The 121,896-nt window shown below is 42.7% G+C and overlaps 3 protein-coding genes and 2 long non-coding RNA genes across 9 annotated transcripts in view; 3 read left to right on the top strand and 2 right to left on the bottom strand.

Moving 5' to 3' along the window:
- Positions 1 to 582: 582 nt before the first annotated feature.
- gfi1b (growth factor independent 1B transcription repressor) lies at positions 583 to 5,972 on the bottom strand. 2 transcript variants are annotated; one of them, XM_058616567.1, is made up of 7 exons: positions 5,715 to 5,972; positions 5,226 to 5,331; positions 4,765 to 4,947; positions 3,369 to 3,598; positions 2,692 to 2,829; positions 1,538 to 1,703; positions 583 to 1,065 (listed from the first exon to the last, which is right to left on the bottom strand). In XM_058616567.1, exons 2-7 carry the CDS (start codon positions 5,320 to 5,322, stop codon positions 887 to 889), a joined length of 993 nt encoding a protein of 330 aa, XP_058472550.1. In that variant the 5' UTR covers positions 5,323 to 5,331; positions 5,715 to 5,972; the 3' UTR covers positions 583 to 886. The 2 variants fall into 2 exon arrangements, with proteins under 2 accessions (XP_058472550.1, XP_058472549.1); XM_058616566.1 differs by having other exon boundaries at positions 4,765 to 4,950; positions 5,715 to 5,966.
- Positions 5,973 to 8,245: 2,273 nt separating this feature from the next.
- On the top strand, positions 8,246 to 27,763 carry tsc1b (TSC complex subunit 1b). 2 transcript variants are annotated; one of them, XM_058617343.1, is made up of 22 exons: positions 8,246 to 8,530; positions 13,498 to 13,721; positions 13,844 to 13,947; positions 14,897 to 15,049; positions 15,712 to 15,856; positions 15,958 to 16,112; positions 16,556 to 16,629; positions 16,724 to 16,902; positions 16,993 to 17,111; positions 17,402 to 17,567; positions 17,713 to 17,834; positions 18,653 to 18,746; positions 18,918 to 19,025; positions 19,256 to 19,877; positions 20,941 to 20,984; positions 21,255 to 21,421; positions 22,745 to 22,927; positions 23,100 to 23,210; positions 23,940 to 24,062; positions 24,847 to 25,034; positions 25,133 to 25,306; positions 25,813 to 27,763. In XM_058617343.1, the coding sequence occupies exons 2-22, from the start codon at positions 13,613 to 13,615 to the stop codon at positions 26,504 to 26,506; spliced, it is 3,834 nt and encodes a 1,277-aa protein (XP_058473326.1). In that variant the 5' UTR covers positions 8,246 to 8,530; positions 13,498 to 13,612; the 3' UTR covers positions 26,507 to 27,763. The 2 variants fall into 2 exon arrangements, with proteins under 2 accessions (XP_058473326.1, XP_058473325.1); XM_058617342.1 differs by having other exon boundaries at positions 25,810 to 27,763.
- A 394-nt stretch (positions 27,764 to 28,157) lies between these two features.
- On the top strand, positions 28,158 to 56,264 carry LOC131446436 (uncharacterized). Of its 2 annotated transcripts, XR_009233917.1 has the most exons (6): positions 28,158 to 28,319; positions 28,477 to 28,535; positions 29,293 to 29,342; positions 35,920 to 35,980; positions 53,629 to 53,697; positions 56,133 to 56,264. It is a non-coding gene; the product is annotated as an uncharacterized LOC131446436 (long non-coding RNA). The 2 variants fall into 2 exon arrangements; XR_009233918.1 differs by lacking the exons at positions 53,629 to 53,697; positions 56,133 to 56,264 and adding an exon at positions 36,380 to 38,041.
- A 22,107-nt stretch (positions 56,265 to 78,371) lies between these two features.
- On the bottom strand, positions 78,372 to 89,178 carry LOC131446463 (general transcription factor 3C polypeptide 4-like). Its single transcript, XM_058617697.1, has 5 exons — positions 88,830 to 89,178; positions 81,885 to 83,615; positions 80,108 to 80,238; positions 79,434 to 79,522; positions 78,372 to 78,553 (listed from the first exon to the last, which is right to left on the bottom strand). Exons 1-5 carry the CDS (start codon positions 89,136 to 89,138, stop codon positions 78,489 to 78,491), a joined length of 2,325 nt encoding a protein of 774 aa, XP_058473680.1. The 5' UTR covers positions 89,139 to 89,178; the 3' UTR covers positions 78,372 to 78,488.
- Positions 89,179 to 92,291: 3,113 nt separating this feature from the next.
- Positions 92,292 to 121,896, top strand: part of LOC131446714 (uncharacterized) — a 48,707-nt gene continuing 19,102 nt past the window's right edge. For both annotated transcript variants that reach the window (XR_009233958.1, XR_009233957.1), the window contains exons 1-2: positions 92,292 to 92,478; positions 108,876 to 108,987. This is a non-coding gene — a long non-coding RNA (uncharacterized LOC131446714). The remainder of the gene's footprint in view (positions 92,479 to 108,875; positions 108,988 to 121,896) is intronic.

Here is a 121,896-nt window from a genome sequence, read left to right as displayed (position 1 = left end):
CCAAAAAGAAAAAGATCCAAAAGAATGATTTTCCCCTCCACTGTGAAGTGTTTTAACATATTAAATGAATCTAGATATCTTTGGATATGTTTAGATATCTAAATCTCACCTCCTTGTCCTTTCTCTCCCCTTCATCTCCTCTGTCCCTAGTTTTCCTTTCACCACAACCCGTCTCTGCAGATGCTGCACATGTCTGAGTCGGTTCTGTCAGGAGTTTTTTTGTCTTTTTGTTTGTTGTTTCTTTTCTCTATAATACAGTATATCATACTGTGTACAGTGACTCGAGATAATGTATGTTGTAATTTCGGTGCTATACAAATAAAACTGAATAGAATTGAATGACAGAGTACTCATCTTTAAGTAATTTGTTTTTTATTTTGGAGTTGAAGATTTCTTCATTTAGTGCACAAGTTTTAAAAACCAAAATGTAAATAACTATAATTAATATTCAAGGCCCCCCCACAAAAAAATCAAATTCAGGCTAGGGCCCCATAAAGACTTGGGCCGGCCCTGCTGACTCAGCGATGATTTGTGTTTTCACTTTAATCCGTTTAAATCGACAAAAACAACCAAACAAGATGTTTTCAATTTTCATTCTCACTTTGAGCTTTTATTTTTTTTACAAAACAAAGAAAGTCTGACACAGAAGCAACAATCCACAATTTAAATTAAATAAAATAAAAGATAAAATATATTAACTTTGCGGTTTCTTCACGACACAAATGAATGACATTTTCCTTTAGGAGCCATGGTTCTCAAACTGTGGTGCATGTACCAGCAGATAACCACTGTTTTAGAACATAAATTAAATTTCACAGCTTTATTTTCTGCAAAGACCAGCTGAAATATTTACATTAATTTAAAATCCAGTTGTCCGGGTCCTGGTTCACTTCAAGTCGTGCTGGCTCTCGTGGTGTCTGCGCAGATCCACTTTGCGCTGGAAGCCTTTGGAACAAATGTCACATCCGAACGGCTTGAAGCCGGTGTGTTTCCTGCTGTGTGTGATCAGGTTGGAGCTCTGACTGAACGCTTTACCACACACCTGGCACTTGTGGGGTTTTTCACCTGGAAAATAAAATAAAACAGTAAGAAGATAAAATGATAAAAAAAAAGGAAAGGGGATTTGCGTAAAATTAATGTCTCCACTTCCTTTTCAGCTTCTTACCACTGAAGTTAGTTCCCAGTGTTTTTCTAGGTGAAGCTAAATTTTGCATGCATGGGTGAAGAACGGTGCCATTGTTAGGATTTGTTCAACATTTATTGGCAGCATAAATGTTCCTTTGACAGAGGCTCGCGTGGAGCAGGAAAAGCAGATATGCAAATGACCCGGGACATTTGTTTAAGTTTCCTTTTCTGATTTATCAGCACTTTTATTACTCCTGGAAACAATTCCTGCTCTCTGCACTTGGAAAGCAGATAATGACAGCGACGGTTTGCTGCTGTTACTGCTGCTGCCGCTGCTGCTGTTACTGCTGCTGCTGCTGCTGCTGCTGCTGCTGTTACTGCTGCTGTTACTGCTGCTGCCACTGTGACTCACCCGTGTGAATGTACGTGTGCTTCTTCATGTCCGACTTCTGGTGGAACCTCTTGCCGCAGAACTGGCACGGGTACGGCCTCGTGTCTGAGTGGATGAGCAGGTGTGTGGAGAGAGTGGACGAGCGTTTGAAGGACTTCCCGCACATCTTACACTCAAAGCTTTTCTCCTGATCAATGACAATAACATGGGGTCAGGGTTAGGAAGAGCAGAGCATCGTTCAAAAAAACTGATAATAGTCATTTGATCTTCACCCACAGATGACAAGATAAAATAAACATTCATTCATTCATCAAGTGGTAGAAGATCATGTAATAGTAAAATCAGAAGCTTCAGAAGAGCTTCTACTCTACTTTAATCCTGCAATGTAAAAACTATCATTTTAGTCCTAAAATCAGAACTTAAATAGCACATTGTTTGTTTTATGAGTGATTTAATTTTCCCGATTCAATTCAAAAACTGAAAACATATTGTACTTTTATCCCATTAAAGTAAAAGCAAGTGTATTATGTCTCGTCTGAGGATACTGTATTTGTTTTCATCAAAGTTCAAATCTGCCTTTATATTCAATATTTGTAACCTTTGACCCTGAAGTACTTTATTTAAATATGACCTAATGCCAAGCACCATGTCCATGATTTTCCATGAGGTGACGTCACAGCTTCCCTGATGTTTTGTTTGTCAGACGACACAGAAGCTACTTTCTCTCAGACTTTTCATTTGTAAAAATGATATTTGTATTTCCTTCCCGCTAGCATGGAAACCCTTAGCATATTTAGCATAGCATAGTGTCTCTACGTCGTAAAACACAGTCTCACAAGTTCAATATGAAAACAGCTGAATTATCCTGATGATATCTGTGAGTGACTTCACCTCCGAGTTCATCACATTCCAAATTAAAGTATCGCGGGCTAACCGCTGTTAGCAACAGCAGTCAATAACAACACTCTACATCAAACAGCGTAACAACGTCTACGGCTAAAGAAATAAACTTCACTGTGTGTGCGACGGATTCACTGTGAAACAAATGAGACAGAAATGAAATGATACGCTAACAGAATCAGTGTTTGTACGCATGGCAGCCATCTTGGTTGATTACAACAGCAACCTCGCAGAGTTAAGCTAAGCTAAGCAGAGTCCGAACCGTGGTCACATACCTGAGAGTGGACGTTCATGTGCTGCTCCAGACTGACGGCGTGACCGAAGGTTTTCCTGCAGATGCTGCAGCCGAACGGTCTGGTGCCGCTGTGCGACCTCCTGACGTGAACCTCCAGCCCGTGAGGGGTCGAGAAAACCTGCAACAGTCAGATCCTCATCATCAGACCCTCAAAAATCATTCCAATGTGAGAGAGATTTATCTTTGCTGTAGAGCAGTCGTTTTCAAACTCCGGGTCAGGACCCACACGTAGATCGTAGGAGATTTGTTTTGGGGCCACCGACTAAATCTTTTACTGAGGATGTATTAAATACCATGTTTAAAATATCTTTATTTATTCATGAAACATCTCATATCCATTGGAAATGGCTGGAAATCCTACAGTATATCCAAAATTATTAGCTGTTATCGGTCCAAAAATCACTGGATTGGAAAAAGAAAAATGTGAAAGCAGATACATCTGAACAGCCAATAAAAAATGTTTAAGTTTAAACAGCGTACCACTCTGTAGATACCGGAGGTTGTGATATTAGTATCAATTTCTGACATTAAAAAGGCCCACGCTCTTGCTCCGCCCCTGCTGTTGCTCCGCCCCTGCTAAAATGCATTTATGCTTGACATTTTCTTCTGCTGTGAAAGACAATGTGTGTGTGTGTGTGTGTGTGTGTGTGTGTGTACCTTGTCACAGGTGATGCAGTGGTAGGTGTTGGACGAGGGCGAGTAGTGCGTGCTGCAGTCCAGCGGCTGCTGCAGTGGCGGGCTGCGGCGGATGTGCGTGCCGTACAGACTGCTGGCGTGCTGCAGCACCGTGGGGCTAAAGGTCACCTGACGCAGCTCGAAGGAGCCGCCCATCGGCTCCCAGGCGTACGCCGGTTTGTAGAACGTAGGGAATTCTGCCGGGTGAGGCTCTGAGGACACACACACACACACACACACACAGAGAAGTTAGACCACAGACAAAATCACTGACAGCTGCTTTAAAGGTGCAGTGTGCAACAACGCTGTCATTTTATGGTTTGTGTTGAAATAATCTTTTGTAACTTATGATAATAATAATACGTTTCTACGCTTCTTCTGTTGAACGACATCTTTTCTGGTCTGTGAAGGCCACCGTAGTTCACCGTGGGGAAAGTGAGAAGCCGTCCATTTGCTACCATTAGATGTCACTTATTTGAACGCACTGGAACTTTAAGTCATTTTCAGAAGCTAATAAGGTCCAGGACTAGTCCACTCTGTCTCCGCCCCTTTTCCCAAAGGACTACGGTGGCCTCCACCGACCACAAAGCATGTCGTCATCAACAAGTGCATCCATGTATTATGAAGTATTATTTATTGATGTTTGAAAGCAAAAACACCTGATGGTTTATTCTAAGGCTACAGCAACAACCAAAACATGTTGATCTAATAGAATAGAATCAGAATTACTTTCTGTTCCACATGTTCCACTTTGCCAGTTGAGGAAAGTAGCTTCTTAACTTGAGTTTTCGTGAGTGTGGGTTTGTTCTCCTGCAGCCATGTTAATTCTCCAACTCCTTATATGGACGTCCTGGGTGTGTGTGTGTGTTGAAAGGTCACATATTCCGTCTTTTTTCTTCATCTTCGTATGTGTATGTTGTTGAGTCAAAGTTATGATTCATTTTATATCACATTTTTAGTCATAATATAAAGTAGTAATAATTGTGCAGAAGTCACAAAATAGAGAGTTTTTTTTTTCTTTTCATTTTGTTCATAAAAACGAGTGAAGTGAACTTTGAACTGTGACGTATTTCCCTAATTCAATGCAATTTTAAACATTTTGAGGACTTTTTGCTCAGGTGTGTTTATATAGTTGGTGAAAATGACATTTGCTTATATATATATTATATATTGCACATTCTTATACGCTCTGTATTTACTGTACATTTGAACAGAGTCATTGGAAAAAGCAGCTAAAATGCTCTAGATGACATTCTTCACCTTAATGGAGTTTTTTTCTTGGTTAAGTAAATGAATGAATTCAAGTGACTTCTATTGAATGTTCCTCTCTGGACCGTGAGTCGAGCTGTAGCAGCAGATTGGTGTTGTGTGGACTCACCTGTGAGGAGGTAAGGCTGCATGGGCGCTGCAGGAGCTCTGGTTGGTTCTGGGTGAACGGGTAAAGGACATGAAATCTCTGTCTCCTCCTCCTTTAATGAAGAAGGATCGTGAGGAGGGAGCTGCTGCTCCTGTGACTCAGGTGTGTGTGTGGAGTCTGAGCTCTGAACCTCTGCTGCTGCAGCTTCTGTCAGAATTTAAAAAACAAAAACTCTGAATCCTTAAACAACTTCACAATTACACTGAATACACAAAATACACCCAAGAATTTGTCAGTTAAGATTTGCACTGTTACAATTGCTTCTCCTTTTTTTTATTCTTCTAATCTTGTTTTGAAATGTTTTTCACGAACCAAATAAAGTTGTTTTCTTTTAACTTTAAACACTCACGTGATTCATGCACAAAGACAGGAATAATGATGCAAATCAAGCTGCTTTAAAGCGCTTATGAACAGAATGTTACCTGTTGTACATGCGAGGGCCTTCAGCTCGTCCTCGTGCGGGCGGTGAACATTAAAGGACGTGTTCCGTTTGTTTTTCACCAGAAATGAACGCGGCATGTTGTCATCCTGCACCAGAAAACATAATCATGTTATTATTGTTATTATTATTATTATTATTATTATTATTGTTCATTGATTCGCGAGACTTTTTCAAACAAAAACAAAAATAAAAATAGAATCGAACATATGTTAATAAAAACGTTGCCGTGAATCACTTTTCAGTGAATGTTAGTGACTTTTCAAAGAAACACTCGTTTTAAAACGACAGATGTGTCACTCTGATCATCCATATGGTAAACTCACGTCATAACACACGAGTCAAACTTTGTTTTTAAAGCGCTGAAGGAGAAAATGACATAAAAGCGCATTTTAAAAAAAAGTATTCTTGATATTTTTCTGCAGATATTGTTTTTAAAAAGTTTTACTTGCCACGCGCGGCGGTTACTCACCGTTACAGGAAAACAATCCCGGGAAGAATTATGAAAGGCGTCCAGGTAATACTGATACTGATAATAATAATAATGATAATGGTAATAATGATATTAAGTCTAACAGAAACGATTCAGTGGCAGACGGAGAATCCTCAATCCTTTCCTTAAAAGTGAGGAAAGCAAAGCTGCTGCTGCTGCTGCTGCTGCGTCTTTTCTCCTCCCTGATTTCAATCAGATAATTTCGCAGGAGAATCAGAGTGTGGTTTCAACCAATGACGAGGCCAAACGGCACATGGAAATTTGCCTAGAAAAACACGGGGCCCTCTCACACGCACACACACGCACACACACACACACACACACACACACAGAGAGACCCTGCTGCAGCAGCAGTTATTACACCAAACAACAGGTGAAGAGAAAAAAAAACAAAAACATCTTAATCTGATCAATTAAACACCTTTAAATACTTTCAAACGAATTTTAACCAATTAAATGTGGTTATATAAAAAAACTGTTTATCAAACACATTTGATTTTAAATAAATAGAAAAAATATATATGTAGCAGTTAAGAATTTAAGAAAAATCCCACCGGATACTTCCACCTAACAATGTTTGATTTACAGGATTCAATCGAAGTAATGCGTGTGCGTGTGCGTGTGTGTGTCCAACACATCATATGAGAGTGCAGCACCTCCAAAGATACACACACCAAACCAGTCCGGGAGATTTACTCTGCTCTCTCTCTCTCACACACACACTTACACACACACACACACACACACGCACACACACACACACACACACTGTAGGACACATAAAAATACATTCATAAAAATATAGAAACTTTAAAAAAAACTAAAATGATGATAATATCTATAAAAATGTTCATTATAGAAAAGTGTTAACAAAAATGTCGTTTGTGACATAATGTTTTGGTTGTTTAAAAAAAACTTAGATGAGGAAGTGCAGAAACTCAGAGACGTGGATTTACTTGAAAAAGAAAAGTGCAAGTGCGACACCTTGTGGTATAAATATGCACCAGAAATGTACTCTCTCTTTTTTATGTATTATCACCTTTGTATCACTTACAAAAATAATCGTAACTTATAGAAATATTAAATAAATAAACAAAATCATAATACATGCATTTACACATGTAACCTTCACTTTGTAAAATAACAATATATCATAAAATCATAAAATCATATATATATATACATATATCTATATGTACAGTATGCATTTTCCCTTTCTTCTTGGTTGTAAGTAATGTCACTTGTGAAAGTTAATTCATTCAAATACAAACTCTGTGCTCATTCTACTTTTGTTATCTCTAAATATTTCGAGATAGTTAAAGTAGAGTTAGCAATAGTTAGTGGTTATCAAAACTGTTAGCAAGAGTCAGGAATAGCAAAACTAATATTAACATTATTTTTTTTATTTTCTAACCAGGGCCGGCCTGAGCCTTTAGGGGGCCCTAAGCAGAATTTGACGCGCCCCCCCCCCCCCCCCCCCCCACACACACACACACTATAATGTTACATTATCAATGGTATTAATACAGATGGATTAGGAACTACTCTTCCCCTGGCACAGATGCATAAGGACCTCCCTATTTGTTCAAGAGTAGGTGCATATGGGAAGGGGGGTCTGGGGCTCCTCCCCCAGAAAATGTTCAATCTGGTAGATGTGATTTCCAATATTCTGGTGCATTTTTGAGATGGCCAGCTGGAGAAGGGCAATACACATTCATAGCCTTTGCTTTTTGACTTATTAAGGAAGTGACTTGGCTTCAGGGCCCCTTGACCTCTTGGGCCTGGTCGGCTCATTCAGTAATCCATCCTTGGCAACAATGTTTTGGGGCTCCCCTCTAGACTTGTGGCCCTTGGTAGACCCCTGTATTAATATAGTCATTATATACACCAAACCAGACACCTGTTAACCTTAGAGGGCACAGATCACACATTTATTTAAAACTTTCATATTCAAAGTGAAGCACTAAGTTAAATTAAAAAAATAATTAATTCATTCAATCATGTCACTTGTTATTTAATATGTTTAAAAACAAACAAAACACTAGATTGGGGGCCCCCTTGTGGCCAGCCGGCCCTGGTAGTCATCATGGTGTGGTGGGATTTTTCCAGGGGCGGGGCATGGTGCGATTTCAAAAGGGAAACATGTGTTTACGGGGACAATGAAAGAGCGACATTTTTTTTTTACCATAGGTGACGGAAAAGAAGTAGAAGTAGAAGAAGAAGAGGCTGGATTTACTTTGTAGCAAACATGTTTCCCAGCAACTATTGATAACTAAACTTTTGTTATACCTGACTGTTGCTAACGTTGTTTGTTACTAACATTCATTTTTAAATGATGACTAATCATTTGATAACTAATGCGATTGCAAACATTAACTCTGATACTTTTGCTCTTTCTAGACATTCAAATATTTTTGCTTTTCTCAACTATCGCTAACTTTGTTTTCCCTTGACCTTCGTGGGCTTCCATACACAAAATCACGCATGCGCTCTTCGCATGTGGGTCACGCGAAACCGCATCACGCACACTTCGTTCTTCCACCAGTGGGGACACTGTGGGAAAACAAGCCGAGACAAAAGAGTGGACATCTGCTGGGACCCGGGTGTGGATTAAATATGTGGAGTTATGACGAGTGGTGAAATTAGACACACGTGAGACCCACGGCGGGTGGCGTGGAGGTGAAAGTCTGGGGGATTATTTCTTATGCAGCCTGACAGCGGAGGCACACGGCGGTGGGAGGGGCTGTGAGGTGTTCAAGATGGCGGCGCCCTGTGGAGTGCAGCTCCTCTAGCAGGTAAACATCGTCATTATTTAACATTTCATCACTTTTTCTCACACAAAACAACAACGTGTTCCGCTCGTGACGCCACTAACGACGCGTCCGCTGCGCTTTTCCGCCGCGCGAACGCAAACTGACGGAGAAACGAGTCCCCGAGCGAGTGTGGTCGCTGCTCCCAGCTAGCGTTAGCTCTCGGCGGCTTGTTTTTCTCCAGTGAGCCGCTGATGTTTGTCGCTGCTTTTTCACGCGTCGTCGTCGTCGTGGATTCGTCTGCGTGTTGTGTTCACGCCGCGTGGCGCGTGTCTGATAACAGCTGCTTATGACTTTATAGAGAGAGGATGAAAGAAAGCCGACCCTGCCCATTGTTCTCCGAGACTTGTTTACGACACTAAACCACAGTCAGCAGCAGTGGTCACTCACACACACACACACACACACACACACACACACAGGACACTCGTGGACAGATGTGTCCTCGAAGACCTTTAACTGTCACATCTTACTCACAGATCCGTATCTGAATTACAGATCTAAACTCTTAAACAGTCCTTTTTTAAGACACTAGCCAACATGTCCTCTGTCTCCTATAGTGTCCACTTCCCATGGTTTATAAATCAAAGTATCAAGGACAGCTAAAGTTTGACATCAACACAGGGTCACATTAAAGAATCCGTCTGTCACGGTCTATGATTCAAACCTGCTCCTGTGTTTGGTCAAAGTCTGCTCCAAGATGATTCATGTACATGCTTCAATGACATTCATTCATTCATTCACTCTGGGAGAGAGAGACGCGTCCTACAGAAGACAAACATGATTGTGTGTCATGGACATGTCCTTGGAGAATTCTCACTAATGTTGGCAGGGAGACGCTACACGCAGCCTCTGAGCAACACACGCAAAACCCACTATTTACTCATTTATTTAGCATTTTTTGTTGTTGACTTCTTCTTCCTGTCTGTGTTATATTTTAACATAATTACACCTTGTAATTATGTTAAAATATAACACAGACAGGCACTGGTTATCTGCCAAATACCTAATACTGGCCTCCAATGATTGACCAGTTCAATCCCTCATACAGCAGCAGTGGTCAGTGTTTCTATATTAAATCTCAAGAATCTTTCTGTTTTCATCTTCCAGCTCCATCAAAGTTCTAGTTAAACTTGTAACATCTGTATTTGTGCTCATATTCTTCAAACTTTAATTTATGGACCAAATACAGAACAATCTGTAAGTTTCTTGTTTATATTTATTAAAATTTAAAATGTGTGAGGTAAAATTATTCCGATTATAGTCACAATTAGTGACACATTACTACTAGACATTTAGTTTTCTTTATGTTTAACTACACGGAACGTTATCATTTGCGTATAATCTATGTAAATGATTCTTTAATTTGATTTATTTTGCATAGATACAGAGCCACAGGAGGCAGAAAGTACATTTGACTTATTCAAAGCCTCCACCTTAATAAAAAATGTGTTACAATAGACAAAAACAGCACAGAAATAATACATAAACAATAAAAAGCAGTTATGAGATCGTATTTATTGCATCTTTGACAACACAGCACAGGAATAGTTTTTAGCTAAATGAGAAAACACTAGTGATGGTGAGATGAAGCCTCATGAGGCATTGAACCACTTGAGCCAATTGGTTCGAGAAAGGGTTCATTTCTCGAAGCTTCATGTGCACACGAAACCACCTACTGGCCAAGTGTATAATCACAGGCAGCTGTATCTGAACCACATAACCACATGTGTGATGAATTGAATTTTTGTGTCTGTTAGAAATGACTATGAATTACAAAAAATGTATGACCAAATCATTTCTGTACATATGTGTTTAATAAATTTTTTGAATGTATTCTGTGTGTGTAAGTCTTCCCAAAATGGTAATATCATAATATGGCAGGTTGTGCAATGTTTTTCTGAAAATGGCATGGGTGTAATCAGGCATAGGACAGTGAAAGTGCTTGTGGAACTAGGAAAAGGGCACAGATTATGCTTGTGAAACTTTGACAATGATGAGCCTCGCTGGCTCCATCCTATATCACCTATCCTACTCTCCTCCCTCTCCTAAATCTCTATCTCTCCCTAAACTCTCCAAACTATATAAACGCTGTCCAAACTCTAGTATCCAAACTCTCCAAACTATCCAAACTCTCAACTGACCGCAACTCTCCTTCAAAAACCCACATTTTGAATGGAGCCTATATAGGGGTCTATATAGCTGTAAAACCTCGCGCTAAATCTGAACCACTTCACGAAGTAATCACGTGGTACAGCCGGGCAGCGAGGCTTCGGACGTCATCATTTTTGGCTCCTCCCCTAAATGAAGCAAGCCTCGATACGCGCATCGCGGAAACGCCCCCTCCCCTACTCGGCACAGGCTTCGAAGCCTCGAAACGGAACGTCACATCACTAGAAAACACATGAGATATTATGAAAGTTAAGATGCTAGTCTAGTGAGTTTGTTTTAAATGAAATCAAACCACTTAGTACGGCTGCAACGACTAATAATCAATCACTAAATTAATTGTCAACTCATTTGATTGATTTGAATGTTGTTTTTGAATTTTTAAAACAAGCTCTTATATAACATTTGGCATTTCTTTCACAAAGTCACTGTAAACATTGAGAATGAATCTTAAACAGCTGCTGCTAAGCTGCTGTGTTGGGTTTCTTCGGGTTAACCCTGATAAATCATGTGTATATTTAAATTGAATATCCTGCTATAGGAGATATATGTGGATATAAAGCTGCACACAGGCTGTTTCTCTGGACTCATGAAAAAGACAGGGACAATACACTGTAAAAACAATACAATCTACTGTTTATGATCTGTATTACATGATCTTAAAATATAAACCTGTTGTTACCTTTCATTTCAGATCAAACCTGCTTTTTTATGTGCGTAACAAACGATGACATTGACTATAAAGGGCCAAATTCTGCTATAACACAAAAATTAGATCTAATTTAAAAATGTAATCTAATTTTGTATGTATATAATAAATATAATGATTATCAATGCACCCATTTAAAACCAGGAAAAGTCATCACATATATTTTATCATCATATGACGATATCCAAAATCTAAGACCAGATCTTATCTCATGTCAGTTTATACAGATGTGTATAGATATAATATCTATATATTGACCAGATGTAGAATCAATCACATCGTTGAAAAACATTGGATTCACACGGTTTAACTTAAATCACTAAACCTGTTTACAGACCAGGACCAGGACCAGAACAGTTAACATTTTAGGACGGGGATGTTTTTCTGTTTTATTTTTATCTAAACGTCCACGGGAGAAATATCCTCCTGTTATTTTCACTCTGTTCGTACATGGAAGTGGTCAGGCTGCATAAAGCTCCTTTGTGCTAACGTCAACGTTCCCAAACTGACACTGACATGCACGCACACGCACACACACACACACACACACACACACACTCTGACCTGTCCCTGTAAGAACTGGGAAAAACATCCTCGGCTGAATCCTCCTCACAGTAACCGCATGACTGAGCAGTTAATTGATAAACAGGGACACAATCGTGTTGTGATTCGACACACGGGGACACATTCTCGTGGTTTTTTATTATTATTATTATTATTATTATAATTGAATAATAACAAAATTAGGGCTGCAACAACTAATCGATTACCAAATGAATCCTCAACTATTGATTAATCAGTTTGAGTGCTTTTGATTTTGATTTTGATTTTTCAGCTTCTCAGATGTGAATTTCTTCTGTTTTCTTCCGAGATATACTGTATACACACACACCCACACAAAAATTGATTGTATAACATGTTTAACAAAGTAAAATGTCATCAGTCATATCAGCGGATCTTTGCGCGTTACGCCACTATCTGATAATAGATTTTAAAGTTACTATTGTCTGATACAGAGACGAGCAAAACCACGACAAACACACGAGTTGCAGCATCTCCTTCACGACTTCCTCTCGTGTTCTGGTGACTAACTCGGTCTCAGTCACTGCTGCAGGGAGAGCAGCTTCTTCTCTGACGCATGATTTCACTGGAAATTGCATCAAATTTATTGGAATTTGGCTCGATTTCTAAATGTCTCATTTTGGAAATAAGATCTATCTTCTTTGTCTTTGTTTTACCGAGCATCTGAATTCATGTTACGCTGCTGCTGCTGCTGCTGCTGCTGCTGCTGCTGAGTGTTTCTCTGAGGTTTTGGAGGTGGATGTGATGCTGCGTGTAGACGGCGCCCTCAGGATAATGACCTGCTTATTAGGATTACGATGGAGATTTTCATGGCTCTGCTGTAACCAGCCTCCATTTTAAAATCCCCTAATAATTACAACCTAATATACTGAACCAAAACAAGTCTTTTTGTGGTTTATAATAGTCGATAAATCTATATTTTCACAAAGTTTTAGAAGTTTTCTGCCGCCTGTTTACTTGATAAATCCATTCAGAGTTTTCTCTCTGGACATTTTTGAATTGTTTGTGTTTTGAAAGGCAGACAGAAGCACTTTCATCACCATCGTTTTATTATATACTTTACTATACTATATACTATACTTTGGCATTGTTAAGCACTGAGCTGTCTGAGCTGCATTTTATGAATGAAAGGTGCTAAACATCTGCAATATTCTATATAACAGCTGGTATTAATAATTATTGTTCTGCTGATGAAGAAACACAGGTCTTTATATCTTGTTATTGGATTATTGCCCAGTCCTTATCAATAAAATGATTTTATAATAATTGGCCAAATGATAAATAATAATGTGATGATTAAAAGAGGCTTATATCTAATTTATTTTTTATTACAAATATGGTGTATTACTGAAGTTTAAGTAATATTTGTTTGTATTATTTGTGATCGTTTAACATTTATATTTTATCAGCTGGAGGAAAAAAGAAAACCCTGCTGTCGGCTCAGAGTTGTGACTGATTCAGATGTTCATGTGTTTCTCCTGCTGTGACGCAGAGGTGCCTGGAGACTGTATTGGAGGGTGGGTCCAGGAGTTCTCCAGGCAGGCGGGGACGGACACAGCGAGAGAGACGCCGCTGCCTCCACCTCCTGCACCACCACCACCACCACCATGGCCAGGGAGCAGCCCAACGTGGGGGACCTCCTCCCACTCCTGGAGACCTCTGACCGCCACCAGCTGGAGGAGATCAGAGGCCTCATCAATGAGCAGCTCAGCACAGGTAAGACTCGTATACAGACTCGTGTGAGGAGCCAAATCAACTCCCTGCTGTGAGATTCATCCCATAGTTTGTCTGCCTCTCTTTTTAAAGTCGTTTTTTTTTGCATTCAATTTCTCTCAAAGAGCGAGGGTCGATGTTGCTGAACAGCCTGGTCGACTACTTTCTGGAAACAAACTCTGCACAGGCCGTGAATATCCTCTCCTCAGTCAGAGAGCCACACGATAAGGTGAGAAACAGTGAGAGGGGAATCTTTCCACGGAGAAGGTCGTGAACTTTGGGGAGATGAAGAGATGGAGAGTCCAAGTTAGAAGAAGCTACTGTAGCTCATCAGCTCAAACTGTGTCAGGGAAGAGTCGTGAAACAGTTTTCACAGAACAGACCCATCACGTCCCGACCATCCTCCTCTGCTCCTCCTTCATCTGTATTATTCATTCAAATATATCCGAACACGTACAAACTGTCATTCATTGACAGTTTAGATGAAGGTTCTCAGCTCCATCAGAGGAAGTTTGAAACTGGATTAGTGTGACCACTGTGATGCTCCCAGCCTCTGCAGGGTGAGGACACAGCTGTCGACATAAATCAGGCTGCTTTGCAAAAAAATCCATATTTATTTGGAGGATTCGATATTTATCCATAAAATCCTTTCTATCAGTCTTTGAGTGCGTGCAGTTTCCTGTCTCCGGTGTGCTAATCTGGCAATAATTTAGGCCAGACTCACAATCGTAATAATTGATCACAATAGTCTCATGTGAGTCTGTGAGTCAGCAGATTTGTTCATTACTTCACCACCGATGATGTAGAACCAGTCTTGGTTGTCGTGATTGTTTGTTTCCTCCGTTCTCTCCTCAAAACAACACAAACATTTACTGTTGGACATACAGAGCTCACAGCACCCTCTGCTGGACAACCTAAAAATGTCTGATGGTTATCGTAGGCTGGATGTTTTGAACTTGAACAGGTTCAAATTAATATTAATATTGTTTAACGATGCACCAGGCAGAATTAGATCTGTGAAAATCTCTTTCATGGAAACTGAAATACGTATCGGGATTAAATCGAATCGGGAATTTACGAACTGTACAGACTTTTTAAACCACCAGTAACTGTGTTAAATACATGTCTAATCCTTGTGTACTGCCTCCTCTTCTTCATCCTGACTTCCTCACCATCAGCACCTTCTGGACAGGATGAACGAGTGTATGACCAAACAAGCCTGTCGACTGCCCACTCTCACCCTGCTCGGCCATGTGATCCGCAAGCAGCCGTCCTGGATCCACAAGATCGCCCGGTACCCTCTGCTGCTCTCGCTGCTCAAATGCCTCAAGGTAACAGCTCTTTACACCACTCAGTGAGTCTTTCAGTGGGATTGAGTGGATGTGGAGGTACAGTGAGCTGTAGGCAGGTCAATTCACAGCTATATATTTGCACTGCAGCTTTATAGACCCTTTGCTTCTCCTGGCTAAACTGTTGCACAGGTTGAACAGTCTTAGTCTTTTCAAATGAGGCTCAAACCTTTCTTGATTTAATCGTTGATTTGATGAAATTTTAAGTTGCTAGAAGTCCAGCGATTCAATGTGATGCTCGACCGTGAAGTTAGTTTCATGTTGGATGTTGCACACACTCTCTCAGATCCAGCATTGGTCTGCTTTCCCCAAACGAGCTTCACGACAAACTTCTGTGTTTGAGGGCCAGCTGAGAGATGCGTTCAAGGAACCTTGTAAATGTCAACACTTCAGCCACCTTGTTGTAATAGATGCACTGCTGCTGCACAATGTAGGAAGTTATTATGTCATTGGAAAGGTATGGAAACCTTTTAAGCAATGCAATTATTGATAAAATATTCATTTATTTGATCTTTCTGTTTTTCTACGTTATTTTCAGTGTTTGAAATATTTTTATTGCAAACACTTTTAGATTTTTGATCATTTTTTCTGTGTTGGGAAGCTTTTGTTATTCGTGATTGATCATCTGGATTCCTTCCTGTCAGACTGATACAGATGTGGTGGTGCTGATAACTGGCGTGCTGGTGCTGATCACCCTGTTACCCATGATCCCTCAAGCCGGGAAACAACACCTGTGGGAGTATTTTGACATCTTCGGCCGCCTGGCTTCCTGGAACCTTAAAAACCCTGGTGAGATTGTTTCTCCTTTTCCATCGCCTTGTCCTCGTGACATTGAAGGTTTCACATGTCTCCGTCCCGAGTTCACGTTTGTGCATTTGTCACATGTTCAGGACACGTCTCAGAGGTTTATCTGATCCATCTGCACGCCAGCGTCTACTCACTCTTCCACCGCCTCTACGGCATGTACCCGTGCAACTTTGTGTCCTACCTGCGATCCCACTACAGCATGAAGGAGAACATGGAGACGTTTGAGGAGGTGGTGAAGGTGAGGATTTGACCTTTGACCTCTGCTTCTGATTCTGTACCATTGTTTTTTTTGGTAGCATCTATGAAAATATTTAGGAGGATCTCATGGAACATTTCAGATATCGAGGGTTTTATTGGCGTTCCAAACTGATCTAAGTGGGAATAGACAGGCGCGTGCTGGCCACAGTTTTTACATGAGTCTCACAGCGTCATCACGGCGCCATCACGACGTCATCACAGCGTCATTACATCGTCACAGATCGTGATCGCAGCGTGATAATGTTGGTGATAATCGGTGACGTCGCGCCCAGTTCTGTCTTCCAACATGTGATGTGAATAGAACACCGAGCGCGACTAGTTTGCTCCTTGTCTCTGTGAATGTTTCCGTGTAACAGACTTTGTCTCGTTCGGTGTGACGATGGTGACACAATCACAAATCTGTTCTTTGTTTCCTACATTCAGCCGATGCTTGAACATGTGCGTTTACACCCTGAACTGGTGACGGGAACCAAGGACCACGAGCTGGATCACACCAGGTTAGTCGCCTGCTGCTGCTGCTGCTGCACCGACACGCTACATGCTCTGATGTCTAAACTTCCTCTGTAATAATCGCTCTCTTCACCGATGTAGGTGGAAAAAGTATGAAATCCACGATATCGTCATTGAATGTGCCAAAGTTTCTCTGGACCCTAAAGAGGCCTCCTGTGAGGAGGGCTACGCCACCATGCCTGAGAGCTTTTACCCCCATATCCACATGCGACCACAGGACTGCACCTCCAGCCCTTACACTGACCTTCACAGCAGCTACGGTCAGAATCAATGTTTCCTTTATCTTCAAACAGGCTGCAGGTGACGTCCATGTCAACCATTGATCAGACCATCTGTCTCTTTGACAACAGGAAGCTCTTCTTCAACCCCGTTCTCCACTCCTCGGCAGCCGCTGGCCCCTCCCCTGTCCTTGCCCCCTTTCTCAGGGACACAGTCCTCGCACCGCAGTCCCCAGACCTCCAGACGCCAGGTGAGATCGTCAGAGTCCTGCCCAGTAACTGATGATGATGGCAGCAGAGCTTCGGTTTCACTGTCGCACACGGCGTCATGTTTACGCTTCATGTATCGACTGTCGGTGAATCACTCGATTCCTTTTCTCCCTCAAAGTCCTCGATCGGTGCTTTAAAACCAGAGCTACGTATTATAATATTCAGGACTTTTGTAGAACTAATTTATGAATTAATTATGAAAGGGTGAACTCGGGGATGACATCACACGCAGCGTCTACATATAAACGTTTGCTTTTCATCTGTTTTCCAGAACTCCACCTGTGAACTCAACTCCTCCTGCGGGGGGAAGGACCCTCTGTGGAGCCCCTCCTCTTTGTGTGGCATGGCCACGCCCCCTTCCTCCAGGGGCATGTCACCCAACTTGGAGCTGTCACACAGTGCCTCACACCTGCCCAGCCGCTTCCACTGCACATCAGGTACATCAGCGTGCAGATGATGATGTTGTTGTTGTTGTTGTTGATGATGTTGATGATGATGATGTTGTTGTTGTTGTTTTTGAAACGTGTGCGACGCTGTGGATGTTTGTCTGTTTTACCAGCTGATTGTTGTGTTTGTGTGCAGGAGGGAAAGGAACGCCGGCCTCCAGCACTCCAGCCACGTCCTCCCCACCACCCACTCTGTCAGATGACTTCCCCATAATCTCATTACCAACCAACACAGTCCAGTCCAGTCCACCAAGGAAGGTATGCTGTCTCTGTGCCGCCTCTGTGCCGCCTCTGTGCCGCCTCTGTGCCGCCTTAAATCCTGCTCTCTCTGTCACTTTGTGTGTCACTGACACACAAACCAGTGCTGTTTTATTTAACTGGTCCTGTAACTCGACGGCTGGTCCGGGGGTTTGAATCCTGTCAGGTCCTGGACTTGCTACCAGTGTTGTTCTTGGCAGCCATTCTCGATTTAGTCTTAGTCTTTGGACTAAAATGCTTTTTAGTGTGATAGTTTTAGTCGACGAAAACTCAAAAAGGTTTTAGTTAAAAAAATAAGTCTTTTCACAAGTTAATTTAGGTCAAGATTTTCCAACACTTTTCAACAGTTTTTTCATGAATTGATGACTTCCTTGTACAATAGTGTCTCACACATAACTTGTGAAAATGACATGTGCTTTCCACATTTCCACAACCGGCTCTAGGTCGGCTTGAAAAAGCTTGGAGCGATGGTGGTTTACAGTGATTATTGTCGTTTCCTTTTATTTTTAAGACTCATTTTCTTTTAGTATAAAATGTTATAATAAAAATATAACGGGGAACACACACACACACACCAAAAAAACAAACACATTTTCTCTTTACATGGAGTGAGGTGGTGATGTTTCTCACGTGAGACGTTCGTGTAAATGAATCTGAGAAAACATTAAAACAATTACATTGTAACGGATTAATAACTGAAGTCTGAATCTGAAGCTTTATCCGTCTGTTATTCAGGAGACGTGAGATCAGCTGTGGTCGACCGCTGACTCACCTGCTGAGATTTTCTCTGAAGAAACAATAATGTTGTGACTTTTCAGGATCGTCGACATGCAGAAGGTGGAAAACCTGTGCTGGTGAGACAGGAGCCGGTGAAGGACGTGGAGAAAAGTGCAGAAATATCAGCCAACAGAGGTGAGTCAGCATGACTCTCATTCATATTGATTAGTCTTTTCAGGCCTGAGCCTGACTGAGATCGGACTGAGACGAAGCAACTGTCACACAAATATAACGACCACAGATTTGTAGTTTTAAATTCTTTATTATTATTATTATTATTATAAGTCGTCCTTTTTTCTGCGTCAGATTCAGGAGCTGCTGAGAACGTCTCCATGACTTTGACCGAGCTGTCGGTCTTCATGAAGAAACAGGAGCTGGAGCTTCAGCTGAGAACAGAGAAGGAGAAGGAAGAGGGTGAGTGACGCAGAAACCTGAAAATAATCCCACAAAACATGAGAAATCACTCATTTAATGATGTTGAAGGAAACAATTGTGTTTTGCTAAATCTGTTCTAACACAAATATTTCAATCAGAACATATAATAATATGATGATTATCAATGCAGCATCCTTTGAAACCAGGAGAAGTCAGCACAGATTGCCCCTTGGGCCCCTGTTGAATGTGTTGTTTTGCCTCTGCTGCAGCCGCCTTCACAGAGGAGCTGCTGAAGATCACTGAAGAGAAGCAGGAGCTGCCGAGTCTGAGGGACTTCGACTCCCCGTTCTTTCACACCACCGAGACTCTGACCGGCTACCAGGCGCAAGACAAGACGCACTCCAGCCTCCAGGCCGGAGGCTCGGTCAGAGACGCCCACCGCGTCAGCTCAACACCAGACAAAGCAGAGAACACGGTGAACAGCAGCGGAGGAGGAGGAGACAGCAGGAGCTCGGCCCTCGGTCTGGAGCAGTCCTGGTCCTTCCAGTCCTGTTTCACGCCCATAGATCACCACCTGCACCGCAGCCCCTCCGCACTGGACGACGAAGTGGCCAAACTGGGGATGTTCTCCCCGAGCCCGCGCAGCAAGACCCCGGCGCCCATACCCTACGAGTCCTTCTTCGACCTGGCTCTGCCCAGAGCGGCGTCGCTCTTCGTGGGACAGAAGACGACGGAGGCGGTGCACAAAGCGGCGCTGGAGAAGCTGCTGCAGAGGGAGGAGGGGCTGGAGGACGGGGAGGAGGAGGAGGGTGTCGTGTCTGCGTCACCACTGGAGGTGCTGGATCGCCTAGTTCAGCAGGGGAGCGACGTCCACGACAAAGTTCTGAAGAGGTGAGGATTTATCGTTTTCTGCCGTTATAATAGTAAAGATAATGATAATAATAATAATAAACTTTATTTATACAGTTCTTTAATTAACAATGTTACTCTGGAGAATCAGCCTTACTAGAAATAAATGAAATATTCTTAAATTGATTAAAAATGTCTTGTTTGAAATGTTTGAATTAAAATACGTTTGAGAACCCGATAATATTTATTTATTTATCTGTATAAACCACTGTCTCTATCGCCCCCCCGACACCTCACCACGCAGCCCCGGGGGGGGCCTGCCCCACTATTTGAGAACCACTGGGGTAGAGACAGAGGAGAGTGGGTTTTACGATGTAGAGTCAGAGAGAGAGTTTGAAAAGCAAAGGCTTCATCTCCTCTAGTCACAGAAACAAGAACAGCTCCGTCAGCTGATGATCACACAGGAAGTTCTCTGTTTAGAGGTTTGGTGATGTAGACTGGAGCAAGACGTTTAACACGTAGGTTCTAGTGACATGAGTCTTATTACTTATTACTTTACTTTCACTACTTCAGTAATAAAAAAATAACCTTTAACATTTTAGTCAGTTCTGTTTCTAAATCTGCAGTGGTTTATTTTTCTCTTCTCTGCACTGAGTTTGTTTTCACTCTGTTTCTGTGGCTCAAAGGAAACGCCCAGAAGAGAACAAGTATGACATTGTTCAGAAGGCACCGCCCCCATTTCTCCTTTCTTTACACACACACACACACACACACACACACACACACACACACACACACACACACACACACAGAGTCCAGAGACAGAGTTGGTCACCTCTGGTCACTGAAGACTGAATCTTTACTCGTGTCATCAGAGAAGAAATCACCTGTCACTCACGTGTTCTTGTAACATTAATTTAACTGTTTCTGTAAACTTTGACAACATGTGCACAAACATGGAAGAGTCTTCCATGTGTTGTCTATTCTCTGTACGAGTCAAAGCGCTGGATTATCACATCGTCCCATTTCTGCTCGTCACACTGTGTCTGAAAGGTTCTTCTCTCGTGTCTGTAAATGTAAACTGTGTTTCCTCGTCTCTTCTCAGATTACCTTTGCCAAGTAAGTCCGCTGACTGGACGCACTTTGGAGGTAAAGCACCACACCCACAGTGTCGCTCACTGATTATTGATTATTGATAATCCAGACATGACCAGTGATTCATCACATCAAGTCTGGACGAGGAGTTTGTTTGTTTGTTTTCAAAACACGACGTTTCCCACAGTTCTGCAGAAAATCTGTAATGTAAATTATTAACACACTTCATTTCCTCTGTGCTGTCTGTGTCTGTGTCTGTGAGTGTGAATCACACATGTATATGATGATGATGATGACGGTGATTAACCATTGCGATCTCCCCAGGCTCGGCTCCGCTGGACGAGCTTCACACGCTGCGCAGTCAGCTGCTCCTGCTGCACAACCAGCTGCTGTACGAGCGATACAAGAGGGAGCAGCACGCCGTCCGCAACCGACGCCTCCTCCGACGCATCATCAACGCCACCGCGCTGGAGGAGCAGAACAATGCCATGGCAAGTTCACACCGCCTCCTTATCACAGTTTTACCTCCACCAAGCAGGTTGTGTTCTCAGAGGGCGTGGCTTTGTCTGTACACTAACATCCAGTGATCACCAGAGTATCTTCCTATTACATTTTGGTAATCTACCCAATGAAATCCATATTTCTTATAAACACTGTAAGTGAAACTGTAAAAAAACACAAATCGTATCTATATTTAAATGAATATGGGTACTATCAGACTAGGTTTCATGTAACATGGTTCAGTCTCATTGAACAAGGGAGCAGAGCTTTCATCTGCGGCTCTGACTGTGTTCAACTCTTCAAATGCAAACTCAAAACCCACCTGTTTCAAATATTCTACTCTCTGTTTTTAAAGATAAGATAAGATGCACTATTATTATTATCATTATTAACTTCAGATGTTTATGTAAGAAAGTAACGAGTGCTGTCAGTTAAACGTGTTATTAACGTGTTATTAATGCGTTAACACAAACCCATTTTAACGGCATCTATTTTTTATCGTGAGATTAGCGGTTTTTTTTCACATGCTGTTGCAACAACTAGTAACGTTAGAAAAACTACAACATCACACTGGATCTAGCTCGACCGCAGACACAACAACAGGCTGCACACACGCTGCACACACGTGTTTGGGCCAAAGAGTAGTAGCTAACGTTGTGTGCTGAGCAGCCTGGATCATTTCTGATAGTAGTAATGATGTATGCAGTGTTACCAACCAAGCTGATTATTGATTATTGATTATCCAGACATGACCAGTGACTGGCTCCACCCACGACGCAAAAAAGATTGACTTTGTCTTGTTGAGCTACGCGGTCATGAGGCTCAGTCCACAGTCCAAACACAAGCCCCACTCAGGACTTTACCAGTCCAAACCACACTGTACTGTACTGTACTGTACTAAACCAAACCAAACCATGATGGAAACACAACATTTATCTGAGTGTCCTCTCTAAAACTGTGTGTGTGTGTGTGTGTGTGTGTGTGTGTGTGTGTGTGTGTGTGTGTGTGTGTGTGTGTGTGTGTGTGTGTGTGTGTGTGTGTGTGTGTGAGTGTGTGTCTGTGTGTGAGTGAGTGAGTGTGTGTGTGTGTCTGTGTGTGTGTGTGAGTGTGTGAGTGTGTGTCTGTGTGTGTGTGAGTGAGTGAGTGAGTGAGTGTGTGTGTGTGAGTGTGTGTCTGTGTGTGTGAGTGTGTGTGTGTGTGTGTGTGTGTGTATGAGTGTGTGTCTGATGCCACTTTCCTTTTCTGAGTTTCACAGTCTGATGCAAACTGCCTGAAAACATGGAGACCTTTATCATCTGTGTGTGTGTGTGTAGAAGGGCCAGCTGAACCTGCAGAGTGTGGACATTTTGTCTCTGAGGGAGAGTCTGCAGGTGGAGCAGCAGAGATACCGGCAGCTGTGGGAGGACAGAGAGACAGTGGTGACCAGGCTGCACAGTCAGATCAGACAGCTGCAGCAGGGCCGAGACGACTACTACACCAAGAACCAGGAGCTGCAGGTGCACACGCACACACACACACACTCTCACACACCTTCACACACACACACACACACACACACACACACACACACACACACACACACTCACACACGTTCACACACACACGTTCACACACACACACACGGCTACAGAAGAGTCACCTGTTCTAATCTGGTTCTGGTTTCTCCAGAGTAAACTGCAGGAGTGTCAGAAAACGATGGATGAACTGGAGGCGGAGCTTCAGAGAGCCAATAACAAAGTGTGTCACACTGGTCACCTCCTCAACCAGATGACCATCAAGGTAAAGTAGTGAACACTTGGTGAATGTGTAACATGGCCGCCGTCATCTGTTTATCCAGGAAACATTAGCAACATCGTGAACAACAAAAACAACAAAAACACAATAAATAATAATAAATCTACACAAGAGTGTCATCGAACGGCACAGTGTGACACGAGCAATATGCAAATACGGCGTGATGATGTCACAGATGATTCTAATGAGCGTATGACGTGTTACAGCGACCTTTAAGTCTGGACACAAGGAACTGACGAGGACATCAAGAACTGTGGTGGACACTTCACTCACACTGTGGTTTTCAGGCCCCCCCCCCCTCCTGTCACCTCCCTGTAGACACACACACACACACACACACACACACACACACACACACACACACACACACACAGTCCCAGGGCTCAGTTGCCGTGGAAATGTGGTCTGTCCCTCTCTATTTTTAGGTGTTTGACTGGAGGCTCGGGGTGTTGTTGTTCTGAACACTGTTTTCTCCTCTGACCCAGACTGAACTGAGATCCTGTCAAACACAGGAACAGCTTTTTTAAATCAGACGTGCATCCACACACTCCACTGGAACTTTCCAGACAAGCTGAACACAAACGTTACACAACAATATAATGTTTCCTCATTAGAGTCGAACACAAATGTCAACATTTAGCTGCTGACGCTAAAAACCCCAATGATTCTGTTGTAATGTTTTAACCTCCGTCATTTGTCTCGCGTGTCCTTCAGCTGAGCAACAGTGAGAGCACACAGCAGCAGATGAGCTTCCTGAACAAGCAGCTGCTGCTCCTCGGGGAGGCACATAAGCTGTCCATGCAGGAGTTACACCACAGCTCCACCGATAATACAAAGGTACGCTCTAACTGTGTGTGTGTGTGTGTGTCAGACTCTGCAGAGACGACGTACTGAGGTGAAAACAGGGACACTAATTGGGTTTGTTGGGCGTTGAGTCAGAACTGTGCAACACTGAGGCTTTTGTTTTTAGTTTCACAGGAAGTCACAGGAAGCTTCATCCCAAATATGTCATTAGAAGTGTGTGTTAATGTGTCATGGATCCTTTTGTGTCGTTAAATTGCGTGTTTGTTTGTTTATTTCTGTCCGTAAACAAAGTTCAAAACTCTCAGGTTCTCATTGATTTACATAATTAACAGACATCTACAGAGTCTATATTCTGATATATAGGAGACATGTGTGGATGTGAAGCTGCACACAGGTGAGAGTGATGCACTGTAAAATAAAATATAAATCTACTGTTCATGATCTGTATTACATGATCTTAAACATACTTTTCATTTCAGATAAAACCTGCTTTATTTCTTTAAATACGATCACAGTGACTATAAATATGACACGATTAATTAGGCTTAGTCGTAGGATTAGACATTAATAGGATTGTGTTATTATTGTTATAATAGTTATATATTATTTATTAATAGGAATTAGGATTAGACATTGCCTAAAATGAAAAAGGTAAAACATTTCTGCACGTTTGACTGACAGATTACAGGAAATAGTTGAGCTGGAAAACCAGGAAGTGACTGAATAAAGTCAGTTAGGTCAGAAATGGCGAGTGTTAATAGTTTCTCTTTGATTTCCTCCTCCTCTCCGCTGTCGTCGTTTATCACTCGTCTCTCAGGAGACGCAGATGCTGCAGGTGTCTCATGTGAAGGAGGTGGAGACGCTGAGGCAGAGTCTTCTGCTCCAGGGTCAGAAGCTGGAGGCAGCGCAGCAGAGAGTGTCAGAGCTGGAGACCCACCTCTCCAAGAAGGAACACCTCATCGCAGAGCAGAAGAAGTTCCTGGAGGATGTCAAGTGTCAGGCTAAGTGAGTGTCGGACCATTCTGAGCTTTCGCTGAGACTGCAGCACATGAACTTCTCTCCTGATTGCACCTGTCTGCTGTTTTCCCTGTCTCTCTGTTTAGGGCGGAGCTTCAGGCGTCAGACAACAGGTACCAGGCTCAGAGAAGAGTCACTCAGCTGCTGCAGACTGAACTCCTGCAGCTCTACAGTCGCGTAGAGATCGAAGCTCCTGCCAGCAATGCTGCCAGCTCACCACCAGGGGGCAGAGCTGACCCACACGCCCCTGCTGACTCCAGGTCAGGCTCAGAGTGCACACTCTTACTGAGACTCAGAATCAGCTCTTTATGTGTTTCTCCAGAGAGACTCACTCTCCCACACCAACGTCCAGAGAGAAAACCACGGATTTTAACATCACACACACACACACACACACACACAGGAGTTATTGATCCACTGCTGCCTCCATCACTAAGTTCAAATGTCTTATTTTTTTAATTCAGCTTTCAAAATCCTTTGTTCAGATTTACTTCAGTGACACAAAGTGACCACACGAGGCAGCAGAGGACCAGCAGCGCCTGTGTCCCCGCAGCTAAAATCACTGATTTTCTCTCTGGGCTTTGGTGTGGGAGAGTGAGTGGTTTATAAACTTCAGTTTCCTGTTGGAAAAGTCTGTCTCACAGTGAGATAAAGACGTGATCATGGGACCTCACAGATTCAGCTTTTATTTTGGTGACGTCTCGTTAAGAACTGTAACATCTGTGATGTTTGTGTGAAACGTGTTTGATTATTTTCTCCTCAGCAGTGTCCCGGTGCCAGATGGACCCAGTAAAAGTCACAGGAATGAGGCGGCGGCAGCGGCCAGTAGATCACCACACGACTCCCCTCGTGGCAACGGCAGCACTTTATCGCCAGGGCAACCAAAGGCGAGCAACTCTTCCAAGTCATCAGCCAACGCTGTCAACGGCAGCCAGGACCTGGCTCCTCCTCTGCTGGTGGAGCCGCTGCTGTCCTGTCCCCACATGAGCCCGCTGGCACCGCTGCCACCCGTCGACACACCGCTCACCGTGGGCTCTTACCCCAGCGCCAAGAGCTTCCTGGGCATGAGAGCGCGCGAGCTGTTCCGCAACAAGAGCGAGAGCCAGTGCGACGACGACGAGGAGGAGAAGCCGCCGCCACCGCTCCTCGCCGGCCTCGCTCACACTCTGAAGACTGAGCTGTGTGTGGAGCAGCCCGGCCCGGGCTACACCGGCCCTGTAAGCCCCGCCCCTTCCCTCGCTCCCACTCCTCCCCCCGCCTCGGTTCCCGCCGCTCCTCTCACTGTGTCCACTAAGCAGCCGCCATCAGAACCACAGCGGCAGCAGCAGAGAGGGTCCAACCAGGAGAGTCCCCGCAGGAAGGCGGGCGCCGGAGGGCGGGGTCAGGCAGTGGCGGGTCGCCCCCGGCAACAGCATCTTAAGATCATGGACTATAACGAGACACATCACGAGCACAGTTAAGAGACACAGACGTGAGTGTGGAAGTGGACAGACTTGTAATAATGGAGGAGAGCTACAAAATCAGCAGAGTAACATTTGTGCTATTCTGAAAAATTCAGTGTTATTTGATCCATTCCTCAGAGTGGACAACAGGATTTCACCTTTGACCTTTTCCTTTGTATTCCACACTGATTCATTCCTCTGAATAATGTTGACAGGGACACGGAGTGGAGGAGGCAAAGCTCATGAATGTGATATGATCCGGAGGCTGAGCCTTAAACGCTCGTTCAGCTCAAAACATTCAAAGAAAAGACGGCAATTATTTGATTCAGATCAAATAAAATCTGAAGAAATTCTGCAGGAATGTTGTTTTAGGTTGTTTTGTTTTAGGTTTTAGGAAAAACTGATCCCAGACCTCACAGTGAAGAAACGGTTAAATGAAAACCACGGATTGAAATTCGATTTGAAACAGAAGCAGGGCAGGATTTGGTTGTGACTCCGGATCGACTCGAGTGTTTAAAGCAGAACAAACTCATTGTTGTGTCTCATTGTTGCTCGATTCAATTGGAAGAATTAACATTTCCATACAAAACTCTTTTTTTCCATAATACTGTATAATGTTTTGTTTTTTTTGCGGGTCTGAGAAGGTGAAGGACACGACATCATGTTGATTCTCGTGTTCTGGTGAAGCTGCAGAGAGGAAAGTATGAAAATTAAGGAATTGATGAAGTTTTATTCATTTTTTTTATGAATTCCATATTGTGTTGTACCTTTTTAACTCAGCGGTCCACGAGGTTTCCTCACAATTACATATCCTGAATTCAAATATCAACATTATTTTTGGTATTTACCACGAGCTGAGTGTTATTTGGACGTGCCATGAAACATTTGGCTCATTTCAGATGAAGGTGTTGTCATTCATGCTGTGAAGCGACTGAAGACCGCCCGACAGGTGTTCCTTCCTGCAGGTCCGATAAACGCGGCGTTGCCTCCTTCCTGCGAAGTATTAAGAAGTAAACTCTAAATCCTGTTGTCCACCGGGAGCTCCTGCTGTCATTTCCTTCTGCCTCGCTATCTAAAGCATGTTCAACAATCCACGTAAAACGCAGACCTTAGTAACTACAGCAAATCCTGACAGAAGGTACAATCAGCACAAACAAACTGAAGAGAAGCGCAGACGCAGAACCTGGGACTAAATGGCAAAAAAGGAAGTTCTTAAAGCAGTGGCTTGTGTTTAACTGTGAACAATAAAGATCGTCTTCAATGTTTTGCACTACATTTACTGACTCTTGCTTTGATTTATTCCTGAATGACTTCACGTTCAGCTGTGATTGTCATTTTTCACTATTTACTGTTAGTCCTCAAGAAAGTGTCAACTTTAAAACCTGCATATATGTAAGACTCATTATTTAAAATTCCCCGTGTTTCAAGTGTTTTTATGCACATATTGAAAATGTTGTTAAAACAGTTCAATGTTCTGAAGCCAGGAAAATGTTAGCCTAGCATGGAACTAGAAACAAACAATAAAAACGACTTTCCCCTCAGTGAAAATGTAAGTCAGTTAAATTTGAATTAAAGTTTATTATTAGTTTATTATATAAAAAGGCGTCTAAAGGCTGTGCTTTTACGTTACATCCGGGACTCTTTCTTTTATTGACGCAGTGATTTTCAGGTGTGTCGCTGCTAACAGTGAAACTAATCATTTCAAGCTAACGCCTCATTCTTACTCAAATTTAGACCAAAATAAGAAGTAAATTAAGGTGGAAAAAATATCGTCTTCTAACTGACGATCGACGAAGTCATGGCAAAAAGTTAATATTTCCCCAAAAACCAGGTTAGTGCGTCATAAATGTAGCTAGTTAGCCTGCTAAACACAAGCTAGCTTCTCATGTCATTCATGCTAACGTGTTTTTTAAGTAGAACCACACGTTGTTCTGTGTTTTATTTGTTTTATTTTCTGTTATTTATACATGTATTTAACTGTATTTTAGGTCTTTTATCGGAAAACAGACCTCATCTTCTTATCTTCTTATCTTCTCTACTTAAAAAGGTAAGTATGTTTTATTCATTAATGCTAATTTTCTTGTCAACTTCAAAACAGAATAATTTCTGCCATCATTTTCTGCCAAACTAATAGTGAAATGTATGAATGGGCTATAACATGTATTATATAATTGAACAATTATGTGGGGTTTTCTACCGCTTGTTATCCAAAAAAATATTTTTTATTTATTGTTTAATTATTTATTTTTTTAGAAACATTGACTCTTTGTACTCTCCACAGTACAACTATGTAAAATATATTTTAAATATACCTTCTGTATAATGACCCATTTGTTAAAGTTGGCAAATGACCAAATTCAAATGTGTATCGTGAAAAGCATCATGAAACGTATACTTTTCAGCTTTATCTATAATTTTCAGCTGTATCTGTAACGCCTGATATCATTTTGAATTGTTTAGTGAATCATTTCCAACAGATATAAAATGTCTTAAAACTGTCAAATGTATTTTATTTTATGTTTGTTATTTAAACACGTTCACATAAATCTTAACTAAAATGGTGTGTTTGGGGACCCACAAACAAATATCCTGTGATATTTTTATATTATATTTTTGATACTTTCTGTTTTCTGAATAATAAGATATTATTTCGAGGTTTGAGAACCACTGATCAACATTGTCTCACACTTTATGGACTACACAACCAATAAACAGATCTGTTGCAGGCTTTAATCTGTAGTCTTCTGCTGCTGCCATTTGGTTTGTGTTAACTTGTGATTTGTCTCTCTGTGTCTGTCCACCAGAGGTCACTGCTGCTCCAGAAACAAACTGCAGCCATGTTGGGGATCAACAGGTAAGAGTGACAGGCTGTAACCATGGCTGTAACTCCTCAGGCTGTTAATGGTGCTGTTAAGGTCAGTGTATGACAGCAGTATTGATCGCAATGATAAAGTCATGTGATCAGTTTCCCCTCCAGACTGCTTCACACTGCTCGTCTCTTCTCTCAGTGGTTTTTTGGTTTTTTAAATGAAAATATTCCACACAATCTCGACTGAAAAATAAAATATAATACATGATTAACATGAAAATTAACAATTTTATCAGGATATGTCGACAATTTGTCACAAAAGTAGTTCTTGATCTATTTTTGTTATTGTAATGACTAGAAGTTATTTATTTTTCCTTTATTTCATCTTTTATGCACGGTTTCTATTGTTTCTTTTAACCTTATTTAAGCTTAAATGTGCTATGTTCATCAAGTTGACCGTGTCAAAATTTTCGACAGGGACAGAAATGGTCTTTTACATTTTTTCACAGTTTAAACGTGTGTGTGTGTGCGCGCGTGTTGTGTGTTTCTGTGTATGTGCATATGTGACTGTGTGTTTTATCATCACCCAATTTCCCTGGGACTTGTTTCTGACTCTCATCCCACTTCAGGGACTGGATCTCTCTCTTTTTTTGTGAGCATAACCGACCAAGTATGATTAGTTTATCAAACGTGTGCATATGTATTTCATGGAAAAAGAGAAAGTGGTATGATTAATTTACCAGCGTTCCGCAGGGTCAAGGAAATTGATGCAGGATAATTGGGCACACAGGGAATCCACGGCAATTTGTGCTTTCAGACTCGACTTGAGAAATTAGATGTCAGTGCAAATGTGAAATTGCTCCTCAATGTTCTCAAAGATTCCATGAAAGTTTAAATATAAATCTTAAGTATTTCCAGCAAAGGGATTCTTTCCCCCTTTATTTTGGTGCCAACTTGAAATGAAGCGGCAGCGAAAATGATCTGAATGAAGTGAAAGTGTGCGAGGAGAGAGGAAAGAGGCAGGAGGAAGGAGACATCACGCGAGCTTGTGTTTTAAAGTTCGGGGCTGCACTCGCAGGAGGATGTCGAGGCTCTTGCTCTCAGTGAAATCCTCATACAAGAATTCATTAGATTCTCTCTGACAGGAAGTAAAGTTTGAATTCATCTGAAGACGTGTAATTATCATATTCCAGATATGTTCACCTCTAATGCAGGAGATAACTCAGACGGAGCAGAACTAAAGTCTACTTTATTTTTTCCCCGTCGCTGTCGACGTGACGAGGTACAAACGTACGACACGTGTGTGTGTTCATAAGAATGAGAATAAATCACACGCCAGTGAATAATTGATATAAAGGAGCATATACAGTATATGTTCGTGGTGTTCTGAAGGTCAGGGATTGATAAAGTTGTTGTAGTTTGAACAAAGTTGGACAATTTTATTCAGGGAGAAAAAAGAGCCTCAAGTATTGTGTTGTTTTAATTGAGTCTTCTTAAATTATACGATGGAGTATTAGAGCCACACTGATATTCCTAATATCATGAGGCAAATAAGTCCTAATCCTATGCGAAAAATTGAAATATTATGTGAAAACAAGTTTAATATGTGGGAAAAATGTGTTCTATTATGTGATTAAAAAGTCATAATATGAGGAGAAAATCTTTATATTGCGAGAAAAACTGATGTAATGATGTGGAAAAAAGAAAAAAGTCATATGTGAGGAAAATCGTAAAAATTGAGAGGAAAAAGTAAAAATATTACCATGAGTTATTAAGTTATGTAAGAAGTTGCAATATAACGTAAAAAAAAAGGTCGTAATATGTGAAAAAAGACACAATATTGCGACAAATAAGTCAATATTATGTGAAATAAAATCGTAATCGTACAAAAAAAGTTATATTATGAGGAACATTTGTAATTTAATGCAAAATAGTCCTAATTCTACAAAATCAGGTAGAATATTATGTGAATAAGTAGTAATGATGAGAAAAAAAGTCATCATATTACACCTTTGTTTACACTCTTTAAGTATTATGTGCCTCCATCAAGTTATTATTATGAGTAAATGAATAAATCATCACTGGGTCTGAACGTGGACGCAGAATAATCGTCACATTAAACATTTGTTCACCTGTGAGTTCAAAGATGACTCACACACACGTTCACATGAAGGAGAATAATTCATACAAAGCCGATCAGGTTCTGAAGGTCAGTGATTAATAAGAGCTGTAAATGTGAATATTTACAAAAAAATGAACAAACAACATTTAAGAACATCAACGACAAATCGATGGAGTTGATAAACTGAGAAAATAATCCTCAGATTAATGTGTTGGGAAAATAATCTTCCATCGCAGCACGTTGGATAATTTTACTCTACTCTTGTTTTATTTGAATTCAATGATCACCCGTCGCAATTTAGCTTTAATTAGAATTACTGTGAATGAATAAATAAATCATCATCATCATCATCATCATCATCGCTGCGTCTGAAACAGAACTTGAGGGAAATCAAGACAAACTGATTTTTATGAAGTTATATTTAAATGTTAGTGTTTATTCCACACGGACGCAAAGATAATGCTAAACAAGAATATTTTTATATTTATGACGCTCAGGAAAACCGCTTCATTTGTCCTCATTAAAAGCTTAAAAGTCCATGAATAAATAATCCTTAAAGTTTGTTTTTTTTTAAATCTGTGGCCTCACGCAGAAACACACTCGCGGACTAAATAAATATTCTCCATAAAGAGTGTTTAGAAACTCGCCCTCGCCTCCCCCACGCACCTAAAGATCACATCCTACACCGGCGGCTGGTTTGAGAGGGAGAGGGAAAAAAATTAGACCTCCGAGAGTCAACTTAACGCAATTAAGTGAGGATGATGAGTCTTTTTCTGTGTCTCTGTGTCTCTGCGTCTCTGTGTCTCTGCTCCAATCAACAGCAAGCCACGCAGAATCAAAGCTTAAAGGCAGAAGAAGAAAAGACGAGCCAGCTCCCAGCGGTTTAATTATTTTAATTATCTCTCTGCTTTCAGCTTTTTTTAACAGCTTTAAAAAAAGAGAAGAGAGGCCATTAAAGGAAGCCCGTTTGGGTTAATCTGATTAAAACAAAACAAGATGGAGGCAGAGATGAAAGCCTGCACGTGTCAGTGTTAATCAAGGCACGTAACGCTGCTGTTTGTGAACTGGGACGCATGTTTTTTCTCCGTCCTGCTCACTCCGCTGATAAACTCTTCAAACCGACGCCATGTTTGATTCCGTGAAACCGCGCTGGCAGCAGGACGAGCGAGCGCGGGCGCCACTGCGAGGGGAGCGGTAAAAGTTTTAAGTTTCGCTCCCCGGCGGATTCTTCGTTAGAGAAGTGAAGGCAGCGATGAAAGCGGCGTTATCAATTAGCACCAGAGCGGCTCTCACTTCCACGCTGCTCTTCTTTTTTAATCCTCGTCCAAAACAGCAACATTAACTGCTTTTTAAGCAACTTATTTCCACCCACAGTGGAGTCCTCGCACATTAATGTCTGACTGAAACCACCGCTTCATTTCTCCTGATTTCTCATGGAGCTGCTGCGTCGCCTCACGGTGCCGGACTTCACATAATCTGTGCTTTCACCGACTAACGTCAGTCTAACGATTGTTTTCCTAATCCGTTCATCCGTCTGTTATTTTCTCCATCAATCGAGTAATTGTTTGGTCCATAAAATGTGTTTGATGACGTTCTTGAATGTCTTGTTTTTGTCCATGAACCAAAAATGATTCACATTGAATGATTTCTTTTTTTTATGGAGAAAAGAATTCAGAAAGTATTCACATTTAAGAAGCTGAAAGAAATCAGAATTCTTTGTTTTAATCATGAAAAAGCTTCAAACGGATTCATGGAGTAATTGTTTCAGCTCTTTATCTGTCTGAGTTACCCTGAGCATCATTAGGCCATTTATCATCGTCCTTCCTCGTGCAACACCATCATTGACACGCCGGGGCAAAACCTGAATTTAAAGTCATTTAAAGTAATCAGTCCCTGCCAGCGTCACTACTTCATGTCTCCTCACTGTGGCGCTGCTCAAAAGAATGAGGGAAGAAGAAGAGGGAGTTTACGGCAGGATAGTGGTGGAGGAAGCTCCATCCACGCTCTTGACCTTTGACTTTCTCTATGTGGTGACTCAATCCTGCACTTTTAACGTAAAGTGTTGTTTTCTTCACGTAGACAGATATTGTGACGTATTGATGTTGATTATCACACAATCGTCGTATCGTGATATTATCGGTATTATGTATCGTATCACGGGGTTCCCTGTCATTCATCAAAGATTTTGATATTATGAGTTTCTAGTGAGTACTCAGTAGTACTAAAGTTCTGCTGAAGTTCTTTTTGTGTTGTCATTCAATATTTTATCAGATAAAGAAAAAAAAAAAAAAGAAAATCATTTTAAAAAGTCACTGTTGGTTAATTGTTGTGTTACATTATTGTGATGTTTAATATTGTGTTTATCCAGAGTTGTGTTCAGGTTCCACTAGAGATGTAACGATATGAAAATTTCATATCACGGTTATCGTGACCAAAATTATCACGGTTATCAATATTATCACGGTATTGTTAGATGTGTTCAAAATGTTCCAAAAGTACTGAACACACACACACTGAAATCTTTTAACCAAGTTTTATTTAAAAAAATATATTTTATATTATATGATTATTATTATTATTATTATTATTATTATTATTATTAATAATAATAATTATCATCTGACTGACTGACACACACACACACACACAGGTCCTCACTCTGTGTCGGATAATAATTAAGTAGCAGCGGTCGTACACAGCATAAAAATAAAATAAAAAAACACAGAAACAAACACATTTTGGTCTGCTACGGTACCTGTCGTCTGCACACTACTCGCTTTCGCGAGACAAACCATGACGTTTCCCACTATTCCGAAATCCCGTTTTTGTTGACTTACCCACTGAAAAGTTGTGTGTGGTGGTCACGGAGATGGCTCATCATATTGGAAGTGGCTTCGCGCCGCGAAGTTCGCGGAGATTTTTTTTTTTGCATTTTCTGCACAAGGATTGATTGTCTTCAATTATTTTACCCTCAACATCCTTTAAAAATACAAAATATGCCCAGATTTCTGATCTTACGGGGGGTAATCTCTGGAGCGCAGGTGGCTTCAGCCGTGTTGTCGCTGGACAGACAGTGCAAACTGCGCATGCGCGCCCGCTTGAGCGAGTGCCGTTCAGGTGCTGCTGCTTCTCCAGGAAATGAGCAGTATCACTGTGAGTTTTTCGGTAATCAGTTGCGGTAATCGATCACGGTTTTAACGATAATTAAAATTTGAAATGGTATGATAACCGTCGGGAATTTTACCGCGGTTTATCGTCATACCGGTAATCGTTACATCCGTAGGTTCCACTCACATGGACGTCGTGTAAACAGACGATTTAACTTTATTTTGATTTGATTCCGATTCCATGTGTTGTTGTCGTCATGAGTGAAATCAGAGTGAAGTGTTTTTAAGGTTAGGGAGATTTTATATTTGGAAACAAGGCAGCGTAAGTAACCTAAATATAAACCTGAAAATGTTACGTGAGGTCATGACTTACTGGGAGGATTTGTTTGAACATATTGAATAAGTCCAGATAGCTTCAGATATATTTAGAAATCTAAGTTGAAATTCCGTCACTGATGTCAAAGTTCTCATTGACTGGACGAGGGACTGAAAACTGTTATTAATGTGCAAATAAATTGCAAAAACCCAGAAGCGTGCGTGGAGTTTAGGAGCCATATGCACAGAGTCGACATCACTCAGTGGGCCAAATGCACCGCTGTCAAGTTCCATAACGCAGGCAGTTGTTAAAGTTCCTGCGACTGCAGAGCTTGACATTTGTTCGGGAAAGAATGAGCACAAAACCAGCACAGGTGTTGAGCCACAGCATGGAGAGAGGAGGAAAAAAAAAAAACCCAACAACAAAGATCTACTTTCAAACTAAATCAAGCAGAAGGAAATGTCCTGAGTGTGTACAGAGATGGACGGGAGCCCATGCAATATTAAAGCACCGTGTCTGCCGATGCCAGCCGTGCCACTCCTCTCCGCGGCTCCCGCCCTCCCGGCTTCCCGGCCATCGGCTCTTCCCTCAAGGTGACACTTCAAAGCGGGCATGCAGACGTGGCAGGCTTGGCTGTCGGCATGGAGCCAGCCCTCCCCCGCCGCCACCCTCCACCCCTCCATCCTTCTCTTTCTCTCCCGCCCACCACCCATTCTACCCACACACACCAACACCACCTCAAAGACTCAGCTCCTTCCCCTGCTGGGCCAGGTCAGCGCCAAGATCCACACCGCTCGCCGCCTCGGGAGCCGCTGTCAAAAACCTCTTCCCCACAAGCTTAATTAATAACGGGCCATTCCTAATGCAAACCCTCTGAATCCACAGCCTGTTTCCCTCCGATCCTGCTGCGGAGTTCTGAGGCCTCGACAGAAGGCAGACAAGGAGAGCAGGGCCGGATGGGGATGCATCCAAAATCATTTGAATTTCCATGATTAGGATTCACATGCATTATTCTGCCCGGCTTTAGAACCTGTTTTCCACGTGGTTCTGTTTTTTTAAGATGTCTCTCTTCTGCAGATGATTGGAGACGCTGGAACCGGAGAACACACACGGCTGCTCTCCTTGGCCTGTCTGACAGGTGAGCTTTGGAAAAACATGCTGTAAATGTGCACAAACACACACACAAACACACACACACACGGTGTGCATCAGCTGGGTCCAGCGCCTGTAATCACCTCTCAAACCCGGAGAGAGAATTTTACCAAGCGCGCCGTGATCGATATTTGCCGATCCGTCTGCACGCATCGTCCTCAAATAAACGCGGAGAGGAGGAGACGGGTGGCGGGTCGCGACGAGGTCTGCGGCGGTTTGATGTCTGTGAAAGCGCTCATCAGCCTCGCCTCGGCACGCCGGGTCACCGCCGCCTCACCCCGAGCAGAACACGGCTGATTGTCTCGCTGTCGGGGCGAGCGGGGTTGTTGTTTTCCGATCTTTTCCAACAAGCTGGGCTTCTTTTCTTTTCTTTTTTTTTAATAAGGCCTCGGCTCCAGCTCCTCGCAGGCCGACACGCTGATGATGAGGAGGGGAACTCATCCAAACTCACTCCTCCTCCTCCTCCTCCTGCCAGTCCTGGACTCATGTTGTTACTGTATTTTTATTCACGGCATGTCTCCTTTGCCTCATGTGTGTGCATTCGTGATGGGATGAGCCGGGAGACGGGGGGGAGGCCGGGGGGGAGAAAGTGCAGGCTAAACAACCCCGTGTGCCTGGAGAAGCCGTGGTTAAATGGTACACAGCTCGGAAAACATAAGGTCTGCGAGTACGAGCGCAGCCACGAGAGCATTGTGGCATTTAGGGCAAAGAGCTGACACGCTGAAATAATCAGGTCGTAATAAATAAGAGAGACAACGGGGAGCGAGGAAGGCGTGTCTCTGCGGCGGCGGCCATTTAGAGGAACTAACTCTTTTCCCCGGCTCACACACATTCCCTCAGTGTCCTACTTGCAGAATGTTGTTTTATAAACCCCAGAAGCCTTGGCCCGTTAAATGAGCACAAAACAACTCCAACTAACCTTAATGAGTTGCACTTACTGCACACACAGCGAGGGCAGGTATGGAGGCGAGCCTCGGCGCCGCACTCTCCCTCACATTAAGCCCCGTTTAGCCGAGGCAGTAACCTCCCACAATGATGCGCTAATTAGCTTCATTAGCTTTTTTTTCCTCCCATTCTTGTTGTTTTTTAGTTTTGGCAGAGCGGCTGAGGCTTAGCTTCCAGATAATAGTCGCTGAGATCGTTCTAATCTCGTCTGTCTTGTGTGTTTTTTTTTAATCTCCACCAATGTCGCTGTGATTTCACGCGTTCTACCTGCTGTTCATCTTGGCGACAGGCACGAGCGCGAGCGAGCGTCGTAATGAGTCAGGCATCGGGTTTTAATAAGCAGAGCTTTACCCGCAGATCCTTCTGTGATTTGCATCCATGTCGGACACGAGGCGTAAAGCGAGGGTGATTGATTCATGGCTCGTCCCATATTGGAGCGAGAGAGAGGGAGAGAGAGAGAGAGAGAGAGAGAGAGAAGAGGGCCGTAGATTTATTATCAAGCTCAGCGACAAAGAGAGGAAGAGAGTGTGCATATGTTAATCCGCTGGCTGAACGATGATCAAAGACTGGAACAAGCTGAGCTCTGCCGATCGCCTCGGGGCACGCCGTGCTCTCCAAGCAGCTGGGAAAGTGTGCAGACGAGGAGTAAACACATAGTTAGAAAAATCAATAAGCGAGGTTCAGGCTGGAGCGCGGCGTGAAGGTCAGAGGAGGCCGGTGTCCGCGGCGCGTTAGAGAGAAATCCAGAAACCAGAGGCGTTTTTAGGCCAATTTAAGTGAAGTGATGTGTGTTTACAGCTGAGTTGTGTCCAGACCAGGGTCAGACATTAGCAGGGGCTCGGGGCAAAATGCCCTTGAAATATCTAAAATTGCCCTTGGCTGCGAATGACCCCGTGAAATAGATAGTTAACTTTTGCAAAGCCCAAGTTGAAAGTGGCCAGCCAGGCACCCGTAGCACACCGCTTGTCCCGTTTCCTCCTTTGTGTGACCGCGGCTCACACGGGGCAGTTATTTTACAAATATAACGTCATAAAATCATCATGATGTGTCATCAGAGATGAACCTAAAATACTGGCTTCACTGATAAAATGCTGACGCCCTTTTTCTCTCCAACGCAACACGGACGTCGTGACTGGGAGTAAGTCAAACCTGTCGTGGATGTCAATGTTTCTCTGTACGTTATTTTGTCTGCAGTTAAAAATATTAAACAATTCTACACAAAACAAACACTGTAAAAGTCAGAGTTCCTGATTGCACCATGAATAGGGATGTATACCGGGGACCTAATTGGGTCGGTACCAGGGCAGCGTTAAGATTCTGGACAAACACTATTGTTATTGTGACTTTTGTTCATCACCAGACACTTGGAGCGTGCTCATAGTATGAAGCTAGTGCGCCGTGTTTGGTTGCTATAACAAAGTTAGCAGCCCAACTTTATATATGTTACGTTAATCCTGTAAGCAGCTACCACAGCTCCGCCCACATTGCAGACAAATGAAGACGATGAAAGAACGCATGAATTCCACAGAGTCGTCACAAAGTTCACAAAGTGTTTGAGGTAAATAGTTAGTCGTTAGTCCACTGCAGTCAGTGCGAGTGCGGTTACTGTCCTGTTACTCAGATATGAATCATTTTGTTTTGCCTTTTCCGTGAAAGTATCGGTACCAATAAGCAGTATCGGTATCAGTATCGATAAAATCCTAACCATGAATATTCACCTGTGGCTCCGTCCAATCACACAGCGCGTGGCACTTTAACACAGCAGACGACAAACCTGAAAGACTGAAAAATGTCTCGCTGATATTATACGTTATCGTCTCCACCTCAGGTGATGATTCAGACAGTTATGGACACAGTGTAACATGGAGTTCATGGTTTTGCTCATGTATTTTGTACATATTTGACATAAATGGCATTTTTCATGTGTAAAATACTTTGTACTCAAACTACATTAGATAGAAACAGCCACTGCTGCTGCTCCAGCTCCTTCAGCAATGTTATTATTCGTTGTTAGAAGATCAGAATGAACAGTGACGACGGTACAGGACATATTTTAAAGTATGTTCCTTAAACTGTTGTGGACGTTTTATTTCATTATACAAAATCGCCCTGGAAATGAACCAGAACTGGTCAAGACGTTCATGACTGCTTCAGTTTCCTCAGTGATTTAAATAAAGAAACTAAACCTAGAAAAAGACACAAACACGTGAACAACCTCACGTCTTCTCATTTGGTTTTCAAAGGAGGGAGAATTTCCTTTCGAGTGTCAAAACGCCCGACGCGGGTCCCGTTCCTGCGTTCTCTGTGACTTCACCTCCTTCGTCGCGAGGCCCACACGTTTCCCACGAGGCCTCGGCCTCGGTCGCCCGCTCTGCTCGGGGAGTTTGTGGCCTCTCTGTGACTCCGTCAACATTTATATTTGAATTTTAAAAATTCCCCTCATCACAAACATCACGTTGTCATTTTTGTAGATAATTTAAATGTTCAGGGCTTTTCTCTTTCATCAATATCTGTTTGGGAAATGAAAATATTACCTGTCATTACTCTGTTTGTTTGCGTGTAACTGAATAATTAAGATGACTTAGCTTTTTAGCCCCGAGCTTTGGCGTCTGTTGACTTCCTCCACTTCTGAGGCGCATTGTTTTTGTGATTAGTCACTTTGTTTAATCTGGTAATGACGGCATCCCCTCAGGCTAAATGCCTGATTCCTGCTTCACCGGTTTATTTATTCATTTGTACTTTCTGACGTGTTAATCTGCATAAACGCAGCGCAGCTCCGCCAGGACCCCGAACATCTCTCTCTCTCTCCGCACCTGTCAGTTATAACAAATGTGAAGCACCGGGAAGCAGCCGCCGCTGCCGCCGCCCTGGTGGCCGCACCTTGATCAGAGCTGACGTCTGCCTGTCGATCAGCCGCGATCTAACCTGAGCTGTCAGTGTGAAGGCTGACGCTCGAGTCCTCATCTCCTCCTCAGCTCTGCTGCGTTAATTGAGCAGAACTGCTGCTAATTAAGAATGATGAGAGAACACACACACACACACACACACACACACGCACGTGCAGCTCTCTTTACGTTTATATTCTGCAGGTTTTTGAGTCTTTAGAGGACTGTAGATATTAAACTGGAGCAGAAATATTGATCTGTAAATGCATCAAACGTGCGTCTGACTGTTACAGCGGTTCATTGAACAGCCTTCAATCTTCTAATGAAAGGGTTGTACATTGATCCTCTGCTCCTCCTGTGCTGACGTTAGAGCAGGAATTCATTTGGAATTAACGATGAAAACGATTAATAACAAATAATAAGCAGTTTTATTAATCTTCAGAGAGGATCGATGGGGAAGAGCAAACCAAAAGTTCTCTTTTCAAACCTGCAAAAAGAAAACAGAAAATGGAAAAAAAAAACTTACCTAAGCTCCTCACTGAAAACAAAATGGCTTCTCTCTCCTAGCACTGCTATCTTTTAATTTGAACATAAAAATGAACAATTATTATATAACAGTAATGATTGACAACTCCTCCCCAATGACCTATGACCTCACACAGTGTCGTTAACGGTGATTGGTCGGGGTCATACTTGTAGTGTTGTCAGTTCCCCCCCGAACAAGACAGGCAACAATCTGACTGATAATCTGACGGTGTGAAAAACAAAAATCTGGTGTCATCTAATCCCAGCATTAGAGATCAGAGCCGACACCTGGTGGTTAACAGGACCGTGTATGACTGATGTTTGCTGAGGAGAGATCTGTGTTTGCCTCTCGCTCTGAAATCACCGTGGACGCAGGTATTTCCTCCAGGTCACATGACTGGCTCCTTTGTCTCGGCTAACACTAAACCTGCGTGGTCACCGTCTTGTCCGTTTGATCAGCCGACTCAGGTCTAGACCTCTGAAACCGTTGGACTGGAGGAACAAGCAGAGTTGACCACAGCCTGGCCATTAGCAAATCCTCCACTGTGCTGTTGGACAGTTGGAGACCTTTAATTTAGTGCAGCGCGGCCCAGGTTAGCCCTACAGCAGGCCTCTGGTTATTTGATGCAAATGTTCCCCAATGAAACGAGTGGGGAAATATCAACAAGCCCTGAGTAATTGCGGCTGATAAAAAATGCATGGGGGTTGTGGTGCCGGACTCGCTTCCCGCAGACGCTGGGAAGTTATCTCTCATTACCCGGACTGTGATAAAGTGCGCCGACTCCTCCGTCAAGCCACAGCGATGCATTCAGCTCCGTCTAATAAAGGCTGCTGCCTACCACGCGCTTTGCTGGCAAAAATCCATTTGCAGCAGTTTGTTATGGAGGAGAAATATTGTTCCTGGCTGCAACGATTAATTTCTCCCTCTCTCTGTGCGTTTGACGCTTGTCTCCGTAGTTAAAAAATCCCCCCGCACATGAAGTCGGGATGTTTTATTCATCGGGAAAAAAATTAATTTATATACAAGTGTGGATGTACTGGATGTGAAGATTTCACACCAAACAACCCCCACAGCACATTTACAAAGTAGTCTGCTGCAAATGTTCATTAGTGCACTGGGGATTTCAATATCAGCTCTGTGTGTGTGTGTGTGTGTGTGACTTCAAACCTCCGTCCTTCGCTCGCTCCGTCACCTCAGTGTCAGGAAGAGTCGAGGACGAGCTCTGATTCAATCTGCCGCACGAAAAAACAGCTGTTTGGCTCCAAGAAATGTGAATAATAAAGAAGACGACACGACGGCTGTGGCAGCGAACACAGCGGGGGATCCCGACTCCACAAACCAAAACATGAGACTACATTATCACCACAAGAGTCTGTGCTGCTGGAAACTTCACGTTTTCATTTACTTTACCCACGTTTAAACCTCCGATGAAATTCTATTTATTATTTTCTCTGTTAATCAAATTTTTGACCAAATTTCAGCTCCAGAAAATGTTTCCCAAACCTGGAAATGATGACGTTCTCAAACCTGTCGCTTTGTTCACAAACTAAACCGACGACGTCTTCACACTTTTTTTGTCATATGGACCAAAGAAACCAGATTATATTCACATTTAAGAAGCTGAAACATCAGAGAAACTGCTCTGATTAAATGAACAAAACTACATCGCTGTGTTAATGATCGTTTATCTCGCGGGGAAACGGAGATGAACACAACTTTCAATCTTTTTCTTTATTGTTCTTAAACATTTTCTATGAACACATGAACCCACGAAACAACCCTAGATGCTGTCATATCTTTGCCAGGCCTGTACTTGGCAAAAATGACCCCAATATAATCTTAATTATCATCCAATTATAAACTTAAGAAATGTACAAATGTGCGATTAAGCGTGATTAATCGTGAGTTAACTATGACATTAATGCGATTAATCTTGAGTTAACTATGACATTAATGCGATTAATCTTGAGTAAACTATGACATTAATGCGATTAATCGTGAGTTAACTATGACATTAATGCGATTTATCATGAGTTAACTATGACATTAATGCGATTAATCATAACATAAGCATAACATTTATTATTTGTTATTTTTGACCCCATTTCTGCATCTAAGGGTTAAAAAGTCTGACGTGGACCAAAACAACGATTTACTGTAAATGTCGCGCTAAAATTCTTGGCGGCGACACGAGCGAATGACTTCACCGTCACGTCGTGTAAACCGTTAAAAAAAGTTATCCAACATGAGTTCCATGGATTCATGAGCTACCACAAAGATAGAAACCTGTTACTTCATCTGATTATTTTTATTTTATTTTATTTTAGTTTTTGGGGGTGGTGATTGAGCTGCATTAAGTAAAAGAGATAAAAAAAGAAATCCAGTCATTAATATTAATTGCTTTCCTGAAATAAAGAACGGCGTGTGGAGAAGATTTCATCCTGACGACAGATAACATTCCTGTGAACTTTGAGATCCGCCTGTCGTCCATGCAGATGAAAGGATCATCAGCAAGAGCAGAAGAACTTCACTTCACAACTCGGGTTAATGCTTGTGGCAGTGGCACTGACGTCAACAGCTGTTCTCAAACAAGCCCTTTGATGACTCATTGACAGCAGAAGCTCCTCACTGCCACTTTCACTAACTGGGGAAATGTCAGCAGTGTGCGCGCGCGGGGCGGCGGCGGCAGCAGAGGTGGCTGATCACAGTGTCTCTGGCAGTGATGATGAAACGACTGTGGTGTTAATGGATGTGAGAGGGAATCTTGACCCCACGAGCCCGCGCTGTGGTTTGGATCAGGGCCTGGGTTCGCTCTGGGCCACAGGGAGTCCACACACAAAGCTAATTGTTCGCCTCCTCCGCCCCAGTGCCTCCTCCATGTCAGGACTCCGGGGACTTCCTGTGGAGGACACGGGGACAAGAGACACTCACAGAGGCCACTCATGATTAGGTTATTAGCACCAAGGTGACTAATTAGCTAATTGTACAATCAAAAGGGGGAAGCAGGAGAGGGGAGACGGGCTGCAAGGTGAGGAGAGGTGAGGAGCAGAGGTGGAGGAAGTCAGGTTCAGCTCCGCTCTCCTCCCTCCCCAGGCTGAGCTTCAGGGGCGACTCCCTCGCTACGTCTCTTTCCCCCACGGCGACCCCCCCCCCCCCCCCCCTCCTGCCTGCTGTTCAGGTCCCAGTGACATCTGCTGGTAGCACGACGTGTCCTCCCTCCACCCCCCCCCCCACCTCAGAGGCCGGAGTCCTCCCTCCTCCTCCTCCTCCTCACCCCTGCCTGCCTCCCCGTGCAGATGTTGCTCCCTCGCTCCTGCCTGTGTGGAGAGCGTCAGGCCCGTTTGATGTGTGATGAAACGGAATGGAGCGAGCCACTCGGGGGCTCAGGGAGCAAAGGGGGGGAAGAGGGGTGAGGAAGGGTGCAAGTAAAAAATGGGAGGAGGAGGAGGGAAGGAGGGGGAGAGAGCAGGGAGGAAGAGGAAGGATGTAGGGACGAGTGTAGGTACAAGATAAATCAGAGGGTGGACACAGAGCAGAGGTTTGGTACGCGTCCCACACTGGACATCACCAACCTGAAGAGATGGATGAGGGTGAGGAGGACAGGAGAGGAGACAAGGAGAGGAGGCAAGATGGAGAAACAACAGGGAACTAAATAAGATTTAACAGAGATGGAAAATGACATGAGTCGAGGAAATAAAGTGAAAGATAAGAGAAGAACTGAACACATTAAAAACAAGCAAGACATGAAAAACTTTGTGAATAAACAAAGAGAAAAGGAACGATATTAAAGCTGAAAGATGAAAGAGGAGGAAAAATACATTAATTTAGATCAATTAAGAGGAGAGGAAAGAAAAATAACCAAGAAAATAAGAGAGGAAACTGAGGAAGTGATGGAAGTAAATAAGATGAAAATGAAGGGGAAAGGAAATAAAATAACAGTCAAGAAAACAAGGAACGGAGGTGAGGAGAGGAGAAGAAAGGAAAGGAAACGAGATTAAGTAAGGGAGGGAAGAAAACAGTGGTGAAAACTAAATGGGACGCTGCCATGAGAGGAAAGAAAAATGGGAGAAGAAAATAATGGAAATTTGTTAAAGTAAGACAAGAGGAAACAGAGGGGGAGAGCGGAAAGGAGACATATGAAGGAGAGAAGAGGCTGAAAGAATGCAGGAAGTAAATGAATGAAGAGGAAATGATGCTTGAGGAAAACAAAGAAGGAGTTGAGATGAAAAGAGACAAAACAAAAGGCAGAGGAAATTGAAACCATGATGAAGAGGAAGTGGTCCCATCTTCCTCTTGTGTCTCCTTCCCTCGTTCACTTCCTTCCTCTCGCTGCCTGTGCACTTTGATGATTGTTAGGAAAGAAGAGAAAGTGAAAGATAACGATAACTCTCAGTGTGGGCAGTGTGGAGCCACATGGAGGAGAGTGGAGTGAAGGATTGTGGGTAAGAAAAGAAGAAGGTGTACGCGGTGGATCAGGTGAAGCGATGGATCAGCTACCAGTTAGAGATCAAAGTGGAAAAACAAAGGCGGATTTCAAACGGGCTCAGAAACCCTGGCAACAAACCCGCGGCTCCTCTGATAATACTTAGATCTATAAATGTTTCCCTTCTTTTATTTATTTATTTATTTTTCTTATTTATTTTTAAAATTATTCATCGTTGTAATAATTTGGGCCTAACAAGCACTTGAGGGAGACGGCTTCCTTTTGCATCTCCTCTCCCCCCTCCTCCCCCTCCTCATTCATTTCCTCAGTTCCTGGCTCTGTGGTGCTGCTGGAGCTCGGGGATTCGGGGGCACTATTAGAGAGAATTTCTTTTATTTGCTGCTAATGAATGATATGCATCCTAGTGTTTTTCTTGTGTACTTTGCGGGGGTAACAGTGAGGATCGGGGCAGGAGCTGGAGAATTGGACTCTTTTTCAGACGCTTTTGTTCACGTTAACCCTCGTCTCGCTTGTTATTGTCACTTTGCCAGATTTCCAATTCAAATCCACCATCATACCTCACTTGACACCGGCGATGAGGCGTAGTTTGACTCAGTTTTGCCGCGTTCTGTCGTGCCGCCGTGTTTGTGGAATGCGGGTTAACCGGCGTGTCGGTGCAGGAGACGCACCGCGAACATCCCGCGGAAATAACTGCACATTTATTTGTTCTTTGTTGTTGTTGACGCTCACAAACGGATCTACTTTATTCACCCAAACAAACAAACAAACAAACAAACAAACACTGGGCCAACACAGTAAACCATTGTATTATTATTATTTCATGACGGCTTTTCAGACACGTTTAATCGTCTCGTCTGCACTGCCAGCGCTCGCCACTGTTAGTGTCACACTGTACAGATGGTCCGGTGACCACGCCAAGACAATACAGTCACACTCAACATGTGACGCACTGTTATTCTCCAAAAACGATGAAAAACACCGCTCACTGCTGTCCCTGACAGATCTGCTGCTGGAGGTGGCAAATGAAACGCAACAAAAGCACACACACACACAAACACACAGGCTGCTTCAAGGAACAGTGCATAAAAAATAAAGACAACACAGACGCAGAGTCCAGAGATACAGTCCACGAGAACGTGTTAAAAACACTTTCATTCAATTTAAAGAGGTAAAGGGAGTAAAAACACACACAAGAGTTCAGCTGTAAAAAAAGGCATTGGTCAAAATAAGTAAATAAGATTTAAGATTTCTAAATAATGAGCTGTTCTAAACATCCGTCAACAGACTGACTGCCAAATAATGAGCTATTCTATACATCCACCAACAGACTCAATGCCAGATAATGAGCTATTCTATACATCCACCAACAGACTCAATGCCAGATAATGAGCTATTCTATACATCCACCAACAGACTCAGTGCCAAATAATGAGCTATTCTATACATCAACCAACAGACTCGATGCCAAATATTGAGCTGTGCTAGTGTTATAAATGTGGCTGCACCTACATTTTTGTTGTGGTGGAGCTAAATGAAAAAGTTAAGATGCACCAGAGCAAAAAGTCGGTCTGTAGCTCTGCCCTTATATAAATAAACATTTGTTTTGGAGCCTTGAAAAATCTGTTTGTTAAAAAATGCCGTGTTTCTACAACACGTTAGTTGTTAAAGTAGATATTATTGTGCAGGTGCTTCTCCAGGTGCTGTGTTGTATCAAGTATTTATTTTGCTGTTTGTGCAGAGATGTGGACGTTCTCTGAGGAAACGTTGACCTTCACCTCTCTGTGCAGGAAATAACTCTAATGCCTGTTTTAAGTCTGGTCTCAGTGGGTTTTCAGAGCCTCAGCGCACACACACACACACATATATATATATATATATATACAGTATATACAGCACATGCAAACACTGACAAACAGAGGAACACAAACTACTTTGCCTGCAGTGATGGCTGAAAAGCTACATATCAGGTGCAGAGGTAAAAGCATGGCCTGATAATGACCTCCCTCCAGACTGAGTAAAGCAGCGCCTCCTCAACTGTCCCTCCTCTCCTTGTTTCCTCTCCTTGTTTCCTCCCCTCCTCTTCCTCTTTGGTGTGGTGCGTTCATGGACGCAGGCCTGGGGAAACTTTGAAGTTGCCTCTGTGCCACCTCCGGTGTAAATCATGCAGCCTGTGCTGATGAAGGATGTGTTGTCTCCCCTTGGTTCTCGCTGCAGAAGAGACTCGTGTGATGAATGTTTGAGCAGCAGTGATAAAGCTGCACTTTTCCCCCGCTGCTCCGAGTCCAGCCGGAGGCTTCAGGAGCAGGAGCGAGGCCTCATCTTTACCTCCTGCTGCGCGGCTGCACGGACGAGGCCGCGGGGAGCTGTGAGGTCAGAGGTCGGGCGTATAAAGCACAGAGCACAGAACACCTGAGAAGAAACACAGATTCACACTCGCGTCATGTCTTTGATTCACTTCCAGAGACTCCACACAAACACAGACTCTGTGTTAATGTGTGAAGACGCCGAGCGCTGGTGCTCGTGTTCATGTCAATGACAACCGGGACTGTACGGCGAGGAGGCGCTGCTGTCCTGTCACAGACGCCACATACCATCAAACACCAAAGTAGAAGAAGAAAACTTACATCAGTGTTTGAACACGGTTGAGATGGTTTGGTCACGTATGTTCTCGATGTTTGATGTACTGATGTCCTCAAACGTCTTCATTTTGTCTCCAAACCGAAATGATTCAGTTTGAATGATTTCTTCAGAAAATCTGACCGACAAAAACACTCAGAAGAGTTGACAGTTCATTGAGTTATGGTTGCAGACGTAGGAGGGACAGTGATTATTATGTCCAAGATGGAGCTGCCTGGGGACGAGGAGAAGAGGAGGAGCCACAGTCAAGTTTCATGGATGTTGTGAAGAAGGACATGAAGACAGTTGGTGTCACAGAAGAGGACAGATGGTGTCAGATGATCCACTGTGGTGACTCCTAAAGGGAGAAGCTAAAGGAAGAAGATATAAGAGCTCTGGACTGCAGTGAAGAAGAAGAAGAAGTTTATATTTCAGCAGAGACGCCATTTGTTTTGACAAAGAACTTGGATTCAGTTCGTCATCATCATCCCTGATGACTGACCATCAGGACACTGTGAACACAGTGATGCACACTCACTTCCTGAAAAGACGTACATGTGTAGAGTGAACAGAGTTGGAAAACTCCGCTAACTTTGGGAACTTAACTATAGTTGGTAAGTGTTCAACTTACAGAGCATTAGAAGGGATTTACATTTAGCTTGTTGACATGTTGACACTACGACGAGTCACTAATTGGACACTAAACTAACCCCAGTTACTGGGGGCCACATCCAGTTTACTCCTAGTCCTGGTCCCAAACCTGGATCAATGTAAGGATTGTGTCAGGAAAAGAGCAGATTTCCAGTGTCTCCAAAACACTGGTTTCTGTTTGGATCAAAAACTTTTGGAGAGTCACCTTAACTTGTGTGTGTGTGTGTGTGTGTGTGTGTGTGTGGGCGGGGGGGGGGCCCTCAATGTACCTGGAGGGTCACGTGATCAGTTTGTAGGAGTGTTAGCATGGACACAGGTTGTCTGTGTGTCTGTAGTCTAAATTAAAGACAGATTGACTCATTCACATCAGTCCTGGTGGACTCGTCGTTCGGCTGGTGAAACTCTGCGATGCTAAATCCACGTCTTTGTTTGTTTCTGCGCAGCTTGTTGCTCCCAGACACTGAACATCTGTGCAGAGGGAGGAGCTGCTGCTGCTGCTGCTGCTGCTGCTGCTGCTGCTGCTGGTGTAGTTGTTGTTGTTGGGGGGGTTGATGGCAGACCACATGGGGAGGAGGGGCCTCCTCTCCTTCAGTCTGTCAGCCCACCTGACTGCTGCTGCTGTGAGAGGCCCGCCCAAGGCAAGACCACAGGCTAGTGGCTCCTGTGGGCCTCCAGCAGGGCCCGCCAGCCTCCCCGAGCCCATTAGAGCCCAATCCTCCTCCCACCTCCGCCTGGGTCGCCCCCACCCAGCCCCGCAGCCCTCTGCCCCAAGATGCCATCGCTCTCTGTCCTGCTCTGCTCCGCACACTGAAATAACTCTATTGTTTGTGTGTGTGTGTAACGGCATGGGTTTGGGGCATGTTTCTTTATTTTCCTTATTTTTCTGCTTGTGCTCGTCTTGTCCTCAGGCTGCAGGTTTCAAATCAGGCTCATGAGACGCTCTGTGTGTGTGTGTGTGTGTGTGTTTTCAGGGGAGGAAATCTCACAAAGGCATTTATCTATGTATTTACACTTACTGCACTAATGTGGTGTGACTGTCCAAACTTCCACCAGTGTCCACTATCAATGCTGCTGCTGTTACTGCTGCTACTGCTGCTACTGTTACTGCTGCTGCTGTTACTGCTGTTGCTGCTGCTGCTGCTGCTGCTGCTGCTGCTGCTACTACTGCTACTGTTACTACTGCTGCTGCTGCTGCTGTTGCTGCTGCTGTTTCTGCTGTTACTGCGGCTGCTACTGTTACTACTGCTGCTGTTACTGCTGCTGTTACTGCTGCTGCTACTGCTAGTGCTGCTGCTGCTGCTTTATGGAGCAAAGAAAGCTGGAAATATTCACGTTTAAAAAGCTGGAAAACTTTCCAACCTGTTCTAATCAGTTAGTGCAACAGTTTATTGGTTTATAGTTTATTAATCGATAAATGATTGCAGCTCTGTTGTCTTTATTGTTTAAAGTGAAAGGGAGGGGCTTGTTACAGTCTGCAGTCTCACATCAGATGTCACTCATTCTGACCCACTGGACCTTTAACCTGGATCCACTATAACAAAGACAATAGATGAGAGTATGTGAGGTTGTCAGAGTGGAGGTGGGTGGAGCTGTGGGAGGTTGTTGAGGTTGTGGGTGGAGCATAAATGATCAGATATTCTGAATATCCTGTGATTGTCTTGTCTGGTTGAGTCTTTTTGATCTGAATGAAAGTACAGGGTGAATCAGACGCGTGCAGAGCTCAATCCCGACGCCTCTGCTCGTGGTTTCAGTTTGTGCTACGTGAGCTTCTAAAGCTGCTGTAATGGTCCAATTTATAATTCATCATATCTGATTTTCCAGATTGCCACAATCTTGGGGAATAAAAATTTGGGAGTGTTGGGGTTTCTTACTTCTTTTTTTTTTTTTTACACATTAAGTATTTATGATCCTTGATGGATATATAAACTGTGGTAAAACTATTGCCTTGAATATTGATTATCTCGAATTAAAAATGCAGTTTGATGAGGAGTTCTCTCTGGTCAGCCTCCCTCCGTTTTACAACTTACATCTTTTTTTTTAATTCCTGACCTCCTCGTGGCGTTTCCCTGTTTGCAGTTCAGCGCGCCAATTAAGAGCTGCAGAGCTCTTTTAACGAGCGAGTCGTTAGATCTAATTAGGACGTGGTTAAGTGCCGCGCATTAAAAAGGCGAGAGCCATCATGTTGAAGGATGGAGGCTCGGCTGCTCGGCTCGACTGGAAGCAGCTGTCGACTCTCCTCACATCCTCCCCTGAGCTCAGGCACCAGAGCAGACACCTACATGGAGATTAGAGACCCGGAAATTAACAAACCACCATGTTCGACGCGTGACGTTGCTACTGTCTGTCCGAGTTCTGTTTCACAATGCCGTGAGCTCACTGGATGATCTCTCTGGTTCTCGTTTAGCGACATATCTGTCTCATTCTTAACCAACATCGTCAAAGTCAGCGCTGTCAGTGTCAAGATAGAAGCAAACTGTTGCACGGTTCTGTGATTAACAGACGTTTTTAGATAGAAGCCGGGCAGGTAATGCAGATTTATCACGAGATCTCTCACAGAGCACACACCTCCACCAAGATTTAAAACCAGGGGCCTCAAACTCAAAGAGGGGGCCGGATGTCCAACAATCAGATTCAAAATGAATCTGTAAATAACAGAAATCAAATCATCTAGACAACTGTAATTAAAATACACAACAAGCTTATTTATAATTAAATGTTGAACGTATAGAAATATTTTTCACTCTTCATTATTAATTTAAACCTCAGTTCTACAGGACATCAGTTTGAGACCACTGGTCTAAACACTTTAGCTGTGCGTCCCTAAGGAACAGTCCCCAAATAACCAGCCCCACCTGTTCCACTTTTTGAGTACAATGGTACAGTGCGGTCAGGGCGGAGCTAGATCTGCCCCGCCCATGACAGTCAGCTGATTGGGGCGACAGAGGTCGGTGTAAATATCCCACAGAAGCCGAGTGAAAAAGCAGAGAGCTGCTGGATTTCCTCCTTTGTTGTCTCTGAAACCTTCTGAAAGTTCTGCTCACAGCTGTGACCTTCCTACATGAACGTAACTACATTCATCCCGATCTGTTCAGATGTCGCTGAGATAAACACGTGAACTTGTTCCAGGGTTCCCATCAAATTTAAGGACTTTCCAGGACCAATTCCCTCATATTCAAGGACGGAATTTGCTGACCCGGCTTAAGATGTGAGGACAACTTGTAAGAGCGTCTTCACCCATGGCGTCCACTTTTATCGACTTATATTGGCAATTCATTATTTATTTATTTATTTATTTATTTATTTATTTATTTATTTATTATAAAGTTATTTTTCAAATTCAGAAACTTTCAAGGATTTCAAGGACCCGTGGGAACCTTGCTGTATACATTTTTACAGTGTTGTCCATTATAAGACGCAGAGATGTCTTGGAAATGTGATCATTTTATTACCAAAATTGAATGTGAACATACAAATAATTCAGTTGTTAAGAGAAGGACAAACTCAGAGATAAACCCACACTCATGAAAACAGAACCTGCTTGGTCTTGTTTTTGGTCTCAAACCAAAACGATTCAGTTTTAATGATTTCTTTCTTAAATATTCACATTGAAGAAGCTGCAAAATCAAGAAATCCTCGTTGAAGATTGATCGTCGCACACGACAACTTAACTTTAAGGCCTGGAACAAATATCTGATTTAAAACCTTTGTTTATTCATGTTCCTGGAAGCACTTCTACCTCACCTGAACTCGTCTTCTGGGTTTAACAAAAGTTTAGTTTCTTCTATACATTTCCACAACTTCTAAACATCACGTCTCATGTCAGCAGGAGGATTGTGAAGCACTTTGGTGCTGAACGGCTTTAACTGTGGAACAAAAGCCTATTTTTGCGTGTGTGAAGCTACTGGAGACTCTTAAAGTCTTTCAGGTGAAGCTGTTTGGTTCATATGGAGGATGTGAATCTCATTATCTGAAGTCAGAATAGTTGGCAGACAGCTGTTTCTGCTAATGTGAGCACAGGGACGCTGCAGGAGGAGGAGGAGGAGGAGGGTGAGGTGTAGCTGAAGATGTGCAGGTGCAACATGGAATGAGACACGTGGATAGAAGAGATAAAGAAGGAAATGACTGCGCGAGGTTTGGCATAAATCGCGGTAGATTACGGAGCCTGTGGAGATCTTTCGACTTGTGTTCCTCCTCTCGCCGGCTTCTGTTTGACATGAGAGTGTGTGCGAGCTGATCCACGGTGCTCGGCGGTTCACAGGCTCTGCTCCCATCTGGGCTTTGAACCTCGCGCTCACCTCGCACTCGGTCTCTGGTGTGTGTGTGTGTGTGTGTCGCGGGTGCAGTCGAGCGTGTCAGACAAAGAAATTAAAGATGGCAGTTTACAGGGAAACACTCGGCTCTTTGGGAAACGCGGCGCTGAAAAAGACAAACCTGACAAATTGATTTAAAGGGATGAAATAGGTTTTCCCCCTCACCTTTAGAGACGTATTTACCTTCCTGTCTTTTCGCTCTTCTGTCACTCTGGGAGCGTTTGCTTGTGTCTGTTTGCATTTTTCATGCTGGTAAAAGCTCTTCTTTGCTGCGTTTTCTATCAATCAGGAATTTTCTTTTTGTTTGCATGTGAGATGATGTGCCTGTGTGTGTGTGTGTGTGTGTGTGTGTGTTTTCAAGTGCGACTGTTTCTTTGTTGCTCACAGCTGTCCCACATTAGGGATCAGCAGCTATTCCCCAGGCAGTGAAGGCTTTTCAGAGGCCTGACTAATTGGCTGTAATCTCCTTTTTAAAAGTTGAAAGCCAGCGAGTCTCCAGCCTCGCAGTTTACAAGCAATTAATGCGAGGAACACCAGTAAGTCCTGCTGGTCACACACTGGTGTAGCTCTGCTGGCACTTCCTGCTGCGGCTCCCTCTCCTCTCACTGAAAACACACACTCCAGTGTGAGGGCCTGCTGTAACTGCTGCTGTAACTGCTGCTGCTGCTGCTGCTGCTGCTGCTGCTGCTGGTGGTTTTGGTGGTAGCGGGGGATTTGGTGTGAATGTAGCAGCGTCCGTGGGGACGTCGGTGGGTTTGGTGAACCGAGGGGTTTCTCCTTCTGAGGAGCTGATGAAATAATAATGCGCGGCGGAGTTGGCGGAGGCTGAAATTTGCACATGAAAATCCTCTCCCTTTCGCGCTCCTTGCGTCTAATGTGCCGCCCCGATGACAATCCCTGCCTCTGTGCAGTTTATATGCAAATGAGGTCTTTTTTCAGAGCACAGCGAGTGAGAGAGAGGAGCTTTTTTGTTGTGTTTTGTTTGTGTTTGTGTTTAAAAGGATTTTTTAAAGGATGATAATATATTTTAATTTTTTCCCCCCTGAATGATGAGATGCAGATTTCTCAGAAGAGTTTGAGCAGCCAGACTTTTTCTTCTTTTGTCTTTAATTGGAACATGAAGCTCCAACTCTGAGTAAAGTGTTTGTGTGTGACGTAAGAACTGGTCGTAGAATGATTTGTGTTTGTGTTTTGTTGATTATTCTCTCTTCATATTCCTCTCTGTGACCTCTGACCTCTGGGTGGTTCACACGTCAGTCGTCCTGTTGGCTTTAAAGGAGACAAAATGACATCAGCAGACGCTCCAACAGGAATCACGACGCTCTGGTGAGTCTGTGGCCTCTGAGGTTAGAAAACATCCACACTGCTAGTGTCTCAGTCCACACTAACACACCTGAAAACATGTGTCACGTTAACGTTCACTTGTCATGGGTCGGTGAACCTGGGAAGCAGAGATTTCTGTGAACTCCATCATGGTTTATGTTTCAGTGTCCACACTTTAAGGCAGCACAGGAGTTTTCAAACTTGAAAACCCGGTGTCATGTGGACATCAGAGTAAGGTCTGGCCCACGTGACGCTGAGGTTTCTCCTCCTCTGGTTTTAAATGATAATCCTGTAACAACAAGAAAGTGTGACAAACTCTCAGGAACCTAAACTCCAGTCTGTGTTTGTATAAATGGACAAAAACCTCCACCTGTGTGTGGACTGGACAGAGTCGTGTGGATGAAGCCTCTGAAAACTCTAAAACAGGAAGTTAAAGATAAATGTCATCAATTCTGAACCTTTAAAAAAAAGATATATCACCTTTAACACAAATCAGTGCAACTTAAAGTGCTTGACACACGCGAACCCGCGATCCAAGCAGCACGTACTGTAATATTCACAGATAATTAAACTAATAATTAATCTACATGTAAATGTAAGAGATTTCAATAAAATAGACGCAGGAATAGTGATAGTGAAAACAATAATGATCTAATCAGGCTGATGAGGTAAAATGACAGAGATAAAAGATAATGTATATCCTCTGATGCATTTCTATAGATACCAAACAACATGAAGGTGTGAAGCCTGTGGTCGTGTAAACGGGATGAACAGATTTATTCTCATTCTCACCTCCTTGTTATAATAAATGGAGAGGGTGGTGGTGGTGAGCCTCATGTCAGCCCGCTCCCCTCAGTCACGGACAGTTAGTTAAAGCAAACGCGCAAACGCGCTCGGGCCCTGGAGAGAAGGCGGGGCGGTGGAGGTGCCAATCACGGCCGCGGCTCTCGCCTTCACCAACTTTTTATTAATTTAATAAACATCCCACAGAGACGCGGCCGCGTGAACTCGTGTAGCCTCGCAGACGACACGGGCGCCACGCGACTAATGACGTGTTATTAACACGCTAACACTGTGTGTGTGTGTGTGTGTGTGTGTGTGTCGACCATGACGTTCTTAAAGAAAGTCAACAATTACTCTTTTACTTGAATGACTACATGAATCACAGGGTAATAATATCACGATATACTTTTATATTTACTTTAACTCCACTACATTTCCTCTGACCCTCTTTGTGCCTTCCAGAAGAAGAAGAGTTGCTATTATGGTCTGTATTTATATAGAGCTTTTCTAGTCTTGATGAAGTGCTTTACACAACACTTTTCACTCATTCACTCATTCGCTGCAACATGGGCTCAAGTGTCTTTGCTCAAGGACACATATAGACCAGGAAGAGCCAGGAATTGAACCCACAGCCTCCCAGTTTGAAAAACAACAATCCTAAATACTCACTTTTAAAAAAATGTTTTACTTTAAAAAATGTCTTTAAAGAAATCATTGAAACTGAATCATTTTGCTTTTGACATTTGAAAACATCATCATTTCCAGGTTTGACAAACACTGATGAACATTTCATGGACCAAACGATTAGTCGATCAATCGAGAAAATACTCGACAGATGAAAATGGTCGTTAGTCGCAGCTCTGGTCGTCTCTAACATTTGAATTCAGACGCCTGTTTATTAGTTGACGTACAGTAACACACAGATGTTCCTTTGCTCTATAACATTATAGTAGAGGAGAAGTCTTCGCACTGTGCGAGTGCTAAATATTGAACGCTGACACTGAAAGTTTCAAACTTCTCCATAAATTTATTTCACAGAAACTTGTTTCCACACAAGTTTCTCCAGCAAATGTACAGAAACCAGAGAAACCTATATATAAAGAATGGACGTGGTCCTGTGGGTTCTTTCAAATGTGTTGAATAGCCACCAGGGGGCGACTCCACTGAAGTCAGTGGGAAAATGATCTTTTGAGGAGTTAATCACTCATTTGAGCTCTTCTTTGATCGAACATTATGTTTCGTTATTATATAACATTAATTATCATTTCATTTGATCAATTTTTATGACCCATGTGAGTGTGTGATTGACAGCTGGTACCTTCCAATCGGAGCTTGGCTTTAGGTGATGACGGTTGCTGAATGTCGGGATGTTTTCTGATTCTCATATTCTCAAAGTGATTTTTCAGCTTCTTTGCGCCACAAAACAAATCAAATCATTAAAACGGTTGTGAACCGAACAACTAATCGATCAATGGTTCATTAAAATAATCATTAGGTGCCGCTGTAGTTTGATCCGTAGAAGAAGAAGAAGATTTTATTTCCTGTGTGTCGTTCATCTCTGAGTGGAGGGGATTGTGATTGTGGAGGCCGTGCCGTGCCGTGCGTGAGAGACAGAAACATTATGAAAATCATAATAATAATGATCTCACTTTCAGGTTCCATCTTTAACTGTGTCGTTAGAGAGGAGGTGGACTGGTGAGGAAGGAGTGAGAGGATCAGGAGGAGGAGGAGGAGGAGGAGGAGGACATACACCATCATCATCGTATACCTGCTGCTCTGCTCCTGTCAAACAGCAGTAGCTCCAAACTGGTGTGTAAATACATGTGTGTGTGTGTGTTTCATGACAGGGACGTAAATAATGTCAATGATTGCATTTTAAAGTCAACGTTTGTCATGTGGTTAGGATGAGGTTAAGAGTTTGTACTAGTTATGGTTAAGGTTAGTTTAAATAAGTCAATGTAATGTCCTCTGAAGTCATGGAAACCAGTGTGTGTGTGTGTGTGTGTGTGTGTGTGTGTGTGTGTGCGCGTGTGTGCGTGTGTGTGTGTGTGTGTGTGTGTGTGTGCGTGCGCGTGTGTGCGTGTGTGTGTGTGTGTGTGTGTGTGCGTGTGTGTGTGTGTGTGTGTGTCTCACCTCAGTCTTCAGCTTTGACTCTCCCTCCCTCCCTCCCTCCCTCCCTCCCTCCCTCCCTGGCTCAGCGTATCACTCCATATATTCATGAATTTCCTGTTTATCATGAAAACATATGCATGAAAATAGAGGGTGGGAAGAGAAAAAAAAACAACAACAACAGCACAAAAAAAAGAAAGAAAAAACAAGCGGTGAATGTTGATGGGGGGGGGGGTGGGGGGCGGTCTCTCGTCTGGGTGCAGCGCTGCACTGATCCTCACGGGACCTGCCTGTGGATATTACTCTCTCTCTCTCTCTCTCTCTCTTTCTCTATGTATATATATATATGGATTTATATATACATACGTGTGTGTGTGTATTATACTGTCTCTGTTGTCGGCCCGTAACAAAATGATGGTTTTACGTCTCAGATTCTGTGACCTTTGACATTATACGAGTGACAGTTGGTCATTATATAATATCAAGCTTCCGATAAAAATACATTTTAATTTTAATTACCAGCTCAACCTTTGATACGTGGAACCATGTTCTAAATAAACCTGGACAAACACAGATTTTACCAATAATCTCAATCATGGTTTCATTCCATGAAGCTTTAAAGAGAACAGTCTTCTGCTTTTCCCAAACACTGGGTCGGGGCCCACAGATGAGTCACGGGAGATTATTTTTGGCTCCTCAAACAAATTTTACTGAGTCTTCCTGACCTTTTAGTTCATATTTATGTCAATATGTTTTAAATAACTAGCATAAAATAATGTTTTTAATTCATTTACTTAACATTATTGAAAAGGATTTTCAGATATGGCTGAAAATGAGAAATTTTCATTTAATTTCATTCTTTTCATAGAAATGATGTAATCCTTTAATCTGACGATTATTTTCCTGTTCAATTTGGTTGTTTTGTCACTAAAATATGAGAAAATGTTGCTCAGACCTGGAAATGATGATGAACAAACCAAAATGATTGAGTTTGTTTGTTATATGGAGCAAAGAAAGTAGAAAATATTCACATGTAAGAAGCTGAAAAATGACAGAAAGGAGAAAATAGACAGAAAGTAGAAAATATTCACATTTAAGAAGCTGAAAAATGACAGAAAGTAGAAAATATTCATATTTAAGAAGCTGAAAAAATGACAGAAAGTAGAAAATATTCACATGTAAGAAGCTGGAAAATGACAGAAAGTAGAAAATATTCACATTTAAGAAGCTGAAAAATGACAGAAAGTAGAAAATATTCATATTTAAGAAGCTGAAAAAATGACAGAAAGTAGAAAATATTCACATGTAAGAAGCTGAAAAATGACAGAAAGTAGAAAATATTCACATTTAAGAAGCTGAAAAATGACAGAAAGTAGAAACTGAAAAATGTTGCTCAAACCTGTAAATTATGATTATGAATTTTTTGGTTATATGGAGCAAAGAAAGCAGACAAAATTCACATTTAAGAAGCTGAAAAATCACAGAAACGGGTTTTTAATTATTAACAAAAACGCGCAATTAATTGATTGGGCACTAAAATAATCATCTATGGGGGCATTGTATTGGCCTCAGACTTCAGCACAGCACTGTAAGTGTAAGAAGACCCTTATTCCACCTTTCCATTTCCTTTCTTTCTGCCTTTCTTCTGTCTATCCATCGTCACACCCCCCTCCTCCTCCTCCTCCTCTCCACTGCCTCTTCTCTTCAGCGTCTCCTCTTCACGGTGTCAAAGCCAGTTACAGGCAGAGGAGCTTCTCCTCCTTCTTAAATAATTCACAAGTTGATTAATAGACTCACAAGGGTATAATTAGGCAGCAGAGAGACAGTGGCTAGTGTAACCAGTACAGTGCTTAGGGGAATTAGAGAGCGGGGGTTACTGAGAGGGAGAGAGAGAGAGAGATGGAGAGAGCACAAGAAAAGAGAAGAAGAAGAAGAAGAAGAAGAAGGAGAAGAAAAAAGACGACTGGTTTGCTGCTGCTGCTGCTGCTGGTGGACTTGAGTTGAAGAGTGGATGAAATGAAGAGGTGGAGGTGTGGAGGGTGGGAGGGGGGTGAGGAGGAGGAGGAGGAGGAGGTGGGGGAGCACCTTTTTCAGAGTGCAGTGTTGGATATGAGGCAGCCTCTCCAGGAGCACAGAGCCCAGGGTTTGTTTGATGTGGAAATTGGACAGTTTGAATCCGTCTCCTTTAATTTTTCACAACTTACACCCTCCCCCCCTGTCCTCCCCCCCTCCCTCCCTCCTCCTGGGTGCCTCACATTCCTCTTATAGGATATAAATTAGATTTTTTTTGAACACTTTACCCAGGTACTCTCCCTGTCAGTTGTTTATTTATTTTCCAGGCTGAATGGAGTTGTACTTTCACCCGCGATGTTTGTCAAACAGTCAGTCATCAGCATAAAACTTCACTTACGTTGCCTCTAAGGCATCTTTTGTATTCTGAAAGGGAGGCGTGCGCTTCTTCTTCTTTTTTCCTCTTTCCTCCCGCGCTGCCAGACTGGTCTTCAAAAACAAACACACACACACGCAGCAGCAGCAGCAGCAACAACAGCAACAACAACAACGGCGGCGGCGGCGGCTGCGGCTCTTTCTCTGTCTTTTCTTCACAGTTCAGACGTGGTGTATTTCTGCTGTGGTGATCTCTGTCTGCCTCGCTTTGCCTGTTAAAATAAAATGAAAAGAACGCAACAGAAATACATCCAGACAGGTACAACACTCTGAGTGTGTGTTGTTCTTGTTTTTTTTCTGTCATATTTCAAATTCAATTTGAACGTCCTTTCATTGCTTTTACAGCTCTTAATGGTCCTGCACCGTCATATTTCTAGAGTGTGTTTGTCTATGTGGACTCACGAGGATAAGTTTGTGAATAATTTACCGCCTTAACAGTTAATATCACTTCTGCTATCGGAAGGAAGAAAACATCCACGCCGAGGCCAAATATCAGCCGATAACAACATTTCTGTACGATGTGTACGACTGATCATGTACTGTGAAATGAGTAAATCTGACTTTCTACTACAAATAAAACACAGCATTTAATTAGTAAACAAATCATTTCATTAGGTCTGGTCAGTATTTGAATAATATATATATACACACACATATACATATATATATATATATAGATATATACATATATATATGTATATAGTGTATATATGTGACATGAGACGATCTGGTCTTTGATGTTCATCATAGACCTTTCCTGCTTTTAAAGGCTGTTGCATTGAACATTTATGATGTATTATATTGAATAAATGTCTGAAATACACAATATTATGTCTATATACATATATACATATGTACATTTATTCAAAAATACATTGAATCAACAAAACTATATATAAAAGCTAATTATTAGTGTTATAGCTGAATTTGAACGTATTGATGGTCAATAACACGTAAATATCTTCATTTTAATAAATAATGCAGGTTTTATCTGAAATGAAAGGTAATCATAATAAGTGTGTATTTTAAGATCATGTGATACAGACCATAAACAGTACATTATATATAATATATAATACTTTATATATATATATACAGTGTATGAGTGCAGAGAAACGACCTGTATGCAGTTTTATTTCCACATGTATCAGGACATAAAGTCAACATATAATACACAGATTATTTAGGAAGACATATGCATACATTTACTACTTAGTTTCAAGGTTGGGGGAAAAATTCTTGCTCATTTGTTTGGGGACCCACAAAAATCTCCCATGACCACCTGTGGGGTCACGACCTAGGCTTTGAGAACTGAAGATCCTCCTAGAATCAGAATACTTTTTTTTTTTATCCCGAAGGAAATTGTTTAGAACCCTCTGGTTCTGGTCTTTTAATCGTCCCCGGAGTAAAAACGAAGACTTAGATTGATTGATTGATTGATTGATTGACAGATATTGGCTACATGCTGTGCTGCTGCTGCCGCTTGTGTTTGCTCCTGTGTGTTTATTTCATTGTTGATATCTCAGATTGCTTTTGTGTGTGTGTGTGTGTGTGTTCTTGACTGACGTGTCCATCCTGTGTGTGATGTTCCCCGCGTGTCGACGTGTCAGCTTTAATTCAAACCCGCGTGTTCTCCTCTCATCTGTCTGCTCCGGTGTCAGGAGGAATCTCTGCTTCTTTAGTGAAAGGCAACACATTTTTTTCTGTTTGTAGAAACTGATGGAAACGCTTTGAAATTCAATCCAGCGCGAGAGGAGGAGACGAGCCGGCGCCAGTCAGCGCTGCCTCTGCTGCTCATTTCATTTCTTCTGCTTGTTCTCTGCTCTACAGTCATGTGGAAAACACACGCTGCTCATTGACCAATGATCTCAGTGTTTTAATCAATCGATCGATCAATCAATCAACCACACTACAGATAAGATAAGATATCCCTTCATTAGTCCATTAGTCCAGGGAAAATTACAATATATAGCAACCTTTCATAAAACACAGTGCAACCAGGAATAAACTCCTCCCACCCTCAATGCCACGCCCATCAACTCAATCACCAAAATAAAAGACAAACACATTCAAATAAAGACGTGAAGAAACGCTGTCATAGAGCTCAGTAATCGTCCTCGAGGAATAACAGAAAAGAGAAATAAATAACTGCAACTAACGACTATTTTCATAATCCGTTCATCTGTCCATTATTTTCTCCATTAATCAAGTCATCGCTCGGTTCATAAAATGTCAGAAAACGTTAAAAAACATGACGATAACCCACAAACTTAAAAATGGTTCACCTTGAATGATTTCTTTGTTTTATGGAGCAAAGAAAAGAAAATATTCCACATGAAACAATCAAGAAATCTTGTTTTCATCAAAAAGCTTCACACTGATTCATTTTAGATTTAATTTAGTCATCAATTCATTTGAGTAATTGTTTCAGCTCAAGGGAAAAACAATATTTATCTTTTAGGGATCGTTAAAAAGAGCGCACAGATGAGGTTAAACTGGACTTCAATACATAACAACCAAGAAGATAAGGTAGAAAGTTCAAATAAATAAATAAATACACTTCTGTATACATATATCAGTGATTGATGCGGCAGTATACGATATTATCGCTCATCGTTATAAAATGATTTGCCATAAATTGTGTTGAACAGCGCCTGGAGAAAAACCTTAATACTTCACGTGAAACGTGCCAACATACCGTTCATTAGACAACATACAGACATTTATTTTTTTACACGTGCCACAAGGGGGGGCTATTTTAAATTAAAAAAACGGGTCAACTGTGCGATGTTTATGAGCTCTGTCGGTGCAGACACGATCGAAAACATGTTTTCTCATTGCGATAATATCGTGAATCGCAATTATTTTGATCGAGATAATCGTGGTGGGGAATTTTTTAAATTGTCCCATTTCTAATATCCGTACTGGTTATCGGCTAAAGCACTGGTGGTATATCCACAAAGTGCTGTAAGTTAAACGCATTATTAACGGCGTTAACGCAAACCCATTTTAACAGCGCCAATGCTTTTATCGTAAGATTAACTTTTGGCCAGGAACATTTACAATAGATACAAATGTGCGATTCATCGCAAGTTAACTATGACATTTATGTGATTCGTCGAGAGTTAACTACGACATTAATGCGATTAATCGCGAGTTAACTGTGACATTAATGCGATTAATCGCGAGTTAACTGACATTAATGCAATTAATCGCGAGTTAACTGACATTATTGCAATTAATCGCGAGTTAACTGTGACATTAATGCGATTAATCGTGAGTTAACTGTGACATTAATGCGATTAATCGCGAGTTAACTTCGACATTAATGCGATTAATCGCGAGTTAACTGACATTAATGCAATTAATTGCGAGTAAACTCTGACATTAATGCGATTAATCGCGAGTAAACTCTGACATTAATGCGATTAATCGTGAGTTAACTGTGACATTAATGCGATTAATCGTGATTAAATATGACATTAATGCGATTAATCGCGAGTTAACTATGACATTAATGCGATTAATCGCGAGTTAACTGTGACATTAATGCGATTAATCGCGAGTTAACTGTGACATTAATGCGATTAATCGCGAGTTAGCTCTGACATTAATGTGATTAATCGCGAGTTAACTGTGACATTAATGTGATTAATCATGATTAAATATTGTAATGTTTGACAGCACCATTATTTTGCGTCCATGTCATCTCGTCTCTTGATACAAACAGAACATAATGAAGTGTTTTTCCTGCTGAAACACATTAATAAGTCTGTGGTGAATGTTTGAGATAATTCAGGAAAATCGACGTCATGAGTGAAACAAACGAGCTGATATTTCATATCCGACCTTCCTTTGTTCACGCGCTTCATGAGTTATTGATATTTCCGCGCTGACACCCGGCCACCAGGAGGCGCTGTAAAAGGCAGGACCCCTGTGTGTGTTGATTTATTTATCCGTGTCTGGATTAAAGGCGTGTGCACCTGATGAAGGGCCCGTCAGAGCAGCAGTGACAGCCTCACAGTGCGTGTGATTCCAGTGGCTGCGTGAACAGAAACGAGCCGAGTCGACGCCGTCTTTGAAGTGCTGACAGACGGGAGCCTGTGAACATCGCCTTAATCTCTCTCTCTCTCTCTGTCTCTCTCTCTCTCTCTCTGTCTCTCTCTCTGTCTCTCTGTCTCTCTCTCTCTGTCTCTCTCTCTCTGTCTCTCTCTGTCTCTCTCTCTCTCAGAGGCAGGTTGTGAGCGCGCTCCGTTTCCCCTGTTTTCCTTATTCTCTTAATGACACAAACCATTCAGCGGCCGCGCGTGATAGCATTTCATCTGCTGTAATGTGCAGTGGCTGCTCACTTCAAACGCCGCCAACACGCCGCGATCACACCGCGCTCTTCCTGTGTTCTTGATGGGATCTGTGTGTGTGTGTGTGTGTGTGTGTGTGTGTGTGCGCGGCTGATTGTTTCCTGAGTAAATAACACAGACTGTGCCGTGAATCAGATCAGTGCACAGAGACATGTTTCACACCTGAACACTGATCGTGACCTTTGACCTGAGCTGCTCTCCCTTTACTGTCTCCTCACACACACGCACACACACGCACACACATACGAACGTGACATTGTTTCCTCACAGATGAAGACACGTGGAGGTGTGTGTGTGTGTGTGTGTGTGTGTGTGACCTCTGAACTGAAGGTGTCAGTGAGTTTGTTTCCACTCGAGCTTTAACAACTCAGTGACATGAACTCATTAACTAATACGTTCATCATCTCAGCGTTGTGAGTGTTTTATGAATCTCTGTGAATTAAAAAAACAACATTCAGGAATAAACTAAAGAATAAGACGAAGAAAACACAGAACATGAGCAGCAGATAAAACACGACACATCAACATGAACGACAATAAATGGAACTGAATAATATAGAATGTATGAATGTAAAGTGTGTACAGTTAAACAGTTCAAGGGACTTGAAACAGAGGCTAATTAAATGTGTATAATAATGTAAATAACACAGAAGTCATTCAAACACTGACATTTTATTACAGCGTTGCACCTGTCGCTGCACAGTCTGCTACAAATTAGTAGAAGAAGACGCTGACTTGTGCGCCACCTGCTGCTCACTCTGGTGAATTTACTCAGTATTATTTAGACAGATAAACGCATGTGTTGTCTTTAAATCAGCTGATATCAGGAACATGAATAACTTTTCCTTCATTTTCCCGTGGCGCGGAGGTCGATGACAGAGCGGCGCCGCCGGCACGCGCCGGCCGTGCGTTGGGGGTCGGACGTCGTGGTGAAGTGGAGCTGCTGGGCGTACGAGGGCGCCGGGGTTAATTACTCCATTACTGCGCGGCTCAGCCAGGAGCTGTTTAAACAGGCCTCAGTCAGCAGGGGATTAGGCCTCATTACTCCTGCTGCCTCCTGACTGCGGCATTCTGGGTAAAGATTTGACGGCGGGGAGGAAGAAGAGATTAAGACTAAGCAAAGGAAGAAGGACAGGTGAGGGGAAAAGAGCAAACTGGCGACGGCGGCGGAGCTTAACTCCAGCGGCGGATTCACCTGCATCATCACCTGAGCTCAGCCGGGGCCACAATTATCCCCCAAAATGCCCGAGCGTAGCAAGATTAGCATCTAAGGCTCAGATTACCCTCCCTCCCTCCATCTTTGAACCGAACCCCCGGCCGTCCACAGCTCCTGCCTCCTCCTCCTCCTCCTCCTCCTCCTCCTCCTCGTCGCGCAGGTGTCTGATGGCACTCGGTGATAATGACGGTGTTCTCGTTTGCAGGAAGGACGAGCTTCTTTAAATTAGGTCGATGTTTGCGCTGGCTCAGTTTACCAGGTCTTTAGGGCATGAAATACTGTGGTTTACAATGACAGTCAAATATCAGTCTTTAATCTGTCATTTATAACCAACATATCATTCTCCATTAAAGCCAATTATTTAGTGATCACAGTAGAAGTCGAACCTTTGTAAACGTGCGTGTGTTAAACCCTGTGAAGCAGAACCATGACGGACTTTTCTTTAACAGCGTCAGAGTCGGTGTGACGGTGAAACGTTGTGTTGTTGTTGTGTGTGGGAGATTAACGGCTCTCTCCACTGCCCCCTACTGTCTGCAGGAGGCAGCCAGAATCAGAAGCTCACGGCACAGTGACAGTGTTATTATATTCAGACGTTCATCGTGACAGAGGTGGAGAAAACTGTTGTAACTCGTGCTGTCAGTTAAATGTGTTATTAACGTGTTATTAACGTGTTATTAACGTGTTATTAACGTCGTTAACACTAACCCATTTTAACGGCGTCCATGTTTTGATCGTGAGATTAACGTTCTTTTTGGACGAGCAAACTTTGTGGTTTTGTTCACATGCTGTTGCAACAACTAGTCACGTTAGAAAAACTACAACATCACACTGGATCTAGCTCGACCACAAACACAACAACAGGCACGCTGCACACACGTGTTTGGGCTAAAGAGTAGTAGCTAGTAGTCGCTTCTCCGTCTCCAAGCGGGCTGGATCATTTGTCCACGCACTCCCCACATCCAAGTCATGATGTCTGCAGTGTTACCAACCAAGCTGGCAGACCCCCCAACCGTAGTGAGGAGACCACCGAAGACCGCTAGCTCCTTTAGCTCGGATTAGCTCGTTATTAAACCACGGCACTTTATTCACACACTGCAGGCTGATACACAGCCTCTCTTATTATTGTGCGGCTCTCACAATAAGAGGAATAAGTCACAATATGCAGGTGACAGAGATATTGTCTCATTAAAAAAACATCTGCACAAAGCAAGCAGATCCACTTTTCTATGTTGATAAGAGCATTAAAATGAGAAGAAATAATGGGACATTTACAATAGATACAAATTTGACATTAATCACAAGTTAACTATGACATTAATGCGATTAATCGCGAGTTAACTATGACATTAATGCGATTAATCGTGAGTTAACTATGACATTAATGCGATTAATCGCGAGTTAACTATGACATTAATGCGATTAACCGCGAGTTAACTATGACATTAATGTGATTAATCGTGAGTTAACTATGACATTAATGCGATTAATCGTGAGTTAACTATGACATTAATGCGATTAATCGCGAGTTAACTATGACATTAATGCGATTAATCAGGATTAAATATTTGAATTATTTGATAAAACTAGTTGTAACAATTCAAAAAATAACACAAATAGTTGAAAAACAGATGTGGGTGTGGCTCCACAGCCACAAAAATACGCACTCCGAAACAGTAGGGGGAGCTCTGTAGAGGAAAAGTGCAAAAAACCAGACCAGATCTGATCTGGTCCAGTCTGGTCTGGTCTGAGTCCAGTTTTAAGTGGGGTTTAAATGTCACGATTGACAGCTGAGTGCGTGCGGTGGACAAATTGACGACTTCATCATATAACACTCTTTTTACATATAAGTTAAGTTATATGAAGACAATTTAGTCTAATTTGAATGAGTTAATTCATATGTAACATTTGATTTGTTTTTATTGACTTAGTTCTTAAGTGTGTTGATGTAAATGCACCTTCTCTGAGGCTTTCCTGTCACGCTGCTGTATTTTTCCTCACAATAACTAAACACCTTAAAGGATAAAGTATTTAGGGATTTCAGAAAACTTTCCATTGGATCACACGGTGAAAGAAAAGTGGACGTGTTCCAATTAGAGGAGTCAAGTGAGGGCTTTTCAGAATCACATTTGTGAGAGCTGGAGTTGTGGTTTTGCTGAAGTGTCTTTGGTTCAATCACCTGAAACACATGAAGAAGAAAAAAAACTACACAAACAGAGTCGCACAAATCTCTCAGTGAAGCTGTCGATAAAAATCCCATTTCATTTGAGTCCCAATGCTTTTTCTTTCTTGATTTATGGGACACGGCCGCTCGTCAAACTGTGCGCTTTAAGCTCAAGTCCAGAACAGAGCTCTTATTATATAATTGAGGCCCAAAAAAAAAAATCAATAGGAGCAGCTGGACGCGGCCGCGCTCGGCAAACACTCGCATCCATATTGAGAGCGAGCGTCTTCGATCGGTGTCTGGACTCACACACGGAGCGGGTCGATGGCTCGTCTTAGCCAGTGGCGCTCTCTGATGGCACATGTTAACACGAGCACGAGACAAACGCTGCACCTGAGATCCTCGGCCGTTCACAGCCTCCCCAAAAAAACAGGAATTATTTTAAACATAGCCCGAGGTGAGAGCGAGATTCTCCGCTCCGGTAACCACAGCGAGCGGAGGAGCTGGAGGAAAACACCATATTTATCCTATTGATTTTCTAAAGTTGAAACAAGGAGATTTAGGGGAGCTTGACTCTTAAAATTCCCAAGGAGCCTCTCAGCGCTCACACACACACACACACACACGTGGACACAGGAGTGTGTTTCACTGAGCGGTCTGAGCGAGGTTTAGAGGCCTTGAGTTGCAAAGCTGTGCTGTGCAGTGGAATGATGTGCCCCAATGTGTGTCAGAGGAATCATTAGAGTGAGTGCTGGTGCTGAAACCTGCCCATGCTCTCCACCACTACACCACCGCGCGCGCCTCTCTCTCTGTGTGTGTGTGTGTGTGTGTGTGTGTGTGTGTGTGTGTGTGGAGCGTGAGCAGACAACAGATGGAGAAAAAGGCCTCGCTGTTGCCGAGACGCGGCGGAAACCTGCAGAACGTCCACAAACACATGCTGCTGCCGAGGACGGGAAACAGGGGGGGATGTGACTCAGCGGCGCACACGCCGTCTCCAGGAGGAGGAGGAGGAGGAGGAGGAAGAAGAAGAAGAAGAAGAAATAGGAGGAGGAGGAGGAGGAGGAGGAGGAGAAGGAAAAAAGATTCAGGATGGAAAAAGTCGTAGCGCAGGCGAAACCAGAGGCGAAAGTTTTCCTGTTTCTATTTTCAGAATATTAGGTTTACAGTCGTAAGTTTTACTGGAGAATAATGATCTTGTTAGGTTTGAGTTTTTTCCTCAGTGTTGTGAGAAAAGTTCACTTCATCTTAAAGCGGTCTTCCTTTTTTCTCCCGAGTTATTTCCAGGAGGAAAAAGTTCTTTTTCTGCTTGACGTTAACGATGTTCACTGAGTGACAGATGGAAAACACGGACGCAGGAAGTCTCCGCGCTCACATCAATCATCGCGTCTACTTCATCACACTTTCTGCTGGAGGCGGGGCCTCCGTGTCGTCCTGCGGTCAGAGCAGAGTGGACGTCAGTGTCTGGAGAGACGCACACCTCTGTTATATGAGGAATCCACCGCTCCACCGCGTGGCCCAGAAACGACCTGAACATCAACTAAATAAATAATAATAAAAATAGAGTTAAATAAGTTAAAATAAACGTGAAACAAATCAGATACAGAAATCACAAACTCATAAAATATTGATCAGTGTTTGTCAAACTCTGGAAATGACCATGACCTCAAAGGTTTTTGTCCACAAACACAAAATGATTGAGTTTGAATGATTTCTTTGTTTCATGGAGCAACAGAAACCAGGAAATTTAAGAAGACATTTAAGAAGCTGAGAACAGATTCACTTAAAACCAGGGTTCCCACAGCCTGGTTGATGTCAAATTCAAGGACTTTCCAGGACCAATTCCCTCAAATTCAAGGACTGAATGTGCTGACACAGCTAAAGATGGGACACCTTGTAAGAGCTCGTCTTTGTCCATGATGGCGTCCACCTTTAGTGATTGTCCTCAAGATGTTGGTCAAAGTCAGTGTTTGTCTTTTGTCTTTGGTGAGACGATGAGGACGAGATGTTGGAATTCACCATTCGTCATTTTCTCTCTTTCTTAACTTTACTCGCTCACTGTTCTGCACAGAATCTCACGTCAGTGGACAGTGTCCACGACACCTGTCCTCGGATGATGTCTCCACGTTTGTCCTGCGTTGGCCTCGTCTACGCGTGAACAGTAGGTGGCGCCGTCACAAACAAAGGAGACATTTATCTAAGTATCAACCTTTAAAAGACCTTGGATTTTTTTCCAATTCACGACAAACTTTTAAGGATTTCCAGGACCCAAGGAAACCCTGAAAGTCACATCAGTGACAGGAGACGTTAACTCAAATATCAACTGCTTTCCTGCACAAACTTCAAGCACTTTCAATGACCTGTGACTGTTTAGGGCGATTTTCACAAACTTTCAAGTGCCTTGAAAATATCTTTTCAAATTCACAAAATTCTAAGGATTTCAAGGACCTGTGGGAACGCTGTAAACCGATAACGTTATCTCGGTAAAACGGATGCCTTTGTTTTCGGTGCAGGTCTAAACTGAAGCCACACATTTAAAAAGACAAATCTTTAAAGTGAGCGTCCTCTTGTTGAGCGTCCTCGTGTTGAGCGTCCTCGCGTTGTCCTCCCACTGACCCTCACAGGTCAATCTGACCTCAGTCCTCAGCCACACCCGCCCGTGCGTGCGTGAGCCGCTGATCTCATAGTTGGGTACAGGAGGCGTCGCCGTGGTAATTGTCCTCCGTGGCGTCCTCGATTATGCCATTAACAGCCTCACAGTGATGAGGCTAATGGCCAGAGACCTTGTTTGCATAGCATTAAGTTAATTGAGCCCGAGGCCTGGCATGAAAACACGGCTGAGATGATGTTACTGATGGATGGTGGCGCCGCTGAGACACTAACCATTTACGCCACAGCTATATTAATTAACGGCTATCCAGTTACACGGGCTTTAGCGGGGATGAATAAGTGAACGCGGCGACAGTGACGCAGCAGTGACAGCCTCTAATGTGTGTGTGTGTGTGTGTGTGCTTAAGGCCTGGCATCAGATCTTATTTCCCATTTCCTAAAGGAGGAAACCGAGCCAGCGTTAGTAGCAGCCTTTAAATAAATCACCACACAAAGCCGGCGCTAATACTTTTAATCGTGAATTAATTACACAGTCGCTGCAGCGAGAAGACGCACCAATGTTCCAATATGTTCACGTCGCAAAACCTTTAACGCTCTGCAAAACCACAAAAAAAACACACAAAAAAACACAAAACCACAAAAAAAACACAAAAAACCCACAAAATACCCAAAAAACACACAAAAAACCACAAAAAACCACAAAAAACACACAAAAAAACACAAAAAACACACAGAAAGACACAAAATACCAAAAAAAACACAAAAAAAACCCACAAAAAAAACACAAAATACCAAAAAAAACACACAAAAAAACACAGACGGCGCCGAGTCGCTCACACACAGAGCCGGGGGCGTGTTTTTAGAAAGGTATCGTCAAATAATCACTGTTTCAATAATCAATCATTTCTTTGATCATTAACACGGGAATAAAAGAATAAACATTTTAAAACACGTTTCTAGATTGATTTGTGACATTCTGGAGTCAGTGAGATTTGAATTGACTTTAATTTAGAAAATCTGTGACGCTGAAAACTCGTGGATCATCAGACGTTTGATCGATCTTCTTCTTCCTTCACAAGTGACAATACACTGAAATCTAACATAATCTACTAATACACACTAATTATTATTATTATTATTACCTTTCATTTCATGTAAAACCTGCTTTATTGACTATAAATACGGTCATTCTATCACACAATTTTATTTTAAATATAATTCTGTCAATTTCATGTATTTTTAAAAAATCAATATATATTATAATAATAATAATAATAATAAATCTGATCAAAGCAACAGCCTTTGAAAGCAGGAAACGTCGTCACAGATCTCGTCTCATGTCAACATAGATACAGATATAATATTTGTTTTGAAAGTGATTTCATCTGCGTCTTCAGTCAGACGTGATGATCAGAAGTTTAGTTTTTATACGACTGCAGGAGGACGAGGTTTCCTGTGGATCATTATTATTTTCTCCATTAATCGCTAAAATGTCAGAAAACGTGTAAAAAATGTTGGAAATCATGACGTTCTCAAATGATTGAGTTTGAATGATTTCTTTGTTTTATGGAGCAAAGGAAGCAGGAAATCTTCACATATACATATATATATATATATATATATATATATATATATATATATATATATATGTGTATATATATATATATATATATATATTATACAAGAAGCTGAAAAATCACTCAAGCTGATTCATCCATTATAAAATGAGTTGATGATTCATTTAATACTAGAATAATCACCGCAGCTATTTTCATCATCACATCATTCATTCGTTGTTTGGTCCATAAAATGTTGATGTTCTCATTGAGTGTTATTATTGTGGGTCTCCCTGAGTCCAGGACCAGGACCAGGACCAGGACCAGGACTCACACCCTGCAGTGCGGTGTGTGGGTCAGGCTGTTGGTCCGCAGCTCTTTTGTTATGTAAAGACGTGTCATGTGATCCTGGAGAATAAAAGAGGAGAGAAAAAGAAACCGTTCAGATAAGCTGCTCACGCTCATCACATAATGAAGGAAGCCTTTGCTCCAGTTTCTCCTCCTTAACATGAGCCACTGATCAACTTTCACACAGCTCATCAGTCACTGCTCCTGCTCCTGCTCCTGCTCCTGCTCCTGCTCCTGCCCCTGCCCCTGCCCTTGCCCTTGCCCTTGCCCCTGCCCCTGCCCCTGCCCCTGCCCCTGCTCCTGCTGCTGCTGCTGCTGCTGTTTTAATCATATTTAAGATGTGGAGATCAAAATTATTGATTAGAGATTTAAAAAAAAACAAAAGAAAAAATAACCTTGAGTATTAATCCTTTATCTCCAGGGTTCTCAAACTGTGGTACGTGTACTGTAGTAGTGTGTAGAAAATGAAATGAGTAATAATTAGTCTGTTTATCTGTGGCTCATGTTAATCTAATGTCCCTTAACTTTATTTACACCACTGTGTTTTAACAAACACAGGTTTATTGAACGGAAAATAAAGTCAAATTAAATGTAGAATGTTATGAAATAATAAATCTAAAGCCACACACAAAATCAAAGATAATCCAGAATAATCCGGAATAATCCCACCAGAAACTTCTTCAGATTACGCAAATAAAGACAGAATTCTGTTCATGTTTGTCTGATTCATCACTTCATCCACTCATCACTTCAGCACTAATTCACTCTGCCGTTAATCCTCCAGATTAATAATCATATTGTTATTCTGCTGCAGGTTTTTTTGCGTCTGTTTCACGTGAAGTTTGTTTTTAAAAGTTCCTGACTCGTTAGCGCTCTCATGCAAATGAGCAAACAGAATTATGAAATAATCTCTGGGCTCAGTGCTGAGGAGGGGGAGGGGTCGTGGAGGTCACATGTTGCTACAGGCGACAATAAGTGAAATTAATGAGTGTTTATGCCGCCTCCTAATTGCGGCCCATCGAGCGCTGACTTTCTTACATTTTTCCACCTGCGCAGCCTTTTTGCTTTTTGCTCCTCGTCAAAACTCTTCCTCCACCTGTCACACTGTCCCCTCCTCCTCCTCCTCCCTCCCCTCTCTCTCTCTCTCTCTCTCCCTCTCTCCGTCTCCCTCCCTGCTGCCAGTTTTTAACTACACTCCACTCTGGCCTCTGCTCGACTTGTTACAGCCCCAACACGAGTGCAAACAATCAAAGTCTTTGGGAACGCTAAAATATGCATGGCTATCCGTGACAGACAGATAAAGCAGGGCAATTAGCCACGTAATCCTAGAGCATGGTGCGGATGGTCGGCCTCAGCTGTCCTCCCCCCTCCTCACCCCCCGCCTCCCTCCCTTTACTCTCTTGGTCTCCATTAGTTAAATTTACTCTGTGTGTCGGCTCCCCATCAAATCAAGTAACACTTCCCCTAATTGGCTGATAAATAATACAGCAGGCGCGGCATTATCATTTCATCAGTGGTAAACATTGCAGAGGCCGTTGGTAAAGAAACCGTCCCTCATTCATTTCTTCATTTGCTTAGATGGAACGGAGAGGAAGTGAGGGAAGGAGAGGTGGAGAGGAGAGGAGATCGAATGAACAAGAAGGACGCGACTCACATCACCTCAGGCTGAGAGAGAGAGAGAGAGGGAGGGAGGGAGGGAGGGAGGGAGGGAGAGAGAGAGAGAGAGAGAGAGAGAGAGAGAGAGAGAGAGAGAGAGAGAGAGAGAGAGAGAGAGAGAGAGGGAGGGAGGGGAAATGAAGAAGAAGAAGAAGCTGCTTTTGTTAAGAGATGTCAGATATGTTTGCTGTTTTTTGTGCTGTAGGTGATGAGGGCCACACACACACACACACACACACACACACACACACACACACACACACACACACGTGTAAACACACACTCGCTCTTCTTCTCCCCAGCCTCGTTCATCCGTCTTTTTTTACACCCACTTAATGAATATTTCATAACAAGCGACATAAATATTCATTCTAATGGTTTTGTGCACACAGTTATTACCGGTATTTCCTTTTTCTACATAGAAGTAAATAAATAAAGAAATGGACAAATTCTGCATAAACAGCTCCTGAAATAATCATTTCTCTCACTCTCAGGCACAAACTAAATTATCTACATCACTGTTTCACCAAACTTCTCACGAGGGAACGCCCACTTTTCCTCTCTGTTTCTCCTCACTGTTTAAACGCTGACGAGAGCCACTTCTGTGAAATCACTGCTAAATTACAGGGATATACAGTTAAATGATGCATTAAACAGGAATTTACTGCTAAAAACACAGTTATATAAGCCTCAGTATTGTTACTGCGAAATCACAACAACATCAGACTCAGAAATGACAGTTAAATACTGAATTATACAGAAAATAACTGCTTAAATACAGTAATACACACAGAAACCTGCTGTAAAATGACACTTACATACTGCACTATATTCAATATTATACTACAGTATAATATTGAATATACTGCAGTATATAAAGTTATAGTAAGATACAGTTTTTATACTATACTACTATACGAATATATTCAATATTATACTACAGTATAATATTGAATATACTGCAGTATATAAAGTTATAGTAAGATACAGTTTTTAATACAGAAAGTTGCGACTAAATCACAGTAAAACGAGGCACAACTGCAGTAAAAAGACACACGTACTGCAGTACACAGGACATCACAAATACAGCTTAGTAACAAATGACTGCAATCACAGTCGTATGAGGCACAAATACTTTACAGTTACATATTGAATTATGAATAAATCTCAGTAAAGTTAATTTCGATGCCATATTTATATATTTCTACAGTAATGTAAACAAAACGGCTGTAAAATGACACTTGAATCACAGCATCAGTGTTTACGTCTCATTTACAGTAATGAAAGCACTGATGTGCAGTGACTGTGAAGAGTCAGTCAAATATCTCACATTTTAATGTTTATTAGTCTTTATAACTCCATTCTTTTTTCTTACATATATATGTATAGTTATGTTTATATATATATATGTATAGTTATGTTTATATATATATAGAGAGAGAGAGAGAGAGAGAGAGAGTATAAAGGTGTTTGCTTGGCGTCTTCACCTCTCAGCCGCTGATTATTAAACACATTTGTCTGCAGAAATGGCAGAAAAAGTTCACGTCTAATTTTAGTCCTCGTCTGCGATCACTGAAGACAAACCAGAGGAAGTGGAAATGATGAAATCCTTTTTGTAAAAGGCAATCGGTGTGTAAGCAGCGTCTCTGCAGCGTCTCTGCAGCGTCTCTGCAGCGTCTCTGCAGCGTCTCTGCCCCTCGGCACAGACGTGTCACTGAAAACCTGTGATTATATTGCATAATGCACCTTTAAAGGAAACGTTCCGCGGCCTGTGATCGATGAGGTGTGAGGATTTGACACGCTGTGATCTTTGAAAGACACATATTAAGGAAAAGTGGAATAATCCTCCTCCTCCTCCTCCTCCTCCTCCTCCTCCTCGTGGAATATAAAAGACACAGCGAGTCCTTCAGCCTTCAGAAGAACATTTTTTATTATTTTAAAAAACAGAGCCACCTGAAGGCATCTGTCTCTGTCACTGGAGCCTGAACGTGTCACCGTCACAGAGCTGTCACTGCTTCACTGCTGCAGACACACGTCCATCACTGTCTGTCTGTCTGTCTATCTGTCTGTGTGTGTGTGTGTGTGTGTGTGTGTGTGTGAGAGTGTGAGCTGACAAACCTGCAGCTCAGCCTGAGCCAACACTGATTACTGTCTTCATCACTGACAACTTACACAGAGAAGAACACACACTCACTCTGTCCTGAACATTTACAGTGTCCGTCAGTCACACACACACACACACACACACGCAGTCAGTGACACACACACACACACACGCAGTCAGTGACACACACACAGTCACACACACACACACACAGTCACACACTCACACAGTCAGTGTCACACACACACACACACACACACACGCACACACACACAGTCAGTGTCACACACACGCACGCAGTCAGTCACACACACACACACACACACACAGTCAGTGACACACAGACACACACAGATGTCATTAAACTGAGGGAAATTCTTAAATAAAGATGTCCAATTTCAGCTGTCACTGACGTTTGTAAGCCAATGGAAGAGACTAACTCTAGTTACCCTAGTCCACTCAATGCACGCTGTGTCTGTGTCTATGTTGCGTCTACATTGCGTCTGCGTTGCGTCTACGTTGCGTCTGTGTTGTGTCTGCGTTGCGTCTGCGTCTGTGTTGTGTCTGCGTTGTGTCTGCGTTGTGTTGTGTCTGCGTTGCGTTGTCTCTGCGTACCCTAACCCACATATGAGTCGCGGGAGATTGTTTTAAGGGTTCCAGAAAAAGTTAGCTAAATTTTCCCAACCCTTTATTTAAGATTTATGTTTCTTTATTCACAAACATCCTGTAACTACCTGATGAGAGCAGTTCTGACTGTGAATGAGTTCATCTTGTCGTGATTTGTTGTCTTTAAAAAGTTTGACAAACAGTGATCCAGACTAGTTAATAATAAACCGCTGTTTCATAATCTTGTGAACAATTAAATAGAATAAAAAACAACAGTCATTAATAAATAATATTTATTTCCCTCAAACGTCAAAGAATAAGAACAGTTCAGTGTTTTTCTACAGAGCGGAGAGTGAGGATGTCACACTAAATGTCAGAAAAGGTTAAACACTCACACACACTCACACACACACACACACACACACACACAGAGTTAATTACAGCAGCAGAGGAGCAGACAGACAGCATGTTGAGAACGACTTTAATTAATGTAGCAGTAAAAAGTGTCCCTCCCTCTTCATGTCTGCTCTGCTGTTCAGTATTAGTTCCACTTCACTGCTCTCAAAGACACGGACAAATAGTGACTCTAATGATGGACATGCTCTGTCCTCCCGCCTCTGCCCCCCCCTCACCGCTCAGCTGGTCTCGGGTCACTGCCCTCCCCTCTCCCCCTCTCTCCCTCTCTCCCTCTCTCCCTCTCTCCCTGGGGAGGCGGAGAGAGGGAGTGGAGCAGTTAAGACGACCATGTTCAGGACAAGTCTGTGAACTGACTTCATTAACACTGACTGACACACACACACACACATAAGTGTTGTTGTTTCTTCATTTATGGGTTCAAATATTTAAGAAACTCCTGTTTTGAAGCCATGACATTTGTGATTTTTCACGTGTGGAAAAAAAACACTGATCCACATTTGTGTCTGGACGACAGAAGTCATCAGCTGCTGGAGAAAAACCTCCAGAAAACAACCAAAAAAACACCAAAAAAGTCATTGTCGTTGTTGTTGTCACCACATTCCAAATCTAAACAAAACAAAGAGAAAATCACATGGAATGAAGGTGTGAAAAGTTTCCATGAATGTTTGATATCGTGCAGCCGCCGACATCAAGGTCATAAATATTGTATGTCAGAGAAAAATCTGCTGTTTGAAGTGAGAGCAGGAGAATCAACCACACACACACACATGATCATCATAATAATACACCTGTGTCTCATCGCCAATCCAGGAGGAGGAAGAGGAGGAGGAGGAGGAGCGTGTTTCCACTTAACCTCCTCACAACAACAACAACAACAACAACAACCAGTAACACACATAATCTCACGACTGTCCAACAGTCACAAATATCAGTTCTTCTTTTCAGTCTTTTGACGTCACTTCTGGTTCAGTCTGGTTCAGTCTGGTTCAGTCTGGTTCTGTTTGGTTCAGTATGGTTTAGTCTGGTTTAGTTTGGTTCAGTCTGGTTCAGTATGGTTTAGTCTGGTTTAGTTTGGTTCAGTCTGGTTCAGCCTGGTTCAGTATGGTTTAGTCTGGTTCAGTCTGGTTCAGTATGGTTTAGTCTTGTTCAGTCTGGTTCAGTCTGGTTCAGCCTGGTTCCTGAAACCCTGACAACCTGATGAGCAGTGAGGTCAAATATGAGTTTTCCTTCTTCTGCATCAGTAAATGACACCAGAGAGCTGAGCCACGCGGGGGCTCAGAGGAATAAAACAAAGAAACAACGGTCTCTCTTTCATGAGCTCTCGCTCTCTCTCTCTCTCTCTCTCGCCCCGGGGCAGACTATCATCATGTCCTGTGACACCAGAGGAAGAGAAGAAGAAACCTGGTCTCACAGGTCCACACCACACTTTGATCACAGGACGCTGACCTCCATGTCTCCACAACAAGGAGACAGGCTGAGGCCGAGAGCAGGAGCAGGAGCAGGAGAAGAAGAAGAAGAGGAGCAGGAGGAGGAGGAGGAGGAAGAAGAGGTGAAGGAGGAGAAGCTCAGCCTCTCCCTCCTCCTCCCTGAAGCTCTTGTTCTTTTCCAAATATGAAAAAAGGGTTAATTGTATTTAACAATGTGCTCTGTAATACACACGCACACACACAGAGCGCGCACGCACACACACACACACACACAGAGAGAGAGAGTCCTGATTAGAATGAGCCTCACATGTGCAGGCGCGTCGTGTCCCTCATTACGCCTGAATCTCATTACAACTCTCACGCTCTCTCTCGCTCCCGCGGGGGAAAAAGACCGCGCTGCGTTTTTAAGCACTTTTCACTTTCTTCCTCATCTGCTGCTTCTCCTCTTCTTCTTCTTCTTCTTTTTCTTCTTCTGCGTTTACATGAGCGGAAGTCCTCATCTGAGAGAATGACTGAGCACCACCCTCCTCCTCCTCTTCCTCCTCCTCCTCCTCCTCCTCCTCCTCCCTGAGCTTGGAAATTGTTTTACAGAGCCAATTAAAGTAGGTATGTAGAGTTTCCCTCCAGTGTATGTTTTATTCAGAGTGTATTATTTGTTGCACTTGAAGAAGGAAAAGAGAAGTCAGTCTAAAATAGGACTAACACAGTAAAGTTTCCACTTCCCTGTAATAAAGAGGTGGAGACGCAGCAGCTTATTTATGGTGCCCTCAAGTCCTCCTGAATAATCAAAAACCTCCACTTTCTCTGCAAACACTTAGAAGAAGAAAAGTTTGAGTCCAAACTGTTTCACCTGCGTTCAATATTCACTCAGAGCTACAACGATGCTTTGTAAACCACACAAGACTTTTATTTACAACAACACAAAATCATATTACATTAAATTAAAAAAAAGAAGAGTCATGTGACAGAGAGAGGCGGAGCTTAAAGGTCACAGAGGTCGCTCAGATCATCGGTGAGTCACAGAACGTACACGGAGCCTGAAGAAGCTTCTTCACCCACTCTGGATCTGAAACAGCGTCAATGTTTGATTTAAAAATCTTTAGTCAACAAACTCACACCAACACTGAGGTTAAGAAATAACAAGAACACTCAAACACTGACTTATTTAGGGTCGTCAAACTAAAAACAATGAATGTTGGAAGTAGAGCTGAAACAATGATCAACCATTTTCTGTTTTTCATTATTAAAACAGGAGCTTCTTAAATGTGAATATTTCTGATTTCTTTGCTCCTTTAAACAAAGAAATCATTCAAACTCAATCATTTCAGTTTGTGGACATTTGAGAACATCATCATTTCCTGCTTTGACAAACAATGATCAATATTTTTTAAAAACCAAAACGACGACTCGATTAGATCAAGAAAATATTATATAATATAATATAAAAAGACACAACATTTATTATTACTATTATTATTATGAACTAGTTACTGAAGTTAAGACTCTCGTTTTTATTTCAGTTATATTTTCAGCATCAGTGCTCAACATTAAAGGCCACGATGGAAACTTTAAACCTGACTTTTATTCAAAATGGTGGCAAATCGTACGCAATCAACCAAGAACGATTAGACTGAACGTTCTTCTTTCAAATAAACACAAAAAAACTCATCATTTCAACACAAACGTCCTGTAATTATCAATAATCTGAAATCTTTGTCAACGTTTTCAGTTCTCAGCCGATGTGCGGCCTGAAGGACGAGTCAGAGGACGCTGAAGGGGACGGGAGGAGACGACGGTGAAGGGGACGGGAGGAGACGACGGTGAAGGGGACGGGAGGAGACGACGGTGAAGGGGACGGGAGGAGACGACGGTGGAGGGGACGGGAGGAGAAGACGGCTGATGGAGAGAGTGCGTGTGACTGTGAGAGAAAGTGAAATGACGCTTACCCTCCGGGCTTGGCAGCCTCGCAACACCATCCAGCAGGAGGCAGCGTCTGAACGTCAGCGTCTGGCACGACTGGTATGACAACACACACCTGCAGGAGAGAGAGAGAGACAGAGAGAGAGAGAGTGAGTGTACACACACACACACACACACACACACACACAAACGTAAAAGTAGAGCAGAAACAGCAGAGGTGAAAAGTGACGGGCCACACGTTCTTCCCTCTCTGGCCACTGGAGGCTCCACATGCAGCTGCAGCAAGACGAAGAGTGAGTATGTGTGTGTGTGTGTGTGTGTGTGTATGTGTGTGTATGCGTGTGTGTGTTTGACAGATAATATTTATGAGAGGATGAGAGCGCCGCATGGGTAAATATCAAGAGGTGGGAGGTTTGATTACTGCTCTGTGAAGACAAATAAAGCGTCAGTGAAGACAGTCAACGTTAACATTCACTTCATGTCCCCGCTGTCAGACTCCGCCCTCATGTCTGGACCTGCACTTCCTGTGAGGACACAACACATTCAGGGGACGTCCACACGTCTTTGGAGCACGTAAACTGGCGAGGGGTTAGTACCGTCTTTTACTGCTGTGAAATAAGGATGGGTTACATTGGTGTGTGTGTGTGTGTGTGTGTGTGTAAAAAAATAAATCAACTCTAATCTGGATTAATCTTCATACCTGAGCCACATGTGACCGTTGGGACACGCAGCTTGTTTGTGGTCAGTGTACGGCAGCGCTGCCTGACACAGGCTGCAGCGCTCCAAGAAGATCTGCTTATTCCTCTTCTTCTTGATGTGGCCAACGAGAACCTGAGACACGAGAAAGACACATTAAAGTCACGATAAACACACGATGAAGACACGATAAACACACGATAAAGTCGCGATAAACACACGATAAACACACGATAAAGACACGATAAACACACGATAAAGTCGCGATAAACACACGATAAAGACACATTAAAGTCACGATAAACACACATTAAAGTCACGATAAACACACGATGAAGACACGATAAACACACAATAAAGACACGATAAACACACAATAAAGACACGATAAACACACGATGAAGACACGATAAACACACGATAAAGTCGCGATTAACACAATAAAGACACATTAAAGTCACGATAAACACACATTAAAGTCACGATAAAGACACATTAAAGTCACGATAAACACGTGATGAAAACACATTAAAGTCACGATAAAGACGTGATAAAGTCACAATAAACACGCGATAAAGACACATTAAAGTCACGATAAAGACGTGATAAAGTCACGATAAACACGTGATAAAAACGCGATAAAGTCACGATAAACACACATTAAAGTCACGATAAACACACGATAAAGACGCGATAAAGTCACGATAAACACACGATAAAGACACATTAAAGTCACGATAAACACACGATAAAGACACATTAAAGTCACGATAAACACACAATAAACACACATTAAAGTCACGATAAACACACGATAAAGACAAATTAAAGTAACGATAAACACACGATAAAGACGTGATAAAGTCACGATAAACACACGATAAAGATGCGATAAAGACGCGATAAACACACGATAAAGACATGACAAACACAAGATGAAGACGCGATAAAGACACGACAAACACACGATGAAGACGTGATAAAGTCACGATAAAGATGCGATAAAGACGCGATAAACACACGATAAAGACATGACAAACACACGATGAAGACGTGATAAAGTCACGATAAAGACATGACAAACACAAGATAAAGACACGACAAAGACATGACAAACACACGATGAAGACGTGATAAAGTCGCGATAAAGACATGACAAACACACGATGAAGACGTGATAAAGTCGCGATAAAGACATGACAAACACAAGATAAAGACGTGATAAAGTCGCGATAAAGACATGACAAACACAAGATAAAGACACGACAAAGACATGACAAACACACGATGAAGACGTGATAAAGACACGACAAAGACATGACAAACACACGATGAAGACGTGATAAAGTCGCGATAAAGACATGACAAACACACGATGAAGACGTGATAAAGTCGCGATAAAGACATGACAAACACAAGATAAAGACACGACAAAGACGTGATAAACACAAGATGAAGACAGTACAGAATAATATTGATTGCCTTCAAATGAGTGTCCAAATGATGTACTCATTTTACTTTATTTGATCCTAACCTGCATAAAAGCATAACCCACAAAAACACATGATTCTTTGTTTAATGAAGCAAAGAAACCAGAAAATGTTCACATTTAAAGGCTGAAAAATCAATGAATCACAAAGACTTTGTTTGTTGTGTTTATGAAACCAGAATTTTACTTTTGTAAAATAAGAAGATTAAGATTTTCCCCCTCACAGATTGTTCATGACATGACTGTGATCAGGTGGTTGATCAGGTCTGATGATGAGTGACAGGTCATTTACCTCTACATCTCTGTCGGTGGTGTCTTGCTCGATGTAGTCCACCAGCTCACAGATGGGTATGTTGATCTGGTTGCTCTTCCAGGTGTTGAGGTAGACCACGCCCAGCACCTTCTTTATGTTCTCTCTCATCAGGTGCGTCTCCACAGTACTGATCCAAGCCTGCACCTCCTCTAATCGCTCCTTGTGAGTCTCCTTCTCCTGTTTGACTCCCACAGACTCACCGTGCTCCTGCGCAGCGTCTCTGTTGTCCCCCCTGTCCTCCGTGTCCCTCACAAACACCTTGCTTCCGCCCTGACTGGGTTTCCACAGGTTACTCGTGGGCGGAGTCTGCAGTGACTGGTAAAGCACGCGCACCAAAAACAGCTTGAGGCGCCACAAATATGGCACGTTGACTTCCTGGATCCTTCGGTCGAGCTCCTCCTGCAGAAACTCTGGGATCCTCTTGTTTTTTAAAACGTGCCACCTCACAATGTCAAGCAGGTCGGCCATTTTGTACAAGTTGTGTGAGGGAGAATTGAGCAGCAGCGCCGCGGCCGTTTGTGGAGTTTTCAGCGTGACAAAGTGAACCTGGTACGTCCTGCTGAGTGGGTGGAGCCTGTCCGTTATACCCTGTGTGCTGACCACGGCGACGTACGCTCCGTTGTGGCTGACGGCGAGCCCGTGGATCCTTCGGTTTGCCAGCTCTTCCATCTGCAGCGTGTCCTCTTGTATGAAAGTCAAAGACTGGCTGCTGAACGTCGGCGTCAGCTTCTTTATGCCTCCGTCCACGGAGCACGTGTACAGCGCGGTGCCGTGCTGACTGACCGCCAGCGAGACCACGGGCAGCGAGTGAAGCCCGGCCACGTGAGAGTTGTGTACGTCGAGTCCAGCGGGAGAAATCACCAGCAGACACCAGAACACGTAACATCCGCGGGAGGCGACGATGAGGCTGCAGTTGGACTTGTGGATGGGGTGAACCATCTGAACACACCTGATGTTTTCCGCCGCGATCTCGTCGCACTCCTTCCACATGATGACCGGGTGTCGCAGGGTGAAGTAACCTTTGACCCCCGACAGACTGACCGGCATGATCTTCACAGGTCCCACCTCGCTGCCCACGATCAGGCCGCTCATTCGCCGCTCCGCGTTGTCGTACTCCCACCACGCCAAGTCCTTGGGTCGAGTCATGCCCGACTCGATGACGTCATAGAGCGCGGCGTCCGCTCCGTCCACAAACGGCAACTCAAACTTCCACAAGACGAGGTCACCGTTCTCCATGAGGACAGCCAGGAAGACCATCTCCACGTCTTTGCACAGGTTGTTGTCCTGCACCTGTTTGACCATGTAAATACTGGACCACTCCATCCTCATGGGCGTTTGCATGCGATAACGCCGCTGCAGCTCCTCAAAGTCCTGTAAGCTCGCCGGCGCCGCCTCCTCCTCGTCTTTCTTGGCGTAGCCTCGCTCCCTCAGCCTCTCGTTGTACTTTTCTGTCAAGTCGACGAGCGTGCTCCACTCCAGACGCTTGAGGCTGTGGTGAACGGTGAGTCTGTGGTCGAGCGTGAGACACGCGAGTAAACAACGTCCGCTGGAGTCACAACCTAACGGAGACCAGCAGCTGTACTTTATTCCCTTCTGTGCTCCGAGCAACGGGTTCATCACTCTGTCGGCCATGAAAAGCTGCCTCACAGTCGGGTCCGGGTGTGAACTGAACCTCTCCGTCGCTTCACTTTCCTCTGCTGCAGTTCCCACCTGAACGCCGTCACAGACAAAAGTGAAGAATTAGGGTTTCATAAAGTTCTTCTGGATCCTGAGGATGAAAATGTAAACATCTCAAAACACAGACGACAAAGAGTTCAACTTTTACTGTTGGAAGTAGAGCTGAAACAATGATCAACCATTTTCTGTTTTTCATTATTAAAACAGGAGCTTCTTAAATGTGAATATTTCTGATTTCTTTGCTCCTTTAAACAAAGAAATCATTCAAACTCAATCATTTCAGTTTGTGGACATTTGAGAACATCATCATTTCCTGCTTTGACAAACAATGATCAATATTTTTTAAAAACCAAAACGACGACTCGATTAGATCAAGAAAATATTATATAATATAATATAAAAAGACACAACATTTATTATTACTATTATTATTATGAACTAGTTACTGAAGTTAAGACTCTCGTTTTTATTTCAGTTATATTTTCAGCATCAGTGCTCAACATTAAAGGCCACGATGGAAACTTTAAACCTGACTTTTATTCAAAATGGTGGCAAATCGTACGCAATCAACCAAGAACGATTAGACTGAACGTTCTTCTTTCAAATAAACACAAAAAAACTCATCATTTCAACACAAACGTCCTGTAATTATCAATAATCTGAAATCTTTGTCAACGTTTTCAGTTCTCAGCCGATGTGCGGCCTGAAGGACGAGTCAGAGGACGCTGAAGGGGACGGGAGGAGACGACGGTGAAGGGGACGGGAGGAGACGACGGTGAAGGGGACGGGAGGAGACGACGGTGAAGGGGACGGGAGGAGACGACGGTGGAGGGGACGGGAGGAGAAGACGGCTGATGGAGAGAGTGCGTGTGACTGTGAGAGAAAGTGAAATGACGCTTACCCTCCGGGCTTGGCAGCCTCGCAACACCATCCAGCAGGAGGCAGCGTCTGAACGTCAGCGTCTGGCACGACTGGTATGACAACACACACCTGCAGGAGAGAGAGAGAGACAGAGAGAGAGAGAGTGAGTGTACACACACACACACACACACACACACACACAAACGTAAAAGTAGAGCAGAAACAGCAGAGGTGAAAAGTGACGGGCCACACGTTCTTCCCTCTCTGGCCACTGGAGGCTCCACATGCAGCTGCAGCAAGACGAAGAGTGAGTATGTGTGTGTGTGTGTGTGTGTGTGTATGTGTGTGTATGCGTGTGTGTGTTTGACAGATAATATTTATGAGAGGATGAGAGCGCCGCATGGGTAAATATCAAGAGGTGGGAGGTTTGATTACTGCTCTGTGAAGACAAATAAAGCGTCAGTGAAGACAGTCAACGTTAACATTCACTTCATGTCCCCGCTGTCAGACTCCGCCCTCATGTCTGGACCTGCACTTCCTGTGAGGACACAACACATTCAGGGGACGTCCACACGTCTTTGGAGCACGTAAACTGGCGAGGGGTTAGTACCGTCTTTTACTGCTGTGAAATAAGGATGGGTTACATTGGTGTGTGTGTGTGTGTGTGTGTGTGTAAAAAAATAAATCAACTCTAATCTGGATTAATCTTCATACCTGAGCCACATGTGACCGTTGGGACACGCAGCTTGTTTGTGGTCAGTGTACGGCAGCGCTGCCTGACACAGGCTGCAGCGCTCCAAGAAGATCTGCTTATTCCTCTTCTTCTTGATGTGGCCAACGAGAACCTGAGACACGAGAAAGACACATTAAAGTCACGATAAACACACGATGAAGACACGATAAACACACGATAAAGTCGCGATAAACACACGATAAACACACGATAAAGACACGATAAACACACGATAAAGTCGCGATAAACACACGATAAAGACACATTAAAGTCACGATAAACACACATTAAAGTCACGATAAACACACGATGAAGACACGATAAACACACAATAAAGACACGATAAACACACAATAAAGACACGATAAACACACGATGAAGACACGATAAACACACGATAAAGTCGCGATTAACACAATAAAGACACATTAAAGTCACGATAAACACACATTAAAGTCACGATAAAGACACATTAAAGTCACGATAAACACGTGATGAAAACACATTAAAGTCACGATAAAGACGTGATAAAGTCACAATAAACACGCGATAAAGACACATTAAAGTCACGATAAAGACGTGATAAAGTCACGATAAACACGTGATAAAAACGCGATAAAGTCACGATAAACACACATTAAAGTCACGATAAACACACGATAAAGACGCGATAAAGTCACGATAAACACACGATAAAGACACATTAAAGTCACGATAAACACACGATAAAGACACATTAAAGTCGCACTCCTTCCACATGATGACCGGGTGTCGCAGGGTGAAGTAACCTTTGACCCCCGACAGACTGACCGGCATGATCTTCACAGGTCCCACCTCGCTGCCCACGATCAGGCCGCTCATTCGCCGCTCCGCGTTGTCGTACTCCCACCACGCCAAGTCCTTGGGTCGAGTCATGCCCGACTCGATGACGTCATAGAGCGCGGCGTCCGCTCCGTCCACAAACGGCAACTCAAACTTCCACAAGACGAGGTCACCGTTCTCCATGAGGACAGCCAGGAAGACCATCTCCACGTCTTTGCACAGGTTGTTGTCCTGCACCTGTTTGACCATGTAAATACTGGACCACTCCATCCTCATGGGCGTTTGCATGCGATAACGCCGCTGCAGCTCCTCAAAGTCCTGTAAGCTCGCCGGCGCCGCCTCCTCCTCGTCTTTCTTGGCGTAGCCTCGCTCCCTCAGCCTCTCGTTGTACTTTTCTGTCAAGTCGACGAGCGTGCTCCACTCCAGACGCTTGAGGCTGTGGTGAACGGTGAGTCTGTGGTCGAGCGTGAGACACGCGAGTAAACAACGTCCGCTGGAGTCACAACCTAACGGAGACCAGCAGCTGTACTTTATTCCCTTCTGTGCTCCGAGCAACGGGTTCATCACTCTGTCGGCCATGAAAAGCTGCCTCACAGTCGGGTCCGGGTGTGAACTGAACCTCTCCGTCGCTTCACTTTCCTCTGCTGCAGTTCCCACCTGAACGCCGTCACAGACAAAAGTGAAGAATTAGGGTTTCATAAAGTTCTTCTGGATCCTGAGGATGAAAATGTAAACATCTCAAAACACAGACGACAAAGAGTTCAACTTTTACTCCTAAAATCTGACACAAAAACAAAACTATTATACATCAAATGAAAAAGTGATCATCATGATCATAAAACATAGACTGCTCAAACCACCAAACAACTTTTTAATGAATCCATTAACACGAGTTAGAATCATAAAGAAGATGACATGGCAGCTCCCAGTGTAACCAGTAGAACAGAATGAGGCAGTTCATCATATTTATAAAAGAACAAACTTTAGCCTTCTGCCACTGTGTCGAGTGGATTATTAAACTCCGCTCCATCCACTCTTTCTTCTGCCAAGTGGATTTTTGGAAGTGGAGCCGATAAACAGTCATTATAAGCAAACACTGGAGCAGCTGTGCCGGGACATTTACCACAACAAAACTGTTTCTCTGTCTCTATCGCTTTCATTATCTTTGTCTCTCAGTTTAGCAAATAAACGAAAATACAGGAAAAACATCCATCGCTGCCAAACTAATCACACACTGGTGAATATGAGCCTGGCTGTGCTCCTAAAACCATGTTTACACAACAACAACCAGCACACACACACACACACACACACACAGATGTGGTTTTGTTACCACCTGTGTGTTTCTGACACTGACATGCACACGCGCACACACGCGCACACACACACACACTCCTGTTATTTTGTCAATTAATAATGTTACTAAAATATAACACAGGGCCGGCCCAAGCCTTGATGGGGCCTGAAGCTGAATTCAATTTCCCACCACCACCTCAGAGTAACCGGTGTTTGACTGTATAAATGTAACACAATATCATCACGATATTTAAGTCATGATATGATATTATCACAATATTTAAGTCATGATATGATATCATGATATTTAAATCACAATATTTAAATCACAATATTTAAGTCATGATATGATATCACGATATTTAAAATCACAATATTTAAGTCACAAAATGATATTATCACAATATTTAAGTCATGATATGATATTGTCACAATATTTAAGTCACATGATATTCTCACGATATTTAAGTCATGTTACGACATTATCACGATATTTAAGTCACAATACGATATTATCACGATATTTAAGTCACGTTACGACATTATCACGATATTTAAGTCACGATACGATAGTATCACGATATTTAAGTCACAATACAATATTATCACGATATTTAAGTCACGGTATGATATAACAATATTTAAGTTACAGTTAGATATTATCACAATTTATCAGTCGTGATACCATATCACGATAATAACAATATATTATCAGGATTTTTAAGTCATGATATTTAAGTCATATTATGATATTGTCATGATACAATATCACAATATTTAAGCCACGTGAGGCTATTATAATCCTTTTCTAAATGATATATTGCGATAAACTCAAACAGCTCTAGTGAGAGTAAGCACTTGACGCATTATAGTGGACTGAAATGTCAATTGATTTTTTTATGCAAACCCACAAAAAGTTTGTTTACGAGTTAAAAAAAATGATATGAATGTGAAACCTGGTTTTTCCAAAGTACTATAACATCGCCATGCAAAATATCATGATAAACACTATTTAGATATTGAAGTTTAAGCAAAGAAACCAGATAAATATTCACATTTAAGAAGATGGGTTCAATCCCTTTTAAAAGTGCTGAATAGATTATGGTTTAGTTTATTCTTGGCAGATCAAGACCAAGTACTCAAGAAGACGGTCGTTACTACATTTATCTCTTTATTCTGCAACATGAAGATATTAGATGGACTGACCTATTAGTTAGTTAGTTAGTATGTTATTAATATTATATTGTTAGTTAGTATTATTATTATTCTTTCTATTGATGTTGTTATTCTTTGTTTTGCCATATGTATAATTGCTCCAACTGTATGTGACATAAAGTCATGTCCTAATAAAACAGAAGTTGGACATGTGTCTCTTTAGGACGGGATGAAAACTCGGACTCCGCGCGTGTTTTAGCGCGTGTTTTAGCGCGTGTTTTAGCGCGTGTTTGGCTGCTATGCTAACGCTTCCGTGCTAAGTGTTGAGCTCGTCTAAAGCGTGTCAAACACACATGTGTCGAGTTTAAATGTGACGTTACCCGGACTCTGTAGTCGTCCGCAGGGACAGGGATGGAGGTCCGGTGCAGGATCATGTCCTGTCTGTTGCTGGTGACGTCACACTGCAGCTCCAGCAGCGTCAGGGAGCTGCTGGTGCCCACACACACACGGTGGTCCTGGGACCAGCAAAGCGACTGCAGCCCGCTCACCGGCACCAGCAGCGTCACCACCGGCTCCCGCTTCACCTGCGCTCCGTCTGAGCCCGACATCAGCTCACAGTCCAGCTCCTCCGGTTCCGTCTTTATCACGCCGTCACCGGCCAGCGACTCCGACACACCGACAGCCGCCATGTTTTCCGGACTGGCGGATGTGTCGTCACCGAACGCGGAAGGTGTAGAAGGAGGGACTTTGGATATTTTTATATCGTTTCTCAGTTATTACTCATTATTTACAACGTTAGCCACTTAACAAACGATTCAGCTAATTAAATCTCCGATATCCACAGACCATGTTCACGTCTTTCTCTCACTGTGACACAGACTTTTACCAACAGGAAACTGCAGTTTGTAAACCACTCACTCTCCCACACCAAACCTCATCTTTTTAACATCACACACACAGGAGCTGTTGATCCACTGCTGCCTCCATCACTAAGTTCAAATGTCTTATTTGTTCATTTAGCATTTAAAATCCATTGTTCAGATTGACCTCAGTGACACAAAGTGACCACACGAGGCAGCAGAGGAGCAGCAGCTCCTGTGTCCCCGCAGCTAAAATCCCTGATTTTCTCTATGGGCTTTGGTGTGGGAGAGTGAGTGGTTTACAAACTGCAGTTTCCTGTGAGATAAAGACGTGAACATGTGACGTAGTTATCGTAGACTTAAACTGACGTAGATTTTATCAGCTAAGTCTTTTTTTAAGTGGCTAAAATCCGTTTTTTTGGAGCCATGTTTTCACTGAGAGTGAGCCTCAGTGTCTCAGACTGGTTCTCTGCAGCAGGGGGCGCTCACAGCATAGCACGTAGGTGAATTTACTATTGAATAGTAAATATTCACTCAAAATGTCAAATACATTCTGATCAATACACTTCATTAAACTCACATCTGGAATTTCAGTCAATCATGAAATCAACTGGATTGTGCTGACTTGACTGTAAATTAGTTGTAATTAAATGAATTTGAATCATTCCATTTATGTTTTTAACTGTTACTGTTAATGTGAATCACAATAAATGACAAAAATAACCTGTATTTCCATTGACATGCATTGATAGTAAAGGTTAATTGAACTAGAGAGAATTTAATGACAACAGTAATCAAAAGACATTTATTTACACCATTTACTTAAACCACACTGTTTCTTTGTAAAATTTTGAATTAAAACCATACTTTTATTTTCTAAGGAGCAGTGATTGTGTTTTTACCGTCATGAAACTTTAAATGGTCTCATCATGGGGATTGTTGTTATAATCAGTGTGTCTGTGTTTAAACTGCTTTTACTCAACACAAACTTCTTCCCTCCTCAGAGGAAAACTGTCCACATCACTCATTTCATCCTCCAGCTCTCTCATCGTTCATCATTCTCCACCGATCATCAATTAAAGATATGAAAAGTGTCCCGTCCACAGCTGACGGCTCAGAAATATATCAGGATGCTTTATGTGGTGAGTCAGTGGACGCTCCTGGACAGGTCAAAGGTCAGACTGCTGCAGCGCGGCTGCGTCCTGCAGGCAGACAGTGATTAGTTAGAGTGGAAAAGCTCCGCTGGCTGAGGCGACAGCTGGATTTCAACAGGCAGTCTTATTTGTCACAAAACAAATCGTTACAAATCTGCCAGACAAATACGGAATAACGCGCCCGCCACGTTTTAATCTCCCATTTTCCTGTCTTTTGTCTCGATAATGGCGATGAATAAGTGAACGTGGTATGTTCCATTGTTAATGAAGCGTGTCGTCAATGAATATTTCACACACCTGCTGTGTGTATTTGCTGGGTTCTGACTGGGGACCCGGTCCCACTCCTGCCATGTATGAATGTTGGATTAAACATTCATCAAACGCTGTCACAAAAACTTTATCCTCTCCTGTCACACACACACACACACACACACACATGCACACGAGAAGACGGAGGCCGGAGACGATGTGAAGCTCAGCTTCACTTTGTTTACCATGTGCTGGTGGAATTATTTACCCTGCAGAGTGTGTGTGTGTGTGTGTGAAGGTATACAGGTGATGTAGTGTGGGTGTGTGGATATGTATGGGGTCAGCTGAGGTCAATCCGCAGCATCTCTAATCTCCTGCTGCTGTCTTGTTATTGCCTGCAGGTTCTCAGCTCTCTGCAGAGCTCAGCCTCTCTCTCTGTGTCTCAGTGTCAGTGGAGACGTCACATGTTTCTGTGTGAGGAAGCCCGCGGGGACGTTTTGATGCATGGTTCATCGTACATGTTTTAATCATTCAGTCTCTCAGACGGCTCCCGGGAGGAGGCTGCCGCCGATGCCGCTGCTGCTGCTGCTGCCGCCGCTGCCGCCGCTGCTGCAGCACATTACCCACTACACACAATTAGTGATATAATCATGATGATGATAATGAAATGTATTTAGAGCATATCAGTGTGGTTTAGCTTCTGTTGGGGGAGACGTCACTGCAGCTCTGCTGTGTTCAGGTTCCTGCGTGGCTCTTCCTTCCCCCTCAGGAGACGAGAGGAACCCGGCGGGTCGCCGCGTCAGAGATTAGCAGTCATAGCAGTCGACCTGAAACTCCTTCTGCGCCGTCAACTGCGAAAGCCTCACCTGACAGGTGTTGCTCTCAATCAGTGCTCCTCTGCTTCCTCCTCCCCCCTCCCTGCTGTCCTTGGGGTGAGAAGTCTCTGTTTATAGATCGTGACAGGCGTCTAACAGGCCTTTCTCTGAGATGTGTGGGGATTCAGCGACAGTCGGCGACAAAGTATTGATATCACATCAGTGACATCAGCAGGAGCCTGAGCACTGACCTCAGGGAGGTTCAGTCACCTGGTGAAGGTCAACGTCAAGGTCAGGATCAGAGGGAACACTGTGAACTGTCTTCACTGCAGAGCACGAGATAAAACACCGCCATTCACTCCTCAAAAAGTCAACACTGTCTGCTTTTTGTTTTTTTAATAAAATAAAATAAACACAGTATATTCAAATAAATGCTGACCTAAGTGTTGCTTGTCTCATGTGAGGATGTGACGCATGAGTTCACTGGACTTATTCAGTATTTCAGTATTAAATACTAAATAATTAAATACTTAAAAATATTAAACAAAATTATAATATAAGATTCTTATCATATAATTCTTCATCAGATTATAAATGATAAACATCCATATGCACATCTATAAATGCAGAATATAAAAATAGAACAATTGTAGATCACATCGGTTTTTCCTCTGCTGAACTAGAGCTCCACACCTGTACTCCTGTCCAGCAGGTGGCGGTAATGCGCCGACAAGCGTGAGAGGTGTGAGTGACACAAAGGAAAATGGCGGACTAATTTAAAGTGTCGTCGTCACTGTGTTCTCTGTGTTCGCGTGTTTTTTTCTTCTGTTTTGTAAATTAACTTTTCACCAACGAACTCAACTTCAAACTCTACTTGAAGCATAAAAGCGTCAGTGTTTCCGTTTTCATCAGAACAAACACAGAGAAAAAACCATCACATTAACTAACAAGGTAAGAGCTACCTGTGCTAATGTGTGTGCTAACGTGTGCTAACGGCGCTAGCTGTGTTCAATTAGCTGCTAAAGTTGGTTTGGATTAATAACACAAGTGTTAATAGAAGTTGGACTTTATTTAGATTCTCTGAGTTTTCAGGGTTTGTTTGTCTGTGTGCTGGTTTTTTCATGTTAGTATTAGTTTGACTTTGTTTTTCCATCCATTTATGGAGCTACATATTTTAATTTCTCGTCACATTTTAATAACTTGTTACACAAATTTTAACCTTTGGATTTAAACGTGGGTTAAGCTGAGTTATGTGTGTGTGTGTGTGGTGTTAGCAGCTGAGCTGTTGTTGTTGTTGTTGTTGTTGTTGTTTGTCAGTTTATCATGTTGTTGACTGTTGGTCTGAAGCAGATAAACTGGTTTTCTGTGACACGAAGCTCAGGTTTGCAGGTCTGGAATTGTCTGTCACAGTTGACCACACTTGTTGTTGTTGTTGTGTGTACTGTGTAGTAATAACTGGTGTGTGTGTGTGTGTGTGTCAGTGTCAGGTCCAGTTTTGTAGTAAATAATGTCTCTTGCTGCTGCTAACAAACAATTTCACACGCTTTTATAGTCCTGACAGGACAGAAGTGACTCTGACTCACAGTGTTTTTATATCAGACTCTGTGTTTTATCATTGTGTTCAATTTAGTATATTAAATATCTGCTTTTATAGCTGAACGACGATTAGCCTGGTTTTCTGATTCATGACGATGACGTGAAGTTTTGTTTTCATCAGTGTGGCTTTATTTTGTAAGTTTGTCTTTCTGTCAGCCACTTCCTGTCTGAGATAAATGTGATTTTCTTATTTATGATGGACAGGTGATTGACTGAGTATGTTCCCATTAGAGCTGTGAATATTCCAGAATTTCAGGATTCCATAAAAATTCAGTTTCCTTGAGTCGTGATACGATTACAATCAATTTTCAGTGACTCTGATATCGTGAAATCAGAGTCAAGTGTTTGCAACGTTCTGTAGCTTTTATACGTGTGAAAGGCAACGTTTACACAAGCAAATCCAAGAAAATCTCCTTCAGGTTTCATCACTGTTTGGACTATATTGACTCTATACTGCCCCCACCATCTCCGGTGATATTGCTCTGTCTGTCTGGAAAGTACGAACCGTAAATGGGCCTTTTTATCCAGATCCAGATTACAGATTTGATTTCCTGTCAGGAATCACCTGCTGTGATCACATTTCTTAATAACATTTGTCAACTCTAACTTCCTGTTGAATCAAGGGACTATTTGTATAATGTAACCAGATCCTGCCACTCACCTGCGCGCTGTGTTTACCTGAGGCCAGGCCCTAAACTCTGGGCTTATTAAGGGAAACATGGAAACTGATTGGGTGGAACTCAGGAGGAAAAAACCTGCCTCTCTATTTATTCCCGGCGATAATGGCTGAATTATTCATCCCGTGTGATGATTAATTAAAAAAGGCCCCGGGTCGTGTGGCAGGTACAGGCTGCCGAGGCTCACGCTGACATTCCCATGTGTCTCCTGCCTCCGTCTGCCCTTCTCCTACTTTCCTCTGCTCGTCTTTAGGGAAGGTGCCCTCACACACACGCACACACACACACACGCACACACACACACACACACACACACACACACACACACGCACACACACTGCATGCCTGTGACACCAACACTCAGCCTAATTCACAAATAATCTACATGAGGTGAAAGTCTGGGTCCTGGTAAAGCAGACCAGGGTCAGGTCATGTTAGTTTTCATGGATCACTTCAGTGGGTTTGGGATCTTTTATAGTTCAACTACTTTGAACTCACACATGTTTAAATGATGTAGTATCAGGTTTGTTAGTAAAAGGCCTGAAACTGACGCTTGTTTTCAGTATCCAGTAATAATGTGGTTCATAAAATGTAAGAAAATATTGATCAGTGTTTGTCAAACCTGAAAATGAGGACGTTCTATAATGTCTTTGTTTTTGTCCACAAACCAAAAATGATTCAGTTTGAATGATTTCTTTCTCCCAGAAAAATATTCACATTTAAGAAGCTGAAAAATCACAAACTGGTTTTAATTCTTGGATGAAAAGAGCAGCATTTTAATCTACCAATTAAATGATAATCAGCTGAAATCAGCAAATACATTTAGTAATCACTGAATGTTTGCAGCCCTGTGTAGCTGGTAGAAAACACTGGTAACAACACACAGTTTGTGTGATTTTTCAGCTTCTTTAATGTGAATATTTTCTGCTTCCTTTGCTCCATAAAACAAAGGAATCATTTTGTGTTTGTGGACAAAAACAAGACGTTTGAGAACATCATCATTTCAACAGTTTTTAAGGTTTTCTGATATTTTATATTATATATTTTATGAACCACATGATGAATCGAGAAAAGAATCGACAGATACTCGTTAGTTGGTTCTCGACTTTCCACATTAATGTTGATTGGCCCTGTTTTCAAACTAGGTTTTTGCAGTGGTGTTTTTACTGTGACTCAGCTCATTATCGTCATCATCGTCATCATCATCATCGTCAGCTCCCGCGTCCTCAGGAACCATCAGAGTCATTTATTAGGCTTTCTGATTTTTTAGCTGTAGCAGATGTTTTTGTACAGTTTGGATGTTTGAAATCTGCTGTAAATCTGCTGTTAAAGTTTGGACCAGCAGTGCTCTTTGGTAACTGTATTAACTGTATTAAGTCTGTGATGAAGGTTTTGTCTGTTTTCAGAGATTTCTCACAGCTGCAGCTGGTTTTTATCCCTATTATTGTCCTTATTTCTGTCATTTTGGGGAGAAACTCTGCTTATTACACTCTTCTGGAAGTTATAGCACTAATTATATCTATACTGCTGTATCTATTTCTACCAGTTTATCTCTACATTCATCTTTCTCTATCATTGTCTATCTCTCTTCTGTGTCGGTAAATCTATATATCTATCTCTATACCTATCCATCCATATCTCTTTATCTCTCTCTTCTTCTGTCCCTCTTTCTTCTCTCTCTTAATCTCAGATTAAGCAGATGAAGACATTACGAGCTCATTCTCTTGTGTGTGTGTGTGACTCGCGGTGGTTAGGCGGCGGCTGTTGCTTCCTCTGACCTGGTGTGGGCAGCAGCTGGCAGTGGGCAGGACTTTGCCCTGTGGCAGTGCCAGAGGACGGCCAGGAGGGCCCGGGGTCCCCGACCCGCCCGGGCCCCGCTAATGGAACGAGGCTGCGCCGCCCATATGGCACATGTGTGAGGAAGTGTTAGCTTAGGACGGTTGGCACGCAGAGTCACCGGCAGCCAGTGTCCCGTCACATATGAAACAGGACAGGGCCGGAGCTACACCAACACTCACCTTCACTGCTCATTTCACTCCATATGTCCAAGTTTGGCCTCTGTAGTGTTCACTGTGACCTGAAACCACTGTAGGTTAGAGGTCAGAGCACAGATAACTGAGCTGTACCTGCAGTGTGACTCATGAACACATGAGTCTGTGTACGTTTACACTCTCTGCTTTCTTACTTTACTTTACTTTAATGTTAGAAATACATTTCATTTAAAGGAGGAGCTCACATTCAGCAGAACGCTGTAAAACACATGCATTTATCTGCAAATGCAAAGCAATGCACTTTTATTTATAGATCACCTTTCATACACAACGGCAGATTCAAGGAAGAGAAACGCCTGAAAACACGTTACAGCGTGGAAGGAATTAGACGTTTGAATCCATAGACAATTGTTTAAAGAAATCTATGAAAAGTCTGAGAAAAATAGATGTAAAGATAAATAAAGAGGTCAAAAGAAATCAAATGAATGACATGATAAAAAGTAGGTGTGGGTGATTTAAAACCCGCGGGGCGTCACTGCTTCATGTCTCCTCACAGATGATGGTGGAGAGCTGCTCCATCCACGTTATATCGTTATGTATCGTTCTACGATTGTCATGTCATGAATCATCGTATGGTGAGATTCTTACCGTTTCCCTGTGATTCTCACCTCTGGTGTGGATCTCGTCTTACTTTCATGGTGTATTTGGTTTTAGTTTAGCTTCTTAAATGTGAATGTTTTCTTCGCTTTTTGCTCCATAAAAACAACAAAATCAGTTTGTGTTTGTGGACAAAAACAAGACGTTTTTGAACGTCATCATTCCCAGGTTTGCTGCGCTGACGTAACTAATGGAGATAATAATGGACACATTAATAATAAGTATGATAATAATGGTGAGTTGCTGCTCTGGTATTTGTATTAAGTCTATCACATATTGTGGATCATCTCCACAAACAAGCAGGAAAAGGTTTTAGTGTAAAAGAGCGAAAGACGACGTGACTTTGACTCGTGTGTCCAGGTGAATGAGCCGGCGTCCTCTAAAGCTGGAGGTCAAGGAAGAGTCAGTTTGCCAGGTTGTGTGTGGAGTGGACGAGGTGAAGGCCAGATCAACAGTGTGACCTGGCATCAGCTGAGCTGTGAGGCTTCAGGAGTAGGAGAAAAGCACCTGAGAGGAGGACGAGGACGAGGAGCACGAGGACGAGGACGAGGAGGAGGAGGAGGAGGAGTGTGTGTTTGAGTCTGCAGTGTTGGTGACTAATGTGTTCACACATCACGATAGTGCTTACCCTGTAGAATCACGGTGTGCTGCTGACTGTACCACACAGGCTGATGCAAACTGAACTAAAATTACCGCTTCATGTGGACACGGGCCATTTGTCGTGCAGACCTAAAAAGAGAGAAGGTAATGGGGGAGGTAATTACAGCAGCCCTCCTTTTCCTGCTAATACTCCATTAAAAAGTCAGGCCAGACTTTTCAAACAGGTCATTCCTCCTATCTCCTCCTCCTCCTCCTCCTCTTCCTCCTCCCATCATCCACCTCTCTGGATCTGGAACAAAAGCCACCTCCGCTGCTGCCTCCACCCTCCTCCTCCTCCTCCTCCTCCTCCCTCCGTCTCCCGCTTTTCCATTTTATTGGTGACAGCTGCCGCCAAAACAAACTCGCGGAGTGAGAGAAATGATGTGTCAGTGGAAGGTCCTTTAGCCCGCGCTGCTAATCTGTCACACGGCGTTTGTTGTTTACCGTTTCCTCCCGCTCGCCGACCGACCGGCCGGGCAGTGAGCGCCGCGCAGTACTGCGACAGATGCTGACCCGCACAAGTGTGAATCTCACCCATTTCTCCCTGCTGTCAACCTGTAAATTACAGCTATCGGGAGTAATTATACCCGATAAAACCCTTCCAAGCCTCACCTCCTCCTCCTCCTCCTCCTCCTCCTCCTCCTCCTCCTGACACACACACACACACACACACACACACAGAGCCTTGGCCTGACAGTGACCTGAGTCAGTGTCATTGTGAGACAGAAGACTGTTGTCTTTAAACTGTTATGACTTCTGTTCACACTGGAAAAACAAACTAGTGTAAAGTTCACTTCATACACACGAACATGAACTCATCCACAATGGAGCTCCGTCACATTTCTCCTTTATTTAACCACCAGTAAAACAAAGAATCTCTTCTTCAAGGGTGTCCGGCACTGACACACAGACAGGCAGACAGGCAGACGCACAGACACACAGACAGGCAGACAGACACACTGACACACAGACGCACAGACAGACACACTGACACACAGACAGGCAGACGCACAGACGCACAGACAGACACACTGACACACAGACAGGCAGACGCACAGACGGACAGACAGACACACAGAGTACAGACGGACAGACAGACACACAGACGCACAGACGGACACACAGACACACAGACGCACAGACGGACAGACGACACAGACACAACTTTTCCTGCTCGCAACATAAATTTAATACAATGTTGAAGTCATAAAAATCAACATCAAATCAGTCACACAATCAGCAATTCAACAACCACATCATTTAAAACATTTAAAAAAGTTTTTAATATTATTCTTTTTAATCCCACGTCTGATAAATTATAGCAGAATAATATAAATAATGTGTATATGTAAACAAAAAACTAAACTTTGTCAAAGCAGGTTTTACAGTACGGATGCACCATGTTATCAGCACGATGTCAGTATCGGCCAATATTGGCTTTAAATTGTATTATTGTGAAGATGATTGATTCTGATTAATGACAGAAACAGTCGACTGAATAAGCTGCTGCCTCCTTGTAACCAGTAATCACCTGTAAATTATAAATTATAAAGGATCTTTAGAAAGTGGCAACATTGATTTGACCTCCACCACATTCTTTTTATTTCTTTGGTGATAACCTCCTCCTCCTCCTCCTCCTCCTCATCATCATCACAAGCTCTAATTTAAACACAGACGTGAGTTTCATCAGAAGACTGTAAAAGTGAACTGTGTTATAGTTTAAATGGTCTAAAGTGACAGCGTCACTCTGATGTCAGTATCTGTAGATAACGGATAGTTGTGATATCTTTATTCTGTTGGGCTGTTTCTATGGCGACGTCATTCTGTATAACCTTTGTGTTGTTCACTCTTCTGTTTACATTTTTAGTGTTTCACTGAAGATTAAAGTGGCTCAGTGGTTCAGACCAGGACCCTGTGTGCGAAAGACATCATGGTCACAATGGTCGCAAGTTCCACTCCACTCCTGGCTGATTGTACTCAATTCCATTGTAAGTCGCTTTGGATAAAAGCGTCTGCTAATTGACATGTAATGTAATGTAATTAAAGCCGGGTTTCGTTCAGTAGATTAAAGCCGGGTCTCGTTCAGTAGATTAAAGCCGGGTCTCGTTCAGTAGATTAAAGCCGGGTCTCGTTCAGTAGATTAAAGCCGGGTCTCGTTCAGTAGATTAAAGCCGGGTCTCTGCTCTGGTTTCTTCTCCTGGGTCAAAGTGCGACATCTTTCCCCTGAAGGCTTCCTGACTTTGAACACTGTGAGATTGATGCTGGCAGCAGCTCTGAGGTTGAGGAGGTGACAAAGTGCCACTCGTCCTTTCCTTCTCCTCGCTGAGGTCCCTCCAGGTCAGGCAGGGCTCGGTCGACCAGAGAAGACGGCGTGGAGGTCACTCCTCCTTGGCCTGTCGTCCGTGTTCTGCCCGCACCCAACGCAGCGGCCACCACTGCCAAGCATGCTCTTAAAGGCGAGGCCCGGGCCCCTCTAAGTAACTCGCTCGATACTAAAGGTCACACAGCCAGGTCTTGTCATCCTCTCCCCGACTCTCTGCCCTCCTCCTCCTCCTCCAGCCCTCGCTGCCCACTTCCTGACCACCAGAGCCAATCACGTTCCTCCCCTCGCCTCCTCGGCCGCCAGAGCCGAGCAGCAATCTGTCACCGGGCACTGGGAGATGCCACCCTGCCGGCCGCCTTCCGCACACCGCCGTAATGGCTTCTGGCAGCCGCGGAAAGATAAGTAACCGGCAAAAAGGCAGGAGAGAGGGATGAGGAGGGAGGGAGGGAGGGAGGGAGGGAGGGAGGCCAGAGAGGAGAGGACCCTCTCTCACATCCACGCTGCCCCCGTCTCGCCCTCCTCTCCCCCTTTCGCCTCACCCCGCTCTGGCCCGGTCGCTTTGCACGATACTTCAGTGAATAAATGAGTCGTTTTAATCCGACTGACAAGCTGGCACTGCCCGGCTCTGCCCTCCATCTGTACTGGCGTCCAGCGCAGCAGCAGGCCGCGAGCAGGCAGCGCCGCGTGCCAATCCAACACACAGCTTATCCTGGCTGTAGCTTCAGGGACAGAAGGGTTAGAGCTCTGTGCGGCTGCTCCCCTCTCCACCAAAAGAGCTATTTATATAAGAAAAGGATTAGCCGGCGGAGGCTTTGATGAACTGGGAAAAAAAGCCTCTCTAAATTTGCTCCCATATCACACATTTGAAGTGTTTGCCTGTTTAAATGGAAGCTGCAGTTTGTTTTGTGGTGAAATAATCACGTGTGAATGTTTTATATCCACTCACAGAGCAGATGGTTCTTCTTTTTCTGCACTGACATGAAATAACGCGTGTAACACTGACAGATAAATATTCAGTCGCCAGTGAACGCAGCACTGTTTGTGTCTGATAATGATATCACAGCCCTGACTGTCTGCCAGCTGTGACATCAGTCCAACAGTCACTGTACATTATCTGATTTAACATGATAGCAGCAGCTCATTATTATTGAATTAGCAGATTATTATGAAAACTGACAAACACTTGATAAACGCTGCTGTCACTCAAACCTGTTTGTATTGTCATCCATTGTCTTTTTTTTTTTCTTCAGCTTCTTAAATGTGAATATTTTCTGCTTTATTTGCTCCATAAAACATAAAATCATTCAAACTGAATCATTTTAGATTTTGGAAAAAAACAACAAATATTTAAGAATTATTGTCACAACAAATTATCTTATTTTATCAGATGGTGGAAAAAAGTCAAATCAGCCAAACTTATTTGTAAAGAGCGACATCGTCCAGAATCAGTCGACAGCTGTTTGACTGTGGAAGCCTGTTCACTCGTTTCTGTCTGCAGTAATAATAACAATAATAATAATAATAATAATAATAATGATGACATGGAACAGCATAAACTTATTAAAGCTGCAATTGGAATCACAATAAGATCAAGTGCAATATTCAAATCAGTGATAAGATGAAGATAAAAATGTGTTATGATGACATTCTGCAGTGATGACCCAACACATGCAAGAAATCTTTGTGATTTAAATATGTTTATAACCTGAAAATGATTTAAAATTACAAGAAAATGATCAGTCGTTCCTATTTAGAATCAATCGTATTAACATGAAACATGAGTTGGATTTAGATATTTGACCAGTATTGAACTGATACTAACTTCTTTTCATAATCAATGAATCTGTCCTTTATTTTCTCTATAATGATCAGTGTTTGTCAAACCTGCTCTTGTTTTTGTCCACGAACACAAAATGATTGAGTTTGAATGATTTCTTTGTTTTATGGAGCAAAGAAATCAGAAAATATTCACATTTCAGAATGTGAAAAATCCCACATTCTAATAGTTTTCTGTCTAAAATGGATGAATGGCGGTGGTTGGTGGTTGATACTGACTGACTGACTGATACTGAGGATCACATCGGCTCATGTTAATTTTGCTCCATCATCGTGGACACAGCGAGAGACCAAACACACGATCACTCACGCTGTCCGCGGCCCGACTCAAAAACCCAGAGGGAGATAAAAACACTTGGCCACAGGAGGTGCTAAACCCTCTGCTCCATTTCCTCTCTCCACACGCCTCCTCTCCGCTCCCGCACTTTGCCATGTGTTGCCTCAGAGTGGATGTTGGGGAGGTACCTGGTCACATTTGAGTGCCCAATTAAGCGCCGGGGCTCAGATCGGGCTGAGACCGCGCCCCCTCTCTCCCCCCTCCTCCAGGTTCCGTTCAGGCACGTCAGCGATGAGCAGGCTGCCATCTTCTCCCTTTTCATGCTCACTTCCCCCGTCTGTTCTGCCTCTTTTCCACACAAACACTCTCCCTGTTAAAGAGCCCCCGCCGCTCTGATTGCAGCTTATCTTTGGAACAGGAGGTTACGACTGTTTGATCCACGGCCGACCGACCCGCTGCCAGTTCTGCACCGAGGCCCCGGTGCTGCTTATTAACGTTAGGGGTCCTCCCACTGCGGCGCGGCGGATCTGAGCGCCCGGTGTTTTGCTGCTTTTGGTGGAAGATTAAGCACTGTTTTCTTAAATTAGCCTGGAAAAGATGAAGCATCCACATAAAAGGGAAAATTCTTCATCTGCAAGGTCAAGCAGGCGCTCATTATCACCCAGATTGAATAATTACTGAACTTAAGAAGTGGAGAGAGGGAGAAATTAAAACAAAACAACAACTCCGAGTTGGAGCAGTTATGAGGAGGCGTTTGAAGTGTTAAAGGAACACTTATTCCCTTAACTGCAGTGATAATTTAGGTTACACGCTCGGCGGTGACAGCTGGGCAGCATTGAAAGCCAACCAAATCAACATAAATCACACAGTTTTTTTAATAATAAGTAGGTTAATATCTCAGAATGGTGTTTTAATGTTTTATTCAGCGATGGAGCTGGACCATGCCACTGGTTTTTAAATGCAGAGAGGACGAGGACGAGGACGAGGACGGGCAGGGTCTGGTGTCCCTCTGCTCACCAGTGTTTGCATGAGTCCAACAATCACACACTTCAGGACCTTGAGCGTAAAACCGTTTCCTAACCAAATACGCTGTATGTAATGTACCATCTAGTGGTTAATATATGTAACTGCAAGGCATAGCAATGTTGCTTTTTTTGAAATGGCGGTCAGTTTTTGAAACCACTGACGGTCTGTGTGAATCAGCTGTTTTTTTAACCAGTTTAATCCGTTTAATCCCTCTCATGTCACATGACTTACAGAGTCATGCACAGACCTTTTCATCGCCTTTAGGTTTGAACGACATTAGAGCTGAAACAATAATCGATGACTACATTAATGGACAACTATTTTGATCATCGATTCATCGGTTCAAAGCTTTTTTCATGATTCAAACAACATTTGTTTAAGCTTCTTCAATGTTCGTTTCTTTGCTCTGGAGAACAAACATTTTGCTTTGTGGACAAAACAAGACATTTGGTTTGATGAACACCGATCAACATTTAAGGTTTTCTGACATTTTATTTTATTTATTTTATTCATCAAGAAAATAATCGACAAATGAATCGATTATGAAAATAATCGTTAGTTGCGGCTCTAAACGACATAAACGGAAACACACACACACAGACACACACACGACTGATTCATCGGTTTGTCTGTACTTAAAACCTTTTATTGATCGCCGCCACTCAAGAAAAGAGACAATCTCACACCTGTGTTGCTCCTCCCTTCATTATTTTTTTCTTTCATTGTCAGTTTTTAAAGCACCGTCTCTCCTCTCGTCTTTTTCTTCTTCATGTTTTTAGATGAGACAGAATCCAGACTAAACCCCTGGGGCGATCAGGCCTTTGTGTAGGTGCTGCTTAACTATGGAACGAGAATAGTCAACCAGGACACTTGTTTCTATATTTGACCATTTTCTGTTTTTTATTGATTTGATGTTTTATAGCTTATATGTTGAACTCTGTAAAGCACGTTGTTGAACCTTGTTAGTTTTTTAAATGTGCTCTAGAAACAAAGTTGACTTGACTCTCCCTGTAACTGTATTAACATGTTTGATGGTTGTTAACGTGTTAACATTGCTGCTAGCATAGCATTCACTACTCAACACTGTGTGAACAGGAAATGACTGACAACAGGAGGAAGCTCTGACAGATTTGAACTACAGTGCAATCGATTGAAAGTCAGTTTGTACACGTCGCTCTTGAGCGCCCTCTGCTGGATCCTCAGTGGTACGATTTCAAATGTAGCCAAAGGTGAACTTTACAGCCCACGTTAGAAATAATGTTGAATCCCTGATGAAGGGTGACAGTGTTTCAGTGAAGTTGTAAAGTGGGTCAGATGAGAGTGAACCGTGTAGGAAGGTTACAGCGGCGAGTCCTCGTCCCTCCCTCTCTCCCTCTCTCCAGTTTAAACAAGTGCTTTGTAAAATTGTGCCGTCATTACTATTCATCACAAATAAATACTTAAACACTGAGAGCTTAGCTCCCCGCCGCTTTACACTTATCCATTATTTCTGTCACCTGCTCGTCCTTCCTCTGTCTCCTCCCTCCTCTGCGGCTCCGCTGGTGAATCCCGTGAATGTTGCCGTGCCCTTCAGCTCAGTGTGTGCCTGATGGAGCTGGATGGAGCTGGATGGAGCTGGTGTCTGGTGCTCGTGTGCCAAACCTCTCCCCGCTCACTGCCCCACATTCCCTGCCCTCAGCGGAGGCCGTGCCCCGACAGGAGATCGCGGCCAAAGGCTTCACTCTGAAGACCACGTCCTCCCACTGTGATCAACACTTTTTCACCTCTGCACTCATTTCTTCTCTTTTTATTTGTTTTTGCACCAACATAACACAAACAGCCCTCAAGTTCAAGTTCTTTTGCCCCCAAACGTGGGGGCAAAAGTCCGCTGCTCTCCGTCCTCTGCAGCGGTGGGTTTGTATTTTTTGGAAGGTGATACGGTTGCTGTGTTTTCCCTCTGCCACGGTGCTTAGCGGGGCTGGCTGGCTCCGGTGCAGCGCGGCGTGTGCCGGCGTGTGCTGGCGTGTGCTGGCGTGGAGCGAGCCTGGGCCGGTGTGCGCTCAGAGGCTGATGAATTGCAGGCGAGATGCAGGGCGGCAGCCGGCGAGGAGCTCCAGCGAGCGGCCGTCACGCGCCATCACCGTCTGCTCGCGTGATGAGGGAAATCAGAGAGACAGCGCTGACAACTTAATTTAACACCAGATCTGGAGGAAGCCAGAGTGCCACTGCGCTGTGGATAATTGATAACTCTGCCGTATACCTCGCTCTCACCTCTGCTCCTCCACGTCTGCCCAAATCAGCTGTGGACACTGAACGGTTCACATTTGAAAGCTTCTCCACAGCTCAATGCTTTAGCTAGGTGATGCTGCCATGCTGCTCCAGCATTCTGACCTTCATTTTTCTGGGTTTTGTGGTAGAATTTAGTTTTATTTGATTAGTTTTTTCTTGAATTCTGATGCTGTGAAGAGTAGAAATGCATTCTACTTTTCCTTTAATGCAACTAGTGACGAGTAGTCATTTCTTCTCCAAACAACGTCCAAATCAGCACTGCACTGAGTCTGTGATGTCTTAATAAATCTGTGTATATGTTGAGAGGATATCCTGATATAGATGATATCTGTGGATATAAAGCTGCACACAGGTCGTTTCTCTGGACTCATGACAAGTTTGAGAGTAACAATACACTGTCAAATAAAATATAATCAACTGTTTATGATCTTAAAATACACCTTTCATTTCAGATAACACCTGCTTTATTTCTTTAAGTGAAGGATATTTACGTGTATTTACAAATAATTAGGATTAAAATGAAACAGGGGACCTTTTTAAATATAATGTTGTGGATCACGTGTGGTTTTTAATCAATACATATTATATTCAGTATAATAAATACGATGATTATCAATGCAACAGTCTTTAAAACCACATAAAGACATCAAACTTCATCATGATGTGACGATATCCAACATCTAAGACCAGATCTTGTCTCATGTCCCCATAGTGTGTGTGTATATATATGTATACATATATAACTCGTATATATGTATATATGTATACATATATAACTCATATGCATATATATATACATATATATGTGTGTGTGTATGTATATATGTATGTAAAGTTTTATTTATAATTAGTTTTTCAAGTGGATGCATATACTTTGTAAAACCACCATCGTCTTTAAAGTCTGAGAAGTGAGAATATCCACAGAACTGTTGGATATTTAAGCTATTTATTATTTTTTCTGTGTTGTTTCCGTTGCTGTGTTTTTACTCATTTTATTTGCTGAATTTAACCGTATTGTATTTTTATTGCTTCCTTTAAACATGTAAAGCACTTTGTTTTTCAATGTGCTGTGTACATAAATTTGACCGTAACTTTCCAAACACCAACTTCAGCCACAAAAAATAGTGATTTTTTTTATTGAGGAAAAGATATTATATGATAAATAATTAAGCACAGGACTTGATCTTTGTTAGTTTTCAGTCTTACACCAGCACTGTCAAAGTTGTGAGGCATTAATTTCCATGTTTTTTTGCCTTTTTAGAAATATAATGTTGTAGTTTTTCCATCAGCGCTGCGATGCTGAAAGTCTCGTTTGTTAGTGGAGCGGTGGATCAGTGGTGGGGGGTTGGTGGATCTCCGTCACAGGCTGCCGGAGGCTGCTGAGCAGGAGCCCGGTTGACTGGTAATGCCTATTAATTACTAATACAAACTGCTAATTAGCAGCCCAAACACTGGCATCTGTACAGTTGGTTTTCCCTGCAGTGATGATATTGAGTTTGAACACAAAGAGGCAATAAACCTGAGCCGCCTGACGCCTGTCACAATTAAAGGAGCCTTGCTGCTCAGCAGACTCCAGTTAATGCCAGGAATCCTGTTCAGCAGAGGTCGAGTTAATGACAGAACTCACTAATAATAATCATCATTATTCACTGCTTTTATTTTGTGCCAGCTCTTTACGACGGATGACGCTTTTGTATCTAATATAATCCAGACATCGCAACATTATATCAGTGTTTAAACCACGAGACTCAGTTTTTAGAGATGACAAAATATTGCAACTCAGTTCACATTGTAAATAGTGAAGTTAGACTGTGACACAGATCAGGTCAATACTTACTTTTTATAGTTGTCTGTCAATCTCATGTCAGTGTCAGTGTTACTTTGCGATTCTTCAGTCAGATTAATAACATATTTCTGCTTCTGATTATCTTGAAAGAAAGAATATAAACACATCTGAGTAAGAAAAGTGTATAAAAATCAATGACGAGTCACTGACGAGTCACGAGCGCGATGTCAAAGCCAACAAAGTGAAAAAGTTCACGTTCACTGGTATTTCAGTTCACTGACTGAAGGACTGAACCATTCTGTCACTTCATCTGAACTAATGATTCACTTTACACGTCACCACAGTTTCACGCAGATGCTGTGGGGACTCCGCCCACTCTGAGGAGGAGCTATGAAGTCATGGGAAACCAAACCAAACCAAAGCGAGTAGAGTAGAGCCGTGCTAGAAGTGTACGATGGAAAAGCAACATATGTGACACTGACAGGCCACGCCCATCTTCTCTGAGCCAAGAGGATGAAATGCCCCCCCCCCCCCCCCCCACACACACACACACACACACACACACACACACACACACTAACAATAAATGAGTAATCAGCCACAAAGTGTCAGTGGGCCTTAATCCTCTTTTAATTTCCTTGTGGGCTTTTGGTCGGAGCTGTGGCTGCAGCGCTGACGGTTCAGCTCAGACCTGAGGGTCTTTACTCTGATCCACCACAAGAAAATACAATAACTGCACACTCAAACCACTGTTTACCTTCTACTTGAGCTGGATTTAGGTCTCTGCAGAGCCCTGTGTCTCACACACACACACACACATTCTCACGCCGCATTCTTACTGAGGACACTCGTACACATAACACATTCCCTAGCCCCGTACCTAAAGCTTAACCATCATAACCACAACCTTTAACCTAATCCAAACATAAACCCAATTCTAACCCTAAACCTAAAACCAGGTCCTAACTCCCGAAACCTGTTTAAATTTGTCAGGACCAGACCGAATGTCCTCACTCCCTATGGTTTACAGGTTTTTTGGCCCTCACAAAGATACACAATCAAGAACACACACACACACACACACACAGGACTCTGCATTGACTCCCATTCATTTAAACAGACTAAACAAAGCCTTATCACTAACCTTAACCATAACCAGGTCATGACTAACACTAACCTTAACATAACCACGGTTCAAATATTAGTCCTTAATTTAGGACGAGGACCAGGTTTTGGACTGAATGAAGACTACTGGTCCTCGTGTTCATGACACACACACACACACACACACACACACGCAGCTCACTCCTTCAACTTCTTCTTCTTCTTTCCTCACTTTTTAATCCAGATTATGGTGGTCAGATTTCACACAGGTGACAAACGTCATGTGGCATTTCCCCAGTTTATTGTTTAAAACATATTTGAATGTAATGACGTCGTGAAACGCTGAGCTTTTCTAATTCTTTTCATAATCATTTAACTGTTGTGTGACCGTGCTGTCGTCATGTGTTTGTCTCGTCACCGTAACTAGACCTAGAACACTAGAACATTCAAAAACTACAGACTGTGACTCCGCCTCTCGCCTATGTCAGCTGAGGTTGATACAGCGCCCCCTGTGACCCTCATGTGGAGGATGGAGTGGTAGAAGATGGATGGATACCGGAAATGGAGAGAAATAGAGCTCTACGCAGGACTTTTGAAGACAGAAAACTCGATACGTGAAGGCAACAAACAAACAAACAAACAGGAAGTCGGACCCTGAGTTACTTCCACATTCAAAAATGAGATTTGCTCTGAAGAATGGGATTATGTCTCTTATTTAATCCAGTGATTCTGACAGATCTCAAGTCTCCTATCAGCTGTTTTTTTATCTAAAACATAGTTGAGTTGTATGGATGTTGCTTCTCTCTCTGCTTACCTCATGAGGCTTCACACACACACACACACACACACACACACCTACATGCATATATTAAGCACATGCTCTGCACTCAAGCACACCCATGGTAATTCTCCTCCAGATGAGTCTATTTATAGATTAATTTATACATGTTGGTCTCTGCGTCAGGGTCATCGCCACACATCTGCCCGGTCCCAGACAATCCCACAATGCCCAGAGTATTATCTCCTTTTCAACAGCAATTTATTTTCCTCCTCCTCCTCCTCCTCCTCCTCCTCCTCCTCCTCCTCACTGTGTTTTTTTTTTTTTTTTTTTCTAAAGTAAAGGTCCTTTCATTAAAATGTATGTGTTTCTTTTGTTTTTTTTCCCCAGGAATCCACGGCGGGGAAAGGGCAGACGGGCGAACGGCGTTCACGTAATGAAAAAGGAGGAGCGAGGCTGAGGAGGAGACGACGGCGTCTTTGTAACACATTTGGCCCGAGAGGTGAGTTCAGCGGAACAAAACGCAGAGGGTTTACGTTATTCTGACATTTACTCCAACTGTACCACAAATGAAGAGGAAGATACTGAACACACGGAGTTTAGTTCTGAGATGACTGAATGAATAACTGTTAACTGTTTTGTGTGATTTTTCTGCTTCTTACATGTGAATCTTTTCTGCTTTCAAAACAAAGAAATCATTCAAACATCATTTTGTGTTTGTCGACAAAAACAAGGCGTTTGAGAACATTGTCATTTCCACATTTGACGTTTTCTGAACAAATACGTGATTAATCGATTATTTTAAATTGTTTGCATTTAGCAGACGCTTTTATCCAAAGTGACTTACAATGGAATTGAGTGTATATTAGTGCTGTCAGTTAAACGTGTTATTAACGTGTTATTAACGCGTTATTAACGCGTTTATAAAACACGTTAACACAAACCATTTTTTATCGTGAGATTAACGTTCTTTTTGGCCGAGCAAACTTTGTCGTTTTCTTCACATGCCGTTGCAACAACTAACGTTAGAAAAACTACAACACCACACCGGATCTAACTAGACCACAAACACAACAACAGGCACGCGAGCTGGCCGCTAGCTCCCTTAGCTCGGATTAGCTCGGATTAGCTCGTTACGGCAACAACACGTTAAACCGCGGCACTTTATTCACACACTGCAGGCTGATACACAGCCACTTATTATTGTACTATGTTGATAAGAACATTAAAATGAGAAGAAATAATGGGACATTTACAATAGATACAAATGTGATTTTTAATCAGGATTAAATATTGTAATCGTTTGACAGCACTAGTTTATATAGTAATGACTGTCAGGTGGAGCTGATACCAACAGTCTTTTTCATCATAGATTCATCTGTCATCGCTTTCTTGAGTAATTGATTTGTTGTTTGGTCCATGAAATGTCAAAAAAATGTTAATTGTTGTTTCCCAAACTTGGAAATTATGTCTTGTTTTTGTCCACAAACCAAACTAATTTAGATTGAATGCTTTCTTTGTTTTATGGAGCAAAAAAAAACCAGTAAATGTTATATATATGTATGTTATAACCTCAGACAGGAAGTCACAGATGAATCAGAGTAAATAAAAAAAATCATCACATGGTCAAAAAGACTTTTCCATCACATTAAACACCTGAGATAATAAAGAGATCACCTCACGTTAATGAGTGGTTGGAGGTTTAAGAACAACAACAACAACAAATAAACAAACACACAGAAATGTTTGTTTTAATTTGATTTTGACATGTAAGTAGTTTAAAGAGTTGACTGACAGCAGGTCTGTGTCGGAATTACATTATAGTTCAAATCAATGTGAAATAAGGATAAATATAATTAAAAAATATATCATTTAGTTTTTCTTCAGTTTGTTTCAGCAGATGTAACTTTGAGAAACTGTCGGTGGAATAATCTATTGTTTTAATAATCATAATAATTCCTTTTGGATTCATTTATCAAGTAAAATCATGTTTTTTTGTAGCTTCTCAAACGTGAGGATTTGCTGCTTTTCCTTCATTGTAAATTGAACATGAGACGTGACCTCGGGGAGTGTGTGTGTGTGTGTGTGTGTGTGTGTGTGTGTGTGTGTGTGTGTGTGTGTGTGTGTGTGTGTGTGTGTGTGTGTGTGTGTGTGTGAGTGTGTGAGATTACCATTTCCTGATGTTTTATAGATAAAATGATTTTTCCAGTAAACTCATGAAAATAATCCCACGTAGCAGCTCTTCTTCTCTGCTCTTCCATGTCTATGAAAGCATGTGCTGTTTGATTATGTATAAATGGCTGTAAGTGGAGAAAGAGAATATTAAAAGTGTCTCTATTGTCTGTCTATAAGGCGTTTCTTCTCACAGAGGAGAAGGTCTCGGCGAGGAGAGTTAACCTAGATTTTCAGTCCACTCTCATTTAAGGCCAATTCCTGAGTGGGTGTGCGTGTTTGATCCCGTCGCCCATCTGAAGTAATTAAAGGGTTATTAGTGAACAGATATTCACGCTCGCTCGCTCGCTCCTGCCAACTGTCTCGTACCATCTGCTGCCGCCGGCACCGCAAATATGCTGCCGGAGTGACACGCGTGTCTGAACGCACACGGGGACTGAACCGGGCTTCGTCGAGTCTAAACACAGTCAAACAGTGTCAGTGTGTGTGTCTGTGTGTGTCTGTGTGTCTGTGTGTGTCTGTGTGTGTGTCAGAGAGGATAAAATATAATTATAAGGCCACTTGTGTTATTTTAAACCCGCTTGTTAATTTCAATCCCTTTTTAACTGGCTTTAGTTTTGATACTTTGACCACTCTTCTTATGTTTCATCTCCATAGCCGCCTCCTCCTCCTCCTCCTCCTCCTCTCTCTCTCCCTCCCTCCCTCTCTCTCTCTCTCTCTCTGTCCTCCTGTCTGTTTTTATCCCTGTTTTATTTTCAGTAATATAGAAGGGATTAACCCTGCCGGCCCCTCGGTGGTTACTGTTTCATTTTATTCTTATTAAAATCTTAAGAACCTGCTTTATTATTCCTGTTTGATACCACTTCAATAATCCTCTCTCTGTGTGTGTGCGTGTGTGTGCGTGTGCGCGTGCGTGCGCGTGTGCGTGTGTGTGTGTTAGTGTGTGTGTGTGTGTGAGTGATGCAGCCACAGACCCATAGGTGAGCTTTGTGATGGATTTGGACTGTGATAGTTTTGGTTTTAACACGACAGAACATGTTTAATCGTGTGTGTGTGTGTGTGACATATAAACAATATTCAGCATGACTCTATATATAAATGCAGTATAAATGTGTGTGTGTGTGTGTGTGTGTTTTTCCACCTTTAAACGCTGCGTGCTGTTGTTCGTCTGGACTAATTGTCTGCTGTGTTTCCGCTGACAGACAGACAGACAGACAGACAGACAGACAGACGTGTCTGTGCCTCTTCTTTCTTTCTCCTCGATGGCTATTACCGCTGATGGGTCTCTGGTGTTTGCTGTGATCTTGCCGCATTGATTTTTGTGAAAGCTGTGATAAATCTCAGACAGGAAGGAGACAGGAGTGTTGTCGCAGCAAAGCTTCCCCTGGATCTCGCTGCCACTTCTCCTCTGCAGTTTCACTGACCCGAGCAGGTTTATTTAGAGAAGCAGAGCAGAGTGACACTGTTAGTCTTTCATTACAGCTGCCGCCGCTGCTGCTGCTGCTGCTGCTGCTGCTGCTGCTGCTAAATATGTTTCAATTCAACCACTGAACAACAGCGTAAAGGGATAGTTCAGGTTTTCTGGACTTTGACGAAGGCTCTCTCTCCCTCATGGAGATCTTACACCTCTGCTGTCCGGTGTAAACCAGTGAATGTGGACGTCTACGTCATATGTTCACGTCTTTCTCTCACTGTGACACAGACTTTTACAACAGTAAACTGATGTTTGTAAAGCACTCACTCTCCCACACCAAAGCCCAGAGAGAAAATCAGTCATTTTAACATCACACACACACACACACAGGAGTTGTTGATCCACTGCTGCCTCCATCACAAGTTCACATGTCTTATTTTGTCACTTCGGCATTTAAAAATCCTTTCTTCAGATTTACTTCAGTGACACAAAGTGACCACACGAGGCAGCAGAGGACCAGCAGCTCCTGTGTCCCCACAGCTTAAATCACTGGTTTTCTCTCTGGGCTTTGGTGTGGGAGAGTGAGTGGTTTACAAAGTTCAGTTTTCACAAGGAAAAGTCTGTCTCACAGTGAGATAAAGACGTGAACGTGTGACGCAGATATCGTAGACTTAAAGTGACCTTCAGTTTATTAACTGAGTCTGTTTATTCCCATACTTTTACACTTCAAAACACTGAACTACCCCTTTAAGGATTACAGGAGGCATTCATCAATCAGTTTAGATGTTTTTATAATCAATTTCTTACTTGACTTTTTATTTCTTTTTATTAAATTAAATTAAAGTGAAGAAAAGAAAAGAAAAGAAAAGATGAGATTATTGCTGTAAAAGAAGGAGGAAAAGCCTTTAACGAGGAGCTGATGTCATTTATTAAGTTTAGTTTCTGCAGAAGCGTCTGTCCACCAGTCATGAGTGATACAGTGTTCTCAAAGGTTTGTCCACTGCAGCGCGGCCACGTCAGTCTCACGTCTTCACCTGCGTCTTTGTCCTGTCGTCTAACGTCTCATTTGCGATGCATTAAAGTCAGATGAGAGGATGAATTGGGGGACAAAGCTGATCACGCTGTGTGAGATGAATCAGAAACTGAACCAAAGTGTTTCATTAAGAGCTGTTGGCTCGCAGCTAAGACGACACGGGGGTTTAATCCCCCTCTTACTCCCCCCCCCCCCCCCCCCCCTCTCTCTCTCTCTCTCTCTCTCACTCTCTCTCTCTCTCTCTGTCTCTCTCTCTCTCTCTCTCTCTCTCTCTCTCTCTCTCTCTCTCTCTCTCTCCCTCCCCGTCTCTGACTCACATGGTCCACAGCTCGTCACTTTATCAATACCGTGACATTATGAGACATAGATTTTTGGATCTAATGATAATATGACATGTGCGATGTCTTTTCCTGGGTTTAAAGGCAGCAGCTGTTACTGATATTACAGGCATTTAGTCACATTTATGATATTTATAGTGTTAAATTAAATATTTATTTACAAAAATGAATAATACTTCCTTCTAACACTGTTCTTCAGTTTCAAGAAGACGTGGCACAATATCGGCTTTTTCAAGTGTGACACTGATGTCAGTCATTTTACAATCTTTTAAATTGCGATGCATTTTAAAGAGTTTAATCTCCATCTGTGTAACAGTGACTCTGCTCTTATTCCTCTTATTTCCCGGGATTTTCACCAGTATCAGAATCTCATTTTGAGCCTGAGGTTATTTGTGTCGCGGCAGAATTTGATCATATATCAGTCATTGAATGCACTGATTATTATAAATGTCATTGCTGTGTTTAGTCACATTTCTGATATTTGTCTTATATAAATTCAATAATTGAAATATTATCAGAAATCTTTCCGTCTAAAAACTCTTCATTTTCACACTGATCGTTTGAATCATATTTATACGCAGGTTTATTCATTTATAGCTGCTCTTAACTTTTACATGAACAACTTGACTTTACATTTGTACTATACAGGTGCACACAGAAAATGCAGTTAGAGTCCATTAGTTTCTTTCTATAAATGTTTATTAATGTTAGTTATTTTTAGTTTTTTATTCTTTATGTGGGGAAAAAAACTATAATTGTCTCAAACAAAAATATCAGCTCTAAATTGTCATTCTGTATCAGCCATTGAATGAATAATATATAATATATAAATGTAATAAACACGTGTATTACAGTAATTAACATAACATCAGCTCAGAGAAACAGTTTTACATCCACGTTTATCTTGTTGTAATAATCATTTATGATCATTTTAGTGTTAAATAAAATATTGACTTAAAAAAATACATGAAGATTTTGTGTTAATTTTGTAGAAAAAAGAAGATTTAATGTCTTGATTTAAAGTGTTGACATTAAATCAGCTTGATCTCCATCTTCAGTTTCTGAGGCCTGTGAGAACGTCACCTCCCTGCAAACAAACCTAACTGAACCTCCTCCTCCTCCTCCCCCCTGCCTCTCTCCCTCCCTCCCTCCCTCCTCCTTCCTCCTCCCGCCTGTGCACCGGGGTCACGCCGTCAAAATGACTCTTTTTATTACAGTTCATAAACAGCGGCTCCCCCGGGCGGCCCCGGGAAATTTCACATAAACTTTGATCAAACAGACGTTAGCCTCGCTGGTCCTCAACCGCCGTGGAAATCGCTCCGCTCAATCACAGGCAGAGAAAACACCAGGAAAACAGTGCAAATAGCAGAGGCAGCCGCTGATATATCCAGTCATTATTGACCAGAACAGCAGGGGAATAGATCTCATATAAAAACAATAAGTTACTCTTTGCCTTTTCCTCCTCATCCTCCTCCTACTCCTCCTCCTCGTCTCCTTCAGCTGAGGCGACGCCCTCGCTGTAAACTTTGTAGCTTAAAATTAAAAGCTTGGAGCAGACGCTCAGGTGAACCATCTAAAAAGTGATGAAAGTGTCTAAAATAAAAAGCAGCAGCAGCAGTTGATGTGTGTGTGTGTGTGTGTGTGTAGATGTTTTCTTCTTCATCATCATCATCATCTCTCTGTGGTTGTCAGGGTCTCGCCGTGCTGCCGTGTCCGTGATGGTGGTCCAGTCTCGCTGTGAGCAGAGCGGTGTTTAGTTGAGTTGAGTTGCAGAGAACACAGGTCACCTGACACTGTGTTCACTGAAGGACAAAAACATCTTAATTTCATCTTCTGAAGCTTCTGTTTCACAAATATGTCAAAATGCTTCAGAACCAGTGTTTTAAACAATCCTCAGCCTCTCTGGGTCAGTCCAGTCCAGGTGTGATAAGTCTTAGTCTAGCAGGTTTTGGATCTGGACCTGGTCCAATGTGGTCTAAATGCAGAAAAAGCAGTGAAATGTGGATTCACTGAAGTTTCCCTTAACTTTCCCCTTAACTGCCTGTGAATCAGACGGCAACTTCAGCGTCGTCATTGTCTTATTTTTTCTGACGGATCCCAAGTGGATCCAAGGCCGACCTGCACTCACAGCGCCCTCTGCTGGACCCTGCTGTAATTACTTCACACACACACACACAGTGTGATGCACTTCTAGACTGTATACTGTGAAGTTTATTGGATTTTTTTTTTATGGTTTGAATTTGAATTTTGCCCCAAAGTTTGAACGGATATTTGAATTTGGGATAATAAAAACAATGACAGGCAGTATATACAGTAAACAGTATGGAAATATGCACGCGGCTAGTGTCATTTTCTATTTCTCCTGCTCGTGGTGGAGGTCAGGAGCAGTGTGCACGTTGTCAGAGGAGGAGGAGGAGCAGGAGGAGGAGGAGGAGAGACGGCGTCTCGGTGCCTGGAGTTGATTATGACTCAGGATGTGAGTTTGGGCAGCTCAGTGTGTGCTGACACTGTCATTGTTTTCATCTGTGTACAGCCTGTCACAGGTGTGTGTGTGTGTGTGTGTGTGTCAGGACGACATGTTTGTCTGGCTGCATGCATACACTTACATACATACATACATACAAACACACTGCATGTTCATGAGCTCTGCCTCTGCTGCGTTTGTTTTCTTCTTCTGTTTTTATTTGTCTGTGTGGAGGATGATGTTGGTGGCACCTGTGGGTCTGTAAAGATCAAGGGTCCTCTGCTGCTGCTGCTGCTGCTGCTGCTGCTGCTGCTGCTGCTGCTGCTGCCACACCCAGCCTGACTGGAGGCCCTAACACCTCGCTCCTGTAACCTCCTGTCAGTCTCTGCCCTTTTCCTCAGTGGCATTTTCACTCAGAAAAGTAAGATTGCAATGATTACTGTACTTTTATTAGTGCTGTCAGTTAAACGTGTTATTAACGTGTTATTAACGTGTTATTAACATCGTTAACACCAACCCATTTTAATGACGTCAATGTTTTTATCGTGAGATTAACGTTCTTTTTGGCCGAGCAAACTTTGTTGTTTTAGTAACGTGAGAAAAACCACACCACACCAGATCTAGCTAGACCGGAAACACAACAACAGGCACGCTGCACACACTTCATTGTGTTTGGAGTGGATGGCGAGCGCTGTGTGCTTCTCCGTATCCAACGCAGCCTCATGATCATTTGTCCACGCACTCCCCAATTAATGGTGATTAAATATTTGAATCGTTTGACAGCACTAGTATTTTAAAAATAGATTCATCAGTTTTTTAAATGTGAATATTTTCTGGTTTCTTCTCGGCTCCATAAAACAAAGATAACATTCAAACTAAATTACTTTGGTTTGTGGACAAAAACAAAGACATTAGAGACGTTTCACAATCACTGATCAATAAAACCAAAAATATAATCAGCAGAAAAAGAATTCTCTACTAATTTAATCAAATAATCACCATAATAGAGATTAATATACTGAATTAAATGAACTGGAAAATAAAACTGTTGCTATATGAAATAAAAGTAAAGTAGAGCTGAAACAATTAATCGATGAATCGATTATTAATTGATTACTAAATTAATCGACAACTATTTTGAAAATCCATGAATCGGTTTGAAGTTGTTTTCATGATTAAAAATTGATTTCTGATTGTTGAAGCTTCTTAAATGTGAGTATTTTCTTCATATCTTTGCTCTGGAGAACAAAGAAATCATTAAAAGTGAATCATTTTGGTTTGTGGACAAAACAAGACATTTGAGAACATCATCATTTACAGGTTTGACAAACACCGATCAACATTTTTAAGGTTTTCTGATATTTTATCGACCAAATGATTCATCAATTAATCGAGAAAATAATCGACAGATTAATCGATTATGAAAATAATTGTTAGTTGCAGCTCTAAAGTAAATATAATAAACCTCAGCACAAACACAGATTATAGTCTGACACTGATGTTTAATCTGTCGTCTGCCTTTAATCCACTGATGGTGATTCTCCACATATAAGTTTGTTTTGCTGGTTTTAGTTTTTTATCTTTCACCTGATGGTTTTAATTCTAACCAGTGACACAAACCTGCTTCAGTGTGTAAGAGTTAGTGCCCTCTAATGGTGGGAGTGCACGACTCCTCTGTTTTCCTCGTGTCAGGAGACTACGGTGGCCTCCGCAGGTCAGAAAGGATGTTCTTCGTCTTCATTTGCGTAGCGAGTGTCCACCTTTGCCTGGTTCTGGTTTGTCTGTTCTGGTTGCTATGGTAACATGGAGGCACAAGATGGCGGCCTCTGTAGACCCTCAAATAAAGTCCGTATAAAAGTCGTCGTCTTAGTTTTTAAACACAATGTAGCTTCATTAATTATGGTCTGTCTCTAATCTGCTAAGTAAAAAATATAAAATACACAAAACAAGAAGTGCACTATGACAATAAAGTTGAAATGTTTTAGTGATTGAGTTGCGTTTCTGAACAGAATCTGTTGCTGCAGATGATTGAAAAGTGATGAGTGTGACTCCCAGTTATTTCTATGTGTGATATAGACGGTGAAAGTGCAGCTTCCTGCAGTGTTGATCTCTGTGCTGGTGTCAGTGTTTACAAGTATGTTAGAGATATTTTGTTTGCCTGCTGCTGCTGTTTGTCTTTGACAGGATGTTGATATTCTGAGGAGGAAACAGTCAGGAAAAGTTGATTCCCATAAACAGGCTAACTTGAGACATCTGTCGTGTGAAGCACTTGAATCGCGGCTCCGCTCCGCGCATCACAACCTGTGCCGCTGTTGTTTGTTATTACCGTGATTTCTGTGGCGACGGGGACAGTTTGTTGTGTTGAGTTTGACGCAGCAGCAGAAACAGCAGCGGGAACTCTCACTTCCCATCATGCTCCTGTGAGTCTCTGTGAAGACGACTCTGTGAAGACGACTCTGTGAAGACGACTGTTCCACAGGAAGCCACGCGTACAGTTAGCAGACGACGGCGCGTTAAAGAGGTTAAACTGCTGCTCCTGGCACTCACACACACACACACACACACACACACACACTTCAAACCTGTGTTTTCCTCTGCACAGGTGTGTGTGTGTGTGTGTGTGTAGTGTCACTGATGCTAAATCTGTTAGCGCAGCCACAGCACCAGGACTTTTCTACACTGTGGAGTTCAGAATGTGAATGATTTACTTTTAAGCACATGGTTCTCATGTTCCCCCTCATGACACCTGACATTAAGGCTGCATTCATTCACTCATTCATTCATTCATTCATTCATCCACAGCAGCTCCTTCTTAATGCTTTGCTCTGAAAGTCTGATTAGTTTGTGGACGTGTGAGTGAACTCTGCTGAGTGTCACAGAAGTGAACTGTGGTGCGTCTCACGCAGGGCATTGTGGGTAATGACCACCAGAACATACGCACATGTGGAGAACGATAGCCGGGAGCAGAAGTCTTGTGGTCAGAGGTGGAGTGAGCACGAGGTCACGTCCATGAGTGTGCTCGTCTTGACGCAGCGCCGCCTCAGGCGAGGAGGGGAATACATTATTCAATAATATACTATGTACAAAATTCATCTTTTTTAGTACTTTTATGTCTAAAACTTCAGATACTGAACTTACTCACTCAAGTATCACTTTAAGGTACTTCATACACCGTGTGGTATCTGGACAAAGGTTTGGAATGAGAAAAACAGTTTTCCAGGCCTGGAAATGTCTTGGCTTCTATCGTTTAAACTGTATTTGTATTCTTTTTAGGATTAGAGGTAGAACTGGGTTTGGGTTAAAACTAGGAGAGGAACGGTTCATTAACGGTTCACTGTCACGGTTCAGTGACGCGCAGCGTAACGCTGGGTTAGTGACGCGCAGCGTAACGCTGGGTTAGTGACGCGCAGCGTAGCGTGAGCCTTGTGTCAGTAACCCAGTGAAGTTTGTTTTCATGTCCTGTCGCGTGCTGCAGGTCAAGTGAAGACAGGACGTCTCTGATTCATCTCTTTATTTCATTTATACTCAGTCTTACGTTCTGTGACCTCGTCATGGACAGGCTTTTAACTCTGGTGTGTGTGTGTGTGTGAGTGAGTGAGTGAGTGAGTGAGTGAACCGTGCGTCTGATCTCACAGACAAACTTTCCTCCTCACTCTCTGCCGTCGTTCCTCCATGTAAATATATCTGTGTCTCTTTCCTGTGATGATGAAACCACGTTTGTGAACGCGGGGAAACAACAACAACAACAACCTCGCGTCTTCTTTTACCATTAAAGTCTCCGTGTCTTCAGTGTCTTCAGTGTCTTCAGTGTGAGACGATCTCCAGCTCCTGCTCCTGTTTCCCGGCGTGTCTCCACACATCTGTGTCTCCTCCTTGACTTCTCACTTTATTCCTCCTCCTGCTTCTCTCTCTCTCTCTCTCTCTCTGCTGTCTGTGCTCGCTCCACCAGTCTTTCGTTATCGGGCTTGTTAGCCCGAGGTCCTCGCCTTGGCCTGGAGTTATGGCTCTGTCGGGCAGCTGCTCGGCCGGCCCTGGGGGTCCTCAGAGGCAAATGGCATGTCAAGGAGTGGTCACTGAGGTAAATTGTCAGCCTCACAGACACCGGTCTCACCTGTCCAATTAGGGGCTTTTTGGCCCCCCTTTAAGTCCCCGACCCGTCCACTCATGACTGATTCTGCTGGGTCTCCTGCCCCGAGACCAACACACACCTGACACCTGTGTGTGTGTGTGTGTGTGATGCATCAGGCTCTCACCTGTAGTCACATGTGCACTCACACACAGCAGTTACTGTGGTTTGTTTTCATTAGTTTGGACAGATTTGACAACAACAACAAAAAAACAGCCAACTCTTCACGAGTTTAAGCTTTTGTCTTTGTTCAGCTCAGAATATAAATGAACCTTTAAGGTGAAGACGAGGTTAAAAGTTAGTTTGACTTTGAATAATTAATGAACAATAGGGTTTAAACTAAATATTATTTTAGAATAATTAGTGCTGTCGAACCATTAAAATATATAATTTGCGATTCATTGCACATTTGTATCTATTCTAAATGTCCCTTTTTTCTCATTTTAATGAGATCTCTCATCAGACGGAGGAAAAACTCTGGTCAAAAAAGATCTGCGTCATAAATCAACGTCAGCTGCTTTTTAAACATCGACATCGTCACAGACCTCCAGCACTGACCCTGCTGCTGCTGCTGCTGCTGCTGCTGCTGCTGCTGTGACCTTTGACACTGACATGAAGAGCACTGACACACTGCACACACACACACACACACACACACAGAAGAAGAAATGTTAAAAATACATGTTTCTTCCTCTGCTCATCATTTATAGATGTTCTCTCTCCTCCCTTTATGTTGAGGAGGTGAGTGTGACCCCGGGGTCCTGCTGCTGCTGCTGCTGTTACTGCTGCTGCTGCTGCTGCTACTACTACTGCTGATGCTACTGCTGTTACTGCTGCTGCTGCTGCTGCTGTTACTGCTGCTGCTGCTGCTGCTACTGATGCTACTGCTGTTACTGCTGCTGCTCTGTCCCACAATCGGCCTGCTCCCTCTTAATTTACCTGCACTGTCAAATGAGAGCAGATCTCAGACACAAGTATCAGCCGCCATCACTTTATAAATAGTGAATGTCTGCATGTGTTAAACTACATACAGAATGTATAGAATACATTCACCAAACACCTGCCGCTGCTGATGCTGCTGCTGATGCTGATGCTGCTGCTGCTGATGCTGATGCTGATGCTGCTGCTGCTGATGCTGATGCAGACTCAAACTCAGGATGGAAATCAGGAATAACATTTTTAAATGTTTAAGTGGTCGGCGTGATTTACGTATTCTGTGTTTATGTAACCTTGTATAAAAAAACTAGTTGGTAAACAAAGCTGGGAATGTGACGTCATCGTTGTCCTAAAGTATCGTATTCTGTCTCCAGGTCCTAAAACTCTGTCTCCGTGTGGACGGAACGTCTCTGAGTATTCACCTAAACCCGTTTCTACCCTGAGACAGATGACTTTAGAGTCTGAGTTTACGTGTGACTGTGTCTCTCTGTAAGCTGGTGTGTTTTCAATGAGTTTATGTGACAGAAAGACACAGTGGACAGTGAGATGGACGGTGCTGTGGTTCTTCATGTCCATGTTAATGTGTTAATGACAGATTACATGGACATGTCTCATGTGGTTGATGACGTCAGGGTCAAAGACTGGGGAGGACATTTTGGACAAGTCTGACTCCAGTCTGATTAAGTGTTTACATGCAGGAGAAATCAGATTATGAATCACATGATCCAGGTACGTTAGTCTGACTAAGACTGTTCAGTCGGACTAACGTGTTTACATGACTTTAAGAAAAGTGAGTTATTGTCTTAGTGACACGCCCACTGATGATGTCACAGCTCTCGAGGAAAACCCTGTGTTTTTAGTTTTAAATGTATTGGTTTCAGAGGAGCTGGAACTGTGCTGGAGAGAGGACAAGATATAAGATGACAAT

This window comes from Solea solea, chromosome 19 (assembly GCF_958295425.1).
Source record: "Solea solea chromosome 19, fSolSol10.1, whole genome shotgun sequence".
NCBI lineage: Eukaryota > Metazoa > Chordata > Actinopteri > Pleuronectiformes > Soleidae > Solea > Solea solea.
The sequence above is the reverse complement of the archived record's forward strand: the minus strand, read 5'-3'. Positions and strand labels throughout refer to the sequence as shown.

What these genes read in the sequence shown, in the direction of transcription:
- gfi1b (XM_058616566.1), bottom strand. Translation starts at nt 5,322, where the DNA reads ATGCCGCGTTCATTTCTGGTGAAAAACAAACGGAACACGTCCTTTAAT. An exon ending in GGCCCTCGCATGTACAACAG is followed by an intron (nt 4,951 to 5,225) that starts GTAACATTCTGT and finishes AAATTCTGACAG; the next exon opens with AAGCTGCAGCAGCAGAGGTT. An exon ending in ACTGCATCACCTGTGACAAG is followed by an intron (nt 2,830 to 3,368) that starts GTACACACACAC and finishes TGACTGTTGCAG; the next exon opens with GTTTTCTCGACCCCTCACGG.
- tsc1b (XM_058617342.1), top strand. Translation starts at nt 13,613, where the DNA reads ATGGCCAGGGAGCAGCCCAACGTGGGGGACCTCCTCCCACTCCTGGAG. An exon ending in TGACCTTCACAGCAGCTACG is followed by an intron (nt 16,903 to 16,992) that starts GTCAGAATCAAT and finishes CTTTGACAACAG; the next exon opens with GAAGCTCTTCTTCAACCCCG. An exon ending in GCTCCACCGATAATACAAAG is followed by an intron (nt 24,063 to 24,846) that starts GTACGCTCTAAC and finishes CTCGTCTCTCAG; the next exon opens with GAGACGCAGATGCTGCAGGT.
- LOC131446463 (XM_058617697.1), bottom strand. Translation starts at nt 89,138, where the DNA reads ATGGCGGCTGTCGGTGTGTCGGAGTCGCTGGCCGGTGACGGCGTGATA. An exon ending in CGGACGACTACAGAGTCCGG is followed by an intron (nt 83,616 to 88,829) that starts GTAACGTCACAT and finishes GACGGCGTTCAG; the next exon opens with GTGGGAACTGCAGCAGAGGA. An exon ending in GAGGCTGCCAAGCCCGGAGG is followed by an intron (nt 78,554 to 79,433) that starts GTAAGCGTCATT and finishes ACGCTGTTTCAG; the next exon opens with ATCCAGAGTGGGTGAAGAAG.